Source organism: Pinus tabuliformis, chromosome 8 (genome assembly GCF_031772625.1).
Source record: "Pinus tabuliformis cultivar Carrire ecotype Pingquan chromosome 8, CPIR1, whole genome shotgun sequence".
NCBI lineage: Eukaryota > Viridiplantae > Streptophyta > Pinopsida > Pinales > Pinaceae > Pinus > Pinus tabuliformis.
In genome coordinates this window covers 598,101,609-598,245,787 of record NC_142294.1, presented here as the reverse complement: position 1 = coordinate 598,245,787, position 144,179 = coordinate 598,101,609, and the positions used below count along the sequence as shown (strand labels likewise).

The window sequence follows — 144,179 nt, the reverse complement described above, 5'->3', positions numbered from 1 at the left end:
GTGTTTGTTATCTTAAAGGTCCAGTGCCATTGATTTTAATAAGGATCTTGGGCTAGAATTAATATTTTGTAAGATAGGGTTGTTAGTTCTATAAAAGCACTAGTGCGTTAAGAATTATAATGCACCAAGGTGTTAATTACAAACAATACCAGTGCTTGAAGAAATAAACACATCAATGCTTTCGTTTTCCAAAAAGGCACCGGTCATGCAAAATGATGCTGTCATTGTTATTTTGTATAAAATAACACACCGATGTGTTTTTATGTTATGGACGTACTCGTTGTATGATATTTTATCATTTTGGAAACATCAACCTGTGACAATGCAATTATTGTAGTTTTTTAAATTCATTATTCATTGAAAAATTTACATATATATTATGATAGTATTCATATAAATTAAAATTTGATTAGTACATTTGTATATGATGTTTGGATTAATTTGTTATGTTATCGAATTTCGCATCTCTTCATTATAATATTTAATCGTCCATATATTTAATCAGTGGTGTAACATTTCACAACAATTGGATAACACAATAGAATAAATTAAAATGTATTTTATTATATATCAATAAGAGGCTCTTTGTCATACAAAATGGGATTGTTATTGGTAACCCCTTGTCATTCAATTAGGACATTGTCCATTTCATTAAACAAAATGTTTGATTTTCATAGATAGTTATTTCAAAAAATACAATAGATTGCACTGATATCCCAGTCGATCATGATTCTTCGCTGGAACTGTTGTTAGTGCTCAAACTACATTCATGACATGGGTTATTTGGAAGGGTGTTTTGATGATTGTTTCCGTCTTCTTCATGTTCCATCTACGAATATAAAAATAAAGTGAAATGAGTCTATCTACATTGGTGAGAATAATGACAATTGAAATAAATAATATACATCAATGTAAATTGAATAGAAATGTACGATAGAAAGAAGTGACTCATAAATTGTGCACATGGTTTCAAAACCAAGTCTCAAGCCTTATTGCAACAAGTCTTATGTTGGCATAGTTCCATACATTGTTTCTTGCATGTTTTAAACACCATTATAAATCATAGATTTAATATAAAGTATTTTTTTATTCTATTACTTAAAAACTCATAGAAATAAGACAATGATAGATGCTTACAAATTTTACATTTAATTTTTGATATGCCATCATATGCTCATAATCCTTATTTAAGCCAATGTCAATCAATTGTTCTCATGGCTCTTCTTTGTATGTTAGCACCTATTTGAAGACATTCATGGATGGTTGTTGTAAAAAAACTTAAAATATACAAAAATAAAACCTTGATTTGTTATAAGGAAATATTAAAAAAAACTTACAAACTTTGAAATCAACCCTTTTCGTCCTTGTTGTCATATTTTATGTGTTGAATTAGTTCCACTTTGTTTCTTTTCTGCAAAAAAATACTTGAAAATTAATATTTAATGCTAAATTACTTTTTTGTATGTACAAAATCAATCGTGATTACATACATTTGAGGCACGTTGGTTTGAGATGGCTCCTCCTGTGATGCAATTATATCAATTTCTTTGACCATCTGCTTGTACATTTGTTTGGACATTCCTATTGCCATGTTTCGCATATCATCTCTTTAATCATTTGGGATTTTTATAATATTCCTTAAAAAGGTAATAAAGTATTTTTATATTGATATATGAAAACTAAATATAACACAATTAGCATTAATAAATGAATGTTTTGTAATAATATATCCATATGATTCTAGAAAATCATTTTAATTAGGAATATTAACTTTCGAACGATTTTTTTTTTTGTCTTTGCTATTACAAGTTTGACATGTCTTGTTGACCATTGTTGTGGAAATGCTTCCAGTAGTTTAGATATAATTTGGTTCTTAGAATCATTGGACCTATTTTTGTATTGTAAGTGGACTAGATCCCTCATAGTTTTGTAAAAAAATTCCCCCCTTTCACTAACCTCCAACACCACTCCACATAAGCTAAGGGCCAATTCATCATCATTTACATGTTCTATAATTTTTCTTTTCCTAGAACTAAATTGTTTTGTTCCTTCATTGTTGCTCTTTGTAGAACATTAAACATATATGAATTAATATAATGTTTGAAACATGTTATATAATATTCTTAAGTATATTATTAATGAAAAAAAAATCATATTGAATAGTATTTTTTTATTCACCTGATTCCTCCTCCTAAAATTTTTCTATCAGCCTTTTATGTTCTTCTGCACCTAGATTAGAAATAATATTATCGACCTTCTTCATTTTGTTTCTCTACATAACACACGCCAACCAATACATATTATTTAAACTTACATATAGTTCAAAAATATTAATTTTGAAAAGAAATTAGGAATAACATTCCTTCTCTACTTTTCTTTATGTGGTATCATTGTGTTGACCAATGTTTTTATTACTTGACACCTTATGAGACATTTTCTATCAATATAAAATTTGTACCATTCGAAAAAGAAGCCATTAAATATATTTGACAAATAAATCAAATAATATTCAGCCAAAAAGAGCTACGGTAACTGCAACATTTATTTGAAAATACACACCTGAGTGTATATCCCATTAAATGGATAGGGTGTTTAATTGTTCAGCACCGTAAAGGTTTTCTTTTTTAAATAATTTTAAATTACCACAATGTAATTTGTAAGGCTAAACATACCACAATGACTTAACTGTGTTATTTCGAAGAGGCACATTGGTGCATTATATTAAACCGAGAGAAATAATGAACATACTCGGAATAATTGACAGTGTTATAATATACCAGTGCATTGTATTACACAGGGTGCACCGGTGCAATATATTACAGAGGGAGCATCGGGGAGCATATAACCATTTAAAAGAAAAAAAAAATAGGGTTGACAAGGTTAGGATCCAATTCAATGAGTGATTCCCATTTTTTACATGTCAAACGCCTCATATATAGTAAGTACACAAACCCATTAAATCTAAAATTCATAAAATGAAAAACCCTAATTGTGAAGTGGTAGAGGAATTTAAACCCTAAGGTGAAATTTTGTAGGAAGAAGCAAGAGTTTAAGGTAAGTATTGATTTTTTTATTTTTTTATTTCTATCTATTTATTTATTTTCTAAATTTTAATTAAATTTAGATAGGAACAAAGATCGTAAAAATTTTTACTAGTAAAATCTATAGTAATTTTTTTATTATATAAGGCTATTAAATATATATTTTTTTGAATTGTAAATAAATCTAATAGAAATTGTAAAAATAATTAACAGTAAAATTTAAAATTGTTGCTACCCACAACTTTGAGTGAATCACCATACCTTACAAATTTTGATCTTTCTATGATTCCAAAATGTTTTGTTGTTCCACAGTGCTCCCAATATGTCTCTCTTGTAAATGATCTCTAAATTAATAAAGCCCTAACATACGTTGTAAATTTATTTAATAGTAAAATAAATAATAAAATGTAATTTTTTTTACGATCCAGGGTTTTGAGTGAATCACCATACCTTTTAGCTTTTGATCTTCTGAATAGTTATGTTGCTCCAAAATATTATGCTACTGCCTAATGCTCTTGGTATGTCTCTCTTGCAAATAACTCCCTTGAATTTTTGTGTAAAATAAGGAAATAGTGAATAACTTTTTATTATTTAAAAGACTTTATGAAATTAGATTTCAAAAAATCAATTACGCTCATTTTTTAATTTGAAAAAGGGAAAAAAATAGCCTCTTTTTTTTCTATGCACATATGTGTCTTTGATAGTCAAGCAGACTGGTGAGTTTATAAGAAAAGTGCATCGATATTTCCAGGGTGTTATATTTTTTCAACGCACCAACATGACATTTTTTTTTAGAATCCTAAAACTATTCGATTATTTTTTTTAACGCGGCATTGTGGTTTCTATTTAAAAGTAGCAATGCTCTAATTTTTATAAGAGCCCTGAATTGGTTGAATTCATTTTTATTTTCTAAAATTTGGAAATAGGTGTGTAGTGGTGCTATTTTATTTTTAAATGCATCGGTGTGTTTTTGTACAAAATCATTGATATGATAACATATTTTTTTAGAATGTTAGAAACTAGTGTAGGTATTATTTGAACGCCTTGGTGCTTGTATTTTTTACAAGCATCGGTGCAGTTTGTTCTGACAAGCTCATCGATAGGGTTTAAAAGTTATGAATTACAATAGTTCATCGTATATATTATAGGAGCACTGAGTTGGATGAATTTGTTTTTATTTTTTAAAATCCAGAAACAAGGGCATACCAATGTTGTTTTTTTGTGGAACGCATCGGTGCATTTTTATTCAATACCACCGATATGAGAAAACTTTTTTTTAGAATGTTGGAAACCGGTGAGGGTATTATTTAAATGCCCTAGTGCTAGTAATTTTTAAACATATTGGTGCACTTTGTTCTGATAAGTGCACTAGTCTGGTTTAAAACTATTTGAAATTTTATTTTCACATAATACAACATATTAATCTCAAATTATCCATTTGGATGCATCCACATGAATTATAGTAGTTCACAGTATAGATTGTCCTCTTAAAGTTGCTTTATTCTTGAAAAATGGTTTGCGAACTATATTGAAATTTAAATTATGGCTATATGGTTCTCGAGAGTAATTTTATATATGAACACAATTTTTTTTTTATGATTTTTCTCAAGTGCAAGTACAAAATATCAATAATATCAAATGGCCAATTCTTCAAATTCTAGATCATTCCATATTGCTAATCAAAGTCCTTTATGAAGCTCTCCCTTTCCATCTCGATTAAGTTGAGATTTTATTTATATTACGATTATCTAATGTATCCAAATTTGCAGGATCCTGATTTAGAATTGATTTTAGATAAAAAAAAATATTCCTCCATTTCAAAAATGTTAGAAGCTATTATCAGGAGAAGCATATTGCAAGCATTTGGTGTATGAAAATGGACAGCCTCTTCACCTTGTGAATTGAAACGTAGCATCTTGTAGCTGCAATCCTGGATCATCATGGTAACAATTGTTTAGTATAATGTAATTCCAAGAAACCAATTTCATTGATGTGCTTACTAATATCATTGATATTGTACTAATGATGCTCAATATTTTTTGAAATTAGGATTCTTGTGATGATGAGAAACCGACCTACCATCTTCTGATGCACCGCAATACAACATGAACTCAAGAGAAGGCTTCATTAAGAGAAAGACTCAGAGAGGAAGCATACAAATAATGGTTGATTCTACCACCTATTCAATTCCCACTATTTCTAGACTCAAAAATCATGAATGGATATAGAAATAGTAGTTCATCACAATTTGGAAATAGAGGCAATCATATAGAGGTTGGTATATACGATTACTTACCGGATACTATTTCCATTGAGGAAATGTTGTTATATGCATTATAGAACTATGAGCTAGGGGATGATGCTCATAACAATGATACCTTATTGAAAATCCTGGAATCTACTGCCATCACCCATCTCTTTGGACCTAGCAGCAAGTCAAAGTCCACTTAGTTGTGGACAACGATGTTTTTGTATAACTTGAAAGCAAAGTTTCGCATGTTGAATGCATGTTTCTCAACAACATGGAAAATTTCAGGGGCTAATATTCATAGGTGGGGTCATTTTTCATGATTCTTCCAAAAAGCATATTCACCAATTTCCATTTTTTCTAAAAATGATTTGCCCAAATTTTACAATATAAAATTATTTTACCTTAAAAAATCCCAACATTATGTAGAGAATATATATAAAAACATTATAAATTTGAATAATTTTACAAATATATCAATACATTTTTTTTATAGTTTTCACCTTAGGGTCTAGTGAGGTTCACGAATGTTTTTAAACTTAAGGATAATTTTCCATCCTTAAAATTTTCCCTCCTCGACAATATTGAGGTAATTCACCTGCATTATTGGTCAACTCCCTTATATTTTTAAAATATTGTCACACAATCAATGTCATTAAAAATGGTTTTTTTTACGAACATTAAATATTGACATTATACAATTATATTCCCCACCAATTGTGGGTAATTCGAAGATAAGGTTCTTCTGAGTGATAATGTCTTGTCAGGTCGCTGTAAAGAGGAAAATCAGTTGTTGAAAATGTTGGGTGTTGAGTACATATCATATAATGCATGTCTAAATGATTGTATTCTATATAGAGGAGGATATGTAGACAAATAGATATGTCTTAAATATGGGCATGATAGGTATTGTAATTAAAAAAAAGATGGGTAAATCATGTTTTCCTCCTCATAATATATTGAGGCACATGCCTATAATCCCAATGATTCAAAGGCTCTTTCATTGCAAAGAATTATCTATGTTGCAGGGATGACATGCCTCACACAAAATTGAGTCAAGAGTTATGTGAATTCCAATGGATTGAAAGTCATGAAGCATATAGAGGACACATGGCATACAAAATTCAAGGACGAAGTACAAAGTCTATGTATTAGCATAGCCATGGATGGCATTAACCTATATTCCCTCAAAAACACCAACTATTATATTTGGCCTGTAGTAGTGATCAATAACAATATCCCTCCATGGTTGTCCATGAAGAATGAATATCTTATGTTGGCTCTCATAGTTCCTAGTAGAAGACAAGTGAGGAATATGGATGTATACTTACAACAACTAGTAGATGAATTTAAGGAATTATGGGAAGGGATACAAATGTATGATGTATCATGATCCAACACAAGAGAGAGGAATTTTATGTTATACAGCATCTGTTCTTACATCATACATGATTTTGTAGGCTTAAGAGTTTTCTATGGTAAATTACATTTTTATTGAATTGTTTATATACGTAACGATATTGTTTCACATATATTTAATTTAATTTGTTTCCATTGTTTTGATCTTAATGGTCGCAAATGTGTTGTCTTGTATACAATATTTTTGCAGGTGTTGTAACAAAAGGGTATCATGGATGTAAATTTTGTGGACCTTCTCTGAAGGATAGGTAGTCTGACAACCTATGAAATTCATTATATGACCGCTCTAGGGTATTTCTCCCAGAATAACACCATTATAGAAGAGCAACATCCACATTCAATGGTAAACCATAGAGAACCTAAAGGCTTGAAATAATCACACTAGTTGAATGACTTAGAGCATATGAGAGAGAGAAGAAGAAGGTGTTTAAAAAAATATTTGATTCAAATGGGGGGCCTATGTTCGATGATGTAGATTTATTTGACACTTGTGTTAAGAAATTTCCCATTGGGATGAAAAGGAAATATGTCTTTTATGATTTCCCATATTAGGAGCATCTTAATATTTCCCACTTACTGGATCCATGCATACATTTAAAAAAAAATTATCTTCTTTATGAAGGCACATATCATCGAAATAAAGTGACACATTGGATGTTAGGAGAAATAATATTTCTTCAAAAATTAAAGAGAAACATTGACCAAAGCAAGAAACTAGAGGAGAGGCTATTCCTTCTTGGTATTTTAAATAAGGTGATGTCCCATGAATTTTAAATAAAGATTATATCTCTTTGGAAAATGAAGTTATAATGAGTGTGAGGGCTCCTTCTTTATATTAGTCTTCACTATGAAAGTGCATCACTGTGGAAGATCATTCTTTGGGGTTGAAATCAAATGACCATTTGAACATTATAAGAGTATGTATGTCAAAAACTTGATTTTATTATTATTTTTTATTTTTGTGTAATGGGATATTTTATAACTAGTTTTTGTATAATGTGCTATTCATTATGTAGTGTCATTATCCCCTTCTCATGCATGGGTGTGTGAACCATGACTACCCCAATACCTATGACATTCCATATCTAAATTATCTGCATTTGTACGTTACATCACATCAAAGGATATTCATATGGCTATCATTCCATGATGGCATCAAGAGATAGATGAGAATGTTTATATGTTTGAGAAGGAATGGTCGACAAGTTTTATGGACTTGTAGGTTCATCTTCTAATTCATCTAGTAGATGAGGTTTAATTAGTTAGAGTGGTTTCTTATCATTGGATGTTATTCTTAGAGAGGTACATAAATAAATTGAAAGGTTTTTTTGATAAAGCGAAAATCACGTGGGCTGTATGGCATAGGGGTATATATCGTATCAATCTTTCTATTATGCTAGTGAGTACACAAAGTAGATCGGAAACACACAAGGTGCGATGATTTGGGACGACGAAAGAGATGAAGACAAAAGTTAAGGGGAGCTTCTTCAAATGAATGGAAAGAGGTGCATGATAAATAGTAAGTGCAGGTTTATCATTTTTCAAATTACTATATAGTAACTATTCACACTGAACTTCATATTAATGCATATTTTCATCTCGTACACACTAGATATATATATATATATATATATATATAGAGAGAGAGAGAGAGAGAGAGAGAGAGAGAGAGATGTTTTATTTCATCAGTGATTTCCGAAATTGAAGCCATCAACAAATTCATTCTTATAATATGGAAGTGAAACAAGTGTGGGTCGTATTGTACGAACATGAGAGGAGAAAATGGGACAGTGATAGGAAATAATTCAAATGGTTGAATAGTAGAAGAGTGCTTTATCATGATCATTTAAAAGAAAATATGCTAATGACATTCCCTAATAGATGGGTTGTTGATCAATTTAGAGAGAAATACGATGTGTTTGGTCATTACTTTCATTCTGAAGAGGGTGCGCTAAACATAGGGATTGGGTATAAGAAAATGGTAATTATAATCTCTTTCTGTACAATTTTAACTACATACCACACCTTTGAATTATAACACACACACACACACACACATATATATTTTATTTTTTGTTATGTTCGAGTTATTAGACACATGAAACTATGATTTTTTCGCTCTTTTACAGGTGCATTTGTTCCCATATATGTGGGCATATGGACATCCTTTTCCCATGGAGGATGCGGATGATGGATCCATGACACAAGACTATTGAGTGGAAGTCAATTTCAACCACTCTAGTCATGATAGCCCCCGCAATCAAAATCTAATGCAAGGAATGTTATGTTACATGGGAAGGATACAAAATATCATTCAAGTGGACTTGTCTTCATTCCAATGTGTTAGTTTTAGGTGCAAGTTGTGGGACACCTTTGATCAGAATAATGTGATCAGAATAATGTAAAGGAAGATTGTGATAGTGGGCTGATATCTATCAACTCTAGAAAGATGTGGCATGAAGCTAGGTAGCGTTATGTTCTCCCAAAACACTATAACCAGGTGTTTTTAACCTAGATGTGTTGATAGAGAGTGGTGGTTCATATGAATACATGACCCTCGCTTAAAACATATTTTTTAGAAAAAAAGTATTATCATGCCAAACGAGGAAGATAATTAGGGTGATGACAATGGAGAGTGATATGTATTTGTATTATTTCATCATTTATACTATTGTTGTATGTTTTTGTTTTCTTTATTTCACTAATTATAATGTTTTTTTATTCATCTTCTTGGCATTTTATAATATAATTGGTAGTATTCACAAATGTTTTTACATGCTTTTTTGCAGTCAAAACATTTCTACACTTAAAAATAAGTATTTCCAATCAAATTAAACAAGATTAATTTAAAGAAAACACTAATATTAACTCCATCATATGGAGGCTCATCTGTTGTGAAGAGGATGTTGGGACATTGCCTCCAATAAATTTGGGCATATGGAAACACCAACATGACAAATGTATGCTCATCCTCACTGGCCAGTAGTGTGAGTGCCTCAATGGAAATCTTGCCTAGATACTTTGACATGTCCCTCTTGGGCATCATCTACCCCCACATGCATATCAGGGCCTCAATGATCAACCTAGGAGGGTGACCATCAAATGTAGGCATCTTGTCTAGAAAGCTCTCAAAAAATAAATAAATAAACTTTGAAACGAAAGGGAAGTTCACCCTCCCATGTCTCAATGCACAAAATCTATTTAAATCCATACAAAACTGTCTCAAAAAAATTGTAGACCATATGATACAATGTGGCACCTGAATTAAAGAATCAACGTAATACAAAAGAGGGAAACTAATGCATTTCCCACCACTGCTATAGTGTGAAACGATGGTGACTTATAACGAAAGGCACCTAACCTCCTTTGCAACAAAAGAGGAAATATGTGGTTTTCCACCATGTACCTAAAAATTTGTTGGATGTACCACATGAGGCCCTACATGTCTCAGAGTAGTCAAGATGAGTCTCAGTTGCAACCCCATGGGGGACATCAGGGAACTAGTAAAAATCCTCTCCTCCCTTAGAAATGCTAGTGATAAAGTATATGTCCTCCTTGGAGGGCTTATACCACACCCCATGACCGATGTCGAAAGCCTAATCTTGGGAACTCCATGGGCGGATCAGATGCACTAATAATACAGAGTGCGTCTTCAGGGATGTAGCCACCTCATAGTACTTGAGGAGGCATACATTCCTTAAGAGCACTCGGGTTGCTAGATTAATAGGGCAAGGGTATAAATCCCTTTTCCTCTCTCTAGCCTCTCATGTTCGAACCCTATTATATGGGTCTACCTACTGCACCTGCTACTGTTGTTGTTCCCTCTGTTGATGTCTTTGCTACACGATTGGCATATAAAATACATCAACCTTATATATAAAATACAATTATTTTTTTATATTAAACATGTATTTATAAATATGAAAACATAAATTTCAATTAAAAAGAAATAATTTTTGTGCTCAAAATATAGTCATGCACCATCTATGGTGCATTGTCGAACATAATAGCAATGATCTCAATTCACACATAAGTATGACACACTGTTGTTGGTTCACATATTTAAATTTTCATTGCAATGCATCACACTTATGCACCAGTGCATATGTATAACCCTTTCGCACAGTTACATAATGTTCAGTTAGCAAATGTACCAAGCCATAGCTATATTTTAAAATATTATTTTTGTGATGCATTTCGTAAATATAAATGCATCGAGAGTAATTCATCGTCGTACAATTTATTGATTTCCCGATGCATTTTTATTTAAGAAATGCACTGCAAAATTCATGGTGTGTTATGTTCATTCATCAAAATTTGGTGCACCCTATAAATTTACAGTGTGCACCAATATCGATGCGAGTCAAACACATCGAGTGCACCATGAAGGGAATTGTTTTTTTTTAAATGGAAAATTTAAGCTGATTTGCAATACTAATATTCTAAAAAAACAAATTAGAGAGAAACATAGACACTACCTAGGCATTTGGTCATGAGGGAAGCGTTGTTGACTGTAATGGAGGAAAGCAAAATTTAACACAGTTTGAAAAAATTGGAAAGTGAGGAAGTGAGTATTGTATGGAAGGATCGTGAGCAAGAGAAGCACTGACATCAGGGCACTTGCATGAGGAAATAGTGCAACGGTGCTTCATAGCTCTGCAACACTATAGACGAAAAAAATGAAATTTATAGTTAGGAGGTTTTTTTTTATTTAACCCTTCTCTGGTGCATGTTTCTAACCACACCAATGTGAAATAGATTCAAGAGCACATTATTTTTGTAAATAAAAAATGTATCGTGCTGCTTTTATTAATACGCTCTGGGGCGTTCTAATATAGGTACTACACCGATGCTTTTCTTGACTATAGCATTGCTCTATTTTTAAAAATTAAAAAATTCCTAGAGGTGCTCTTTAGAAGACGCCCCAGAGAATTTTAATACATTTACCACACTGGTGCATTATTGGAAAATAATGATGCATTTTTTTGAAATTTTAAAACTATAGTAGTGCTTCTTCATGGTATGCACTATGGTGTTTTACTACATGAAGGGTGCCATTGATATTGATTATTAAAGCACAAATGTGTTGTGTTATTTAGAGCACCGTGTTTTTTTATTTTATAAAAATGAATTTTCCATGGTTCATAATGTTTTATGTGGCACCGGTTCTTGTACGGATAGTAAAGCACCGGCTCATTTGTAAATTGTAGACACACCATCTGATGTAGGAGCATACAGCTCAACAATTTCATTATGTTCTAGTTAACTTAGGGGTCTTGTGTTTTCAAGGAAGTTGGATTCCTCTGTATGTAACTATTAATGTTTTGAGTGATTAGAATAGGAATTAATTAGATAATGTGAGGATATTTGTAAACTCTCTCAAATGTAGGAGAACATGAGTGATGATGAGTGATTAGTGGAGATTGAGAGAGTTGGAAATCAAATTATAAGTCTTAGACTAGAAAGTGGTGTCATGATTCATGGAACTAGAGAGGATTCTTAGGGATTACTAGAGTTAAAAGTAGAATTAGAGGATATTCAAGATTTATTTTAGTAGATTAAGGATCTGAACCAGAATTGGTTAAATAGAACCTTTTGTATAAATGTAAGCCTAAAAGGCATAGTAGAGAGGTAGAGAGTCATTCAGTCAGTCAGAAGTCAGAGAGTTAGTCATTTAGGCCTACGAGCAGGAAAGGAAAGACCACTGATATTCAAAATCAGGCCTAGGAAGAAAATCTTGTGTAAATGGTTGTTTATTAATACAGACAACTCATTTATGAGTTTGTGTGATGTGTATTTGAATTATAAGTTATGTGTGAACTTGAGTAATTCTACGTAACGTAGGTGGCAGGTGTGTAGAATCAGAGAAGAAGGGCAGAGAGGAGTGTTATAGTTTTACACATAGACAACATTAGAGAAAGCCTTTAATGCTATAGCGAAGGTGAAGGAAGCATAAAGGCATGAGCGAGATCGAGATCACAACAAGTGAAGATCATGAGGCAAAGACAAATACACAGGCAGAAAGCCGAATGGGTGATTTTAGATTAAGAACGTAACAGTGTTTAGGAACCATTGGATCCATCAAATCAACGGATGAGGTTGTGTGCGATAAACAACTAAGATTAAGTCACGCAATAAAGTCAAGAAGATGAACGGTGGAGATTGAGCACTAACGCTTTATTAAGCTGAGTTTATTTAAGTTTCATATTAGGGGTCTTGTGTTTTTAAGGAAGTTGGATTCCTGTGAATGTAATTATTAATGTTTTGAGTGTTTAGAATAGGAATTAATTAGATAATGTGAGGATATTTGTAAATGCTCTCGAATGTAGGAGATCATGAGTGATGATGAGTGATTAGTGGAGATTGAGAGAGTTGGAAATAAATTATAAGTCTTAGACTAGAAATTGGTCTCATGATTCACGGAACTAGAGAGGATTCTTAGGGATTACTATAGTTAAAAGTAGATTGAGAGGATATTCAAGATTTAGTTTAGAAAATTAAGGATCTGAACCAGAATTGGTTAAACAAAACCTTTTGTATAAATGTTAGCCTAAGAGGCATAGTAGAGAGGCAGAGAGTTAGTCAGTCAGTCAAGAGTCAGAGAGTTAGTCATTTAGGCCTACGGGCAGGAAAGGAAAGGCCACTGATATTAAAAATCAAGATGAGGAAGAAATTATTTTGTAAATGGTTGTTTATTGATATAAATAACTCGATTATGAGATTGTGTGATGTGTATTTGAATTATACGTTGTGTGTGAACTTGAGTAATTTTGCGTAACGTAGGTTGTAGGTGTGTAGAATCAGAGAAGATGGGTAGATAGGAGTGTTATGGTTTTACACAGAGACAATATTGGAGAAAGCCTTTAATGTTACAAAGAAGGTGAAGGAAGCATAAACGCAGGAGTGGAGATCGAGATCAGAAAAAGTGAAGATCGTAATGTGAAGACAAATACACAAGAAGAAAGTCGAATGGGCGATTTCACATTAAGAACCAAAAGAATGTAACAGTGTTCAGGAACCGTTGGATCCATCAAATCAACGGACGAGGTTGTGTGCGATAAACAGTTAAGATTAAGTCACGCAAATAAAGTCAAGAAGATGAACATTGGAGACTGAGCACTAATGCTTTATTAAGCCAAGTTTCTTTAAGTTTCATATTAATCACGTGGGCAGTTTCCAAAGACAGGAAGTGGTATCCTGCCCACCATAGAGGTGGTAAGCGATATTTCTAAGTTCTACACAATTACCTTTAGCGATTGACACGTAGAAAATGATGGAGAAAGAAAACCACTTTTCTTTCGTTCTTCCAATCTAATATCGGTTGTGTAAATATTTGTGCAAGATTGCGCGATAACCATTGGATTGAGCAGGATTGATCAATGGTGGAGATTAGCCAAGCTGGTTGGCGATCAAGTGATGCGGAATCCGTTGGATTGGGTGGAGTAGATCAACGGTAGAGATCATCCAGGTTAGTTGATGATCAGGTGACGTGATAACCGTCGGATCGAGGAATGAGATCAACGGCGGAGATTTACCGCACTAATGAAAGCATCGATGTATGTGCAAAGGTTTATGGAATGGTGGAAAGGTAAGGTTTAAGTTTGGTTTATGAGATATTTATATTATACGAGAATTATAATAGAAATAAGCGGGATTAGTGTATTTCGGGTTAATTTAAGAATTAACCAAAGATTATGAAGGGTTGTGTAAGGTTCCGCTTAAAGGTTTATCAAAGGTTTAGACTTTGGATGGATAAGTCTAACGTTTCTGCATAGATTTTATTTAAGAAGCCTTGAACCTTGATTAAGTGAAGATTTTATTAATTATGGAGTTTTGAGAATTCCTCGAACACACATAGTTTGACATGCAATCTTAATTGCATATTGTTGGTATATGCGGCTTAGGTTGCATCATTGGGGTATATGTAGCTTAGGTTGGCATCACCATCCAAAAAACTTCCACTAGAACATCCGCACACCAACCTCCACTACAAACAGATTTTTGGCCTATTTTTATAGGGGATTTCACAAAAACGTCTGCTAGAAGGTCTTCTCCTTGTAGTAAAAACATGGATTTTCGCACCCTCTCTATTATTAAGCACAACATAACACTTTCACCAATCCTTAAGATGCTTAATTCTTCAAGATGAGCGCTCTCAGCTGGCAAAAGCATCGATCTGATGCTAAACAAGCATTGGAACTTGGATTTATGGTGATGTGACCATATAGACACAAGAGATACCACATGGGTGAGTAGGTCTCCAAATCTAGCATTTTGAAAGGAATATCTATGCCTAAGAATGGATCTATCAAAAGTATTACACATTTTGTTAATATTTAATCTTTCAATCTATAAGTCCTACCTGATGTGATGTGAATGGTCAAGATTTCCATAAACTCATCTAAAACCTCCTTCCTACCATCTACATGTAGAATGATCACAGAGCAAGAGAACCAAGCATATCCATTGTGGACACTGTTAGCATTGAGGGTACTCTGGAGCCTTCAACGAAGGCCTAAAGAATGCCACAAAAAACCCTATCCATCTTCGAAATCAGATCTCCTCGAGATGATCCCCTTGATTTTGATTTGATGTAACTTCATGTATTTATGACATTTATTTATATATGTTTTACATTTATATAACCATAAATAAAACACTTGATTTTTCATCCTAAATAAAATGTTCACTTACATAAATATTTTTTGCTTGAAACTATAAACTATTTGTAATTGACTACATTCTTATCATTCCCATTTTCAATCATTCAACATTTTTAGTCACTTTTAATTTGAACGAGGTAATATAAAACAACTACCATCGTAACTTACTTGGGGTTTAAGACTCCATAAATAACAATGATTGACTTTGGAGAAAGCTACTATTACTATTTGAGAAAGGGAGAGATAAGGTATTATGTGTATTACAAGAGCTCGAGTTAAATATTTGAGTAGTATATGATTTCAATGATCTAGAAATGAAAATTCGATCATGCTCTGACACATTGCAAGTTTGAAAAACTTGGGTCTTTAAAAGTAAAATCAGTTTGAAAATTTTTCAAAGATGAGTGGTTAAGTTTTCACATGAACTTAAAAGTGAAACAAGATATTATGCAACTCAATATGATAAACATGCAGAGAAGAAACCAAAAAGTTATAATGAAGTTCACCCCTCTTGGGCTACATCTCTGGCCCCTCTAATGTATAGGTCACTTTATTGATATAAGTAGCCAATGATCACATTACATATTGTTGACTCTGGACTGGCATTGTTTCTCCTACAAAGAAAAATTCTTATAAAAATCATTCTAAATCAAAAAGATGACTCCCTACAATAATTCATGATTATGGCAAAAAAAAAAGGACTCTCTCACAATAGGGCCTTGTACTCCACCTGAAATAAAAAAAAATAAACATACAACTACCTCACAATGAAGTGTTGTAAAGGGATTTTCCCAATAGCACACTGACAAAAGACTGAAAATAGTTTCCCTACTAAAGTAAAAGTTGTTGCATATGTCACTAGAAGGTTGGAAAACCTCTATCTAGGCTTTTTCCATGCTCAAATATGTCTCCATCTGACCTCAAAAATCTCTTTGGCTCTAGCACTAAAGGACTTGCCTTTGCAAAAATTCCATCATACAGTGCTCAAATAAAAAATTTGATGCTCCCATTTAGTTCAGAATAATCTAAAAACCTATCTAGGCTCTTATTGATCTTAAAAAGGTTAAGAAATAAGTAATATATGCTTATTGGAAGTTTTCCCTGCTAACTATCCTACAAAATGGAAAAACATTCTATTAGTTTTACGAATCCATCCTTTCCGCCAACCGTCGAGCGATAATTTCACCCCTAAATGGTGCAATTTGTCGCCTCATTAAATCTACGAATAACCCCTTAAGCATTGATTTTATAGCCCCTAACGATGGTCATGTGGAAACATATGGCTAGCGGCCAGGGCTAACCACTTTCCCCCGTCGACATAGCTCTTGCTCTACTCAGTCATGGTCACATGTCATTTAATATGGTCAGGGACCAAGGCTAAGCTCCTGTCCCCGCCATCTAAGCTCTTGCTCTGGACGACGTGGTCACATGGTTAACGATGGGACCAGGGGTGAGGCCTAGTCCAGCCCTTTCAGTCATGGTGCCTCCATTATCCGTCGTGGGTCTTATGGTATGACACATAACTAGGGACCAGGGGTAACCACTTGGCCCCTTTGCTAGATCTTCCATGTGGTTACATTGACTGCATATGGCTTGGGGCTAGGGCCAAGCACCCCACCCCCTTCTCCCAATGATCAAAACATTACATATCAAATATAAATGGTGACCCATACATATTAAGAACCAAATATGTGGCCTAACAGTTGGACGTTGGACTTGTTCTGATGAGGTTGAGGGGTTGAACGCCACCGGGGCCAGTCAGTTGACCTATAAAATTTTAACAAACTACTGAGGGCCACATGGCACCCTCTCATTGAGCCACGTGGCACCTCACCATTACTCTACTTTGAAACCCTTCGCCAATTAAAATATGGCACCTAGCCTCGTATGACCCTGCCACTTGTCAAGGTCAGGTTGGTTCAACGTGATCTACACACTCAATCAACATGTTGACATCAACATGATGTCATATGTACGGTCTACCTAGTTAGCAACCCAGTCAACCTTGTTGTTTGATTTTTTAGTTATTTGGCCAAAAATTCAAAACATCACAACTTCCTCATGTAACTTTGGATTGAGTTGATTCAAGAGGCATTGGAATCAGGAAGACGAACACTAAAATCTAGTGTTGGTCTTAGGATATTCCAAACACTTTAAATTTTGAGCCTATTTTTGATCTCTGGATCATATTTACCCACTAGGAACTTTTGGACCTTGAAAAATCTGTCTTCACTCAAAAAAATAGTGAGGATACAACTCCTTGATTTTCTCAATCTCAATCCTTCTTGATCTGCTTGGTTTGGTGCCTTCGAGTCCCATTTAAAGGTACTTCACATTACCTCTACATGAAGTCCTTATCCTCCTGTCAAGAATTGTGGCATGCTGCAATTCTTCCAATTATTTAGGAGAAAATTTTTCAACGGATGGAATTTGAATATTCTCTTCATAACCATCTTTCTTTAACATCTCGTATGATCTTCATCTTGATTTTTTTCCTTGTTGATACATAATCAAACTTGATCTTCCACTTGGAAATCATGGTCAAATTGATGGTTGGCATGCCTTACTTTGTACATGGCCTTTCTTTTCGCAAGTTGCACTTGTACTTGTTGGTTAACATCACTATGTCCATCTTCTATAAAATATTTACCAAAGATAAAATCCTAAAATATTTTGGAAAATAACACAAGAAAGGTTCACATAGAAATACTTGTATAAATGAGCGTTTGACACAATTGTAGACATGCCAGATGAAATGCAAATGTTCATCCCAAAAGTCCCATACAAATTGACTCATCATGAAGCCAAAATATCATAACATGCCAGAGCAATACATTTTTGCATATAATTGATTTATACATGACATCACTTTACAAATTATTTAGATGAGAATATACAACAAGTAATTACAATTTTACAAATCATGATAACTATACAAAATAGTCTACCCACTCTTTTCGTAAACAAGATTATCATTTTTCTTTCTACACCCATTCTGCTTCAAAGACTGATTCGAGAACTACATCAATTTACACTTTTCCACCTATTTCTTCCCTTGCAGGGAATCACGTGACCTATTTTTCTTCCCTGGGATGAAGTTCCATATGGAATTTCCAACACTTTTCAATCTGGTACCCATTCATTCTACAATGTGTACAAAAGTGCCCATCGACAAGGAAGTATTCATTCTTGCGAGAGGTTCCTCATATCTTGTCCCAATGATTTGATCAATTTTTTCAACCATTCCCTTATGTTTCTTAAACGCGGCCACACAACAGTCAAATGCATCACAAAATGTACATGGAAACATTTCCCATAAATGATCATAATCACAAACATTTTTGGAATCCCCTTGATTCTTTTACCTGTCTTTTTTGGTTGTGACTTTGACAAGGAGAACTGGACTTGGGATTTCCTTTGGAATTTTCATCTCTCTGCGAATATAATTTGTCACTATTTCTAACATCATGGTGTATTCTACCATCATTTCAAAGGATCCCCTTTGGCATGAACTCCATGCTTGATGATTTCTTTGCCTTAACAATTTTGTGGCATCCTCCAATTTCATCATGGCCATAACCCAATCCCTCGTAATGTGGTCATTCCTTCACTTCAATACAATTAATGATGCCTTGGCCATTGAATTTCAGGCCCCTTCCATCATAATCCATATGAGTTAAAATCTTCATAACAATACCCTTCAGATTCTTTTCAAAATCTGCAAAATATGTGTTATCAACATTAATTGAAGGAGTAGAACTAGAAATACTAATTACCTCATTTAGCCAACAGCCCATCTTTATTGTTTCAGATGTTAATGAAGAAGTGGATGATATCTCTAGCAAACCAGTCTTACCAACTGGCACATAGAGAGAATCTTTTAGATGCTTGAAAAACGCACAAGCACCATTCTCATTATAGGATCCATATCCTATGTACTAACCCTGCCCAGAAATTGGTTTCATCTTTGAGGGGCTCTTTGCCACTTCTGGAATGGAACACTCACCAATTTTTTCCTCCATAATATGTTGCAAGTATAGGTGCATTTTCCTTTTGTCCTCCTGTGCAGCTTCGAGCATTATTCTTAGCTGGATATTGTCCATTCAAAGAGATAAATTAATATCCTCCAAACCTTGGAGTCTTTCACGCTCTATTTTCTTTCCATACTTTCAATCTGGTTAGAACCTTCTCTGATACCGTGTGATCTAGAAATGAAACTTCGATCATCCTCTGAGACTTTTCAAGTCTAAAATACTTGGGTCTCTAAAACTAAAATTATTTTTACAACTTCTTCAAAGATGAGTGATTAAGTTTTCACATGAAATTAAAAGTGAAAATAATTCACATGCAAATCAATATGATAAACATGTAGAGAAGAAACTAGCAAGTGATAATGCATTTCAACCCTCCTGGGCTACGTCTTTGGGCCCTACTCCAAAGGCATGGTTTCTTTATTAGTCCTAGTAGCAAATGAGCACATTACAAATTTTTGACTCTCAAGTGGCATTGTTTCTCCTACAAAGAAACATTATTATTCAAATAATTATCACTAAAAATATGACTCCCTATAGCAAGTCATGATTATGTCAATAGAAAAAGGACTCTCTCACAATAGGTCCTTGTGCTCCACCTAAAATGAAAAATAATAAGCCTACAACTACCTCACAATGAAGTGTTGGGAAGGGTTTTTCCCATAAGAACACTGAGAAAGGACTGAAAATAGAATCTCTATTGAAATAACAGTTACTATAGATGGAACTGGAAGGCTGGAAAATATCTATCTAGGCTTTTTCAATGCTCAAATATGCCTTCATCTTGCCTCAAAAATCTCTCTGTCTCTAGCACTAAAAGACTTGACTTTGCAAAATTTCCATTATAAAATTCTTAAATTAAAAATATGATCCTTCAATTAAGTTCAAAATAGTCAAAAACCCCTATCTAGACTCTTCTTGAGCTCAAAATGGTTAAACATTGAACAATATATGCTTCTTGGAAGTTTTTCCTCCTGAATGTCTTTCAAAATGGAAAAATTGCTATTTGTTTTACGAATCCATCCTTTCCACCAACCACTGAGCAACAATTTCACTCACAAATGGTGTAATTCGGTGCCCCATTAAATTCAATAATAACCCCTTAAGCGTTGATTGTATAAGTCCTAATGATGTTCATGTGGGCACATATGGCTAGGGGTAGGGCTAACCACCTACCCCCATTAGCTAACCCTATCTCCGTCGGTCATTGATCACATGGCACTCACATGTCTTAGGATTGAGGCTAACCACCTACCCCTGCCAGATAAGCTCTCACTTCACTCGATCATGGTCACATGACATTTAATATGGATGGGGGCTGAGGCTAATTGCCTACCCCCACCGGTTAATCTCTCGCTCTGGAGGTTATGGTCAACGATGGGACTGGGACCGAGGTGTAGTACCTATACTCTATACCATATCCCCTCTATTATCTGTCGTGGGTCTTATGGTATGACACATAACCAAGGGTTAGGGATAACCTCCCAGCCCCTCTATTGGCTCCTTCGCATGGTTACAGTGACTGCATATGACTTGGGGCTGGGGTCAAGTGCCCCACCCCCTTCTCCCAACCTCGAAACCATTACATATCAAATATAAATGGTGACCCATACATATTAAGAACATAATTTTTGCCTAACGGTTGGACGTTGGACTTGTTGTGATCAGGTCAACGGGATGAACCCCACTGAGGCCAGATGACTAACCTATAAAATTGTTAGCCAACCACTGAGGGACACATGGCACCACACCATTGGTCCACTGTGAAACCCTTTAGCCAATAAAAAACCACCACCTAGCCTCATACGACCCTACCACTTTTTGAGCCCGAGTTGGTCCGCTATCATCTGTATGTCTAGTTAGCATGTGAACATCAACATGGTGTCATATGTACAGTTTTCCTAGTCAGAAGCCCAATCAACCCTCTTGTTTGACTTTTCAGATATTTGGAAAAAACTTCAGAACATCATAACTTCCTCATACAACATTGGATATAGGTCATTCAAGCAGCATTAGAATCAAGATGAAGAACATTATGATATATTGTTGGTTTTGGGAGATTTCGAGCACTTTTATTTTTGAGCCTACATTTTATCTCCAGATTATTCAACCACCCTTTTCATATGATCAATATGAAAAATGGAAAAAATCACATATGTGACAATAAGAATAGTAGAAGAAAATACCTTGAGATTGATCACAATGAATACTATTTGTATTTGACTACATTGTTATTATTCACATTTTCTATCATTCAACATTTTTACATTATCACTTTGCCTTCAAAATTTTCAGTTGATCACTTTTCATCATTCAAGGTATTAATTGTCTCAATGATTTCAAAACACTTAGATAGTTGAGAAAATTTAAAATTAAAATGACCAAATTAATCTTATACATGTTTAGCATATTTATAACTATCAGAATCATTAGATGTTAAACAAATTTTCTATGGCCACAAATGACTGACACTAGCCTAGATCCATCTTAAACCCAAATCTATTAAGCATCGACATCAACTAAATCTCTCAAGGTGCAAACCTTACATCAAATTTTGCACTAAAAAATGAGGTTTGCACCTCAAGATATTTGATCCCTCTTGGCGGTTAATAGATTCAGGGCTATGTTGGATCTAGGATCATTATCACTTTTTCTATCATTCAACATTGTTACATTGTCACTTTGCATTCAAAATTTGTATTTCATCATTTTCATCATTCAAGGTATTAACTATCTCTATCATTTCAAAAAACTTAGGCAACTACAAAAAAATAAAAAACGTAAAATGATCGAATGAATCTTATACATATTTATCACATTTAAAATTATCAAAATAATTATATGTTCAACAAATTTTCCATGGCCACACATGACTGGAACCAACCTAGATCTATCTTAATCCTAATCTATCAAGCAACAAAAAGAATAAAATATCTCAATCTGCAATCCTTTCCTCTATTTTTACACTCAAAAAAGAGTTTTGCACCACGAGAGATTTGATCCCTCTCGACACTTGATAGCTCCAAGGCTATGGTGGATCTAGGCTAGTTAGTAGATAATATTCTTTTATATCTTATCACATTTGAAATCAAAAATATAATTTTCCCTTGTCTAATCCAACTTAAATCCATATTTGAATTCAAATTTGCTAACTACAACTAGTATGAGACTGAATTTTAATTGAAATACTTGTTTTGATAGAGGATTAAAACACTAAGAATAAGAATTTCACTCACTCACTACAAAGAAAAAGTCATTATATTATTAAAAAAAAAGTGATATATGTGAACGAAATTTAATTTTAAGTAGGACAAGATGTGTCTTGTAAAAACTGATGTTATATACATTAATGAAAATAAGGTAATATAATAATATTACATTTGTATATTATTACCATGGAATATGATATATATTTACAATGTTAATAATTAATATATATGAGATGGTATAAATATATATGATAATTACACATTTATCCTGGTTGTTCAAATATATAAATCTATTTTTTCTTTTAGGTTCAATTTTCCTTTATAAATTTTATGATTAAATAAAGTTCATAATATTTTATTTATCTTGTAATAAAGAATACTTTTTACTTGTGTATATTTAGTTTAATTATTGATTATATATTTTCTAAATTTTCTGCTAAGAATTAAATTAACATATACCACTTCTTATTTTAGTAATTATTAAATAATGACTTAATTTTCAATACAATCGCAATATTTATTATTTTAATAATTAATTTTTCAAAAAAAAATCAGTGATAAAAAAATGATAAAAAGGAATTAAATGTATAGACTTCTACCTACTTGTGAAACAAATCAAACATCTACTTCTTTCAAAGTCATATTGGTGATAGTGTATGTGATGAGTTCAAGAGTCTTTGGCGGATTGTAAGACTGAAGGAAATAAAGGATGCATTGTGAAGGAGAATGATAACAAGTTAGTGCACTCTAAGAATTATTTTTATTAAAATCATTTATTTCTTTATGTAACCTTTCCTGAAAATATTTTTCCCCTCTACAGATGCAAGGAAATGTTTTAATAATAGATACTTTTTCGATACTTTTTCCTCTCCCTTTTGTTATATATGTGGGTGATACAGCCATAAGTGGCAAGCAAGCCACATATTTGCACAAGACACCTATTTGAATCAACCATACACCCTGACATCTCAAATACTCATAACAAGAAAATATCATAGATAAAGAAAAGGAACTCCACGAGAACACCTAAAGTTCCATTTATGATGGAAAGTGTTTTTCTAAAAAAATGTAGTGTAGAAAAAGTGGATTCCATGGCATTCAAGCAAACACTAGCCAAAGTTTCATATATTGCATGCCAAAGTTTCTACATTATATATATATATATATATATATATATATATATATATTATGAAACCAGCTCACAAAAAGATAGAAAAGATAGATGAATGCCTAGAAATAAGCCTCTTCGAGGGGGCAACCTCTTTTACATTACACAAATGAACAATTCTTGGATGATACAAATGACAAGCCCTCATTTCTATATATAGGAGTCTAAGGGGTCATAATATAATCAGAGCCCACATAACAATAATATTGTAAGGGTGCAATAATAACAATAGTGGACTTCTATGGGGACTACATGGGCACAAAAATATAATAAGGGGGTAGTACTAATAACAATAAGGAGTTACACTAGTAGTATAGGGACCTAACATGCCCCTCTCCTTCAAAAAGTGTTGTCCTCAGCGCTTGAGTAGTTCTTGATGCTTCTGTATAAAATTCTTGTCCTCCCATGTGAAATGTTTAGCGGGTAAGTTCTTCCACTTTATGAGATACTCTGAAATTGATTGATTTTGTAGCTATTGGGTTATTATTTCTGTGGCTGCTCCAGGTTCCAATATGATTTTTCCTTCCTCATCAAGTTCTAGAAATATTGTTTGAATTGGTATCTTCTGGAACTTTGGAATGAGTGGCCACACTTCTTCGTCCTTCTTCCATTCATCCCTTGCTTTGTTTATCCAATCTGGTTGGATAATAGAAATAGCACAAAAAAATGTTTCCACATCCTCATCCTTTCTTGAGAGTGCATCTACAACAACATTTTTCTTCCCCTTTTTGTATATGATTTCAAAGTCATAACCATGCAAAATTTTAGGGGGAATTTTCGCCCTTAGGAGAAATTAAGGGGTTTTATATTTTTATTGGGAAAATATATCGTATCACAGTACATTGTCAAAATCACCTCAAATTTATTTTATAAAAGAATTAGGTATGGAGGTTAGCCCACCATATTTTAAGGGAGAGAGTAAAAAAAGTAAATTTATCCCTTGAAATTAGGAGTTACAACCTTCCATTTGCCCTAATTTTCAATAATAGGCATTTATGATAGTTATTTCACCCTCCACATTCGATGTAAAAAAGGTTTTTTTCTTTCATTTTCCCGTATTTCATGGTATTTGCATTAATTTCGAGAAAATGACCTTATTTTTTGGAACAAATGGTCACAAAAGAATAATTCATTTTATTTAAAAATTCAAGTCTCTTATTTTCATGTTTATTTAAACATTGAATAATGTTCTTGCCATATTCCAAGTTTGCATATGTTTACTCATAATCATATAAAGAATAATGGAAAACATTTTTTTATATTTACTCCATAAGTCACATTATATTTATGTGTAAATAAATATAAATAAAAATAAAGTGGAGTATGGTAAATAAATAAAACCTCTTTTTATATTTAGTCCATAACCCTCTTTATATTTAAGAAGGCTCAAAAAAGAGGTTTTATCTAAGTGAATCCTATGGGCCAAATACCATATTTATAAAAGAGGTATGGTAAATTAATAAAAATATAAATAAACGAGAGGTATGGTAAATAAATAAAGCATTTTTTTATATTTACTCCAGAAGTCACATTATATTTAAGAACACTCAAAAAATGTGTTATATTTAGGTGAAGCCTATGGGCCACATACCATGGGCCAAATTGTTATTAATACCATGCAAAAAAATTTATTAACCCATTATTAACCCTAATATTAGTATTAATAAAAAAAAGAATGCACATGGTATTTACCCATGGTATTCACATGGAATGTAGGCTATTTAAAGGGGGGAATTAAACCAACATAGATCCATCTTTACTCTGGATATACTAAGCCCCAGGAGGGATCAAATATCGTGATATGCAAACTAGCATAGAGTGAAAAAATATTTGATCCTCGGGCTTGGTAGATCAACGGTAAAAATGGATATTGTAATTTAATGTCACTTAAAAATTTTAATTTGGTTAAAAAAAAAAAAAAATCAATTATTAATTTTATTAATTTTTATAAATTACTAATAGTAGTTTTTAAGCTCCAGGTTTATGATAACCCATCGTATTGACCCATGGTAATATCATGGTATTCATGTGAGCATAGACTATTTAAAGGGGAAATTCTATCAGCTTAGATCCATCTTAATTCTAGGTCTACCAAGTGCTGAGAGAGATAAATAGATTTCATCCCTCCAAGAGTGGTAGAAGTGGAGTTAAGATGGATATAGGTTGGTTTTTATGATAATGAAGATATTAAATAGACATAGGAAATTATATTATAAAAAACATCTTAAGGTGAATGGTTAAAGCTACATTTACCCACTTCACAAAATTTAGTAAAAAATTCCAATATCTCCATTAATATTGGTTTTTCTAATTTAACAAAAAAAAAAATCAAAATAGTGAAATCTTATCACTCTTTCCGCATCACCCTCGCAGAAGAGAGATAGTCAATGCCTAGATTTCCCACCATTTTTCAAACGTTCTCAATATGATATCTTCATGAAAAAGTTAAGGTACTGATGTTGGATTAGTTGTTTGAAAAATATGCTAGTTTGTGTAACCTTTCATCCTCTCTGTTATTCTTAATTTGTCGTAATGAACTATAGGGGTTTGGCCAGTGCATGAAAAATACATTGGTTTGTACAACCTTTCATCTTCTCTATTTTTCTTAATTTGTCATAATGATCTATAGGGGTTGGTCCAATGCACCATATGGAGTTGGGCCAGTGCACCATATTGTCCTAAAAGGCAGAGATTGTGCACCAAAAAGGAAATTAATCCACATGTTACAACGTTGTTAGAAAATTCAATATGTATGAAGGTAGTGAATTACGCTAATAAGCAATTTAGATTGGGAGAGATGTAATTAAATTTTATTATTTAATTGAATATTTCCAATTAAAATAATAATAAATCTATATGTATATATTAATATATTGATTGTAAGGCTTCTGACAATGGTCACATCTTTCCATTAGATCCCCTTCAGGCCTTTGGGATACCCACTAATTTCTTATATTATATAATTGGGGCTTCCTACTTGTTGGCGTGTTGGGGCACACAAAATGTGTTTTTTTTAATCTCGTAGTTGGAGTCTATGGAATAAGAAAGAAATTGGATAGCTTGACAAAAGTGGTACAATTTTTTATTTTTTATTTTATTTATTTATTTATTTATTTATTTTTATTTTATTTTTATCTCGTAGTTGGACTCTATGGAATAAGAAAGAAATTTGATAGCTTGACAAAAGTGGTAGCTTGACAAAATTGGTAGAGAAAAGATTAATCTCTCCTACCTTGACAGAACTGGTCTTGAAGATCAACACCTACAAGATCTTTGTTTTGGAATATTATCAAAACTAATAGAAGGATATGAAAAAGTGTACAGTGAGAACCTTGACAAACATGGCCACTGAAACTTGCAACATTGTTTGTAGGAAGAGAAAATTATGCTTCTTTTTTCCAAACATGTATTTTACTATATTACAATTTAATGAATATGTTTCCTATTATCATATATGGTTTCATACTTTAACAAAACATTCGCCAAGACTTCACTTTTTATTACTCAGTGAAAGATTTGCCAAGATCTTACAAGATTTTATAATTCAGTGATAGATTCACCATGACTTTACAAGATAATATAATTTGGTGAGAGACTCACCAAAAAAATTAGATATACATATTATATTATTTATAAAATTGCCTCCCATTTTTCCTATGTATCATGGGGATTCGCCCATTTATTATACATATAAATTTAGGGTGGTTCTTAAAATTTTCCCTCGTCATAACCCAACATATTTGTGACCCATTTTTTCTGTTCTTCTAAAGATAGTCTTTGTTCTAAAAAGTATTTCAAGCTATCATGATCCATTTTTACCTTGAATTGTCTTCCCATTAGGTAAGGTCGCCATTTCTTAAGTGCATGTAGTATTTCCAACATTTCCTTCTCATAAATAGCTTGTTTGAGATGTAGCTGTAAAAATATCCAATCACCTACATCAAAACTTCTTTCACTGCGATGTTGATTTGCCTGTTGTTTCATTCGATTCTGCACCAAAGTGGCGTTATCCTTTAACAGTTGGAGAAATTGTTGTTGATGCTCGATGTGATCTTTCACTACTTGAATATTTTTCTTCTTGATATGTCCTTCTATCTTGAGAGTTTGAGGAGTGGTAATTTCTTCCAGTGCTTTACAGGATATGGTTGGATTCATTTCTTGATGCTCGATGTGATCTTTCACTTCCTTAAACATTTTTCTTCTTGATATGTCCTTCTATCTTGATAGTTTGAGGAGTGGTAATTCTGGCCAATGCATTACAAGATATGGTTGGATTCATTTCTTCTTTCTCGACGTGATCTTTCACTTCTTGAACCTTTTTCTTCTTGATATGTCCTTCTATCTTGAGAGTTTGGGGAGTGGTAATTCTTGCAAATGGTTTACAAGATATGGTTAGATTCATTTCTTCTTTCTCTGGGGTTGGTTCCTGGTGTATATCATCTTCTTTTGACATTTCTTGATCCTTTTCTTCCTCCTCTTCATAATCTATGTAAAATAATTTCTTCTCAACACACTTATGACCTTTAGTGCATTTTCTATCACAATTGTAACAAAGCACCTTTTCTCTTTTTTCTTCCAATTGTTGCGGTGTAAACCTTGTAGGTTGTGGAAGGCTAGGAGTAAAAACACTTCCATAATTATAGTCGTGAGTGGTGGGATTCCTAGTTTCCATAATTTCGCTTTCAATTTTTCTTGCCAAATTGAATGCCTTCTCCAATGAATTAGGTTCCCAAATACGAACCACATGTTGAATGTTATCCTTTAAAGTCCCTATGAAGACATCAATCCTTTTCTTCTTCATAATATCATTTACCCTTATTTTAAATTTTTGAAAGTCCTCAATGTGCTATGCCATTGAACCCTTTTGTTCAAGATTTATCAATTGGATAAAGAAGGTGTTACTCTTTATATCCTCATAATGTGTTATTATTTCTTCCGTGAAAATTGACCAAGTGACAAGTGATTTATGAGAACAAAGCCCTTTATACCATAAAAATTGATTCAATTCTAAATAATTAGATGTAATAAACACCGGATCCTTGCCATCAAACTTCCACATATCGCTTTTTCTTGCTTTTAGGAGCTCGATCTTGAAAAAACTGTAACTCTCTAATTTCAGATCTTTAAGTTATGAAATTTCTCCCTATGGTAACCCTCTAAGTAATCCTTCCAACCCCGCAAGTCCGAGCAAGATTGGATTCTCCAATGAAGAGTTATGCCAAATATCCCATGATGACCTGAGTATAGACTGGTTCAGTAGAGTGAAATTGTATGATGTACCGCAGGTCATTGTTTCAACCTTAGGTTCCGAAAATGACACCCAAAAAATTGTAGTCTGTCCTCTTTCTGTAACTTCTTACGAAAATTCAATATGATGCCTAGAACGATTGTTATGATGATTTTCCCATGGTCACCTGTTTGGAATTTAATTTGGGGGTTTTCAAAATCCCTAACTTCCTCATATTATATCTCCAAAAATATAGCGAGACAAGATCCGAAATTTGGAGCCAAGGTTCATACTGATTTCTGCTCAGATGGGTTTGTGTTTTAGCTTCTAAAACTTCGTAGTGAAATATTTATAGCGAAAATTCACGATGACCTATTTTAGATGAAATTCTGGAGCTTGCAAAAACTCCAAATTACTCAGATCATATATCCTAAAATATAGCGAGACAAGATCTGAAATTTGGACCCTAGGTTTAGCGAGATTACTTCTCAAATGGTTTTTTTTTTAGCTTTTGAAATGCTGCAAAAAAATAGTTATAGCTAAAATTCCATGATGACTTGTTTAGAGAAGCAAAACCCTAGAATCCAAAGCTCTGATACCAAATGTTATGAAACCAGATCAAAAAAGGATAGAAATGATAGATGAACACCTTAGAAATAAGCCTCTTTGAGGGGGCAACCTCCTTTACATTACACAAAGTAACAATTCTTGGATGATACAAATAATAAGACCTCCTTTCTATATATAGGAGTCTAAGGGGTCATAATATAATAAGAACCGACATAACAATAATAATGTAAGGGCACAATAATAACAATAGTGGACTTCTATGGGGCATAATAATAACAATATGGGGACTGCATGGGCACAACAACATAATAAGGGGGTTGTACTAATAACAATAAGGGGTTACACTAGTAGTATAGGGACCTAACAATATATATATATATATATATATATATATATATATATATATATATATATATATATATATATATATATATACACACACACCAAGAAATCATTATTATTGAGTGGAATTTCATGAAGCACATATAACATATATTATGTAAATGTAGAGAAATAATATAAAGGAATGACATTTCATGATGTAATGAATGGAATTACAGAATATTTTTTTTACTAAGTTTTATTTTTTATGCATTGCATGAAAAAGACTTCATGTGTGTGTAGAAGAAGTATGTGAAGGCAGGAATGTGTGTGAAGGTACAGGAGTGAGAATCTGTGTGAAAGGGGGAACATGTGGAAGGGGAATTGTTGTGTGGGAATCATATGCCTTCAACTTCTCTAACAACCCTAAATGTTCAACACCTAGTGGATCTCTTAGATCACAACATGTTGAAATTTGTAGTTCTCGATTGTTTATTAGCTACTGCAACCCTTGTATTCTCTTCATAGCATGACGAGGTACCATCAACTTCTCCAATAATCTCAAATTTTTAACACTTGGTAGCACTTGGATGCAGCTTAACTGTCTACTAAACAATGCTACTACTCAAATATTTGTAAGCTTCTCTAACCCTCATATGCTCTCCATATTCAGTCAATCGGTACAAATAACACTTCAAGTTTTAGACGATGACCAACACCACCTTATAAAGACCACAAACATTAATAGAAATATAATTCCAATTCTATGAGTTTATTGGCTATGTTTCAAACTTTCATCGGAGAATTATAATGTTGGACCACGATGTATTCAAGATTGTGACATGCACCTTGGCTTTATGATACATGGGATACTTCCACACTTATAAGTACTATGATTTTGAGCTATGGAAACATCCTATTTTGAATCAAAGTGTAGCTGTGGAATTTAAATAGTAGATCCCTTATTGGACAACCTAATCCTAACTCAATCATATAAGTTAAGATTTTAGTAGATTGTGGAAAACATTTCAATGTAGCTCACCCAAGAAGGATAAATTATTTCAAGTTCCTTAGGTCACCCAGTAAATCAACAATGCTTTCAAAAAAGTGAATCCTAAAGAAAAAACATAGAACTTAGCTAGGTCTCCAATTTTAATTAGCAAATCTTTGAATTTTGCATTACAACAACATAAATTTTCAAGGGGTACATGAAGTGTTATCTGGGGAGGCACGTCATCAATTTTGTTGCAGTATCAAATATTTATGTATTCAATCATTCAAATATTTCCTAGTGTTTCACTTGACATGGTCAATTCAAGCAAGAATACATAGTAAGATATTTATTACTCATTAAATTTGTTAGGTCCCTATAATACTAGTGATTCCCCCATTACTATTTTCATTGTAGCCCTTATTGTTATTATTGTGCCCCTATTGTCCTCATATTATTATTAGTTTTCCCCATAGAAGCCCACTATTGTTATTCTTGTTCCCTTATATTATTATTGTTATGTCGGCTTTGATTATATTGTGATCCCTTAAACTCCTATATATAGAAAGGAGGTTATTCATTTTTATCATCCAATAATTGCTTATTTGTGTAATGTAAATGATGTTTCCCCCCTAGAAGAGGCTGATTTTGAATTTGTTGATCTCTCTTTCCTTCAATTTTGTGAGTTGGTTGCATAACATTTGGTATCAAAGCTTTGTATTCTAGGGTTTCACTACTCCAAATAGGTCTTCATGGAATGTTTGCTATAACTTTGTTTCTGCAACTTTTCAGAAGCTCAAACAAAAACCCATGTGTGTCGAAATATATATTATCCTTGGATATGAATTTTAGAGTTTCTCTCACTATATTTTTGGAGATATGATCTAAGGAAGTTAGGGTTTTTGGAGGATCTCGAATTACATATCAAACATGTGACCTTGGGAAAATCGTCATAACTTTATCTCTGAGTATCAGATTGAAATTTCGTAGGAAGTTACAGAAATAGGACATGACACTTCATACAAGTTACCTCTATTGAAAACGTGCATAATCAGGTCATTGTGGGATATACGGCATAACGTTTTCTTCGAGAATCCAATTTTGATCAGACTGGTGGCATTGGAAAGAGGACTCGGAGGGCTACCATAGTTCATAATTTCAGACCTTGGAGATCCAAAATTTTAGTGATACATTAGATTCAATATAGAGCACCTACAAAGTGAAAAAAGGTGTGGAGTTTTCCTTTTTTAATTTTAGATAAGTTTGGTTTGAAAAATTAGTTTGAGGGAATTCAAAGGGCATAGTGAAGCATAGTTATCATTAATTGATGTCCCGAAGAAAGAAAATGGAAACACCTAATGTCCAACCTGAACTCTCTAGCATGACTCATGAAGAAGAGGAACAAACGCAACATGATTTATCAGAATTATGAGACCAAGTGCATCAAAATTATCTCTCACAAAAAGTAACAAAAATAAGATGGATGGTTTAAATAAAGGCATGGAATATAATATCGACAGAATGGAAGATAAGATGGATGGTTTAAAGAAATGCATGGAATCTAAGATGAATTATGTGCAAGCTAAGATGGATAGCGTGGAAGCTAAGATGAATGTCGTGGAAGGAAAAATGGAAGATTTGAAGACAAATGTGACAAAGTTTCTACAAGAAACGTTTACTAATGGAGAAAGGGTAGTAAAGGAAGCTCATGATGAGAACAAAATAAATTTTAATCATGATTTCATAGACTCTAACGTTGGATTGAAGACCCACCATGTTCCAAAGGTCGACATGAGGAAGTTTGATGGCAAGGATATTGTAACATGGATACTACAGATGGAGCAATATTTCAATCTCCATAATGTGCAAAACATATAAAAGGTATGCATTGCAACTTTATATTTGGAACCAAATCAGTTTGTATGGTATGGATGGCTTTGATCTCATAAACAAATTTTCACTTGGGAAATTTTATGGAAGAAATGATAGCACATTATGAGGATACAAAAATCAACACCTTTTTTAGCCAATTGATAAATCTCAAACAAAATGGTTCAATGATGGAGAACATTGAGGACTTCCGAAAATTGAATATAAGGGTAAAAGATATTTTAGAGGAGCATAAGATTGATATGTTCATAGGGACTTTAAAGGATAACATCCAACATGAGGTTCACCTTTGGCAACCAGATTCATTGGAGAAGGAATTCAGGTTGGCAAGAAAAATGGAAAGAAAAATTATGGCAACAAGGAAGTCTACCACTCACAACTATAAAGATGGAAGTGTTGTTGCTCCTAGCCTTCCACAACCTACAAGGTTAAAACCACAACAATTGGAAGAAAAAGGAGCAAAAGGGCTTTGTTACAATTGTGATAGCAAATACACTAAAGTTCATAAGTGTGCTGAGAAGAAATTATTTTACATAGATTGTGAAGAGGAGGAAGAAAAGGAACAAGAAACATCAAAAGAAGAGGATATAAACCAGGAACAAACCCTAGAGAAAGAAGAAATGAATCCGACCATACCTTGTAATGCATTGGCTAGAATTACCACTCCTCAAACTATCAAGATAGAAGGACATATCAAGAAGAAAAAGGTAATAGTGTTGATTGATTCGGGTAGTACTCATAATTTTATTCATTGTAAGAGAGCCAAGGAATTGAATTTCTTCCTATATCCAGCACCAAAGTGTCAAGTGATGGTTGCTAGTGGAGTAACCATAAATTTCTCCGAAAAGTGCCATAATATCAATCTATCCATGGGACAATATGTATTGAATATCCCAATGAATTCCATTCCAATGGGTGGTGTTGATGTTGTACTAGGAGTCCAATGGATACAATCCTTGGCTACAATAGCTTTTAATTTTCAAGAACTTTTCATGAAATTTTGTTCGGAAGGAAAGGAATTTGAATTAAGGGGTATTGCAGGGAAACCAAGAAAGATAATCATCTTTAACAGAATGAAAAAGCTTCTAAAGAAAGAACAACGAGGCGTAATTGCACAATTATGTTGGCTAGAGGTTCCCACATTGAAATCATATATTTCTCCAGATCTCCAAATAGCCTTGGAAAATCATTCCAAGTTATTTTAGACTCCCAAAAGCCTCCAACCTATTCGTGATCATGATCATGCTATTCATTTGATTCTAGGAAGTGTGCCTCCAAACATCAGGCCTTACAGATATCCCTATGCCCAAAAGATTGAAATTGAATGTATGGTTGCAGAAATGCTAGAGGGTGGTATAATTAAGCCTAGTCAAAGTTCTTTCTTTGCTCGAATAGTATTGGTGCACAAGAAGGATGCATCATGGCGCATGTGTCCAGATTATAGGGAGCTCAACAAGCTCACTATTAAAGATAAATTTCCCATTCTTGACATTGATGAATTATTGGATGAATTGCATGGATCAATTTACTTCACTGAGTTGGATCTTCGTTCAGGATATCATCAAATCATAATGAATACTGAAGACATTTTGAAAACAACATTTATAACTCATCAGGGTCATTATGAATTTTTGGTCATGCTTTTTGGCCTTACCAATGCACCTTCTAGATTTCAAGGTTTGATGAATTCCATTTTCAAACCCTTCCTTAGAAAATTTGTGTTAGTATTTTTTTTGATGATATAATAACCTACATCAAGTCTTGGAAGGATCATGTTCAACATGTTGATAGGGTGCTCAAACTATTGGAGGAGAAATAGTTATATGCAAAACGTTCCAAATGTTTCTTTAGAGTACAAGAGGTCGAATATCTGGGTCATATTGTATCTCATGAAGGTGTTAAGGTGGACCCTAGAAAAATTAAATCCATTAAGGAATGGAAAATACCCACATCCATAAAGAATCTAAATGTATTTCTTAGGTTGATAGGGTATTATCGCAAGTTAAGAATTATGGGTGAATAGCAGCACCTCTAACAACATTATTGAAGAAGGATGCATTTTTATGTACTCCAGAAGCAACAAAGGCCTTTGAACATCTTACAGAGGCAATGTGCCAAGAACTAGTCTTAGCTATGCCCGACTTTGCAAAAAAATTTATTGTGGAATGTGATGCCCCAAGAAATGGAATTGGGGATTTTTTAATGCAAGAAGAAAGACCCATTTCTTTTGAAAGTCATTCAATCAAAGGAAATTATTTACACAAAGCTATTTATGAGAAGGAAATGTTGGTAATACTACATGCACTTAAGAAATGGTGACCCTACCTAATGGGAAGACACTTCAAGGTAAAAATGGATCATGATAGTCTTAGATACATTTTAAAACAAAGATTATCTTGAGAAGAGCATCAAAAATGGGTCGCAAAGATGTCGGGTTATGAATTTGAAATAATCTACAAAAAAGGGAAGAAAAATGTTGTGGTAAACACACTCTCAAGAAAGGATGAAGATGTGGAAGCATTCCTTTGTGCCATTTCTATTATCCAGCCAGATTAGATAAATGAAGCAAGGGATGAATGGAAGAATGATGAAGAAGTGTGGGCACTCATTCAAAAGATACAACAAGATCCCAGTAAATACGATACATTTAGCTGGAAAAATGATTCGTTATGGTACAAATATCTTTTATACCTATGTAAGAATTCCCAACTGAAACAAAACATTCTTATGGAATTGCACACTTCTCCCTTAGGAGGGCACTTAGGATTTTTGAAAACTTACCACATGGTTAAGAAATAATTTTTTTGCGATGGCCTTAAATTGGATATTCAAAAGTATGTGGCAAAATGTTTTGTTCTCCAACAAAATAAATTTGAAGCAATTAAGACCCCAGGTCTATTACAACCTTTATCCATAAGTAGTTGGGAGGAGGTTTCAATGGATTTTATCACAGGTTTACCCATGTCTGAGGGAAAGAGTGTCATCATGGTGGTATTTGACAGACTTACCAAGTAGGCACACTTTTGTGCATTTTCTCATCCATTTAAAGCCATTACAATTTCTACTACATTTATGGAAACAATTCAAAAGCTACATGGAAACCCAAAGATTATTGTAAGCGACAAAGATCCTATTTTCACTAGAAAATTTTGGACAGAATTGATTTGTTGTCTTGGTAATCAGTTAGCTCATAGCTCATCCTATCATCCTCAATCTCATGGGAAAACTGAGATAGTAAACAAATATTTGGAAGTATATCTTCGTTGCTTTGTTTTATATAAGTAGACATAATGGGTCAAATGGTTGCCTCTGGCTGAATGGTGGTATAACACTTCCTTCCATATTGTAGCAAAAATGACCCCATTTATGGCACATTATGGATATCATCCACCATCCATCACATCATATTTAAGAGAAAATTATAAGGTTCAAGCAGTGGAAGATCACATCAAGCATCAACAACAACTTCTCCAACTCTTAAAGGATAACCTCACTTTGGCGCAAAATATAATGAAACAATAGGCAGATCAACATCGCAGCAAAAGAAGTTTTGATGTAGGTGACTGGGTATTCCTACAACTACAACCATACAAAAAAATGTCCCTCAAGCAAGCTAAGAAGGATAATAAATTATCACCAAAGTATTATGGTCCATACAATGTGTTACAAAAGATTGGTACTATGGCATACTAACTGGAGCTTCCTGCAGCTTCCCGAGTGCCCCCAGTTTTCTATCTTTCATGTTTAAAGAAGGTTATAGGTGACAAGCTTCGATTTCAAACAATATCTCTAGAACTTGACGAGGAAGGAAAAATCATATTGGAACATGAAGCAGTCACAGAAACAAGAACTCGACAACCACGAAATCGATCAATTTCGGAGTATCTCATCAAGAGGAAGAACTTACTCGATGAAAATTCCACATGGGAGAATGAGAATTTTATACAGAAGCATCCATAACTACTCAAGTGTTGAGGACAACACTTTTTTTAAGGAGATGGGCATGTTAGGTCCCTATAATACTATTGATTCCCCCATTACTATTGTCATTGTAGCCCTTATTGTTACTATTGTGCCCCTATTGTCCCCATATTGTTATTAGTGTGCCCCATAGAAGCCCACTATTGTTATTGCTGTGCCCTTATATTATTACTTTTATGTCAGCTTTGATTATATTGTGACCCCTTAGACTCCTATATATAGAAATAAGGTTTATTCATTTTTATCATCAAAGAATTGTTCATTTGTGTAATGTAAAGGAGGTTGCCCCCTTGAAGAGGTTGATTTTGAAGGTGTTGATCTCTCTTTCCTTATACTTTATGAGCTAGTTGCATAACAAAATTCCTAAATGAATTTTGAAGCCTGTCCAATTTGGAGTAGTTATTTAAAGCAATATGTCATAGGTTTGTTAAATTTCTAAAGAGCTTGAGCACTAACCTGATTTCAGACTACTTTAGTAGTTTTAAGGAAATGCTTCAAAATTTAATTTTCCTCCTTTTCAAATTGAAATAAATTTATTCCATGTGCTTTAACTTCCCTATGAATTCTGGAAACTTTGAAAGGGGAGCATCTCTAATCTTCAAATATTGCAATTGTAAAGGCACTTACAAAATATTCATTTGTTTCAACAGTAAGAAAGAGAGATGATTTTCATATTTGAAATCCCTTGAAAATAATTGAGACCTTTCGGTAGAACAAAGTAAACTTTGACTTGATAATACTTGCTTTTTTCCTTCCCATAATGTTTCTAATTCATTCCCATTCTAAACCCCTTAAATTATTCATCATAATGTAGCAAGATAGGGAAGAGTAGGGATATTTCTCCCATTTCATTCATAATATATTTGGAGCCTCTACCCTCCTCAAAATTTATTCGAAGAGACCATTTTCAATATCCAGTAGCTACAACTTCCTATTTTTTAGCATAAATTAGATGCATACTAATTACCATTATATTTATATTCACTAGGTAAATTCAGGTCATAATTATATTTATACTCACTCAGATACATCCTAATTCCTTATACTTCAGCCCTTACCTATTCATTATTTTAAAACATAGAATAATTTTAAAACTATAAATAGATGTATATTGAATATTCTATAGAAAGCTAAATGATAAACTACTTACATATGTTCGCTACAATAATTCATCAATGTTGTCTTTGAGATGCTAAATGCAATGATATGATCCTAAATTTTGAGAAATAACTTTTCGTAAATATCTTAATTAATCATATATTTTTATCCTATTTTCATTATCCACCTAGATAGGGAACTTGCTCTGTATATTTCAAGACCTCAAGAATCCATTCCAACCTGAACTGTCCCATTTTCTAATGGCCATATCTCTTTTTTATCCTATGAAAAAAGGGGCTACGTTTAAGAATATATGTCTATCTTCTTTATCGATGGCATCATAACTAATTTCAAGTCTTTATTATATGTTATTGGGAAGAATCTTTCTAATACTATCAAGGTGTGAATCCTAGCAAGTTATGTCATTTTCTCATAGAAAATTCCCCCAACACTTCCAAAGATAAAGGAAATCTACCACAGACTATTAAAAAGCTATCGACTAGATATTTAAAATGTAGGGATGGATAGGGCTCATTGAAGGCATGCAAGTAGAAGATTTCTAGGGAATATTGTGGATTATGTCCATTAAAACCATAAGTTGATGAATTTTCTACTCTAGACATGTTAAGAACATCTATATCTCTACATGTAATTAGTATGAAGATACTAGAGTAAACAACATATTTGAGATTGGGAAAAAGTGCATCCAAATAATTTCTATTATCGACATTATCTAAAACTATTAATTTGGATTTAAAGAATGAGACATTCTTTATCTATTTACCTTCATAAATGTTGTCTATAGGTGGTCCCAATTGAGTGAAGCCCTTTAGAGTTTTCTTTCAAATAAGGTAAATAGATTTTACCTACTTTAACATCATGTAAAATATAGGATTTATCATAATGCAAGCTCTTCCTATTGAATATTTCTACTACCATTGTTGTTTTTCCTTTGTCATCCATACTCATGATCCCCATGAACTGGACTAGTATGCTCTACTAGTTTTCCAATATCTTTTTTTCAAATCTCTCTACCTCTTCATTCAAACCAACGACATATCTATTCAAGTGACTTAGGGAAAGTATTTTTACCTTTTCCAACACACATTGAGAAGTATTTTCCATGAGCTCACCCTCGTCACTATTTATTCACAACAATATAGAGAAACAAAGTTAGAAATATGTAACACACCCCCTCCTAATCCCCACTAAAACACAGGTTGGAAGGATGTGGTCACTATGCTCACCTGAAATCGAACGTAGCATTCTGGAAATGGGGTGTAAAAATTTTGATCTTTTTTAAATTCTTTAAAACTTCCTTAGAATTTTGATCAAAAGCTATGGTGATTTAAAGTTAGTCGTTCAGTTATCACCATGTCATCATCTCGCCATTTGGCACCCATGTTGGGCTCTCAAGGCACCAACATGTTGATCCTAGTCATCCTTCTTACCGTCACTTGGCAGTGATGTGTTAGTTGTCAACCCATTCATGGTCAGGGTCATAAGACATCCCCACCCTTAAGTTGTCAACTCATTCATGGTTAGATGTCCTTGTTATCGCATATGCCAGCCACGTCACCTTAGATAATATGGTCTTAGAAGAAAAATTGATTGCGAGGTACATTTCCCATGAGATACATTTTCACTAAGAATTCCTTCCAGATTCTCACCAAGAACTCCCTGCGTCATCGCACTCATTTCCTCCAAGGGAGTTCCTCCTAGAATGGTTCTCATCAAGAACCTTCTCTGTTGATGTTATAACCACGTCACCTCGAACGTTATTATATTAGGAGAAACCTATGGTAGCACGGATCATTTCCTTTGGGGACCATTTTTGTCAAAAACGTTTTACTATTGACGCCATTTCTCCAAAGAATAATTCAATAGACAACCCTCTCCATGTTCTTTTGGATCTCATTTCGAGGTTCCATGTGTGAAATCCAATGGTTTGTACTAAACGCAACCAATCCATGATAACAAACAATATAGTTGGCCCCATGTAAATATATAACTATAACATTATATATATGGATTTGCAACCCCATCTACTATACAACGATCCAAAAGCACTCGTATGATCCAATAGTGAGAGAGACCATCCACCTTCCTCACAGATGTCATCAAGGGGAGGCACTATTGTAATTTGGATTATTTATCAATCAATAACTATGATATCGGTGGGGGTTACTTCTTCACAAGCCTATGCCACCAAAGGGAATTCCCTCCTACTATAGATATTGTGTCTTAAGCCTCCACCATTTGATTTCTAGATCAGATTACCACCATCCATCACAATTATAGTATGCCATTGGTCATGAAACATGGTCATATGAGTCATTGGTCCTCACCTCTATTGAAGTGTTAAGGTTAAGATAAATGGTCGTATGGTTTACAGATTGGGATTTAAGACCTAAGCCTCCAACTCCACGTAATAGGTGGCAATGTTATATGGTTCTCACTTTTAAAATGTTTGACTCACCTTAGGAATTATTTTCATCAATTTTGAAAAATTGATGGTCCTTACAAGTCTCCTTCAAGTGCATTTTATTACCTTCAGAGTTATGATTGTAAATGATGGAAGGAATAATTTATAATTCTGGATGGAATGTATCATTCCAACTTTCCATTGTAGCTTTTTGTGGGAAGATATTACATAACAATGTTATTTTACATCCAAAAATTCCATGCGACTACACATACATTCAAGCTACAGTTTTCAAAGAGATCCTTCTTACATAGAGGAAATTATTATAATATGGTAGGTCGTTGGGTTATTTATTAAATCAATTTCATTGAGATTTTCCACTAGGACTATAAAGGATAACCAATGCCCTCATTCATAACTCTTCAATATATAGATTTGTTTACTATAAAATGAAGCAATGACAAAAGATTTTGTACGAGCAATGCCACTTAACCTAATACATAGAGTTCCAACCTTACTTTTACGATTGGATTAATATGAATATTGAGTCTCCATTTAGGATGAAACTCATTAGTATGACTATCATATTATAGATTCCATATGTTTTATGTAAGCATAATTAAAGGTTAAACATGCCAGACCAACCTCTCTAAAATATGAAACCCGCTAGGGTAAAAAACCTAGATTGTTCTTTCACCGCAGCACCAGGAAACATGCAGTGAAGTACATAGAAATGAGACAATATTTATCATCAGGTATATAGCATGAATGTATATGTGACAACAAGTCCAGGGTGTTGGAAACGTAGAATCAAGATATCAAGCATATGAGATAGTTTCATCGACATATAGTGAAGAAAAGCTTTATCCTTTCTTGAGAAAGAATAAGAGAGAAGCACAAAACCAAAACCTAGGCATACTTAACTAAAAAATGAGGATGGAAACCATATCAAGTAACCAAGTCAATAAAGCCAGCAACAAGAAAGAAACCTTCACTATACCACTCACAACATAGATAGTGCTAGAAAGAACTTACAGCAATAAAACAAAATCATATCACTACAATATGAGAGGATTTTTATGTTGGTTTCTATAAAATAACCAATGTACACAAGCACTCTATTGGAATAGGCTTTAATATAAGCACCATAACTGTAACCATCTCTTTAATATGAATTTATCACATCATTCCAACACCTTGTAATAGCAATGTCAATCAATCATAATAGTCAGTTGGGTAGACAATAACAATATATATCATGTCTCATACAAAAATAACATCATTTCATATTTGCAATGTAAACATATTTTCATTATGACTAAAGAGAATATGAAACACTTTTCTCAAAACTATTGAGAAACTAATTTTTGGACTCTAACTCTCTACCCAACCATAAGGCTTACTTGTAACTGTCACCCCAAGCAAAATTGCAAGCTTGAGCTGGAGTGCCTTTGAGGGCTTTAAAAAAAAAATACAATTGAAATAGGGTGTCACCAACCACACTTCCTCCTTCCACTAGAGGCAACCAATGCTCTCTTTGTGATGATTATTCCCAATAAACTTTTAAGAGGGTTTCTTATCCAGTTTAACTTTCCAAGGCTTAACAAGAAAAACTACTCTACCATGTTGTTTAATCTATGTTCTCACCTCCAATTTTGGAGGTGTTTCCTTTTCTCATAGCCAAGGTATGCACAAGGGATATTTCCCTTATTTCTGTGTACGCTCAAAGAGCTCCTTCTATATGTATAACCTCTTCCACATCTTTTGTATGCCAAAAATCCCCTCCACTCTGTGTAGGTCTATGTTTGTGTCCTCAAGAGAGAGAATGCATGTATCATCTATTGGCATTATCTGAAGCTGCCCCTTCTTCCAACAAACTAAATGCCTCCTTTCCCATGACTACACAACTGTCAACCTCATGGATAGTGCAACCCATGCTACCTTCAACACTTTGTCTTGTTCTTACTTCTAGTTAGAGTTAAAGGACACTTGCCCTTGTCCTTATTTAAGTTAATTTATGTCATAATCAATCCACTCCACTAACCAGGAATGATATTTAGTAAAATAATTCCCTCAAGCCATCTCCTACCTCAAGTAATGTAATTTGTGTTCCTTTGCCAACAATTAAAATTATTAAAATTATTTACAATAAAGAAATTATTAACCAAGGGATGTCATAGTGCCCTCCCCCTTAAGGGGAAAACCATCCTTGTTAAACATATATGACGAAGCATGATGTTAGACCAAGCCTTATAGCTTATGGAACATTATATACACATCTCATTTCAACTTTTTCAGCACATATTATATGAAAAGTGGCTTGTCAACCACTCAATAATCATTAATTTATAAATTCATCCATCTTCCAATTCTACACCCCCCGTTTTGAAGTTTTTTTATTCTTTAGAGGTGTTCATTACAACCTGGATTGTCCTCTTTCTCTGGAGTGTTACCTACCTCCAATGTGCAGTGATTCTATCTTGCAGTCCTTGTTACCTCAATAAATAGTTCCTGGCTCATTTCTTTCATAGCTCACCCCCAATGTGCTTCTGATTCCAATCAACTATGTTCATGACAAAAAAAAAAAAATATTCCTCAACCTTCCCTTCTCTGGTTCCCAATCCCTTAGGTAATCCATTCAACCCATTTCCATGCATTCACTTGCCTTCCAAGTTCAAGCATCCACTTCTTTACTTTCCAATCCCTTGGGAGATCCATTCCTTGGTAAGGTTTCCTGATATCGAAAGGGTCTCAAAACGAAGGCATACCCTTGCCTCAAATCTATCGTACTGGTACTAGTGTGCTTCATGGTAATCATTGGGCACCAATGAGTCCTAGTGTCCCACAATGACCCTGCTTCTAATGTCTTTGACTTCAACATACTATTGTTATTCCACCTTGTGGCTAAATTCACCCAAAATAGGCAATCCCATATCAATTCCTACATCATAAGCCCACATATTTCATGAGACTCATCATAAGAAAAGGTGTTAGCCACTTGGATGACCAAAAATAAATGCATTATACCAAGATCAATGATGCCAAATCTATATTTTCACTATTTATTTAAATGAAACTACATCAACATTTTTTCTAGTAATGACTATATCATCAATATAAAATATAATAATTAATATTTCACCATATACATATAAAACATATATAATTTGATTAGACTAACAATGTTTGAAACAAATATGGAGGAAAGAACAATTAATCTTCTCATACCATACCCCATGGGCTTGTTTCAACCATACAATGATTTCTTTAATCGATAGCAAGAATTTCATTTTTTCAAAGCCTAGGGTTTGCTATACATAAATATATTCAATGTAATCACCATGTACGAAAACTCCTTTACATCCATTTGTTGTGCCACACATCAAAAACTAGTAAGAAAAAATAATCAGTGAAAGATAATTCATATTTGCAATAAGGACACAAGGTTTTAGTGCAGTCGACACCTTCTCATTAGGAAAAATCCTTGTCTACCAAACTACCCTTACGCCTTTCAATAAAACTTTCGTATGTGAACTTCGTCTTTTAGGAACATGAACATTTCACCACATTGTTTTCCTTCAATAGAGAAAATAAGTCCTATGTTTGAATTTTCATCAAGGAAGGTTACTCATCAACCACATCATTCTCCCATTCAAGGAGATCATGTGCACTTGAATATTTAAGGATCATGTACACCTATAGAACATGTGCCATTAGAGAAACACTAAGACATTGTTTTGCAACTTTATATTTTTCTTGATTCATTTAAATCACTTTCATTACTTCCAATAATCATCTTAGTTGCCCATATTAGTAGAGATATCACTCTTATCAAAGGATTTATTATACCAATTTCTTTGAATAGTTTATTATATAAGAGTAAAACATATTATGGTCACCTTTTCTATGGAAGGGCAATAGAAAGCTAGTTCTAAAAGAAAGGACTAGTTAATGGTGATGTGCAAGTAGTAAATTAATACAAAAATATACACAATTTCCTATTAATCACCATTGTTTTAATCTGTGAGATTACATAATAAAGGTTTTTACTAGTAGTAGTGCAATTAATCAACTATAATATACAATCAATTTCTATACGTACATGCATACATAGAGAAGAGCAATTATGGAACCAAAAAGTAGTTTGTATTGATATAAGTTGAATAATTCAACCTCTAAATGTATTAAATCTATGTCTATTTATACATTAGATCACTAGAGGTAGTGTTAGCTTGATCCAGGTGGACAATGGTGGCCACCCACCTATTCCACTTGGACCCCCACCATTGTTTCTTTCATTTTTTCAGTTTCCTTAAATGTAGCACAATTTACTATTTTTGGTTGTTATTTAGGTCCTGAACTTGCGGAGCTATTTTGAGGCCCTAAGCGACGTTATTTTGGGAAAATGGGAAAATATGAGTCTTTGAATCAATTTTGTAGTTGAAAGCTGTAGTTCTTGGATAGATATTTATAATGAGGTATTTTGCGCATCAAACAGAGATTGTATGCCAAAGTTACGACCCCTAGAATGATGTACCAATTTACCCAAATAGGGCCCATAGTTTTGGTGCTTCATTTCCTAGGTTAGGTTTATGGATGTTTAGGGTTTTTGATTTTTTTCAATAATAAATAGGTCTTCAAGCCTCATTGTAACATAGTTCAAAGGCATGTAGCTGCCACATCTCTTCTCAGAGATAAGCTACCATTGCCCGAGCTCATTTATTTCTATTTATGTATGTAAGCATATTTTAGTTCTTTGCTATTAATGAAATGAAGTTTTATTTCTGCTACATTTCTATGTATATGTGTATTTATTTATTTTGTTGTGTTCCTATATAACTCTAAATTAGTGGTATCATAGTGGTTTTCTCTTCCTCTATTTTTCTTTGCATGTGCCCATCGAGGTTAGGGTATAAGGAGTTAGGATTTGAACTGGTTGAAGCTTTGCAAGACCAACCTAGCAAACCCCAATAGCCTCCCATGGCAGAAGAAAACGAAGATGAGGTTAGGAGATCCTTTCAAAATATTGCTGGAGGTATCCCTCGAGCAACAGAGGAACACAATCATGCATAAATTTTCCCAGATTCTTCGACAGCTAACCTCAAGCGACACATCTTCATCCAGCAGCCACTTTGTAGGTTCCACTCCTTTTAACGTACAATTTAACTTTAATGTTCCCATATTTGAGGGATAGATAGATGAATACACCGTATATAAATGGCTATATCTATTTGAAGGATATTTTTTCAGTTCATGAATTTTCCAATCGGGAAAATATTACTTTTTCACTTCTCAAAGCCACTCCACATGTCAAAGAGTGGTGGGAAATATATTGTGAACAAAAGGACAAGTGGGAATCCTCATTGTTTTCAACTGCACCCACTTGGAATTCTTTCCAAGATGCCTTCAAGGAAGAATATTACCCCGTCAGGAGCTATGAATATAAATAAATAAAGAGGACCATGTTGTGGCAAGGAAGGGACCAAGTCTGCTGGAGTTAAAAAATGTTTTCCATACCCTTCACACGAAGCTGGGTATCAAGGATTATGATTGGCATTTGGTACTCACATATTGTGATTGTCTACACAAGTAAATCTAGGACGAGATGGAATTCCTGGACATCTCCTCTCTTGGCGCCACCTATGAATATGCTATCAAGATTGAGAAGAAATTGAAAGAGAATAAGAAAGACTTTGGATCTTAGAATCTGAAGCAAGCGAAAGTAGCCCCCATTCTATAGAACAAAGGAAGATGCCAAGGTGGGGCGACCTAGGACAACCCACCAAAGATGCAATCAAAGAACAACACCACGAAAACAAAGAAGGACATAGGGAAATGGTGTGAGTTTCATAAGAGCTTCACTCACAACAAAAGTGAGTGTTGAGCCAAGCAGTGACTTGTGGCTGAGCTGAAGGCTTCCAAATCAGATGCATGTTCTAACTTAGAATCATAGACTGATAAGGGGACTAATAAAGGGAAGAAAATTATCGATTCAGACCCTAGTGCCACCATTTCCACCACTCATATCCAAAAGGATGAGCCTGAATATCTGGATGAGGAGGAGATGCTCTTCCACTCATAGATGTGGGTGGAGGGTTCCCCACTATAGTTCATTGTTTACAGTGGGAGCCAAAATAACCTCATTTCAACAGAGGTCATGAAGTAGTTGGGCCTACTGACCACACCACACCCATAACCATACACCATCAGATGGCTTCACCAAGGGTGAGATCTTTGTGCTAGCCAACAGTGCCACCTTACCTATAACATCAAGCCCTTAATAGATGAGGTACTGTGTGATGTTGCTCCTCTTGAAGTTTGTGATGTATTATTAGGCAAATGATACTTGTGGAGGTCATATGCTTTGTATGAGTCTAGGCCTCACATTGTTATTATTACTTTGGTTGATAAGTTGTACAACATATTGGAGGTAGCATTGCCTACCACCATTTCTTTCATCACTGTGAAGCAATGTAGTAAGATCATTTCCCGAACCGAGAAATTTTTTTTGCTTATGATTCTTCCTCGGGACAAGAAGAATATTGTGGCCACGACCTCCAAAGATGGATCCTCCGCACGACAACACTAGATGGACAAGGTTGTGGAGGAGTACAGGGCCATCTTCTCCTCACCCACAAGGGTACCTCTACACTGTTAAGTTAAGCACTCCATCAATGTGACCCCAGGCACACTGCTACCAAATGGACCAATCTATCGCCACTCTATTCTGGAGATCACTGAAATCAAGAGGTAGATTCAAAATTTGTTTCAAAAAGGGCACATCAAGCCACCCTTTGAGAGCCTGATCATGTTGGTAGAGAAGAAGGACGATACCTGGAGACTCTGTATTGACTATCGGGCATTGAACAAGATCATTATCTGGATTGATGACCTTTTGGACCAACTTAAAGGGACCAAATATTTCAACAAGATTGACATGAAGTCCGGTTATCACTAGATACTGATCAAACCCTCCAATGTGTTGAAGACTTCCTTAAAATCCAAGGAGGGCCTTTTCGTATGGCTGGTCATGCCTTTTAGGTTGACGAATGCCTGCAAAATTTTCATGAGGTTGATAGATGACATCTTGAAACCCTTCACCAATTCATTTTTGGTGGTATATTTGGATGACAATCTGATCTTCATCAAAATTTTGGAAGAGCACCTCCACCATATTCGACAGGTCCTCCAAACCCTTTGGTAACATAACTTCTATAAAAATTTCAAGAAAATGAACTTCTGGAATGACCCAGGTTCAATATCTGGGATACATCATTGATGAGAGGGGTGTGCATGTGGACCCAATCAATATACATGTCATTTGGGATTGTCCAGCCCAAACCACTTTAATAGAGCTCCACAACTTTTTGGGACTTTCCAACTTCTACTGCAGGTTCGTGTTAGGGTTCTCTGATATCACTTTTCCCTTGAGTCAAGTCACCAAGGAAGGAGTGAAAGTAAAGTTATTTTGGTTTGAATCCCAACAAAAGGCATTTCCAAGTTGAAGCATTGCCTTTCCTCTACACCAATAATCACATTATCAGACCTGAAAAAACCATTTGTCATCGAGACATATGCCTTCGACTATGATATTGGTGTCATTCTTACTGAGTAGATGCATCCAATGGCATATCATAGTGGGACACTTTCACACAGAGTCTGAAAGTATCCCACCTATGAAAAATATATGTATTCCATTATGCAAGCATGCCGACAATGCAAGAATTATATTATGGGGAAGGAAACGGTCATCCACACAGACCACCAACACCTGAATCTCATACAAACACAAGGGAAGTTGCAAAATGATCTCCATGAGAAAGGGTCCAGACACCTACAATAGCTCCATTGAACATTAAGTACAAGAAGTGCAACACCAACAATGTTGTAAGTTGCCTCAGCCAATTGTCGTTGATGGAATTAATCACTGTGCTTGACTCTTGTGGGAACAAGACTACGGGGTCGTTGGATCATTACAAGAGAGATCCATAATTCAGCAACACATACGAGATGGTCCTGGAAGGCAAGAAAGTTCTAAACTTTCACCTCTAGGATGCATTTTATGCCATCTGGGACACCTCTGTGTTCCTTCAAGCGAGCATCCCAAAATTATTTGGGAAGCGCACTACAGTCAGGTCGGTGGACATTTAGAGGTAGAGAAAATAGTGGTGGTGCTGCAAAATTATTTTTATTGGCTAAATCTTCGATAAGATGTTGGGAAGTAAATTAGATCCTGCACTCCCTATGCCATTGCTAAACTGACCATTAAGAAGCAATGCCTATATGCTCCTCTTCCTACTCCTATTCAACCTTGGGAATCCATCTCCATGGATTACATTCAGGCCTTCCTTCCACTAAGCATGGCAATGATTGCATTTTCGTGTCATCAATAGATTCTCTAAGATGGCCATTCTAGTGGCCTCCAACAAGAGTATCAAAGTAGAAGCCACTACTAATTTATTCTTTGAACAAGTGTGGGTACACTTTGGAATTCCACATTCCATTATCTCAGATTGGGACAATAGGTTCCTAAGTACATTTTGGTCAAGTCTCTTGTCGACACTAGATACCAAGATCACTAAGTCCATGACTTTCCACCCCCAAACTGACGGTCCAATAGAGGTCATCAATATGATGATCATACACATTATGTGCATGTATAACTCAAAGCATCCACGCACATAGGATGAAAACCTCCCCTATATCTAGGACAGCTATAACAGAGCTCTCCATAGCTCAACTGGCCACAACACTTTTCAGACGGGTTTGGGATTCCAACCACTATGTCCCATTAGTGGCGATACCATTTGCAACTACTCGGGAATATTCAGCGCATGTCCAGTTTGACGCTGACAAGGCTAACAACTTCATTGAATTCATTCAACACATCCGTTAGTAGGTCCATGAAATATTGGACAGAGCCAATGTTAAGTACAAGTAGCGTCGTGATCAACATCGAGTGCCACACAGGTTCCACGTGGGCAACAAAGTTTGGTTACATTTGTAAAAGGAGCGCCTCATTGGGACCCATCGCAATCTTTTCCCACTCTAATATGGGCCTTACACCATCACTAAGGCTATATGGGAGAATGATTTCAAGCTTAGCATTCCACCATTCCTTGGCCTACACCCAGTGTTCAGTGTGGATTGTCTTCGACCATACTTTCCACCATTACTGGACACAACAGACATTGTAGAACAACTCACACCAACAGAGTCAAACTGTGACTGCATGGAATAGGCCACAACTGATTGAATCATGGATGCATAGATCAAGAATACTTGGCAATAGAATATCCAACTGTATCGGGTTGTCAATGCTGGCCAACTCTTGCACCAAGCCAAGTGGCTCACTAGGGACTGAGCTCAGCAGAAGTTTCCCCATCTCATGGAGGCACTCAACGTAATGGGCATCATTGCTTCCTAAAGGGGGACAATTGATCCAGGTGGATATTTGCGGCCACCCACCTATTCCACTTGGACTCCCACATCTATTTGTTTTAGTTTCTAGTTTCCTTAATTGTAGCACATTTTACTATTTTTGGCAATTTTTAAGGTCCTAAACTTCCTGAGCTCTTTTGATGCCCTAAACGATGTTTTTTTTTTTTTTTGGGAAAATGGGAAAACATGCGACTTGAACTCATTTTTGCAGTCAACATTTGTATTCCTCATATAGATCTTTCTAACGAGGTATTTTATGCATCAAACGGGGATCATATGCCAAAGTTAAGACCCTGGGAATTTGACATACCAATTTACCCAAACAAGGCCCATAGTTTTAGTGCTTCATCTCCTAGGGTTAAACTTTTTGATGATTAGAGTTTTGATTATTTCTCAATAATAAATAGGCCTTCAAGCCTCATTGTAACACAGTCTAAGGGCATGTAGCCACCACATATCTTATCAGAGATAAGTTACCATCACCCGACCTAGTTTATTTGTATTTATGTATGTAAGCATATTTCAGTTCTTTGTTATTAATGAAATGAAGTTTTATTTCTACTGCATCTCTATGTATATGTGTATTTATGTATCTTTTTTCTTCCCTACATAAGTCTGTATCATAGTTATCCTAACTACTTTGGCTACCAACCCAACCATTGAATACATATTTATTTAACTTGTTCTGTTACATTTGTTAATTGCCTGGACTAATTGACTAGTTAGCTATGCCCCTATGACATCCCCACCACTCAAATTTTTCTTTGTCCTGAAGAAGGGAGTTGATAGGCATACAAAAATTTACCAAAAAATTAGTCTATTTTTTATGGTTCTTCCATATATACATTGTTGTTCACTATTGTAGGTGATGCCTGATTTACTAAAATCCTAACATTAAGAACTATAAAATTTGGTTAAACAAGCCACTAAAGAAACTATATTGGGGCCTATGACTACACTTCCTTTATTACATCTACATATTTTTCACATTCTTAGTGAATGTTAAGAGGAATTTTCTTAAATCATTTTTCAATCTCCCCATTTTTTAATTTGTTGTTCTATTGTGATATTATCTTCAACATTTCTACGAAACAATCCATCTTCTCATGGATTGGTGCACATTGGAATGTAGTGTAATAAAGGTTTTTTTTTAATGATAATTTCGTAATTGTTCATGAATATCCCAAAGACGGTGTTACCTTGTTGGCTCCCATTTGCACTTATTTCCATTTTGAAACCACACATCCTCTTGGAAGTGTAGTTCTTCTTCTACCTTATTATCTTATGTGATTTGAGATTTCCTTGTTAACCCAACTCTTTAAGTCAACTCTCAATTTTTTCTAGCATTTTAAATCTTTGTTATTGTTCTGAGGCTTCTGCGATCAGTATTATGTGTAGTGTTTTCTTCTTCTCTTAATGCTTATGATACCTTCAACTTATTGTAAATATTGGCATACTAATTAGGCCAATTGTAAAGAACAATGTGAATTATTGAAGAAATGACTCTAGTCTCATCTAATTTCTCCTTAAATCTCTCATATTTCTATTGTCTGTTTCCCATTATTTCTCAAGTCTAGTCAACTTATTGTTGGTTCTTAGCACGAAGATACCACTATCTATAGAGCATGTTAATGACAATTTTTTTTAATAATTCATTAGATAACTTGGTGGAACAAACATCATTATCCCTAGTTGTGCTTTAACCCTTACTTTATTGATTTTATAGGCATGTTCTTCCTTTGCTCCTCTCTGTTTAAACTTACTGGCTAAGTTTCTTAAACTCCTATTTATTTTCTTGCTCATTTCTCTATATAGGTTTTTAAATGTTTGAGTTCGATGAAACTTCCAAGTTAATGTTACTACAACCTTTCATTACGACTCACCCTTCAATTTGAAGGTGGCGAAAATCCTTTTCAAATTCTCTTTTTTATTGTTCACATGATATGTTTTCTTAACACTTTTGTGTTTTTATCCAACAGTAGACTAAAATGTTTTAGGCACGTATTGCATAGCATGTTGGGTATACTTTGTTTTCTATATATTAAACCATGCTAGGTTAGTAATGTTTTATGTGATGTTTCTTCATATTTCTCTATAATTATCCATAGAAATTAATATAATCTAATCCAAAGGAGGAAACTTCTTAAACAGCCATTCCAATACAAAAGAAAATATGATATGATTTCTAGAGTATGTCTCCTTGGTATATATAGGAGGAAAATGGTAGAGTATAATGAAAGGGTACAATGAAAGGATCTGGCGTAAAATATAATTTAAAAATAGAAATGTAAAAGCTCAATATATAGGGATTGATAAGGAGAATTTTTTGCTTCCCCTTTAAACAAGTGTGGTCCTCAACACTTGACTAATTGCAAATGATTTTGAATAAATAATCCATCTTCCCATGTTGTCTCTTCTACTCATAGGTTCTTCTATTTAATGAGGCACTCAGTAATTTCTGAATTTCATAGCTATTAAATTTTTTCTTTAAGGATTGTTTATGATTCTAGTATGACATATCCCTTTTTCATTATTCTTTGTAAAATAGTTTCAACTTGTTTATTTTCACTAATTCCTTCTTTCAGCAAGAAACATGGAATAATATATGTACATGTGAAAATGGTGGAAACTCCAATCTATATGCCATACTTCCAATCCCTTGCATCACCTTATAGGCAAAATAATACTCATGTTCTAATTTATTCTCTTTATTTTATTGCTTGATGGATATATGTTTAAATGGTTTAATCCTAAAAAATAGCCAGTCCCCCACTTCAAAATTCCCTTTAGTTTTATGTTTATATGCTTGTTGTTTCATCCTATTTTATGCTATAACCAACTTTCGCTTCAATAGTTTAAGAGAATCTTCTTTGTGCCCTAGGCGTCCTTTCACTACTTGAACCTTTGCAATCCATTTTTATGGTGATGTGATGGAAGGAGGATGATATCGATGAACTGCTATAAATGGAGGCATTTTTTATGAAGTATGGAAGGATGTGTTGTACCACCATTTTACCAATGGAATCTAATTGAACTGTCATGCCTATTAATCAAATGTAAAGAAGAAAATATGTTATTATAAATATTTATTTATAGTCCCATTGTTCCCATCAAATTCAGGATGATAAGATGTTTCTTGAGCTAAATAAGTACCCAAACAAAAAAACAACTTAGTGCAAAAATTTCCAATAAACATTGGATATTTGTCAACAATAATTATCAAGATTCCATGTAGCTTTTACATTATTTGTAGACATTGGTTAAACTAGCGCTCCCATGTGTTTCACAACATCTGCTTAACCATCTCTTGTGGATCCATTAACTCTAGCAATGTGTCCTTTTACTAACAACTGGGGGGTTTTGTGTGATGGAAATCATGATTCCAACACTATATCCATGAACATTGTTTCCATTATGCTTACTTTAAAAGGATGAGAGAGAGAGAAGAAATGGGAATACTTTCTTAGTCAATTTACCACTACCAGAATGACATTCGACTACTTATAATATAATCTATTCAAAATCTCAATGTTGACTTGGTATAGCTAATGGTTCTAGGAGAACCAAGGTCTTGATTATCTCTCCCTTATTATGTTGGAGGACCACATATTCTGCCAAAACATGTTGAACATCATCTTTAAGATGTTCTTAGAAAAAAAAAATGATCCCATGGGAGGTTTTTAATAACCATAAACATCCTCCTACAATATAAGTGTTCAACTCCAAAATTACCTATAGTTTGAGAAAGGAATTCTTACATCAATATAGGTGATATCAATACCATAACATATAATCCTTCCACAAAAAAATAGCTAATGCACTTGGGTCCTCTTGTAGTTATTTAATGATATTTCATACTTTATAATCTTTCTTCCATGATATCCTTGCTTCTTCCACCCAATCAAATTGCAAAATAGAAATACCACATTTTAATTCCTCTATTTCTTCTTCATTAATTGAAAGTGCATTTTCCACCATATTATGTTTTCCATTTTTGTATATAATTTAAAAATCATATATTAAGATCTTTGTAATAGATTTTTGTTTCTTTTCTAAAGATAATCATTTCTCCAAGAAGTTTGAAATTATAATGATTTTTTTCATTGAAATAAATTCTTATTGGGTCAGGGCACCATATTTTAACTGCATGTACTATGGCCAACATTTTCCTCTCATAATTGGGTTTGAAAAAGTTGTTCCATTTAAGTTGATTTCTTTCAAAGGTAAGGAACCTTGTTCCTTGTATTAAAATTACACGAATGTCATGGCTTAAGGCATTTCCCTTCATAACAAAGGTTTCTAAGATGTCATGTGTGGCAAGATAGGAGTTGTACATATAGCATCCTTATGTTTTAAAAGTTGTTTGGTAGCTTGATGAATCCAAGAAAATTCTTCCTTCTTTAATAATGTTATTAGAGTTGTTGTTATTTGACCACAATTCTTAGAAAACATGCATTAATAACCTATGAATCCTAAGAAGTATTTACGATTCCTTAACATTTTTTCAAAATGGTCATTCTATCATAGCTTTAATTTTGTTAAGTTCCACTTTTCCACCTCAATGAGATATAATATTACATAAGTATTCAACTTCTTGAGCCCCCAAAGACACACATGGAAGGCTTTGTATCTAGTTGTTTCTCATCTAATTGATTTAAGTCTCTGTGAACATGTTTTACATGATATTCCCAAGATTTACTATAGATTAATATGTCATCAAAAAATATTATCATAATTTTTCTAAATAAGTGTATGAAATTAGAATTCATAAATCTTTAAAATGTTGAAGGTGCACTAGTAAGTCCTGTTGGAAATAATACTGAGAGGGGGGGTGAATCAGTATTATCAAATTCTTTTCAATATATCTTCCAGATTTATACTTTAATTTATTCTTCAGATATTGATCATTAATTTGTATGTCAGTACCATATAATAATGAGCAAGAACAAGAAAAATAGATAGTCACACCAAAGAACACCAGATATAAGGTGGAAACCTAATGTGGGTGAAAACCACCTGCTGCAATATGTCTCTATCTTCTTTCAATTAGAAACTTCTTTTACAATGATTTTGTACTGGTGCAGTCCTTTACCAGTACGCAGGCTGCAACCTGTTGAGAGCTACAACCCTCTCTCATTTTCCAGTCTCTCCTGGAAGGGAGCTACAACCCCCTTAGCTCTTGTACTAGCTGAACTACTAGTACGTAGGTGCTAACCTACTTCTTTTCTTCCAAGGACCACTTTTCATAAATTTTCAAACTGGATCCATGAACATCAAATAATCATCAAGTACATGTGAATCAACCAATCTCCTTTTACAATCACCCAATGAATCAACCAATAACTTCTCAGAATGCAGTAACCAGAAAATCAATACCAGTAATCTAAACCCAGAACTCTACAGCAATAGATAAAAGGCAGCCAAAAAATATTTTAAGAAAAGTCGCAACTTCACCAATAGAAACCTGCGAATATCTGCAGTTCTTCTGTGTCTGGACTGTAGCTCCGCACCTGCACTGTCTACCCAATAACGTACCTCCGCACCTACGCCTTCTGCTGCTTTGCGTACCTCCACACCTGCGCCTTCTGCTGCGCTACAGACCCCCGCACCTGTGCCTTCTGCTGCGCTACAGATCCCCGCACCTGCGCCTTCTGCTGTGCTGCAGACCCCCGCACCTGCGCCTTCTGCTGCGCTGCGTACCCCCGCACCTGCGCTGTGGATCGCCTGCGGACCTCTGAATAGAGCCAAATTAATAGTTCTCCAATGTGCCACAGACAGTTAGATCCACAGATCTGATCATGTGCCAGAGAGATCACGACCTATCAATAGATTTATAGATTTCACCTTGATTTAGATCTAGCTTTTCAAACCGATCACCCAAAATTTCAAATCTTAAGATATTCAAATTTCACAAGTGTCTAGCCAAAAGATCTCCTTTCCTTTTTATAGGCAAGCCCTTACTCAAACCATGGATCAAAACCATACAAAACCAATACAAGGGACCCAAAACCAAGGTTCAATAATTTAGATGCTATACCACAGACCAAAACCATATGATCATATACGTCGGACTAAATACCATGGACCACCATAGGATTTCCCATGTGTGTGCGCTTTTATCTGCATGAAAGTGCGTGTACTGGGGGTCCGCACCCTCTGTTCGGATAACCTGCGGACATGACCGCACTTTGTGAATGGCATGCCTGCGGGCCTGTATCTTTTGAATGGTGTACCTGCGAACCCCTTATTTTCTTTCAATTTGAGAGCCTGAACAGAGATTTTCCACTTGAGTGAGTTTCCATCAAGTACAACACCTGTGCCATAGCGCCAAACCTGAATCATAATGCAAACAATCTCCCCCTTTGGACTTGATGGAAACCCCAAGATCCTCAAAGTCATTCTCCCCCTTTGTCATCAAGGGCAAAGGGTTATGCTCCCCCTGAGAACATGCTAAAAACTCTACTCTGTGGTGCTGATCATGCTCTCCCTGACTGTAGGCCAGATCTGTAAAAGAAAATTTCTTCAAGAAGAACCATAACCCACCATACACCATAAATGACCTTGACAAAAGAGATATAAGACATAGAGACAAAACATTAGCAGCAATATTCAGATCAGCATCCTTCTGAACTTTCTCCTCCAAGATATTTTATAATAATGCCAACAATGTATTATTAGAATAATAAATGCTGCCCCTGAACCTGTGCCAAATGGTCTTTGACCAATCCATAAACCAGTGAATGTACCCGTATACCCCATATGAAACTCGCGTACAACCGACAATCTCTGAAACAGATAAGATTCAACAACAATATGATGCATCAACTACCCCCAGCTTTTTCCTGAGGTATTCAAAGGTCTCCCTGGGCAGTGGTTTGGTAAGTATATCAGCAACTTGTTCCTTAGAAGGAACATACTCCAACTTGACTTTTTGTTCAAGCACTTGCTCCCGAAGAAAATGATATTTGATAGGTATATGCTTGGTCTTTGAATGCATGATTGGGTTGCTTGAAATGCTAATAGCACTTGTATTATCACATAGGATGGAGATAGGTGGAGTACAAGTGATTTGAAAGTCCTGCAAGGTTTGCATCATCCAAAGAAGTTGTGTGCAACAAGATCCAGCAGCCACATACTCTACTTCAGCTGTAGATAAATCAATTGAACTATGTTTCTTGCTTAACCAAGATACTAATCTGGAACCCATGAAGAATGCACCCCCACTAGTGCTTTTCCTGTCATCCACGCTTCCGGCCCAATCTGCATCTATATAAGCATGAACTGTGAGATCTGTATCTCTAGGATACCATAAGCCATAGTTTTGAGTTCCTTGAAGGTACTTGAAGATTCTCTTAATTGCTTGAAGATGAGTTTCCTTTGGATTTGCCTGAAATCTTCCAACTATTCCCACTGCATGCATGATATCTGGTCAGGGACCTGTCAAATAAAGCAGACTTCCAATCATGGATCTATAGGTTGGTTGATGCACTACTGCAAATTCATCATTTTCACTGAGGCTGCATCCTGTAACCATAGGTGTACATACTGGTTTTGAATCTTCCATGCCATACTTCTTCAAAATCTGCTTGAGGTACTTGGTTTGAGACAAAAAGATACCACTTTCATTTTGTTGGATTTAATAATTAGATTGAATGCCTGCATAGGACAATGTGGGGTGAAGGCAGGACATTGTCCAAGCAAAGACATTTCGAATTCTTTCTACATCACCAAGGCAAAGCTTTGACTCATAGCTTCTTCATTGCTGCCAAAGCTAATATCATCTACATACACAACAAGTATTAGCAATTTTTCATTTTCAATTTTTATATAAAGATTGCTATCTGATGATCCTTTTGAAAAACCTTATTGATGAAGATATTTGTCCAAACGGTAGTACCAAGCCCTTGGAGCCTGTTTAAGACCATAGAGAGCCCTTTTTAGTTTGCATACAAGATTTGGATCATTCCCGAGAATGAAACCATCTGGTTGCTCAATGTACACTTCTTCTTCTAAGTCTCCATTCAGAAAGGCTGATTTCATGTCCATTTGAAATACTTTGAACTTCTGAAAGCTTGAGAGAGCAAGGAACATTCGGATGGCCTCAAGTCTAGCCATGGGAGCAAAAGTTTCTTCAAAGTATATTCCTTCTTGTTGAGCATACCCTTTACAAACAATTCTAGCCTTATTTCTAATCACTTCCCCATTCTCATTCAATTTGTTTCTAAAGATCCATTTTGTCCCTATAACATTCTTATCTTTTGGTCTAGGAACCAACTCCCATGTGTTATTCTTTTCGATCTGCTCAAGTTCTTCATCCATTGCCTTGACCCAGCATTCATCTTTGCATGCCTCTTTTACATTTTGTGGTTTAGTGGAGGAGAGCAATGCCAAATAGCTTAAGGCTTCTGCAATTGTTCTTCTTGTTTGTATACCTGCCTCTTTCTGCCCCAAAATTTGAGATTTTGGATGATTATTCTGAACGTACCTGGATGGAGTCTTATCTTCTATCCTTATCTGTTCCTCTGGTACCTCTTGAGGTTCTTTTTCATCATCAGTCTGATTTGAAGGATGGACTTCATCCTCTTCGATATTTTCTAATTTACTTGCCTAGGAATGTTTCCTTCTTAATCAACCACTACATCAATGTTGTCAACAATTCTTCCAAGTCTTTTATTGTAACACTTGTATGCTTTGCTGTGGGGAGAATAACCAAGGAGAATGCCTTCATCTACTCTAGGTTCAAATTTTCCAAGATGTTCATCATTATTCTTAATATAGCATTTGGTTCCAAAAATTTTGAAATGTTTTACCGAAGGAGTCTCACCATACCAGAGCTCATGAGGAGTTTGAGTGCTATTCACCCGGACATTTGTTTTGTTGAGAATAACAACCGCAGTAAATGCATCTTCACCGCAGAAGGCTGCAGGAGTTCCAGACTCATCAAGCATAGCACGAGCCATTTGTTGAACTGTTCTGTTCATCCTTTCCACTACTCCATTTCGCTGAGGAGTCCTAGCTATAGAGAATTCCCTTCTTATTCCATGTTCTTCACAGAAGTAAAAAAATTCATTCGAGGTAAACTCCCCACCTCTATCAGACCTGAGGCATTTGATTTTGTGATCTGATTCGTTCTCCACCAAGGCTTTGAATGATTTGAGCTTTTCAAAGGCTTCATCTTTGTGCTTCATAAGTCCTATCCAACACATCCTGGAAAAGTCATCAATGAATAATATGAAATATTCTTCTCCTCGAGGTGACCTTTTCCTAGATGGGCCACATACATCAGTATGGACAAGTTCAAGTGGCCTGCTAGCTAATCCTTCCTTCTCAGGGAAGTTAGTTCTGGTTTGCTTACCAAACTACCATGATTTGCATATTGTGTTGTCTGGAATTCTGATGTTTGGAAGACCACGAACTGCCTAGTACTTGCATGCTTTCCTTATCTGTGAAAAGCTTAGATGCCCCAACCTCCATTGTTATAACCAGTGTTCATCATTTTTGCTCAAATAGCATTGTTGTTGTCCTTCTTCAAATATGTATAAATTATTTGGAGTTCTTATGCCTTTGATAATTGTTTTTCCTGTATCAAGATCATGAACACTACATCCATTTGATCGAAATATTACCTCAGTTCCTTGATTTCACATCTGACTGACACTCAGTAGATTATGCTTCAAGCCATCAACATACAAAACATTTCCAGCTTTGACTTTTTCTTTCAACTGAACAGTGCCTTTTCCTTTTATGACTGCAGGGGTATCATTTCCAAAAGAAAATTTCTTTCCCTTTTCTAAAGCACTATATGATTGAAGTTTTTCTTTATCACCTGTCATATGCTTTGAACATCCACTGTCAATGTACCATTGATTTTCCTGTCCTTCTGTATATAAAGCTATCCCACATCTTTCTGGTTGCGGTTCCTTCATTCTCCATGTTCTGGCATTTGAGGTTTGTTCCTTCTGAGTTGTCTTCCGAAACTTGCTCCTGCATTCAGAATATTCATGACCGAAGTTATTACAAATAGAACATTCAATTTCACTTTCAAGGGCGGAAAAGTTGTTATAGGTCCTTTTCGTGATTCCAGTCATACTTCTTTGTTTTTGAGCTTCTCTAGTCATGATTGTCTTATAGGCAACACATTGAGCTCCTTTGTGACCAAAGTTATGGCAAGAGAAACATTGGCCATTGAAGAAACTCCTGCGATTATCAAATCTATCAACCAATCGATTGTAGTTTCTACTGACATCCATTCTTGAGGCAAATTGGGAAGCTTTTACCTGTGGCTGGTTGTGGCTTCTGTTTGTCCTTAAGGTAGATTGCCCCTGATTTTCTTGATAGTCTTTGTTCATTCTTGAGGTAAACTGTCCCTGATGATTTCTATTAGGCCTTTGCTCGCTCCTTCTTGTTGCATCAAGATAGCTTTTGGAGGTGGATGCTTGAGATGCTTCTCCATTATATCCCAGACCTGTCTTGATTAGTGGAGAACGCTGCACATTGATAATCTCATCTAGAGTTTCAGATCCTTTAACAAATTTAAGATTAAGAGCTTTTGTTTTCTCAATCTCTTTTCTAAGACCAACAATTTCACATTCCAATTTTTCATGATGTTTTTCCCTTTCAGCCAGTTGACATTGCAAAGAATCAATAATCACATTTTTCTCTTCTAAACAAATTTTGAGTTTAGAAATCTCTTCATAAAGACCTTCTTCATCTATATCATCCATGTAATCATCATCTTCAAAAGCCATTAAAAGTTTATAATTATTACCTTGTTCATCTTCATCACTATTTGAAAGTCCATCACTATCTTCGTGAGTGTAATAGCTTTTCTTATTTGCATTCTGTTTCTTGTTCCATCTAACAGGTTCCTTCCCCTTGTCAATCTTATCCTTATGAGGACATTTGGCAGCATAGTGACTGACTCTTCCACAAGCAAAGCATTTGAAAGGTAACTTACCTCGGAATCGTCCAACACCCCATTGAAGGTTTTGACAAAATTTGATTCTTCTTCTTCTTCTGACACGTATCCTGACTCATAGTAATCTCCTTTGCCTGAAGCCTTGAAGGCAGCTTCTCTCCTGCCTGATGGTCCTCCTTTCCTCATTTCATAAGCAGTCAGAAATTCCATGCAGTTGTGACATGGTAAGGTTTCGTAGATTCTCTTTCTCTTCTATTGCAGAAACTTTAGATTCAAACCTAGGGGACAAAGATCTTAGAACCTTTTCAACCACAACAGCCTCTTTTATTTCTTCACCCAAATTTTTCATACAATTAACAATCTCATCTACACGAAGGAAATAGTTAGCCACACTTTCATCATTGTGCGTTCTGAGATTTTCATACTAAATTCTGAGGGTTTGAAGTTTTGCTCGTTTTACCTGTTCATCTCCTTCATAGTTCAGAACAATCTTGTCCCATATTTCTTTTGCAGATTTATACTGCATAACCTTCACGAATTTGGATTGAGATAGACATCCTAATAGAGTATTGACAGCCTTTGCATATGTTTCATATTTCTTCTTCTCAGCTGGATCTGTAGGAGTTGTTGAAGGAAAAGTGTACCCTGTATCTATGATGTCCCAGACTTCTGTACCAAGAGATTGAAGATAGGCAGTAACTCTTACCTTCCAATATACGAAGTTTGTCCCGTCAAAAATTGGTTTCCTGATAGATGCTTCTCTCTCATAGTTGCTCATGATGATGGATCTTCCTTCAAGCGATCAAGCTTCTTCAGAAGGACCTGCTCTGATACCAATTGTTGGAAATAATACTGAGAGGGGGGGTGAATCAGTATTATCAAATTCTTTTCAATATATCTTCCAGATTTATACTTTAATTTATTCTTCAAATATTGATCATTAATTTGTATGTCAGTACCATATAATAATGAGCAAGAACAAGAAAAACAGATAGTCACACCAAAGAACACCAGATATAAGGTGGAAACCCAATGTGGGTGAAAACCACCTATTGCAATATGTCTCTATCTTATTTCAATTAGAAACTTCTTTTACAATGATTTTGTACTGGTGTAGTCCTTTACCAGTACGTAGGCTGCAACCTACTGAGAGCTACAACCCTCTCTCATTTTCCAGGATCTCTTGTAAGGGAGCTACAACCCCCTTAGCTCTTGTTCTAGCTGAACTACTAGTATGTAGGTGCTGACCTACTTCTTTTCTTCCAAGGACCACTTTTCATAAATTTTCAAACTAGATCCATGAACATCAAATAATCGTCAAGTACATGTGAATCAACCAATCTCCTTTTACAATCACCCAATGAATCAACCAATAACTTCTCAGAATGCAGTAACCAGAAAAGCAATACCAGTAATCTAAACCCAAAACTCTGCAGCAATAGATAAAAGGTAGCCAACAAATATTTTTAAGAAAAGTCTGCAACTTCACCAACAGAAACCTACGAATATCCACAGTTCTTCTGTGTCTGGACTACGTAGCTCCGCACTTGCACTGTCTACTCGACAACGTACCTCTGCACCTGTGCCTTCTGCTGCTCTGTGTACCTTGGCACCTGTGCCTTCTGTTGCGCTGTGGACCCCCGCACCTGCGCCTTCTACTGCTCTGCATACCTCTGCACCTGTGCCTTCTGCTACGCTGCGGACCCCCGTACCTGCGCCTTCTGCTGCGCTGCGGACCCCCGCACCTGCGCCTTTTGCTGCGTTGCATACCCCCGCACCTGCGCTGTGGATTGCCTGCAGACCTCCGAATAGAGCCAAATTAACAGTCCTCCAATGTGCCATAGACAGTAAGATCCATAGATCTGATCATGCGCTAGAGAGATCATGACCTATCAATAGATTTATAGATTTCACCTTGATTTAGATCTAGCTTTTCAAACCGATCACCCAAAATTTCAGATCTTAAGATATTCAAATTTCACAAGTGTCTAGCCAAAAGATCTCCTTTCCTTTTTATAGGCAAGCCCTTACTCAAACCATGGATCAAAACCATAGAATACCAATACAAGGGACCCAAAAATGGGGTTCAATAATTTAGATGCTATACCACGGACCAAAACCATATGATCATATACGTTGGACTAAATACCATGGACCACCATAGGATTTCCCACGTGCGTGCGCTTTTCTCTGCATGAAAGTGTGTGTACTAGGGGTCTGCACCTTCTGTTCGGATAACTTGCGGACATGACCGCACTTTGTGAAGGGCATGCCGATGGGCCCGCACCTTTTGAATGGTGTACCTGCGAACCCCTTATTTTCTATCATTTTGAGAGCCTGAACAGAGATTTGCCACTTGAGTGAGTTGCCATCAAGTACAACACATGTGCCATAGCGCCAAACCTGAATCATAATGCCAACAAGTCCAAATCGCATAACCAAATGATCATAAAGACCTTCATGTGTTCTAAAGGTTGTTTTTGGAATGTCTTATTGTCTCATTTTGATTTTATGTTATCTTGAATGGAGATCCAAATTATTAAGGAAAATGGTCCATGCAATTCATCAATAATACAAATAGGAAACTTACATTTGATGGTAATTTTGTTTATCTATCTATAGTCGGGACACATATGCCCTGAACCATCCATTTTCGTAACCATCACCACTAGTGAAAAGAAATAATCATAGCTAGGTTGAATGATGTCATCCTCTTAACAATTTTTAAATAATATACTCAATATCACTCTTAGATCATATGGATACCTATGAGGCCTAATTTTCAGTTGTATACATCCATATTACAAATTAATAGCATTGTCATGAGTGGAAGACTTTTAGGAATCTATCCAAATACCTTGCAATGATAGTTGATAACTTTATGGAGAACCACTTAAGTAGAGGATATAAATGTTTGAACATTTAGTGACAACAATTGTACAATTACAGTGGTTTCCTTTTTTGAGTAATTCCATTATATCGTTAGAGCTTATCAATTTACAGGATTTCCCTTGCATCACTTCAAGATCAAATTCCTTGTCTTGTAAGGAAAATGTCATGAAAATATCTTGAAATCTAAGATCCATTTGTCTCAATGATTATAACCATGGACCCCTCATACAACATCAACACCACCCATTTGGTTTGCAAACATGGCATTATCTAACAAATACAACCCTCTATTTAGCATGATACTATAGCACTTCTTTGAATGATTTATGGTAACTCAATCTACAATCATTACTTGAAATTATAGTCTCTATATACAAATAAATTGATATTTTTTTCCTAATTTTCAATTCTTCAAGTCATGGGTGCTACCTAAAGCAAACAACATTGTTACCTCTTTATTTTTTATATGTCCTTATTTATTGAGGGTTTATAGAGTATTTATTTAGGAAATTATGGTAATACATACAAGACAAACACATCTAGTAGTCACTCACACAACTATATCATAGATCATAAAACTAATATTTTTACATGGCTAAAACCTTATAGTAGGGAAACAATCTATCGTCTTAGTTAATGGCCACTTGATGAAATATTGTCAATGCAAAATAAAATTTGTACAAGATAATTTCTTATTATTGATCATAAGAAATGACCCTCCTTGTTCTTTCAATAGATGTCTTGGACCAATTAGGTATTAAGCTACTGATAATAGTCACTAGTATCAAGAAGAATATAAGTCATCAAATCTAATCACTCTTTGTCTAGAACATATCATGATAATTATATTACAATACAACTAAAGGCTATTAGGATATTCTGAAACATAGGAAATAATTAAGTATAACTTGGTCTAGTGTACAGTTAGGTAAAGTGTGTTTCTTTACTATGTACTTTTGTAACTTACAATCTGATGGTCAGGATATGTTCTAGACATGAAGTGATATGAAGGTTCATTCTCTCCTCGGTATTACCGACGCTTGATCCATGGCTTAACACCCGATTGGTCCATGATATCTATTTAAAGATCATGGAGGGTCATTCGTAAGGTGATCGTTCATGAGAGAATCTGATGTAAATTTTCTTTTTTTTATTAATAAATTGCATGAAGAGGCCGCGTTGGCTCATGTCATGGACTATTTCCCTCTATGAGGGTTTTAACCACGTCAAGAATACTGGTGTATTGATATGTGATATGTTTGTGAGCAGTGTCCTTTGGTGTTCCATCTAAGGAACTTACCCTGTAAAATCCTGTATGGTATCAGAGCTATTTGAGGGTTGCATTTGTTGGTGATCCAAATCTGAAGCCGATACAACTACATCTGACTGTTGTTTCCTAGATATATTATTTCTAAATGCTTTTGGGCTGAGAGGACTACTCTATTGTGTTAGGAGCATTTGTTCCAGTGAGGAACCCCTTTTGTTTCATGCGAAAAGGTTTCTGGTAGCCCTAGCTACATAATTTTTAAGCTTTGGAGGTATACAGTCTTTATTTGCAGTTTTAGTTATTCATATCTCTATTTATTTCTGTTCATTTAGCTCTCTATTTTTTATTACTCGATCTATACCTTTCATTTTTTCATATTCCATTTGCCCCATGACTTTATGCAATATGGGAAAATTAGAAACAGAAAGGAAGGATGTTTCTCATGCATATGCTCTTTTCCATCGCGCCTTAGTGTGATCTTGGAAAATCAGCACATTGAGTAAAATATTTATTTTCTGGAAAAAGTTAACTTCAATCCATAAGGTTTTGCTTCTTTTTTTGCATGTCCGTGTTGGGCACAGGGGCTTCAATTAATGAACCTTTGACATATCACGTGCGTTCATGGAATATTAAACAATACCCTTAATTTGACTATATATTGGAAAATACCTCTAAAATTCACATTATTTAACCCACTAACAATATGAACCCAATACACATTCTCAATTTAAAAACCCCTACTTTCACAAATATTGTAGGTATCCATTTTTTCATTATTATTTTTTATACCCCTTTATATTTTTTCGTTAACTTTGGGCTTCATTTTTTATACTCTCCAATTAAAAAACCCTCTACCCCCTATATATCCCCCAATATATTATGTCATTTTTCCTCAATAAATATCCCCCAATATGAACCCATGTGGTATGGTATTGCTCCCCCAGTGAACCCCCCGTGGTGTTGGGTTCTGTTTTTTTTGTTTTATAGAGAAAAATGGCTTTGTCAAGTAAGCACACACTTCAAAGCTTCAGTGACTAAAAAAAAAAACAACAACAACAACAAAAAAAATCTTCCTCTTTTCCAAAAAGTACTAATTGTTTAAACTAGCTAACTTGGTCCAAAGTTACTTTATGAGAATAGAAGTCTTGGGTTCAAGTCTTCCTTTTTGTTGAGTTACTTTTTCAAAAGTCACATGTATCTTATGTTTTAAGGTTACTTTATGTAAAAGTGTTCTCACCCATTACAAAAGGTGAGTCACTTATAATTCTAAAGTCTCTTTATCTTTTGTTTAAGTTACAATTTAGTGGGTAGCTCATAAAGTACCATTGTAAAAGTGACTTTCACTTATTTATAAAAGTGGGTCACATAATTTTTTTTTTTAAGTCAGCTAATTATATTAAGTTTGAAAGAAGGGGATTTTTTTTTTAAATATAACATTATCATTCGCTTTTGCACATTCATGCACTTCATCGGCATCCTCAACAACTTTTCTTCAAAAATCCATAACTTCTTCATCCGGAAACCGTTTTCAGAGCCATTTTTTTTAATCGGCCTAATTTTTCGAGATATTTATATTGGAACACTTAGCTTCAGCATCTATAGGTTCAGTTTCTACTGAAATGGAAAGTCCATGCCAATGTATTCTTGACAATACCAACTACTTTCAATGGGTGTCCTACATGGATGATTTACTTAGAAGTAAAGGTCTTTATAGAATAGCCTCATGCTAAGAGTCTAAACCTACATATGAAGATAAGCAAGCCAAATGGGAAAATAGGCAATATCAAGCACGTGGGTTGATATGGATGTCTATTTCTCTAGACCTTAGATTCCATATCACAGAACTTGATACCGCTGATGAAGCATGAAATAGTGCAATAAAGTTTTTGGAATTAAAAATGAAATTAGAGCCCATCAACTTGAAAACGAGTTTCTTACGTTTAACCCTAATAATTTTCCTTCCATTGAAGATTTTTTGTCCAAGTTCAAGACCCTTAGACTTCTCTTGGAAGGTGTTAAGGTTAAGAAAGAAGATGGTAGCCTTATTTATTCCATTCTTTCAATGTTGCGACTAGCCTACTCTTTGTTTGTTTCCACCTTCCATTCTATTAGAGAAGTCTTTATTTCTCAAGGACAAGACTAGAAGGCCCCCTCTGTTGATGCCTTTTGTGATTATTTTATAAATGAACAAGAAAAACTCTTACATATTGATCTTCTTAATCTTTGAAACTCTTCTAAGAAAGCCTTAGCTCCCCAGAAGCAACCATGTTCAAATAATCCTAAGAAGCAACATCCTAAAAAGAATGATCCTTAACCAACTAAGGTTCCTAAGCACTTTCACTCTCAAAATAAAAAATCAATTCAACAAAATGATAAGACAAATAAAAGCAAATGGAAGAAGACTGATAGACATTGCAACTTTTGTAATCAAGATGACCACTTAGAATCCAAATGCTTTAAGAATATGGAAGCCTTGGAAGCAGCAATGAAGAAGCATAACATCCATTTGGAGCACTCTTCAACTTCAACTTCATCTTCAGAAATAACACTTTTTGCATGTGGTTTTCAAGCATATCAATCTGGTTCTGTACTAAATGTATCTTCTTCTTCTCATTCTCATGAGTGGATCATTGATTCTGGAGCTTCTTATCACATGGCCAAAAACAAAGCCATGTTTTCTTCTTTAAATGATTGTAACACCAAAAATATATATGTTGGTGATGATAGATCTCTTAATGTTGTAGGGACTAGAACTATTCATCTAGACAATGGTCAATTTAAAGATGTATTATGTGTTCCAACCTTATCCTACAACCTTCTTTCTGTATATCAGATAACTCATTCAGGTGAAGGTAAAACCGTTGAATTTTCACCTCACAATGTTGTAATTAAGGACCTAAGAGATCCTAGACAGATTTTAGCTACTAGCATTGCTGATGATTCTACAAGGTTGTATAAGTTTAACAACCCTAGGTCATCAGCTCTTCCCTCAATATTTGTTGCTCATAATGATGAAGTGATCAAACTTTGGCATGAGCGATTTGGTCACTGAAACTATTGCTCCCTTAAAAATCTATGTAAAGAAAATATGGTGATAGGTCTTCCTATGGTATCTTGCAGAGATGGTGTTTGTTCTGAATGTGTACTCGGAAAACATCATCGGGATAGTTTTGAAAAACATGCCTCAACCCCTTTTATAGCTTATGCATAATGATTTATGTGGTCCACTTCCAGTTGTTTCATTCTCTGGCTACAAGTATTTCTTAAGTTTCATTAATTATTTCTCCAGACGCACTTGTGTATACTTCTTAAAACTCAAGAATGAAGTATTTAACATGTTCTTGGCCTTTGTTGAGAAACAAACTGGATATCAAATTCTTAAGCTAAGATCTAATAATGGCAAAGAATATGTTAACAACAAATTTATCAACTTTTGCATTGAGCATGGAATTCAAATGCAACATACTGCTTCATATACTCCACAAGGAAATGGTGTAGCTAAAAGGAAGAATTGCACCTTAAAGGAAACGGCTAATTGTATGCTTCAATCTAAAGGACTTAGTCTTAATTTTTGGGCAGAAGAAATTAACCATGAAAATTACATAATAAATCACACTCCTACTAAGGTTTTAAATAGTATCACTCCAGAAGAAGTATGGAGCTCAATTAAACCAGATGTAAGTCACTTTTGTGCTTTTGGAAGTGAAGCATGGGCCCATATTCCTGATGAGAAACATAAAGCCTTAGAACCTAAGAGTGAAAAATGTTTTTTTGTTGGATATTCTGATGATGTCAAAGGATATAGACCTCTTTCACCTAAACCGAAAAATGTTATTATTAGAAGATATGTAAAGTTTTCTAAAAATATATTGAACTACAAGCCTAGTTCGGTGAATGTGCCACGTCTCTCTATCCCTTCTACTTCTAAAAATATTTCTTCTTCAGATGATGATAGCAAGGATGACAATCCTCCCCCACCTTCTGAGTATCCTCCTTTAGTTCCTCAACTTCCAAAATGGGTTTGTGCTACTCGTGATGCAGCAGGTTCTCTTGCCGGTGATCCTATAGATCAGCGACGTACACGTTCTCAGTTCAATATATCCTCTTCTTTACTGGCTAAAGCTTCAATGAATTATGATCTTGACACATTTGGAGAAGCTTCATGACATCCAGATTGGGACACAACTATGAATGAAGAATATCATTCATTATTGAAAAATGATACATGGGATCTTGTTCCTCTTCCAAATGGAAGAAAACTTGTTAGATGTAAATGGGTTTATAGAACCAAGTTTGGACCAAATGGAAAAGTTGATAAACATAAAGCTTGTCTTGTTTCTAAGGGGTTTTCACAAGTTGAAGGACTTAACTATACTAAAACCTTCTCCCCTGTTGCCAAAATGAACTTTATCCACCTTGTTCTTTCCCTTGCTGCCTTTTTCAAGTGGGAAGTCTATCAGATGGATGTTAAATATGTTTTCTTGCATGGGGACTTTCATGAAGAAATCCATATGGAACAACCTCCTGGCTTTATACAAACAGATACCAGCCTTGTATGTCAGCTTAAGAAATCTATTTATGGTCTCAAGCAAGCCCCTTGAGCTTGGTATGCCAAAATGAATAACTTTCTTTTAGATTCTAGGTTTTCTAGGTGTCATTATGATAATACTGTCTACACCAAGAAAGTGGGTAAATATCTTATCATTCTTGTTCTTTATGTTGATGATATTATCCTTACTAGTAGTGATCCCAACCTTATAAACCATGTGAATTCCGGCCTTAAAAAGCAGTTTGAAATGAAAAAACTAGGACACTTGCATTATTTTCTGGTCTTCAAGTCTTGCAATCCAAGGAACGTATTTCCCTTTCCCATTCCAAGTATGCATGTGATCTTCTACACCACTTTCACATGAAATACTATAAGCTAGCCCCTTCTCCCTTTCATTTTGGAGCCAAACTTTGAATCACTTGAACTTCCCCTAAAGTTCATGCTACCTTATATCGTCATCTTGTAGGAAAACTTTTGTATCTGACCCATATGCGTCCTGACCTTTCCTTTGTTGTTGGCCTTATTTCTTGATTTATGCAAAACCCACATGAAAGTCATTAGAAAGCAACTAAAAGAATACTTCATTATGTTCAAGGTACAGTTAAGTTTGGGATTCATTATAGTGAAAAAATCATCTCCTCTATTTGTTGGTTTCACTCATTCTGATTGGGCTAGTGACCCTGATGATTGGAAGTCAACTGCAGGTTATGTCTTCACTCTTGGTTATGGACCTATTACATGGGATTGCAAGAAACAAAGTGCCATTTCTCTTTCTTTAGTAGAAGAAGAGTATCGTGGCACCATAGAAGCTAGTAAGGAAGCCATGTGGCTTTGTCAGATTTTGTCAAAGTTTGGCTGTCAGCAACAACATCCGACTACACTTTGGTGTGATAATCAAAGTGTCATTCAACTATGCAAAGATCCAGTCCAACATCAATGCAACAAACACATTGAACTACACATGCACTTCATTAGAAAGCTCATTCATAACCATGTTCTTGAGGTGCAATATTGTTCAACCGATGATCAAGTTGCAGACATCTTTACAAAGGATCTCACAGAGGCAAAGTTTACTAAACTTCAAGTTATGGTTGGAGTCTAGGAGGTTGTCACTAATGGGTGATAGGCTCTAATGCCTCCTTCCTTCACTTATTGTGTCATATTTGTACATCCTTCAATCCTATCCCAAGTTGTTCCTAAGGGGGGTTGTTAGGATATTCCGACACATAGGAAATAGTTAAGCACAAGCTGGTCTAGTGTAGAGTTAGGTAAAGTGTGTTTATTTACTATGTACTTTTATAACTTACAATCCACCGGTCATGATATGTTCTAGATATGAAGTGATCCGACGGTTCATTTTCTCCTCGGTGTCACTGACACTTGATCCATGGATTAACACCTGATTGGTCCATGATCTCTATTTAAAGATCATGGAGGATCATTTGTAAGGTGACCATTCATGAGAGAAGCTTATGTAAATTTTCTTTCTTTTATTAATAAATTGCCTGAAGTGGCCGCATTGGCTTAAGCCAATTTTCCTCTCTGAAGGTTTTAACCACGTCAAGAATATTGGTGTATTGAACTGTGATCTATTTGTGAGTGGTGTCCTTTAGTGTTCTATCTGAGGAACTTACCCTGTAAATTCCCACAAAGACACTAAAGAAAAACACTTTTACCTAATAGACATAATATACCACAATTGCTAGCTCAAGACATCGATAAAAATTGTCAATGTGATGGATCTAGAAATACCAGATCAAACTTGAATTTAATGGACTACTAGGTGCCTGAATATCCTTACATTCCCCCTTAAGAAAAATTTGGGATAGAATTGAATAATTTACAAAGCTGAAATAATAGGGCAAGTATGGAGGAATTAGAGCATATTGCGCCTTACTAAAAACTTTCTAAATGTAACATCCTTGGTCAAAATTCCATGTTAACAGAATAATAAAGGAAAAATAATGACCAAGGTCATGGGATATGTATTCCAATATGAATGTTGGGAAAAACATCCTAGTGTGGGTGCTCTTTTGGTTTATTACGACCAAGTAAATTGACAAAGGCAATGGAAAAGTCTTTGGAAAGGAAAAGTGGCATTAATTGGCATTTATTTATGAAAATAATGGAAAATAGGAGAAAAGGAATGTGAAAGGTCATAGATTGCATGTGAGGAGGAAAATGAAGGGAAAATAATGGAAATTAAAGAAAATCGAGGCCTCATTAATAAAAAGGCTTCTGAGGAACTGTTCACAACCTTTTGTATGTTCGGTTTTGGAGCTCTCTCTCTATTCTCTCTCTCACACTCTTTCTTGGACACTGAAGAGTTTTCTTGGAGCAGTTTAGAATTAGATCAAGAAAGAAAAAGAAAGACCAATAAGGAAAAGATCAAGTAAGGAAGCACAGGGTCTAGGAGCTACATCAGGATTATTTGCACGTATCAATTTTCATGTGTGATTTCCTTGCTAGATTTGGCATGCATGGTACATGCATGTGTGTATTTGATTCTCTTGTTGTCAGTGGCATGGGTTTTTCTAGGTGTGAAAATGTTCTTCATCCTTTCCTTTCCATTTATGAATAGACATGGTATAATTGGTTCTCTTGTATTTGGTTGAGTTGGATTGTCAGATGGTTTTGAAACTGAGTGAGGTAGTCTTTCAAAGAAAGAATAGAAGGCCTAGGAATCCATGAACCAAATTGGGATTGTACTAAAGTAAGATTTTGTGTGCCTCGAAGGGCCTACGAATACTTGACCGGTGAATGGTGAGATATATGGTAAATACTAGATTTTTGTGCCCTCGATCACGCCTAAGAATCCTTGATCAATGAATTGCGGGATATACAGTAAACATTGGAGGGTGGAGTCCTGATTAGGCTTAGGAATTCTAGACCATTGTATGGTCGGATACATAGTAAATCCTAGAGATTATGAGACATGAAATTTCCTCATGGTGCAGGTGGAGAAATACGGTGGCATCCATGTTTGTTTAGGGCCTAGTGATTTGATTCAAATTGTGGTAAAGCCTAAGGAAACCTGGCTTGGTTTGGTTTCAAGTCCCACATTCATGATTAGAATATGGAATAGGGGTGATTGGCTTAAAGAAAGATTTGGTTCAGCTAATCTATGGTTGGGTTGTTCGTGGAAGTCCCAAACATGGTTGGATTTTGCATTCATTAATATCCATTTCATCTCCTTGTATTTCATGTGAAAATATAATGACTTATATGTGGATAATATGGTTATTATATCCTTGTTATTTATGTTGGTTATATGCTAGTTATTAGTATGTTTTATGACTGACTTGATGTATGGATCTCATCATGTTTTGATTAGTAATTGAAATTATAGTGAATATATATCACCTAATAGATGATAATTTAGTTATTGTGAAATAAAAACAATGCTTCTTTACGAATCTCAAATAAGTATGAGACCCTTATTCTCAGATATGTTGTTATGACCTATAGAATTCATATTTGTGACATGTTTGACAAAATGTGTATCATGGCTAGTAGGGGTCCAGTCATGTCATTGATCAAGTGTTTGCATTAATACCTTTGTTCCAATGTTATTTATCATTTTTTAAATTTTCATGAACTTCTCAATAGTGGCTTGACTCTTGGCCTTGGAAAAGTGGCACAAAATTTGGGGTCGCTAACTTAGAACTAACTGAAAAATTCCACATTTGCTGGCATGCCCTTGTTGTGGGAGCAACTAGAATGCCTCAGTACATGAAAGGCTTGTCATGGAAGCGGTTGGGGGTCTAGATTAATGAATGTCAATTTGCCTTAGGGGTTATGACTTGGAAGGGTTGATTAGATCCCGAAGGTTTTGTAACATGTGTGGAAGGTCATATTGGATTGGTTTTATCAGTTCCACTTCCTTAACTATACATCGGGAGTTGATTTACATCATAGTAGCCTCTCTTCACATGTTTACCCCAAAGAACTAGTTAACTTGGGTAAATGTGGGAGGAGGGTGTTACAGAGTGGTATCAGAGCATGGTTCACCCCTTGGACTAGATGGACAGTGTGTTGGTCATGCATTCATGTCAGTTTCATATATGTTCTCTCTATGCTTGTGTTCTATGTACTTGATGTGCATGCATGGTGGTGGTCATGGTTGCAGTGGTGTTGCCATGTGAAGGTGGATGGTGTGTTGTTGGATGTGGTCATCATGAGTGTATGTCGGTTATGCATTGGTTATGCATGTCAGTGTTTATATATTGTTATACATACACAGATATGGTTATAGTTGCCATGCACGAGGTCATGTTACATGGTCGGTATGGTCATGCATTGATAACTGGATAGTGGTTAAACTGATGTTATATGTTGATGTGATTATGGTTATACATGTATCGTGCTAATATGGTTGATCTTGAAGATGAGATATACTCCCATGAAATATATTAATGTATGTTGATTATGTTATGTTTTGGATGTAGCTGACATGGTGTACTTGCATGAAAGAGATCGAAGATGAGTAGCAAGATGGTAGACTACAATTCACGAGATTCTCCCTACGGTCAGATGAGCAGTGTGGTGTTGGGAATTCTACTAACTTAGCAGGCACATTGAGAAGCTTGAAGGAAAAAATAAGAAGTTGCAAATGAGATATTGATAGAGTCATTCAGGCATAGGAGAAACAAGTAGAAGTCAATGCAAGAATCATTCACAGTTTTTCAGAATTGCAGAGACAACTACTGCTTTGGATCAGCCATGGTCAGGAGGAAAAATCTAATGGGGCATATGGTAGTAGGTCTCATTATGGGCACAGGTTGGATAGAGATGTCAGACTCTTAGATACTCCAAATAGGAGAGGTCATGAACACATCTTCCATTCTAGTTCTGGTTCTGACGGGCGCTATGATCATCATCATTATCATCCTTACAGGAGGAGTGATAGGGGATATTTTCCAAAAGAGTTCAAGAAAGTGAAGCCACCTACTATTGATGGGGATTTGAAGAAGCTTGAGGATGCAAAAGAATGGCTACTTGGGATGGATAAATTCTTTGAGTTGCATGAATACACAAAGAACATGAAGGCCAGAATAAATATCTTCATCCTGAAAGGGAAAGAAGACATCTGGTGGGAATATGTGAAGTGGGTTAGAGACATCAGAACAAAAGACTTTAGTCAACATGAATTAGAGAGACTTTTCAGCAAGAAATACTTGTCAGAGCAGTACTACAACAACAAAGCCAAGGAGTTTTATGAGCTAAAGATGGCATTGATGATAGATGAGGAGTATACGACCAAGTTTCTGAATTTATTGAGGTATGTACTATACATTAAGGATGAGAAGGCAAAAGTTCATATCTTTGGCAATGGATTTTAATTAGAAATTAGAGATCCGATTGAGTATGATGAGCCTTGGTCGCTTGAGGAATTAATTGGTAATTAAAGAATTGTTATGAGTAGTCAAATCGAAAGACATAATCTTAGCAAGGCTAGAAAGGGAAAGATAAATGGAAGTTGAAAAGAACAAGGCCTCAAAATACATGTGAGAAAGAAAATGTTGCACCTTATAACAAGTTTAATGGGTCACAACATGGAGGGAAATAGAATAAAGATTATGGTACATGATGGTTGCAGTGTTGGACATGTGGTAAGGAGAATCTTAAGAGGGATTGTCCATAGAATCAAGGTGGTAGGCCTCAAATTTATAGTGCACAAGAAATGAAGATAGTTGGGCATGTTGGGTAGAGGATTCCATAGATTTATGCAATGTTGGATAAAAATGAGAAAAATCACTAGGAAACTATTATCAAGATGGATATTAAGCTTTGTGATCAATTTGTTTCCATTTTGATTGAAATGGGATCAAATTATAGTTATGTGAGTCCTGACCTAGTTGATAAGTTGATAAGTGTGGTTTGAATAAAGAAGTGCATGAAAAATTCTGGTTAGTGCAGTTGGCTACATGTACAAGGAAGAGAGTGTATTACAAGGTAGATCTTGCATATTCTAGTTGAATGGCATGCCTACCTCAACACATTTGAATGTATTTTTGTTGGAATTATATAGTATGATTCTGGCTATAGATTGGTTTTATCTTCATAGGAGCAAAGTGGATTTTTATGATAAGGCCATTGAGTGTGTGGATGACAATGGAGAACAAAGGATATTTCTAGGTAAGAAAAAGGCAACATCATTTATAATGGTGATAAATATGCAGGGAAAGCGCAATAGAAAAAAAGTGTGTGTGTTCTTTGCAGTGCATAGTTATAGTGATAAAGGTAAGGATATTAAGATGTAGAGGTATTGAGAAATTACACATATTGCAATAGCTCTAGGATGTGTTTCCAGTAGATATTTCTGAGTTGTTGCCTCACAGGGAAGTGGAATTTTCCATTAAGTTCATACCAGGGGTAGCACCAACATCCAAGGCACTATACAGGATGAGCACACTAGAGTTAGTAGAGCTGAAGTTATAGTTGAAGGAAATTCTTGACAATGGATACATTAGGCCAAGTGTATCACCTTGGGGTGAACCAGTATTGTTTGTTAATAAGAAGGATGGTACTCTTAAGTTATGCATTGATTATAGGTAGTTTAACAAAGTGACCATTAAGAATAGGTATTTGTTGTTGAGGATTGATTACTTGTTCGATCAAGTGAAGGGAGTAGGAGTGTTCTAGAAGATTGATTTGAGATCAAGATATCATCAAGTACACATCATGGAAGAGGACACATACAATATTTCTTTTCAAACCAGGTATGTGCATTATGAGATTGTTGTAGTTCCATTCAGTTTGACTAATTCTCAAAATACTTATATGTCCTTGATGAATAGTGTGCTGCATCCTTATCTGGACAAATTTGTTATTGTATTCATTGATGACATCTTGATATATTCTAAGAATAAGGAAGAGAATGTCGAGCACTTAGAAATAGTGTTGAGATTTCAGAGACAACATCAGTTATATGCCAAGCTTAGAAAACACAGTTTCTTTTAGACAGAGGTACATTACTTGGGACATGTTGTTTCCAAGGAAGGCATAAGTGTAGATCCATAGAAGATAAGAGCTTTCACGGAGTGGGAAGCTCCTAAAAATGTGGATGAGGTAACATTATTTATGGTGCTAGAAGGTTATTATAAGAGGTGCGTCAGGAACTTCTCTCAGATTTTGTATCCTATTATGTCACTATAGAGGAAAGGTAAGAAATTTTAATGGACAAAGTAATGTGCAACAAGTTTTGAGTAGTTGACGCAATTGTTGATGAATGATCCATTGTTAAAGATTGTAGATCCAAAAAAATAATTTGTGGTGTGAACATATGCTTATGATGGAGGACAAGGTAGATTCCTCATGCAAGAAGGACAAGTAGTGTGGTATGAGTCACGAAAACTGAATGATCATGAGAAAAATTATCCAACACATGTCCTTGAGTTGGAAGATATCATCCATGCTTTGAAGATGTCGAGACACTATCTTCTTGGTAGGTGGTTCATCTTGATGAGTCATCATAATGGATTGAGGTATCTATTTAACCAACTGAATCTGAATGCCTGACAAGTTATATGGTTGGACACGATTAGTGAGTTTGACTTTGATATTAGGTACATCAAGTGTAAGGAGAATAGGGCTGCAGACACTCTTAACAAGAAAGTACAAGTGAATCACATAGAAGCTATGAGTTCTTAAGGGATAGACATATAGGATCAGATCTTGTGGGTAGGACAACAAGATGGCAAGTATATGGAGCTTATGCACAAGTTACAATAGGGTACAAGTGGTTAGGATGTGTACTATCATCTTACAACAAATGGTTTGGTTAGATTTAGGGATAGGATATATGTGTTAGATGACAGTGAGCTCAATAATATTATCTTGTCAGAGTTTCATGAAAAACCATATGTAGGTCACCCAAGATACCATAAGACATTGACAACAGTGAAGAATTTTTCTCATTGGCTAAATCTAAAGAAGGATGTAGTAGATTTTTTAGCTATATGTTTGGACTGTCAACACGTGAAAGTGGAATGTAAGCATCTAGGTGGACTACTACATCCGATTCTCATTCCATAGTGGAAGTCGGAGTTAATTTCCATGGATTTCATCATAGGTTTTTGAGGACACCTAGACATCATGATTCCATCATATTTGTAGTGGAACGGTTCATAAAGGTACCACACTTCATTTCATTGAAGTCTACATATTAAGCTAGTGATGTGGGATAGGTATTGATAAGAGAGGCAGTGAATTTGCATGGTGTACCAAATAATATTGTGTCAGACATGGATGTTAAGTTCACTTCCAAGTTTTGGAAGGAGTTGTTTGCAGGTTTGGAGGAAAAGTTGGCCTTGAGCACAACGTATCATCCACAAACAAATTGACAGATGATGCAAGGCCATTCAGCCCAATAATGTCATTGTATTTTAGTAGACATAGGGGTATTGTGTTTTCAAGGGAGTTGGTCTCCTAATTGTGAATTAATGTAATTATTTAGGCTTTTGAGTGATTTTAATGAGAATAGGATTTAATTGAATATAGTGAGGCATATTTGTAAATTTCTCGAATGTAAGAGAACATGAGGGATTTATGATAATTGAGAGATGAGAGGATTTGAGAATTAATTCTAAAACTCAGATTAGGGGTTAGTTCATGATTTTATGGATTAGGGAGGATCCTTAGAGATGAGGAAGAGATTTTAGGATTTGTTGTAGAATTTATGGATCTAAACCTGGAATGGGTTTTAGAGTCCTTTTGTATAAATGTAAGCCTAAAAGGCAAAGACAGAGGTTAGAAACTTAGATGTTTTAGATAGGCTATATAGATAGCTAAAGTGTGGTTGTAAGCCTACGGGAAGAGTGTGAAAAGAGGCCAAAAATCAGAAGAATCAGGCTAGAGAGAGACAAAGAATCTCATTCTGTTATCGTTGTTTATATTTATATAATACAGAGGTTTATTCTAAAACTGTATAATATGTGCATTTTGAGTATTGAATGATGTTTTACGAGTGAATCAGAATTCTGTATAATATATGTGTGCAGGTAGAGTTCTGTAGAATACGCAGAGGTAAAGAACGAGACAGGGGTTTGTAATGGATCTTTGAATCCATTCAAAGGATCAAGTAAAGTCCAAGAGGACAGTGATCAAAGGAGCATGCAGAGTTAAGCTCAGAGAGAGTTAAGCAGCAGAAGAGCGGAAGAATGAAACCATTGAAGAAAACCAAAACCACAAGAAAACATTGAAGAAATAGCGAAGTCAAGAAAAGGGACGAACGAAGAAGTGCAGTGTTAGTGCACAGGATCTGTTGGATCTCATAGATCTACGGTCATCGGGCACTAACATGATCAAGTGATAGTTAATAGAGGAAGGTGGATTTATAAACAAAAGCAGGTTATCGAGCGGGAAAAAGAGGTAAGTGGTATTAGAAGGTAGTCACCTGATACCACTCATTAGTTGACACGTAGCACAAGAGTAGAGAGAGGAAACTGCTTTATCGAGTGGTTATTCTCTGTGCTTGTGCCTCACCCGAAATCATTTTGGATCATCAGATCAAGTGGATCCAAATCAACGGTCACAAAGTGTCATGCAAGTTTGATTGAGCGAGAAAGGACATCAGCTGTTGGATCGGAATAAGATCAACGGTGGAGATTAACTCGCATCGGAATAAGTCAAAGAGTAAGCATCAACCGTGAACCAATGCAATATGTGATTGCGATGATGTCGATGCGATCAGCGAAGTGATTGCATCGCAAACACTTAATAGGGCTTTATCGGCGAAGGAGTAATGCGACAGGCGATAAGAGCGGACCTGATAGTGTTATATGGGCGCATTTGTTATATTTGAAGTCCAGAAGGATAGTTTAATCGCATATTGGAGGAGATGGAAGAACACATGTTAGTGAGACCTGCAGAGACCTGATTAAGATTAGCGATAAAGGGAGCCTCAATAACTGTGCAGAGACGTGTTAAAAGCGAGAAAGGTATGATTATGCATGATTTATGGGTATTTCTATTATGAATGGGTTATAATGAAATAGCACTGATATGAAGGATTGATGTGGTTTAAAGTTTGGTATAACTATAGTTATAAAGAGTGGGGTTTTGGTTATAAATGCGGGCTTAAGGTTATAAACTAAGGTTTATGAGGAGAATGAGTCCCAATAGAATGGACAAATGAAGAGGTAGACTATGTTAATCTATAAACATTCTGCATAGAGATTTATTAATGGGCCTTAAACCTTAGTAAATGAAGATTTAACTCGATACAGAGTTCAAATTCTTAGGACAGACAGGATTATGCATTTTATATGCATACTATGAGTGTAAGTGGGGAAACCCTGCGTCATTTGGTATCAGAGCAGAATTGTAATTGAAACAATTGGTGTTAAACAAAACAAAGAAATTCTATGTAAAAGAATTTAGAATAGAGCTATGTGTAAAGATGTTTATGCAGGTAGAGAGGATTAGATTTTAATCTGACACACAGTAAGCATATAGAGGTAAGGTATAGCAAAATATTGGAACTTGCAGATGCAAGGAATAGAGGACAACCCTTTTAAAGGGCAAGAAATGGTGGAACAAGAGATTACAGAAATCTTGAAGGTGAGATGACATGTTTTGTTTAATTTGATTTAAATATTGGAGAATATGTGGCTTTTATATTGATACACAGGTGACAGCATAAGGAGGTGAGAAGATTGCAGCAACCTAGAGCAAGGAGTACTCGATTGGTTCCAAAGGAAAGAACCAGAGAGATGTTAAAAGACTGAGCTCAGAGGAGAGAAGCTTAGTGAGGCATATGTAGCAAGAAGGAGACTTGTTACTGCAAAGGTATTGTTGCAGATCACAAAGGCAATTCCACAAAAGGATGTGGGTAGAATTGCTAAGTAATGAAGGAAGCTAGTAAGAATTTCTAATTGAAAGAAGAGGTGATCAGAACCAAGTATTTCATGGTAATTGAAATACAAGAGGACAGTTGTGTTCTTGAGGGATGTAGATGAGTTGAAGCCTAGAAGGAGCAGAGAAGAGTGCTTAAAGGAGGTTCCAGAGATAGAGAACCAAGTGTTTGCCAAAACACCAAGTACAGAGGAAAGCCTGGTGAGGTAAGTGGCAACGAGGAGGACTTGTTGTTGCATAGGCTTTACTGCAACTCATAGTGAATGAGTGAGGAACTCATAGAAAGAGGAGAAGAAGATGGCTACTAATAGTCATAGTAGAGGTTTTGAGGAAGACCACAACAGAAGAAAGATGAAGAAAGAAAATTCCAAGACAAATGGCAAGAGGATGAGTCAAGAGGAAATTGACAAAGAGATTGCAAAGTTGAAAGAACAACTCGATGTATTGATGAGGATACTAGAGGAAAGTCACAGACAAGGTTGGGTATTAAAGCAGAAGCCAGTGGAGTGGCATAAGTTGTAGAGAAGGCTACAGCAAAGGAAAGTAAGGTGGCTAATGGAAAAACTCAGAGAAGCTGAGTTGGAAATGGAAGTGTCCATTTGTGAACCAGAGCAGGGTGAAGTTTTGGGTGAAGATGAAGACTTGAAGACTGAAACTTCAAGTGAGGGAAAAAGGTCTGATGATTTTAAATATGATAATTTGTGTATGTTTGTAGGTGAAACATGTAAAGAAGGAAAGTTTTCTGATATTGACATAAAAAGGGAAGAAAACAGGCAGAATCTAAATTTTGTTTTAAATGAGGAAGTAGGAAGGATATTAAGCAACCAAGTAAAGGACTTGATGAGATTGAGGAGAAGACCATTGAAATATTTCTAAGTCATGTAAAGAACTTGGAACAGTTGGAGGAATCGGTGATTGAATCATCAAATGAGATCATGAGGTCTTGTGGTTTTGCAACTGACAGGTTGCGTATGAATGCAGGTATTTCAGAAGACAAACCATTTTGTGGAAATGTCTTGAATAAAGCTAAAAATTGCCAAGTAAAGTATGATGACGATTGCCTTTCAAAGGAAGATCAAGTTTATTTATTAGAGCAAAAGGAGTTCATAAATTCCATGCTTAATGGAGGAAATATCTTCAGTAGAGATGAGACAGTTATGTCCTATGATAAGAAATTTGTTGTTGAAGAGGATAATGAGGAATTGATTTTCTTAAATGATCAAAGGGAGAGTGATGGAAAAGCATCTAAAACTATCAAAGGGATAGAGGATCAGAGTTTTATTCTAATCAATAATGAAGAAATAGTGTCAATAAATTATGCTTGTGATAAAGAAGAAGATAGTGAGGATTGTACAAAACTTTTGGGAGAAATTCCAAGCGAGATGGAAAATTTGTGGCATGAGCTAAGTCTTTTGGAAAAAAAGCTAGAAGACCAAAAAGTAAGTTTTCAGGTTGTAAAATCAGAATTGAACGAGAATTAAGAACTTCACTACAGCGAACAGGGACAGGAATACATCATTAGAACTAATGATGTGGAGGAAGGACTAGCTGATAGTCTCATGAATTCTTTTGAGAATTCAAATCAGCATAGTGATGTGCTGATAGAGGAGGAGAAAATAGAGCAGCAAACTGAATTATTACCAAAGTATAAAAAGGCACAGAAGCCCTATGTTTTTTATTTTAAAAATTATTTTGTGAGTGCAAGTTTAGTTGCACATGCTAGAGGAATTTTGGCACATATGAGCAACCAAATAAAAATGAAAGAAGAAGATTTGTGGAAAAATTTAATCCATGGAAAAGAGATGTTCAATTGCTGGAAAGAATGCTGGAAAGTCACGATTTAGTGCAAATAGAAATAATCATAAAAGAGGGTAAGGATGAAAGGGAGGTAACAAAAGTTGGAGCAAGAGCAAGAGCAATGTCTACAATGGTAGCAAGAGCAAAAGTATAAGAGAAAGTAAACCAGAAGCTACAAAGTGAAAGTAACCAACATTAGTTTGAAGAGTTAGTGGACAACAACAACAACCTAAAGCAAAGAGAAAGAGGAAGAAGTAAGAGGTAGAATATGGACCAATCCAAGGATGAACTGGAGACAGAGATTGAAGAATTATGGCAGTTGATGATGAAACAGCCCATACGGAGGAGAATGATAATATCGGGAAGCATTATCAATCAGAGTATGAACCTGATTGACAAGGAGAGGAAGATGAAATAGAAGATAGCAGAAGTACAAAAACAGTAATGGTGTAAGGCATTTGGGAGGCTACAAACTAAAGTTTGGGACCTGGAGGTTTTTTATCAACTTATGAAGACACATAATCAGGAGATCATGAAAATTTTCTACTTTGGGAGTCTGATGCAGGAGCATTCAACCAAATAATGTTATTGTATTTTAGTAGACATAGGGGTATTTTGTTCTCAAGGGAGTTGGTCTCCTAAGTGTGAATTAATGTAATTATTTAGGCTTTTGAGTGATTTTAATGAGAAGAGGATTTAATTGGATATAGTGAGGCATACTTGTAAATGTTCTTGAATGTAGGAGAACATGAGGGATTTAGAATAATTGAGAGATGAGAGGATTTGAGAATTAATTGTAAAACTCACATTAGGAGTTAGTTCATGATTTTATGGATTAGAGAGGATCCTTAGGGACGAGGAAGAGATTTTAGGATTTTGTTGAAGAATTTATGGATCTAAACTAGGAATTGGTTTTAGAGTCCTTTTATATAAATGTAAGCTTAAAAGGCAAAGACAGAGGTTAGAAAGTTAGATGTTTTAGATAGGCTAGATAGATAGCTAAAGTGTAGTTGTAAGCCTACGGGCAGATTGTGAAAAGAGGCCACAAATCAGAAGTATCAGGCTAGAGAGAGACAAAGAATCTCATTCTGCGATCTTTGTTTATATTTATATAATACAGGGGTTTGTTTTGAAACTATATAATGTGTGTGTTTCAAGTATTAAATGATGTTTTATGAGTGAAGCGGAATTCTGTATAATATAAGTGTGCAAGCAGAGTTCTATAGAATACGCAAAGTTAAAGAACGAGACAAAGGTTTGTATTGGATCTTGAATCCATTTGAAGGATCAGGTAAATTCCAAGAGGATAGTGATCAAAGGAGCATGCATAGTTAAGCTCAGAGAGAGTTGAGCAATGGAAGAGTGGAAGAATGAAACCATTGAAGAAAACCAAAACCATAGGAAAACATTAAAGAAATAGCGAAGTCAAGAAAAGGGACGAACGAAGAAGTACGGTGTCAGTGCACAGGATCCATTAGATCTCATAGATCTACGGTCATCGGGCACTAACATGATCAGGCGTTAGTTAATAAAGGAAGGTGGATTTATAAACAAAAGAGGGTTATTGAGCGGAAAACAGTGGTAAGTGGTATTAGAGGGTAGTCACCTGATTCCACTCATTGGTTGAAACGTAGCACAAGAGTAGAGAGAGGAAACCACTTTATCGGGTGGTTATTCTCTATGCTTGTGCCTAACCCGAAATCATTTTGGATCATCAGATCAAGTGGATCCATATCAACGGTCACAAAGTGTCATGCAAGTTTGATTGAGCGGGAAAGGACATTGGTCGTTGGATCAAGAATAGGATCAACAGTGGAGATTAACTCGCACTAGAATAAGTCAAAGAGTAAGCATCAACTGTGAACCAATGCGATATGGGATTGCAATGATGTCGATGGGATCAGCAAAGTGATTGCATCGCAAACACTCAATAGAGCTTTATCAGCGGAGGAGTAATGCGACAGGCGATAAGAGCAGACCCGATAGGGTTATATGGGCGTGTTTGTTATATTTGAAGTCTGGAAGGATAGTTTAATCGCATATCAGAGGAGATGGAGGAACGCATGTTAATGAGACCCGCGGAGACCCAATTGCGATTAGTGATAAAGGGAGCCTCGATAACTATGCAGAGATGTGTTAAAAGTAGGAAAGGTATGATTATGCATGCTTTATGGGTATTTCTATTATGAATGGGTTATAATGAAATAGTGCTGATATGAAGGATTGATGTGGTTTAAAGTCTGGTATAACTATAGTTATAAATAGTGGGGTTTTGGTTATATATGTGGGCTTAAGGTTATAAACTAAGGTTTATGAGGAGAATGAGTCCCAATAGAATGGAAAAATGAAGAGGTAGACTATGTTATTCTATAAACATTTCGCATATAGATTTATTAATGGTCCTTAAACCTTAGTAAATGAAGATTTACCTCAATACAAAGTTCAAATTTCTGGTACAGACAGGGTTATGCATTTTATATGCATATTGTGGGTGTAAGCAGGGGTAACCTTGCATCAATAGACAAAGAGGGTTAATAGGATATTGCAGGACATGTTGAGGATGTATGTGATACATAAGCAAAGGAGATGGGAGGAGTACCTTCCATTGGTTGATTTTTCTTATAAAAATGCGTATTTGGAGTCACTGAGGATGAGTCTGTTTAAATCATTGTATGGGCGGATTTGTAATACTCCCATTAGTTAGAGTGATCTAGTGAACAAGGTGTTGATGGTACCATATATGTTGGTAGAGAAAGAACAAGAAATGTACTTAATCAAGGAGAATTTGAAAGCGGCACATGACAGGAAAAAACTTATGCAAATCAGAATAGGTTGTTTAAGGAGTTTCAAGTTGGGGAACAGGTGTATTTATGCATCAAGCCCAAGAAGAGCTCCTTGAGGATCATATCATGTGCCAAGTTGGGACCTTAGTTTTGTGGACCTTTCAAGATTGTTGAAAGGATTGGACCAGTCACTTGTGAATTTGCACTGTGTCCAACAGTAAAAGTCTATGATGTTTTCCATGTGTCATTTCTTAAGAAGTATGTTAAAGATGTCGATCAAGTGATTGATTGGTAAGTATTGTAGGTGGAGCCAAATGGAGAATTCTAGTTCGAACCTTATTGTATATTGCAAAAAAAATGCTCATGCTTTAGAACTGAGCAATCAAGCAAGTTAAAGTGCAGTGGAAGCACTTTGGGCCCAGTGAAGCTACATTGTAGATGGAATATTAGATGCAGGCTATGTATCCTTCTCTTTTCATTGGTTCAACAAATGTTTTGGGTATATATTTTGGTGTGATTTTTTTGGTATATTGACATATGTATATGGATGTAAATATTGCCATGACCTATGTTAGAAGGATCCTATAAGTGATATGGGTGTCATGTCATTATGGCTAGCATGTTGTTATTATATCATTTTAGTTTTATTCTCAGTGGGTTGATCATTGTAAATACCACATCGAGCTAAGTTATAAAGCTCCATGGGAAGTATGTTTTTCTTCTCAATGGTCTTGCTGGTTTTGGGTGTCATTGAACACCAAGGATGGTGTTCCCCCAAGGGGGAGGATTCTGTAACAACGTTGGTCAAAATTCCATTTCAATAAAGTTAATAAAGGAAAAATAATGACCAAGGCAATGGGACATGTATTCAAAGTTGAATGTTGTGCAAAACATCCTAGTGTGGGCATTCATTTGGTTTATTATAGCTAAGGAAATTAGAAAATTCAATGGAAAAGGATTTGGAAAGGAAAAGTGGAATTAATTGGCATTTATTTATGAAAATAAGGGAAAATAGGAGAAAATGAAGGTGAAAGGTCACAGGTTGCATGTGAGAAGGAAAATGAAGGAAAAATAATGGAAATTGAAGAAAACTGAGGCCTCATTAATAGAAAGGCTTTTGAGGTTCTGTTCACAACCTTCTTTTAGTTTAGTTTTGGAGATCTCTCTCTATTCTCTCTCTCACACACTCTTGGACACTCAGATATTCCTTGAAGGACTCTAGCATTGGATCGAGAAAGCAAAGGAAGGACCAAGAAGGCAAATATCATATAAGGAAGAGCAACATCTAGTAGCTACAATGGGATTATTTGTAGGTATCGATTTTCATGTGTGGTTTCCTTGCTATATTTGGCATGCATGGTACATGCATGTGTGTATTCGGTTCTCTTGCTATTAGAGGCATAGGTTTTTCCACGTGTGACAGTGTTCTTTAGCCTTGCCTTACCATTTATGGATAGTAATGGTGTGATGGGTTCTCTTTTATTTGGTTGAGCTAGATTACTGGATGGTTTTGAAACTGAGTGAGGTGGTCTCTAAAAGAAAGAAAAAAAGGACTAGCAATTCCTGAAACAAAGTAGGATTGGGTAATGTCAGAATTTATGTACCTCGGTGGGCCTAGGAAACCTCAAATGGTGAATGGAGGGATATACAGTAAATCCTAGAGGTGTGTACCCTTGATCAGACCTAGGAATCCTTGATCGATGAATGTCGGAATATAAAATAAAGCCTCTGGGGTGGAGTCTTGATTAGCCCTAGGAATCCCCATTGTAAGGCAGGATATACAGTAAAGCCTAGAGGGTAGGCGACAGGAAAATTAGTCATGGTGTAGGTGGATAAATCGGGTGGCATCCATGCTTGTTTTGGGCTTAATGATCTAGTGGGGATTGTGGTAAAAACTTAGGAAACCTATTTTGGTTTGGTTTTGAGTCCCACATTCATGCTTGGAATATGGCAAAGGGTAATTAGCTGAAAAAAATATTTGTTTGAACCAATATATGGTCGGGTGGTTTATGGAAGTCCAAACATGGTTTTCTTTTGCATTCATTAATAATATTTTCATATCCTTGGTAATTCATGTGTAAATGTATTGTCTTATATGTGGATTATATTACTATTATATCATTGTTATTTATGTGGGTTATATGTTGGTTATGAGTATTTTTTATGGTAGCCTTGATGTATGGATCTCACCATGTTTTGATTAGAAATTGAAAGTACAATTAACATATATGAACAAATAGATGATAATCCAACTATTGTGATTTGGCAACAACGATTCTTTACAAATCTCAGATAGGTATCAGACCCCTATGCTCAGATTTGTTGTTATGACCTGTAGAATGTATATTTGTGACATGTTTGATGAAATGATTGTCATGGCTAGTAGGGTTGTATTTAATTCATGCATAAAGTGTTTGCATTAGTACATTTTCCCTAATCTCATTGACCATTTTTTAAAGTTTCTTGAAGTTTTGGGGAGTGACGTTAGTCCTCGCCCCAGAAAAGTGCCAGAGAATCTGGGCTTGCTGGCTCGAAAAAGTCCATAGTCATTCGCATGCCATTATTGTGGGAGTGACTGGAAGGCCTTAGTCGCATGCATATCTTGTGATGGGAGCACTTAGAGGTCCATATCAATGAAATTTCAAGTTGCCTCAAGGGTTGAACACCTACAAGGGTTGGTTGGCTCCTAAAGGTTTTGTATCATGTGTGGAAGTTCAGATTAGGTTGTTATTTTCAATTCCACTTCCTTAACTATACATGGTGACTTTAATCACATCATAGTAGCCTCTCGTCACATGTTTACCCCGGTGGACCGGTTAACTCGGGTAAATTTGGGACGAGGGTGTTAAACTAAACTTCTAATATAAATCAAGTTTTTGAAAATTTTGCTTCTGTAAGATATTTTGTGAAAATGTTTACAACTTGATTATAGGAAAGGACATCTTCAATAACTCAATTATGAATGATATTTCTGATGAAGTACATTTGTATCTCAATGTATTTGTTTTGTTAATGTTGAACTAGATATTTGGTGAGTTTAACGACATTCTCATTGTTACACTAGAGGGTCATTGGATGTTGTTGCTAGAATCCAAACTATGAGAGGATCTATTGAATCCATAGTACTTCTTGACTTGCATCAACCACTACTATATACATTTCTTCTACTCAAAAAAGATAAATAGCATACTCTTCTTACAAGTCCAAGTGACAGGGATATAAATAAGAATAAAAACATAATCTATATTAAACTTTTAATGATTAGGGTTTCTTCCCAATTTCATTAGTGAACCAAAAAACCATAGGATTTCCCCCCTAAACTATAGTGTATCCCAATCTGAGCTATACCTATAATACACTAAAGTAACTATTTATCTAGTTTTCAATGACTTTCACAGGGTGTTTTCATATACAAGGAAACAAGATCGATAGCAGAGGAAATATCATGAAAAGTGTAAGTCAAGTATAAGAGGCTACCAATTAATTGATGGTGTAAAGATTTATAAACTTTGAGTTTAGTGTAGGTGGGATCAAGTTTGAATCTAAACTAAAGGCTATAAGGGGCTAGTTTACAATCTTCTATGTGAAAGTAATGAGGAAAGGCACATGCATATTTAAAATGTAAAAAATGTATCCTTCCTTGGTGTACAATACTTAGAGACTATCCCAAGGCGGGTAGCTCAATTGGTGATTTCCTTGATAATGAAGTGTTATTTTTGTTGAGATTCTAGGTTCATACCTCCCTGTGGGTCAACCAACAAGAAAATGAAATACTTGGAGACCAAGGAAAAAATGAAAATAGCCTAAGTATGTCATTTAAGTCATAATACTAGAGATTTATTTCATCTAGGTTAACATGTTAACATCAATATTAGTGAGGGTAATGTCATAAACATATTGAATAAGGATTATGAAATGGATTCCTACATTCTTAGTGTAGACATTAGGCTAAAAATGAGATCTATAAAATTTAGTATTAAGAAGAAAGTTATTCATTTTAGCCTACCAAGTTTGTTTAACTCCATATAAATATTTGTTAAGGTGATAAACAAGGCTGGGGTCACTTTGAACATATCCAAGATATTTCTCCATGTAGATTAATTCATTTATATCCCCATGCAAGAAGATAAATTTCACATCCATCTGATGGACCTTCAATCCATGTGAGGTAGAAAGGGTTAAAACAAGGCAAATAGAATTCATTTGGGTAATACAAACGCAAGTTTTATCGTATTCAATTCCTTCAACTTGAGAGAATACTTTAGCAACTAACTAAGCCTTATGTTCTTCAACCCTTATATCTAATGCATACTTAGTTATATACACGCATTTACATCTAACGAGTTTTCTTCTTTTCAAAAGATGTAATACATCTCTATTCCTATGTAAATATTCTTTGTTTGGATTGAACTATTTTTAGTTGTGATGGCTAGAGAGCCATAGTGAACTCAATTTGAAATCAAGTATGATGATGTAATAAATAAATTTTAATTAAAAAAAAAGTAGGAGATTTTATTAGGAAAGAATACTTGAGTTGAAGAGATCATTACATAGATACAAAAACTAATGTGGATGGATCAGACTAAGACAAAAATCCCTCAAGTTATTCCTAAGAATCCATAGGGTTTGCTTGATGAGATTTAATATGCTTGGAGAAAAAAATCTATTAAATCACTTAGTATAGAGAGGACACTAAGTAAGGGTGAATAAAGCACTGTGGGAAAAAAATGTGGGCTTTAACGGAAAACAGGAAGATATTGTTTTTGAAATTAAGGAAAAAATCCTAGGCTATTAGGTTGGCAGACCCTAGAAAGAGGGACACCGCTAAGGAAAAATCTTCTATGGAAGCAAGGAATAAAAATACCTTGCCTATAATAACATGAGGTTGTTTGTTCATGGGTAATGATATCTGAGATCAGGGGGAACCAGTGGCGAAGGTTCAAGGTTGGGTGGTAATTTATTCATCCCAAGCAGATCCAGTTGTTCATGGTTATATTTTTTGTTTGTTTTTTTTTTATAGTATTGATTTTATCTTACTCATTATCTGGTACGAAAGCCATTATGTTTGTCTATAACTAAAAATTATGTTGTGTGTTATTTTCTTCTTCATAACTGAAAATTCTATTGTGTACTGAATTATGGAAATAGCTACATCTTTTAGTAGTAGTTTTATTCATATGTAGATGGGCTATGCATGAGGATCATATGCATAGGTTTTGCTATCTTGTTGAAGGAATCATGAGAATTAGAATTGTTTCCATATTACTGTCTTTTCTTGAATTTATTATTGTTGTTATGCTAAATTTATTGTTGGTGTTGTATACATACAAATTTAATACGTATGCGGAGGTTGATAAACTGGTGACTCTCTCTCTCTCTCTCTCTCTCTCTCTCTCTCTCTCTCTCTCTCTCTCTCTCTCTATATATATATATATATATATATATATATATATATATATATATATATCCCGCAAGTGTAGGCGACTGCTAAAATACTTTTAGTTCTACCTGAGAGTAAATAATATAACCAAATTTAGCAAGTGAGGGAAAGAAGTTTATCCTAATGAGTTTTTAAATTCAAAGTTTAACCTAGTCTGGAAGTTGGGTGCCTAAAAGAAAATTGAATGACTAGATAACCATGACAGAAATCTACTATGATTTTCCTTAACCCAGACAGAAGAAAACTATTTTGACCTCGGTATTAAGAGGCTGATTAACCCATGAAAATTTCCCCAATGATAGTTAACCTCAGTATATAAGTAGAGGAAAACTCATAATTGAGTTGTTTCCTTTCCTTAGAAAGTAAAAATAACCAATCCTGAATATATATATATATGGTGAAGGTAGGATATCACTGGTATTGAAACCATAAAATGAAAAATACGCAGACTAGAAGACATGATGTGTATTAATTCGCTATAATCCAAACATAAAGAATGAGAGAGGAGTTAAGTAGCAATATCTGAAATCAAGTCACCATTATGTGAAAACTCGACCCCAAATAGAGAATTAGATCTAAAAACTTTTAATTAATTTAATACTTAATGCCATCTCTATATTATGGTAACTAATATATATAGATAGACACCTTTGTCAAGTGTATGATTAGAAAAGAGATAGAACTGTAGAATTTGTTTCTATGTTATTACATGAAAATGTCAAATTCTGGTTATAAAGTAAGATAAACTGAATGGTGCATGCCAGTTAGACACAAATAAAGACTGTGCTACTCAATAAAATTCTTAATACCAAATTCCTTAAACATACAGATAAATAAACATTCAACTATTATATTCTTAAGAATATCTATGAGTATTTCTCAACCTGAATAAAGGATGCATGTTAACATTTAAATTGATTAATATGCTTAACATTAGGTAATGCATGGATTAAATAAACTCTGTAAATGGAAAAAGATGCAAAACAATTGTTGGAAATCAATACATATTAAATCATAAGGTAATCGATTTTTAATAACTTAACTATGTTTACTAGCTTGACGCGAGATTAATACCTTATTTCTTAGCCCTACTACATATTTCGAGAAAGAAAACTAAAATAACCAATGCCAGAATAACAACTAAAGGATGAGAAATAAAATAAAATAGTGTATGTCAAATAGAGGGATTCATGGTCAAATAACTTATATGAAAACATTTTGAAATCCATCAAGGATATAAATTCTGAGTAGAAATTTATATAGTTCTCAGTTCACTAGGAAGCATTTTAGTAAATGGAAAGTGGCATGACTTAAAGCCATGCAACATCATGTATAAACCAGAGAAAAACTCCATCTAAAAGGTCTCATATAACCCATCACGGAAGTAGATGAGAGGAACCGACTTGTAGCAGTGCGAGCATCGTTAGTCGATGACCCTTCATCTAAGGCGGAATGAGAAATATAAGCTAGACATGAATATAGTATCCATACATATGAAATACATAACGAATAGGAAATAAATCTAAAATGCATAAATGACACAGGTTACCTGAAACACAAAAGGTGGAAACTTCAATCACAAGCCCAAATTAAGAGAATATAAATGCGTACATGTTACATGAGCTGTCGTCAAGGTATTTTCCTCTCCCATCTAAGAAGGGGTCAACAGAAGTACCGAAATCAAGCATGTTATAATTGAATATAACCCTGAAAATAATTCCTACTTTACAGGGGGGAGGAGAAGAAATGTTTATCATGGGCATAAGCTATTAATACCTGATATAGGAATTTGAGCGATTGGGCACCAAAATAACCCATAAATTCTCTTGGCCTTATGCGAAACAGAAAACCTAGAATAAGAGGAAAATCTCAGTACTGATGCATTCTTCCCCATATAAAAGAAAAACTAGAGTCTCAGTTGCAAGACAATATTATTAACGGGAGAAAGAATTATGTAAACTAGAGCAAAGAGAAACAAAATATAGATTAAAAAATCCTACCTCTAAAGTGTGAGTAGTCCTTCTCCAGGAGAGCCATTGGTTGAGCATTCGGGCGGTTATGGTCGAAATGGAAACTTAATAATGGTAAGCTATGATTTTTATTGCAAACCACACGACCATATTTTATGGCATAACAACCATAAAGTGGCATACAAAGGGAAACTTGTGAGAGATATAAACAAAAACCTCAATTAACCAGTTAGGCACCTATAATAGCAAGGAAGGTGACACGAATACATGGTAATTCTAGAGTTTTTGTTCGGATTAGTGGGTGTTCACTTAGCATCACTCAAATAATGGGGAACATAGAAAATGAAAAAGGATAAGTTGGATTACAGGGATTAGGGTTTGAATGAGACGCAACAAACCATTGGATTGCCGAGAAGCATCCTATCTGTCCACGAAAAACTAGGATTGTACCACATGTGATGTGCATATTGTGTTGGGTCTATTGGCTAAACAAGATTGGTCACAAGACTCCCCAAACATACTACTTTTCATACCATATGGTTTCCACGCATGACGGTTTTTAATTTATGTTGAGTGATGATAAACAAACTATTAGAAATGAGGTTTATGCATTATATATATACAATTGTCAATTTACCAAACTTACATTAGGTAGATATATAACAATCCATGATAATAATTTTGTTTGACCACACACTCAACATATGTCATGGTTCAAGAACGAGGGAAAATTTAGGGGCTAATATTCGCTAGTGGGCTAATTTTCCATGTTTTTTCCAAAAATAAAATTTGCCCATTTCCATTTTTTCTAAAAATTATTCAACCAAATTTTATAGTACAGAATTTTTTTACCTTAAAACATGCCAATATTTTATATAGACTAATATACAATCATTATAAATATAAATATTTCTACAAAAATATCGTCAAACATTTTACAATTTTCATATTAGGGACTAGTAAGATTCGCTAAGGTTTCTAAGCTTTATGATAAACTTCCTTCCTTAAAATTTTCCATGTCAAGAACTATATACCAAGTGACATGCTAAATTAATAAAATGTCACAATGTTTCTATTTAACCCTAATTTTATTGAATAGGATAGGGTTATACCATAAATAAAAGCAAATTTACATAGCAAGCCTCCTTGAAGTCGTATTGGAGATTTATACTAGGGTAAGGCATGAAGTTTATGTATAGTCCTGAATAAGGTAGGTAGGAAATGTAAGTAAATCATAAATAAGTTCATGTTTTCTAGGTGATAAAGAATATGATGCTTTTGTACAACCTTTCATAAAAAAAAAATCAAGTATGGAATGGCGAATAGAACAACAAGTAACTAGTAAAAGGCAGTGTGACTTATTGTTAATACAAATGGATAAAATAAAATAAAATAAAAATTTGTTTTCTTGCTAATGGTGAAGAGGTACATTTAAGAAGAGGTATGTGACTGGTGGTAATAGAGCACCTAGTTTTAGTACTGGGCCTGTAATGGACCATCACAGTCAAGAAAATTATGTATAGAGATATTACTACAAAAATATTGATAGTAGGTTGTACTATCTTATAAGGTACATAAGTGAAGCAGACCATTACAGGATGCAAAGAAATCTCCTCCAACCATAATAGGGGGTGAAGAGTTAAATGATTAATTGGAAGGAGGCACCACTCCACAAAAATCCCAATTTATGGAGGTTATAAAAATATTGCAACAAGAACTGGTTGATCTCATAAACAACAATGAACATATGTTGAGGGTTAGTGAGGAGAAGGAACGAATGATAAGGAAGTTTACTCAGAAGTCTAGCCATAGAATCATAGAACCAAAACGGTTGAAAAGGTAAGAGGTGGAAACAAAGTCATATAACTCAAAAATTGTAGGAGAGTTAGATAAGATGTATCTAAAATCACAGAAGAAAAAGAAAAAAATGTAGTTATAGGGAGAGTTTAGAAAAATCAAACCTCCTACTTTTGATGGGGAAAAAGAGGAAGATGCATAAGCCTCACTTCTTAACATGATTAAATAATTTCAGGTATATGAATATGAGAGGAATTTGAAGCCCATACTGGCTATTCACTAGCAGCAAGGCAAATCTATTCTCTAGTGGGAAGAGGCTAAAAGTGTACATTTGTTGGAAGAGAAGACAGTTTCTTAGGAAGAACTTCAGAATGGTTTAATTCTCAGTACTTGAGTGAATGATATTATGATAAATGTTCTAAGGAATTCCATGAGATAAGGTTGGGGCACCTAATTATGGATGAGTTTGTAGAAAAATTTAAAAACTTATTATGGTCTATTCCGTATATTAATGAAGAGAGAGAAAAAGTACAGAGATTTTTGAACTATTTACCAGCACATTACAAAGAAAGGATTGGGGTTAAAAATCCTAAGTCCATGGATAAAGCAACAAGAAAAGCTAGATTGTGTTACCAATAGTTCAAAAATAGAAGTGAAGGTTCAAAACCATGGAAAAGTAAGGATAAAACTAAATATGCCATGAATATAAAAAGACATAAATATCCTTATCTTAAAATTTTTGGAAAGAATAATCAGAGGAAGAAATTCAGCAAGGGAAGTGTAAATCAGCCTGCTCAGTCTCACACGACGTGAAAACCCATGGAACTGAATAGAAAAAGGAGCATAATGGGCAAGGAAATAGAACCGCTGAAGTGTTGGGGCTATGGTGAACCACATATGTTAAGGTATTGTTCACATAATCTGCGATCGATTAAAAATATTCAAGCAGTCCATGAAGCGACAATTGTAAATTATGTTGCCAGGAATATTCCCAGAATCAGTGTAGCATTAGAAGATAAATGAGTTGAACATCAATCCACAATAATTGAGATTGACAGTACTATTCGAAACCAATATGTTTCTATTTTAATTGATTTTGGGGCTAGTTTGAGTTACATTAGTCCCAAAATCGTGGGAAAATGTAAATTGAAATATGACAAGTTCTCGAATGTATGGTTGGTATAGTTAGCGACCAATACAAAACAAATGTAACCCATCAAATAAGATAGTGTCACGTGGAATTAAATGGTTACCCCACATATGTGGATTTAAACATTCTTCCCTTAGGATCGTATGATATATTAATTGCCATGAATTGGTTAGAGAAACATGGAGCAGTCAGAAATTGTTTCGAGAAAATAGTGAGCTGTGTATATCAAAATGGATAACTCATATTAATTAGAGGAAAAACAAAACCAATATTAGCTTTAGAAAATCTCATCCTTACAGTTAAAAACGAATGCAAGAAAAGGATGTCAATTATATCTAGTGCATGTGGAAGTAAATGAACAACTAATAGAAAATGGAAATTTAGGGATCGTACATGTTATAAGACAGTTTCAAGATGTTTTTCCAGAGGGAATCCCCAAGTTACCTCCTCATTGAGATATAGATTTCTCTATTGACTTAGTACTAGGTGTCACCCCTATGTCAAGATCCCTTTTTTGAATGAGCATGTCGGAGTTCTTAGAGCTTAAAATGCGACTACAGGAACTACTAAACAAGGGTTACATCGGACCTAGTGTCTCACCATGGGGGGGACTTGTACTATCTGTCAAAAAAAGGATGACACATTTAGAATGTGCGTTGATTATTGGGAATTGAATAAGTTAACTATCAAGAATAAATATCCGTTGCCCCAAATTGATGACCTATTTGATCAAGTAAGGGGAGCAACTATATCTTCAAAAAATGATTTAAGTATTGGTTAACATCAACTACAAATAAAAGAAGAAGATATTCAAAAGGTAACTTTTAGAACCTCATATTGTCATTATGAGTTCATAGAGTTACCCTTTGGTCTCACTAACACACCAACAACCTTCATGTGTCTAATGAATATCATACTTCACAAATATCTTGACAGGTTTGTGTTAGTATTTATAGATGAAACCCTAGTGGACTGTAAAGATGAAGAAGAGCACAAAGAACATCTCAGATTGGTGTTACAGACTTTAAGAGAATGTCAGCTTTATGAAAAACGCGGAAAATGTGAGTTTTACAATAACATAATATAGTCTTTATGGCACATGATTTCCAAGGAAGGACTATCCGTGGACCATGAAAAGGTTGGGGAGACTATGAATTGGCTCACACCTAAGGATGTGTCAGTTGTTCTCTCATTTATGGGGATTTCAGGATACTATCGAGGATTTGTAGAAGGTTTTTCAAAATATCTTACCCCATTACCTCTTGCAAAAAAGGGGAAAAAGTTTGAATGGACATCGAATGTCAAGAAAGCTTTGACAATTTTAAGAAGAGTTTCAGCGTAAATCACATGCAGAAAACCTTTGTCCAAAGTTTTGAATTGACAAAGGTTTTTTGCATGTGATTTATGCTGAAACTCTTCTTAAAATGTTATGGATCACAGAAGCCTCAATTCAATAAGTTTTGACAAGTTAATTAAACTATTAAAAAAACCCTATATTAAAAATTGTAGACCAAAATAAGGAATTTACCGTCTGTACTGATGTCTATTTGGAAGGACTTGGGGGTGTGTTGATGCATGAAAATGTAGTAATAGCCTATGATTCAAGGAAGATGAAAAAACATGAAAAGAATTATGTTATATATGATCTAGAATTGGCAGTGGTGATACACGCTCTAAAAATGTGGAGACACTATCTATTAGGAAAGAAGTTCATTTTGGTGACAAATCACATTAGTTTGAAATAAATATTTAACCAACCTAATTTGAATGTTATACAAGCAAGGTGGTTAACTTTACTTCGTGAGTTTGAATTTGATATAAAAAACATAAAAGGAAAAGAGAACAAGATCGCAGATGCTCTAAGTAGACATGCCCATGCTCTGATAGATAGCTCTGTGAGAAGCACTAGTACAAATTTTGGGGAATAGATTAAAAATGCACTGCGACAAGATCCTTAATATCAAGAAATTCAGTAGAAATTACAGCAAAAAGAAATTATGGGATATGCTGAAAATTCTAAAAAATTATTAACCTACCAAAACAGATTGTACATTCCCAATGTGATCATGCTAAAACAAATGATACTAGGTGAATACCACAAGAAACCCTATGTCGGTTTTTTGGGATACCAAAATATGATATCAAAAATAAGAAAAAACTTATTTTGGCTAGGTATGAAGAGTGATGTGGTAGAATATTTAGAAAAATGCATAGAATGTCAACAAGTAAAGGTGGAACACCAACATCCTGCTAGATTGCTAAATCCATTGCCCATTCCTGAATGGAAGTGGGAGGTAATTTCAATGGATTTTATTACAGGATTACCAAGAACAAAGTACCAACATGATTCCATCATGGTGGTGGTAGACACCTTGACTAAAGAAACACATTTTATACCAGTGTAGTCTACTTTTGGAACCGCTTAGATTGCCAACATTTTCATGAAGGAAATATTTCAACTGCATGGTGTACCAAAAATGATAGTGTCAAACAGAGATGCTAAATTTACCTCCAAGTTTTGGAAATCTTTGTTTGGGGGCATGGGGACTCAATTAAAATTCAGTACTACATATGATCCTCAAACGGATGGACAAACAGAAAGGACAAATCAGATCCTAGAGGATATGCTACGAATGTATGTTATGGATAGGCCTACTAAGTGGGAGGATTTCTACATTTAGAATAATTTTCCTATAACAATAACTACCAAGATTCCATTAAAATGAGTCCTTTTGAAGCTTTGTATGGCAGGAAATGTCATACGCCACTCAGTTGGGGTCAACCGGAAGATATATTAATATTGGGACCAGATGCTTTGCAAGAAATGGAATAGGTAGTGCAAAATATTAGACAAAATATCAAAATAGCACAAGACAGGTGAAATGGTTACGCAGAAACAAAGAGAATTCATAAGGAATTTAGCATTGGAGACCTTGTGTACTTACGAGTAAAACCCAGGAAAAGTACTCTCAAAACTGGGACTTGTGCAAAGTTGGAAACACGGTTTTGTAGGCCTTTTGAAATCTTAGAAAATGTTGCTCCAGTAGCATATCAGCTGGCTCTACCCAATCATATCAAATTTCATGATTATTTTCACGTGCCCTTATTAAAACAGTATATCCATGATTACTCTCATGTAATTGATTGGAACTTGATACAGGTGGAGCTTGAAGGAGACTTTCTACAAGAGCCACTTCATATCCTGAATCAAAAAGAGACTGTGCTCCTAAATCGAGTTGTCGCTCGGGTTAAACTGCAGTAGAGCTACTTTACACTTGAGGAGGCTACTTGGGAACAAGAGGATACTACGAAAGAAGCATACCCAACATTGTTGAAGAATGATGCAGATGAGTAATAAACGTCAAGGATGGTGTTATTTTCAAGAGGGGGAAGATGTAATACCCCTTTGTTCCTATGTAAATATTCTTTATTTAGATTGAACTATTTTTAGTTGTGATGGCTAGAAAGCCATAGTGAACTCAATTTGAAATAAAGTAATGATGTAATAAATTAATTTTAATAAAAAAAATTAGAGATTTACTTGGGAAAGAACACTTGAGTTAAAGATATCATTACCTAGATCCGGAAACTAATGTGGAAGGATAATATGAAGACAAACTTCCCTCAATTTATTCCTAAAAATCCCTAGGGGTTGCTTGATGAGATTTAATATGATTGGAGAAAAAAATATATTAAACCACTCAATATAGAAAGGGCATTGAGTAAGGACGAATAAAGAGTCATGGGATAGAAACATGAGCCTTAATGAAAAATGGGAAGATACTTTTTTCAAAATTTAGGAAAAAATCCTAGGTTATTGGGTTGGTAGACCCTAGAGAGTGGGACACCTCTAAGGGAAAATATGCTAGGGAAGAAAGGCATAAAAATACCTTGCCTAGAATCACAAGAGGTTTTTGATTCATGGGTAATGAGATCTCAGCTCGGGGGGAAACAATGGTGAAGGTTTAAGGTTTGGTGGAAAGTTGTTCATCCCAAGCAGATCCAGTTGGTCAGGGTTAGAGTTTTTGGTTGTTGTTTCTTTACAGAATTTATTTTATCTTACTCATTATTTGGTACGAAAGCCATTTTGTTTGTATATAACTGAAAAATTTGTTGTGTGTTATTTTCTTGTTCATAACTGAAAATTTTGTTGTGTACTGAATTATGGAAATAGCTACATTTTTTAGTAGTAGTTTAATTGAGATGTAGATGGGCTATGCATGAGGATCCTATGCATAGGTTTTGGTATCATGTTGAACGGATCACGAGAATTAGAATTATTTCCAATGTAACGTCTTTTGTTAAGTTTATTATTGGTGTTATGTTAAATTTATTGCTGGTGTTGTATACATACAAATATAATACCTACGTAGAGGTTGAATAAAGTAGTGACTCTCTCTCTCTCTCTCTCTAGACATATATATATATGTATGTATGTATGTATGTGTAGGAAGTGTAGGTAAATGGCAAAATACCTTTACTTCTTCTTGATAGTAAATTCTATAACCATATTTATCAAGTGACGGAAATATTTTTATTCCTATGAGTTTTTAAATTTGAAGTTTAACCTCGTCTAGAAGTTGGGTGCCTAGAAGAAACTTGGATAACTAGATAATCGTGGCAAAAAAATGTTATGGTTTTCCATAATCACCCAAACAGAGGAAAAATATTTTGACCTTATCAATCGCCCCGGTGAAGGTTAATCTCAGTATAAAAGTAGCGGAAAACTCATAATCGAGCTATTTTATTTCGTTAGAATGTGAAAATAACCAGTCCTTATATATATATATGGTGATGGTAGGATATCAATGGTATTGAAACCATAAAAGAAAAAATACATAGACCAGAAGACATGATTGGTAGTAATTCTCTCTAATCCAAATATAAAGAACAAAGGATGACTAACAAACTCTAAATCAGGAGTTCAGTAGTAGTATATGAAATCAAGGCAGCATTAAGTGAAAATCTGATCTGAAATAGAGAACTAGATCTGAAAACTATCAATTAATTCAATAACTTAACACCATTTGTATATTATCGTAACTAAGATATATTGAGAGACGTCTTTGTCAAATGTATGTTTAGTAAAGAGATAGAAATGAATAATTCGTTTATGTGTTATTACATAAAAAAGTCAAGTTATAGTAAGGAAATAAGATAAATTGAATGGTGTGCACTAGCTAGACACAGATAAATACTTTGTTTCTCAACGACGTTTTTAATACAAAATGAATTAAACACATACATAATTAAGTGTTCAACTGATATATTCTTAAGAATGTCGGTGAGTATTTCTCAACCTCAACAAAGGATGAAAATTAACATGTAAATTGATTAATATGCTTAACATTTGGTAATGCATGAATTAAATAAAGTTTGTAAATGGAAAAAGATGTAAAACAATTATTGGAATTGTATAATATTAAATCATAAGGTAATCAATTTGTAATAACTTTACGATGTTTACAAGCTTCACGCTAGATTAATACCTTGTTTCTGAGTCCTACTACATTTTTCAAGAAAGAAAATTGAAATAACCAGCACCAGAATAATAACTATAGGAGGATAAATAAAATAAAACAATGTATGTTGAATATAGGTATTCATGATCAAATAACTTATACGAAAGAAAAAATAATTCCCTCAAGGGAATAAATTCTGAGTATAAAGTTATACAATTGTTAATTCACTAGGAAGCATTTTAGTAAATGGATAATAGGCATGACTTAAATCCATGCAACAACAGGTATAAACCAAAGAAACCCCCCATCTAAAAAGACTCGTATAACCCATCATGGAAGTATATGTGACTAACCGACATGTATAAGTGTGAGTGTCGTTAGTTGATGACCCTTCATCTTACGCAGAATGAGATATACAAGCCAGATGTGAATACGGTCTCCATACCTGTGAAGGGGACAACAAATAGGAAATAAATCTAATAAGGATAAATGAGACAGGTTTCCTAAAATACAAAAGGTCGAAACTTCAATTCCAAGCCCAAATTAAGCGAATATAATGGCTTACCTGTTACATAAGTTGTCGCCGAGGTATTTTCCTCTTCCATTTGAGAAGGGGTCAACATAAGTACCCAAATAAAGCATGCTATAACTGAATATAACCCAGAAAATAAATTCCTCCATCAAAGCAGGAAGGAGAACAAATATTTAAGATGGGAATAAGTTATTAATAGCTGATATATGAATTTGAGAGACGCGTCGAAAAAACCAATAAACTCTTTTTGCCTTATGCAAAAGAGAAAACCTAGAATAAGAGGCAACTTCCAGTACTGATGCATTACTCCCCTCTATATAAAATGAAAACCAACCTCTTAGTTGCAAGACAATAGTATTAACGAGAGAACTAAATTGTGTAAACTAGAGGAAAGAGAAACAAAATATAGATTAAACAAACCCTACCTCCGAAGTGTGAGTATACCTGCTCTAGGAGAGCTAGTGGCTAAGCATTCAGGTGGTTATGGTTGAAATCGAAACTTAAAATGGGTAAGTTGCAAGTTTTATTGCAAACCGCATAGCCATCTTTTGTGGTATAACAACTATAAAGTGGCATACATAGGCAAACTTGCGAACCATATAAAAAAACCTAAATTAACCAGTTAGGCACCTGCAATAGCAAGGAAGGTGACACGAAATCATGGTAATGCCAAAGCAGTTGTTTGGATTAGTGGGTGTTCACTTGGCATCGCTCAAAGAATGGGGTATTCAACAAATAACAAAGGACAACGTGGATTAGGGGGTTACGGTTTGATGAGGCACGATAAATCGTTGGATTGCCTCGAAGCATCCTATCCATCCACGAAAAACTAGGACTGCATCCCATGTGATGTGCATATGGTGTTGGGTGTGTTGGCTCAACATGATTGGTCACATGAATCCCCAAACATACTACTTGATTTACCATATGGTTTCCAAAAATGAACATTTTTAATTTATTCTCAATGGTGATAAACAAACCATAGGAAATGAGGTTTACACAATAAATATATATATGTACAATTGTCGATTTCCCAAACTTACATTACGGAGATATATAATAATTCATTAGAACTCTTTTTGACCATGCACTCAACAAAAGTCATGGTTCAAGAACTATATACCAAGTGTCATGCTAAATTAATAAAAAGTAATCATGCTTGCATTTAACCCTACGTTTATTGCATAGGACAAGGATATACCATAAATAAAAATAAATTTACATAGAAATCCTCCTTGAAGTCGTATTGGAGATTTATACTAGGGTAAGGCATGAAGTTTATGTAAAGTCTCAAACAAAGTAGGTAGGAAAGGTAAGTACATCATAAATAAGTTCATGTTTTCTAGGTGGTAAAGGTTATGATTATTTTGTAAGTCCTTTCCTGAAAAAAAATTCAACTATCTAATGGCAAATAGAATGGCAAATAGAATAACAAGTAACTAATAAAAGGCAATATTCCTTCTTGTTAATACAGATGGATAAAATTAAAAAAAAAAAAAAAAAAGATTGCTTAATAATGGTGAAGAGCTATGTTCAAGAAGAGGTATGTCACAAAAGAGGGAGAAGTTCCCAAGTATCAGTCACCATCAAGGAATGATATTCTTCATCCATCATTTTTTCTTATTGTATATTACTATAATATTATACAAATGTTCCAATAATAAGTCTTTGTTAAACTTGAGAAAAAACATATGGTGCTCTCTATAAATATGAATGAGTACAACATTGAGCTATAGGATCATCAAAAAAATTATTTAACAACTTCTTGTGTTGAATGAGCATATCTAGGAAGTTGTGGTGTTGCTGCAAGTTCACGTTCAATGGACTCATATAGAGGATGGTGAGCAAGAATAGATAGATTACATCCTCACTATCAACATCTGCAGAAGAAACTAGATAGGAAAATAAGATGGAAAAATGCCAACATTTTTCATAGGCTATGGCACAAGCAATGAATTAGCTTTTCAACCTAAAATTTTTCATCATATATAACATCTACTCTAATGCTTATATTGGAATGAGGCCGAATAATTTTATAATCCTTTACATCTTCAAAGTATCCAACAAAGATACACTTCTCACTTTTATGTTGTAATACTTTATTTCTCTTATTAGGAATTTGAGTCCATGCTACACTACTAAATGCATGGAAGTGTCTTATATTTAACTTTAATTTAGTCCATGATTCTTCCAATGTTATATTTTTTAAAGCCTTTTTGGGAGTGTGATCTACTCTATAATTTACACAATTGATGTCTTCCACCCATTAATGAACACTTGATCCCTTAAAATTTAATCATATAGTTATCCCTAACATGTAATGTACAATTCATTCTTTTAGGAACATGATTTCACTGTGGTGTATATAAAATAATATGTTGCATTTTAATGCCCTATGTAGTGTAGTAATTTCTAAGTTCGTTTTTGACATATTCACCTCCATTATCTATTTTTAAGATTTACAATTGATGTGCATACTTATTTTCAACAAGGGCCTTGTAAGGTAAGAGCAAGTCAAAAACTTCATTTTTATTTTTTAAGAAGTAAACCCAAGTGCATATGGAAAATTCATCAATGAAATTTAAGAACTAATTGTGCTCAGAGAAAGGAGAATAATTTGGACCAACAAATAACTATGACCAAGCTACAAAGTGGCTAAGGCATGAGAAGATTCACATTTGTCAAAATTTTCCAAATTATGTTCGCGACACACACAATAGAAACAAAAACCATTTGTATAAGCAATGAGAGGAATACCATTGACCATATTTTGATCACATAGTTTCTACAATGGGTGATTGTTTAGATGAACAAATTTTTCATGCCAAACTTTTCTCATGTAATCACTAAGATAAATAAAAATGGAGGGAAAATAAGATGACCCTGAGCTATAAAAATTGTACGAAATGGTAATATCATCAACAACTCTGGTACCAAGGACATGATTAGGATATTTTAAATATTTGATTACAAAATGGTGAGGTGAAAACTTTATTTTTACCTTCACTTAAATGGGTGATTCGATATACTGACAAGAGGTTTTAGGAAATATTTGTAACACAAAATGCATCATTAAAATCGAACTTATCTACTTAAATTGTTTGAAAACCTATAACACTAAGATATTTACCATCACCAACAAGTAAATTTTTGGTGTTAAGATCATTAAGAGTAAAATAAATGGATATATCCTTAGCTATATGAGAAGATACTCCAAAATCAATAAGCCACTCATCATATGAAGAAGTAGAGATTGCATTGAAAGAGAAATCTAAAGAAAAATGTGCACATCTATGATATGAAGTGTTAGAAGAAGAAGAATCAAGATATACGTTGTGCTTCTTCATTGTTGCTTCTATCGTATCCACACTTTAAAACATTTAGACTCTAGATGACATATTTTCGACGATAATTACAAAGTATCAGTCTTTTTACTTTTTCAATTTGGTCCTTTTTCACCACTGGGAGTAGAAGCTAGCTAAGATGGTTTCTCACCGTTGTTTTTTTTATTGTTTCAAGGATGTTTCTTCTTTGGATGCTTGTTTTTATATTTCTATTGAGGCACTAAATCCTTGTTAGATGTAATTGTAGTGTTGATGACTCCAATATGAAATATCATCTCTTGCTCTATATTTAGAGAGCCACCAAAAGATTCAAGAGTAGGATCTTGAAATATAACAGATATAGGTTCTGTAGAGGAATAAAATGTCGATACAAAAATAGAATATGTAGAACGAAGCTTAGAAATAATGATATTGCATCAATCATCCTTTATATCGATTGTATAATAGTTAAATAAATGTATTATTGTTTTGAACTTAGATAAATAATATTCAACCAAAAAGGAATCATTAGGGCTTAATGTGCTAATATGTTTTTCAAGTTGGTTTTCAAACTTTTCATAGCCTGCATCCAATTCATCAATCCTTTGAATTTGAAGTCATAAATAGGGAGGAATGTACATTCCATCTATTCCACATGCTTTTTCATTCTTATTATCACATTTGGCTTTCTTATTACAAACACTGACATTTTTTTGTTTTCCCATGGTAATCCATTGCAATACTTTACTTCTTAATACATCTGCCACATGCGTTATCGTGACAAATAGTTGACCCAGGTAAGAAAATGTTCACTTGGAGTGGTGATATTAAAATATGAAAATAAAGGATTTGAAAGTAAAAAATGACTATCTATGTGGAAATGTATTAAAGGAATTTCGAGGGAAAATAATAGGCCTAAAAAAATGTACTAACAAATTAACTTTAAAAGTGATGAATAATACATAACAAACAAATATAACCTCTGAAATTTTACAATTGTTTAACAAATCTTACCTTTTATGGGTTGCTAATAATAGATTTCCCCTAATTTAGGTTTATTAATAATCATAAATATTATTTTCTTTAAATAGGTTTTGTATTTAAAAGCTATTATAAAAATTTGAATTTTTCAATATCACATATGAGGAAAAGGTTATATCTGTATCTATATCTATATCTATCTATCTATATATATATATATATATATATATATATATGAGAGACTTGTTTCAAAATAAGCTTTTCACACGACTATTTAGTTTTATAGGTTTCTTAGCATCCATTACTTAAAAGTCTTTTTATTTATATTTTCTCTTTTATTTAAAACAGTAAATATATAATAAATTTAAATTATTGTATTAGTATAATATTTCTCTAAAAAATAATTATATTTTATATATATTAAAAAATTATATTTATTATGGTAATAAAGATATAGCTTTATGTTTTTGAAATGTGATTTTTAAATATTATAATTATATATTTTATAATATATATTAAAAAAATTGAATAATTTTAATCTTGATTAACAAAATTGTATGAGAATGATACTACAAAGGGTATTTCTATTATTTTTCTTGGATCAAAAATTAAAGAAACTAAAAAATTTATAAATCCAACTATATTTGTGTTTTTTGGGGGATTTAAATATTACTATTTAGACAACCAAAATCTAGATAATATCGGCATCATTATTCAAGAAAACAAAAAACTTTGTAAATCAATATTTTCTTTTTAACACATTCCATAAATTCATAAGGTATCACCATAAAGGAGTTTTCAAAATTATTCTTAGACATATTCCTAAAACTAAGATTCATGAAAATAAGAAGAAATTTGTCCCCTTTGGGACTATGTGATCTCTCAAGTGCCTTTTTTGTAACAACCCTAATGAAAATTCCATGTCATAAAAGTAAATAAAGAAAAAATAATCACCATGGTTTATGGAGCACGTATTCCAAGCTAAATGTTGAGAAAAAGCATAGGATGGGGATCACTAATGATTGGTTAATGGCTAAGGAAATTGGCAAAGGAAATGACAAAGTCTTTGGAAAGGAAAAATTGCATTTTTGGCACATTTATTTATGAAAATAAACGAAATTAGGAGAAAAGGGAGGTGAAAGGTCACATGTTGCATGTGAGGAGGAAAATAATGGAAAATGAAGAAAATAGAGACTTCATTAATAAAAAGGACTCTGAGGATGAATTCATAGACTTTTGTCAGTTCAATTTTGGATCTTTCTCTCTATTTTGCCTCTCTCATACTCTTAGACACTTAGATTTTTCTTGGAGCACACTAGGAGAGTGTGGCATAGTTGGAGTTTTGGAGCAAGAAATTGCAAGAGGACGTCGGGATCAACAACTACAACGGGTTTTTCTTGCAGGTACCAAGCTGCATATATGTTTTCCTTAGTAGTTTTGGAATGAATGGCATATGCATGTAGTTTACTGGTTAGGATTTCTCATTGTCATGGAGGATTTCCTGGATTGACAATGCATTTTCCTAGCCTTGCCATTTCCTAGATAGTCATGGTGTTGTGGGCTCATTTATTTGTTTTTTTATTGGTTCTCATGTTTCTTTTAGCTTGGGTTGAGTTACTAGTTCCTGGAAGCCTTGGTTGGAAAAATGCTATGAGAGCCCTATATTAGCTTGGGTTGTTACGAGTCCTAGAAGCCTTGGTTGGACAAATGCTCTGGAAGGCCTTGCTAGGTTGAGTTACTAGTCTTCGAACCTTGGTTGGAACAAATGCTCTGGAGCCCTCGAAGACTTAGGTAGAGACCAATTTGGTGATTATTTGTGGTGTTCAACCGTGAGGTGGAATCACTCTTTGATGGTTTGAGGTGGGTTGGCCTCTGGAAGCCCTGGATGTTTTTTATTGATGTGTTTTATGAGATCCTACATTCATGCTTGGAATATGGCACCAGAGTGGCTAGTTGAAGAGAGATTTGACTAAATCATGTGTATGGTTGGGTGGTTCGTGGACGTCCCGAACCCGGTTGGCCTTTACATCTTTAATATGATGTTATTTCATGAGTATTATACTAGTTTATATGTGGATTATATGGCTATTGTTTCCCTGGTAATTATGTTGTTATTATGCTAGGTATGCACATGTATTATGACAGTGGCTATGTATGGCTCTCATCATGTTTTTACTTGTAAATGAATGAACAATTTATATGTGGCCTAATAGATGATAAATAAAGCTAATGTGATAAGGAAACAATGCCTCATAGTGAATCTAAAATAAGTATGAGACCCCTATGCTCATCTATGCTATTAAGACATGTAGCTTTTATGTGTGTGACATGTTTGATAAAATACATGTCATGGCTAGTAGGGGTCCAGTCTAGCCCTTGTCAATGTTTTTGCAAATGTATCATTTCTCTGTTGCGTAAATTCATTTCTAAATCTGTCATTAAGTTTTGGGCAGTGACCTGGGCTATGGGGCTCAAAACGTGGCACAAATCTCGTAGTCCCAAGCACAGTCTAAGGAGAAAAGTCCACAAATGCATACATACCCATGTTGTGGGACTATTTGGAATCTCTTATACGCATGGTTGTCCATATCAAGGGAGCGTCGAGGGATTTAATGGTCTAAAAACTCAGTGGGACCTAGGGGCTAGTTACCTGAGTGGTTGGGATGGCTCATGGGATTTTTGTTATTGATGTGGAAGGTATTCACACTATGTTTCCATCTATTCCACTTCATGAAGTGACAAATAAGGAGTTGAATCATATCATAGTAACTTCTCGTCACATGTTTAACCTGGTTGGTCAGTTACCTGGGTAGATGTGGGAGAAGAGTACTACATAGTGGTAACAGTGCATGGTTCATCCCTCAGAATGGATGGGTTGTGTATTGGTCATGCGTTCATTTCGGTTGCATATGTGTTTCTTGTGTTGTAAGACTATGTGCTTGTTGCATTTACATGGAATGAGTTATGGTTGCAGTGAGGTCGCCATGGGAAGTTCATGGTGTTGTTGTGGAGTGTGCCTTCATGAGTGTATGGTTGATTATGCATTGCTTATGCATTTTAGTATTCACATGTGGTCAAGTGTACAGTGATGTGGTGGTTGTTGTGATGCATGAGGTCATGGTATGTGTAGTTGATATGGTCATTCATTGATGACTAGATTCTCGCTAGAATTATGGTTATATGATATATGATTATGCATTATATTTATATACGTTGTCATGATTATGTCATACATGTATTACGTTGATTTTTTAATCCTACAAATGAGGTATCCTCCCTGAATTATGCTAAGGTGCATTGGTTTATTGTGATTTGGTTTAGGTGAGATGATATACCTTGTAGGAAGAATATCAAAGATGACTAGCAAGATTGTAGACTGCAGTTCCCAAGAATCTCCCCGTGGATTGAGTGATTATCATAATGTTAGGAATTCTTCTGACTTAGTAGACACACTAATAAGCTTAAAGGTAGAAATAAGTAGTTTTAAGGTAGACAATGACATAATCATATAGGCATAGGAGAAACAAGCAGAGGTAAATGCAGTGATACTTCAGAGTTTGTCAGAGGTAAATTGTACCAATAATGACCCCTTCGAATCAGCCATGAGCAGGAGGATGGAACTCATGGGGCATATGGCAGTAGGTATCATGGTGAGCATAGGTCAAATAAGGATTACATGATCATATATGGCAGGTATTTGGTTATTTCGGATAGGAGAGGTGACGAACACAGGTATTATTCTAGTTCTAGTTCTGACATGCATTATTATATGCATCATTATCATCCTTACAAGAGGAGTGATAGGGGATATTTGTCAAACGATTTTAAGAAATAAAATCCTACTACATTTGATGGAGAGATGAAGAAGTCATAGGATGCAGAAGCATGGTTGCTTGGAATGAAGAAGTTCTTCATATTGCGTGATTACTCAGAGAACACTAAATCTAGAATAGCTACATTCATTCACAAAGGTAAAGAAGATATTTGGTAGGAAGATGTGAAGAATGTCATACGTATTCATGACGCGTACTTGACTTGGAATGAGTTCGAGAGATTATTCAAGAAGAAGTACCTATCAAAGATATAATTTAATGACAGGGAAAAATAATTCTATGAGCTAAACATGGGATCAATGAAAAATGATGACTACCCTAGTAAGTTCTTGTAGCTACTTAGGTATGTGCCTTACGTCAAGGAGGAGAAGGCCAAGATTCAAAGATTCACTAGTGGGTTACTAATTGCAGTCAAAGACCTAATTTAGTTTGATGAGCCTAGCTCATTAGAGGAGGCCATCTGAAAGCTAAAGAATTGTTATGAAAAATTGAAGCACATATCTGAGACTAAGCTAGATTGGAAAGATAATGTAAAGAACAAAGGAAAAGAAGAAAAGAATTGAGCAAGACCTCAGGGTACAGGTAATAAATAGAATGCACTGCCATCTAAGAAATTCAATGCATCTGACATAGGACAAGGATTTCGATCTGAGCATAAGAATAAGGATGAAGGTTGGAAGCCTTTGCAATGTTCATCTTTTGGAGGATAGCATCGTAGGAGAGATTGTCCACAGGATCAGGGTGGTAGACTACAGATCGACAATGCTCAGGAGGCACATAGAGTGGGACAATTTGGGTAGAGTATTCCTAGGATCTATGCAATTATGGATAACAAACAGGGAGACCACCAGGTGTCGATTATCAAGATGGACGCTAAGCTTTGTGATCAAGTTGTTTCTATTTTGACTGAATTTGGATCTAGTTATAGCTATTTTAATCTTGACCTGGTGGATAAGTGTGGTTTGAATAAAGAAGTGCATGTGTAGTATTGGTTAGTGCAGTTGGCTATAGGTACAAACAAGTGGGTTCATCATTGGGTAAGAGCTTGTACATTTGATTTGAATAGTATGTCTACCTCAACACATTTGAATGTATTACCATTGGGATCATACAATATGTTGTTGGGCATGGATTGGTTGTAACTTCATAGAACCAAGGTGGATTGTTATGACAAGGACATTGATTTCTTGGATGACAATGTGGAACAAAGAGTTTTTTGGGGTAAGAAGAAACCAACATCAGCTAGAATCGTGACATCTATGTAGGTCAAGTGTAGTCACAAGAAAGGGTGTATATTATTTGCGGTGCACGTTTCTAGTGAAAAAGGTAAGGAAGTTGAGGATGCAGATGTTTTGAGCAGGTACCAAATTCTATAGCAGGTTTAGGATGTATTTCCTATAGGTATTTCATAGTTTCCAGCCTCACAGGGAAGTAGAATTTTCTATTGAGTTGGTTTCAGGGGCAGCTCTGGCATCAAATGCACCTTATGTAGGTTTTAACCCCGTACAGTAATTACCTGCATATGAATTCTAAAACACAGAAAATAAATAATGTGATAGCAGAACACATAAAACACAAAGAGATTTTCTCCTAGATCCCAAAACGGAGACTACCAGCGTGATTTCTCGTTATGTTCCTTTCAATGTTATAATACATATTTATACATGTCGAATCATCCAATACCATGGACCGAAAACCATCACGTCCAATACCATGGACCAAAAACCATCGCATCCAAAAAACAGGTGCGAAAATCATGCACGAAACCATAGGTGGGTTCGCCCAACCTAACATAGGGTCCAAAACCAAAATTTTCTAGGGCGCTACCCCGGACCCCATAAAGTGGGGTTACGGGTGCTCCTCAAACCCCTTGTTAACTACGTGGAAAGAATATAACACAACCCAACATTCTCCCACTTGTTGTTTTCTTTGCACAAGGGGCCACAAGAGAGCTTAATCATTTTTCCAGCCCTAAAATGCCCATTGTCTCTCTACACCAAGAGAACTTCTCAGAGCTCACAGATTTTGTCAATGCATCTGCAGTATTCTTCAAAGTTTCCACCTTTACTAGCAACACCCTTTTGTCTTCTATCATATCCCTCACAAAATGATACTGAACATCAATGTGCTTTGTCTTTGAATGATACGTAGGGTTCTTTGCCAAGAAAATTGCACTTTGGCTGTCACAGTCTCTCCTTATAGCTTCCTGTACTAACCCCATACTTGAACACAATCTCTACAACCAAACTGCTTCCTTGCTTGCATGAGTGGCTGCCATGTATTCTGCCTTTATAGTTGATAGTGCCACTGCACATTGTTTCTTACTCATCCAACTAACTACACCTCCAAATAGGTTAAACACATACCCACTTGTAGATCTTCTCCTTGTTCTTCCTTGGTAGCACAAACCATAATTACTAGTGCCATGCAAATACCTGACAACCCACTTCACTGCTGTCCAATGCTCCATTCCGGGTTTTGACATAAACCTACTCAATATTCCCACTGCATGTGCAATGTTTGGTCTAGTACAGACCATCGCATACATCAGGCTACTGACTACACTTGCATATGGAACACGAGACATGTCCTCTTCCTCTTCTTGTGTCTTGGGACACTATTTAGCAGATAACCTCACATCTATAGGAATAGGAACCTTCACCGGTTTACTATCCTGCATATTAAACCTCTGTAGTATTGTCTCAGCATACCTCCTCTGGTTTAACCAGAGCTTCCTCTTTGCCCAATCTCTTTTAATTTCCATGCCCAAAATATAGTTTGCAACACCAAGATCTTTCATCTCAAATTTGGAGGACAATTGGGTCTTCAAATCGTGGATAACTTCTTTGTCATTTCCAACCAGCAACATATCATCCACATACAAGACCATATAAATAACACGGTCACCAATTAATTTGAAATATACACAGTGATCTGCTTTGCTTCTGGTGAAGCCAATTCCCCGTATAAATGTATCAAATTTCTAATACCACATCCTTAGTGACTGTTTTAACCCATACAGAGACTTCTTTAACTTGCATACCAGTTCTTTCTTACCCTTCACTGCAAAGTCTTTTGGTTGCTTCATGTAGATTTCCTCTTCTAGATCCCCGTGAAGAAATGTTGTCTTCACATCCATTTGTTCTACCTCAAAATCAAAAGCAGCGGCAACAGATAAAAGTAATCTAATAGAAGTTGCCTTGGAAACAGGAGAAAAAATATCACCAAAATCAATTCCCAGCACCTGGGAATAACCTTTTGCTACCAACCGAGCTTTATATATTTCCACCTTTCCTTCTGCATTTGTCTTCTTTTTGAACACCCATTTACTTCCAATGGGATTCCTTCCAACCAGCAACTCCACCAAATCCCAAGCGTCATTTTTGTGCAAAGATGCCATTTCATCAACCATGGTCTCTTTCCAGAGTTTTCCATCCTCTGAATCTACTGCTTCCTTCACAGTTCTGGGATCATCATCAGTAACAAACAAAGAAAAATTTGAACAGAAAGCAGATGGACTATACCTTTCTAGCTGCCTTCTTTCTTGAACTAATCTTCTCACAGCCAGAGTTTGTGGCTCTTCATCTTCTGATTCCTCCTCTGCTGTAGAGTCTCGTTCTTCCTCCGTTAGCTCAAACTCTATCTTCTCAGGTTCCTTTGGTTGGACTTCATGTTTAATAACATCTTTCACCTCTCTGAACACCACATCTCGGTTGTACACAACCTTCCTTGTTGATGGGTTCCAAAGCTTATAACCCTTTAAACCATCCTTATACCCAATAAAGATGCACTTTTCATATTTACTATCCAATTTGGTTCTATTCGCCTTTGGAACATGTACATATGCATCACATCCAAATACCCTTAGATGTGAAAGAGAGGATTTCTTACCAGTCCATACCTCTTGTGGAGTCTTATCCTCCAACACTGATGAAGGTGACCTATTGACCAGGTAACATGTAGTATCCACCGCCTCTGCCCAGAATTCTTGTCCTAACCTGGCACCACTGAGCATGCTTCTTGCCCTTTCCATCAATGTCTTATTCATTCTTTCTACAACTCCGTTTTGCTGAGGTGTATATGGAGTAGTCTTCTATTGTGCTATACCACACTTCTTATAGAATTCTTCAAATTCCTTACTTCAAAACTCTCCACCATTATCTCTCCTCAGCACCTTTATCTTCTTCTCTGTCTGGTTTTCCACCAGAGCCTTGAATTCTTTAAACCTATCAAAGACTTCAGATTTCTTCTTAAGGAAATATATCCATGTATTCCTTGAGAAGTCGTCTATAAATGATACATAGTACACAGACTTACCTAGTGATGGAACCTTCACAGGTCCAAACACATCACTGTGCACAAGTTCTAATATATGTTTCGCCCTCTTACTACCAGAGGAGAAACTCACCTAATTTTTCTTCCCATATACACAATTTTCACAGAAATCAAAATCTAGAGAGTTATTACTCATACCTTCTACCATACCTTTACCATGAAGTATTCGAAGGCCTTTCTCTCCAATATGTCCAAGCCTTTGACGCCATAACATGGTCTTCTCTCTAGAGACCACTAGATTTTCTGCGCCACTTTCAGGAACCACGGAACTGTTGCACCCATCAATAACAGTGCTACCTTGTAGCTTGTACAGAGTTCCAATCCAAACTCCCGCATCAATACTAGGGCTCCCTAAACCATCTTGTAGGTATCCTTCTCGAACACTATTTTTACACCTGCATCATCCAACTTGCTTACAGAAATTAGATTTTTGGCTAATGCAGGAATATGCAAAACACCTGGAAGTGTTCTAACCCTTCCACCTTACAGCTTCAACTTTACTTTTCCATCACCAATGATTCTAGCCTTCCTGTCATCCCCCAAGAAGACATCACCACCATCATATTTCTCATACTCACAGACCACTCTCTTGGGGAGTGAAGCGAAAGGATGCACCTGAGTCAATCAACCATGCCTCATGATCTACATGTGTACTTGAAGAAGCCAAGTACACATCCCCACCTTCATCTGAGGTGGTTTTCGCCTCTGCAGAAAGAGCCTCATCAGATCCCTTTCCTTTGTTAGGAGCTTTAGATTTATAGTCCCTTTTGAAGTGGCCTTCCTTTCTGCATTTCCAGCACACCACCTTTACAGGTTTCCCTAGAGAATTAGATCTCCCTCTACATTTAGATCTCCCACTCCATGACTTATTTTTGTTTCTGTTCTGGGACCGTCCTCGTACAGACAAGGCATCACCATTTTGGCTCTCCATATTTATTTGTCTCATCTCCTCCGTTAGCAACGCTAAGACTATTTCATCAAACTGCAAGGCAGTTGCATTGCTACCTATTGCAATAACCAGACTATCCCACGAATCTGGTAGGGAACACAACAAACTGATGCACTTATATTCATATGAAATTTTAATATTAATAGATGCTAACTGACTTACCATAGTATTAAATGCGTTCAGATGCTCTGTCACCAAGTCTCCATGTTTCATCCTCAGGTTATACAACTTTTTCCGCAGGAACGAACAGTTTATTCACGAAAGACTTAGATTGGTACAAAGTCCCTAACTTGTCCCACAAAGCCTTTGCTATAGCTTCCCCTGATACATTCAGCAATACTAAATCAGAGACACATAATCGTATTGTGCTCTTTGCCTTCCGATCCAACTTCTTCCATTCTTCATCAAACACTCCCATTGGTTTAGTACCTGGATCTACCATGATCCAGTGATCTTTATCCACCAATAGATCCTCCATATTGAGTTTCCACAACTTAAAACTCTGACCATTAAATTTCTCGATCTCTATCTCTCCACTGCTCGCCATCTTATTTCACCACTAGAATCGATCTTGTAGATCTCCCACTGAACAGGGTCTACCACAGGCCCGAGCGAATCCCCTCAGCAACAAAGGCGTCCCCTTGAAGCCAAATATGCTCTGATACCAAATGTAGGTTTCAACCCCATACAGAAATTACCTGCATATGAATTCTAAAACACAAAAATTAAATAATGTGAGAGAAGAACACATAAAACACACAGAGATTTTCCCCTGGATCCCAAAACCGGGACTACTAGCTTGATTTTTCATTATGTTCCTTTCAATGTTATAATACATATTTATACATGCCGAAGCATCCAATACCATGGACCGAAAACCATCGCGTCCAATACCATGGACCGAAAACCCTCGCATCCAAAAAACATCTGTGAAAATCATGCACAAAACCATAGGTGGGTCCGCCCAACCTAACATAGGGTCCAAAACCAAAACTTTCTGGGGCGCTGCCTCGGATCCCATAAAGTGGGGTTACGGGTGCCCCTCAAACCCCTTGTTAACTATGTGGAAAGAATATAACACAACCCAACACCTTACAGGATGAGTACACCTAAGTTGGTAAATTTGAAGCTACAGTTGAAGGAAATGTTGGACAATGGATACATTAGGCCAAGTCTATCACTATGGTGCGCATCGGTATTTTTTGTGAACAAGAAGTATGGTACTCTTAGGCTATGCATTGACTACAGGTAGTCGAAAAAAGTGACATCAAGAACATGTATCTATTACTGAGGATTAATGAATTGTTCAATCAATTGAAGGGAGAAGACGAGTTCTTGAAGATTGATCTCAGAGCTGGATATCATTATGTAGGCATTAAAGAAGAGGACATCTACAAGAAATCTTTCCAGACCACGTATGCAAATTATGAGTTTGTTTTAATTCCATCTGGTTTAACTAATTCTCTAGCTATCTTTATGTTCTTGATGAATAGTGTGTTGCATTTGTATTTGAACAAGTGTATTATTGTGTTCATTGATGATATATTGGTATATTCAAAAAATGAAGAAGGGCATGTCGAGTGTTTAGCAGCAACGTTGAGATTCTTGAGAGATCATCAATTGTATGATAAGCTCAACAAGTGTAGTTTCTTTCAAATATAGGTACACTACTTGGGACATGTGGTTTCCAAGGACAATATTGAAATGGACCCAGAAAAGGTAAGATCTATCATGGAGTGGGAAGCTCCCAAGAATGTGGATTAGGTGAGATATTTCATGGGGTTAGAAAGTTATTATAGGAGGTTCATTAGGAACCTCTCGCAGATTTCTTATCGTATCACATCATTGCAGAGGAGAGGTAAGAGGTTTGAATTGACAGAGGAGTGTGTGGCCATTTTTGAGAAGCTTAAGAAGTTGTTGACACATGCTCTAGTGCCAAAGATTGCAGATCTGGAAAATTAGTTTGTAGTATGTATAGATGTTTGCAAGACAAGACTTGGTGGAGTCCTTATGTAGGATGGACAAGTGGTATGCTATGAGTAAAGGAAATTGAATGAGCACGAGTTGAACTATCCAACACATGATCTTGAGTTGGTAGTGGTCATACATGCATTGAAGATGTGGAGGCACTATCTTCTTGGTAGGAGGTTTGTATTTATAAGTGATCACAATGGTTTATATTATTTATTTGATCAACTGAATCTGAATGGTCGGCAGGCTTAGTGGTTAGCCACGATCAGTGAGTTCAACATTAAGATCAGGTATATCAAAGTTCAAGAGAACAGGGTGGCAGCAAGTGGATTTAGGTAAATCACATAGCAGCTATGAGCTCCTGTGGGACAAATTTATAGGATAGGATCTTGCAGGCAGGTTAGTAGGATGTCAAGTATATGGAGATTGTGCACAAGTTGCAGCAGAGTACTGGTATAGGTACTGGTAGTGGTACACGTACACGTACATGGTAGTGGTATAGGTATAGGTATAGGTAGTAGTATAGGTACAAATAGAGGTGCATAGGATGTTGACTATTGTCTCACTATATATGGATTGGTTATATTTAGGGACATGATATTTGTGCCAGACAGCAGTGAGTAAAAGAAGTTGATATTGAGGGACTTTTATGTGAAACCATATTCAAGTCACCCAGGTTATCATAAGACACTCACAGTAGTGAAGAATTTCTGTTATTCACTAAATTTAAGAGAAATGTAGCAGAGTTTGTGGATAGGTGCTTGGATTTTCAATAGGTGAAGGAAAAGTGTAAGCATCCAGGTCGAATTCTACATCCGATTTCGATTCCATAGCGGAAATGGGAGGTCATTTCCATGGACTTTATCATAGTTTTCTAAGGACACTAAGACAACATGATTCCATGATGGTAGTGGTGGACAAGTTGACAAAGGTAGCACACTTCATTCCAGTGAAGTCTACATTCTCAGCGAGTGATGTAGCGCAGGTATTCATCAGGGACGTGGTAACATTGCATTGAGTTTAGAGAATATTGTGTCAAACAAGGGTGCGAATTTCACTTCCAAGTTTTGGAAGGAGTTATTTGTAGGATTGGGCACAGAGTTGGCCTTCAGTACAACTTATCATCTGCAGAAAGGTGGACAGACAGGGAGGATCGACAGGATATTGGAGGATGTGTTTAGGATGTATGTGATGCATCAGTGGTGGAATTGGGTAGAGTTCGCCTATAAAAATTGGTATCTTGAATCCTTGAGGATGAGTCCATTTAAGGCATTGTATGGGCAGAGTTGCAATACTCCTATCAGTTGGAGTGATCCAGTTAATAGGGTGTTGATTAGACCAGAAATGTTAGCAGACATGGAATGGGAAGTGCATTTAATCAAGAATAATTTGAAAGCAACATGGGATAGGAAGAAGATCTATGCAAATCAGAATAGGTTGTTCAAGGAGTTCTAGGTTGCAGAATAGTTCTACTTGCACATCAAACCGAAGAATATCTCTTTGCAGATTGGATCATGTGCCAAGATCGCACCCTGATTTTGTGGACCTTTTAGGATTATTGAGAGGATTAGGCCAATAGGCTATTGACTTGCATTGCCTATGAAAATTAAATTTTAGGTTTTTTTCCATGTGTCATTTCTTAAGAAGTATGTTAAAGATGTTGATCATGTGATTGACTTGTCTGTATTGTAGGTGAAGCCAAAAGGAGAATTCCAGCCATAACCATATTGTATTTTGCAGAGAAAGATGCTTATGCTTTGGAAATAAGAAATCGAGCAGGTTAAAGTGCAATGGAAGCACTTTGGGCCCGATGAAGCTACATGGGAGATGGTAGATCATATGCAGTCTATGTATCCTTCCTTATTCATTAGTTGAGCAGATGTTTTGGTATATGTTTTTGGTATATGTTTTGGTGGCGTTTTGTATATGTACATATGTATATGGATGTAAATACATCCATGAGCTATGTTATAAAGCTCCAATAAGTGGTATGGGTTTCATGTCATTATGATGTTATACTTCTTATGTTGTCATGCTAGTTTTCTTCTTAGCGGGATGATCATTGTAAATACTAAAACAAGCTAAGTTGTAAAGCTCCATGGGCAATATGTTTTGCTTAAAACAACCTTGTTGGTTGTAGGTGTTGTTGAACACCGAGGACAGTGCTCCCCCAATGGGGAGGGTTCCGTAACATCCCTGGTGAAAATTCCATGTAATAAATGTTAATAAAGGAAAAATAATAACCACGATTGATGGGACACATATTACAAGCTGAATGTTGGGCAAAAGCATAGTGATGGGTATCACTAGTGATTGATTAATGGCTAAGGAAATTGGAAAAGAAATGGAAAAGGCTTTGGAATGGAAAAATGGCATTTTTGGCACAATGAAAATAATGGAATATAGGAGAAAAGGGAGTTGAAAGGTCACAAGTTTCATGTGAGGACGAAAATGAAGGAAAATAATGGAAAATGAGGAAAATAGAGGCTTCATTAATAAAAAGACTTCTGAGGATCAGTTCAAATACTTTTGTCAGTTTAGTTCAGTGTGCCATACTTGGACTTTTGGAGCCAGAAGGCAAAGTAAGAGTAGGAAAGTGTAAGAGGACATGAAAATTAGAAGCTACGACGGGTTTTTCTTGCAGGCACCGAGTTGCATGAATGTTTTCCTCACTAGTTTTGGAATGCATGGCATATGCATTTAGTTTATTGGATAGGATCTATCATTGGCATGGAGGATTTCCTAGATTAATAGTGGATTTTCCTAGCCTTTCCATTTCCTAGATATCCATGGTGTTATGTGTTCATTTATTTGTTTTTCTAGTTGGTTCTCATATTTCCTTTAGCTTGGGTTACTAGTTCTTTGAAGCCCTGGTTGGACAAACACTCTCAAAGCCCTGTAATAGCTTGGATTTAGTGACTAGTCCTAGAAACCTCGTTTGGACAAACACTCTAGAAGCCCTTTCTTGGTTGAGTTACTAGTCCTTGAAGCCCTGGTTGGACTAACGCTCTGGAATCCAAAAGAAAGTTGGGGGTTGAGTTACTAGTCCTGGAGCCTTTGTTGGAACAAACAATCTAGATCACTGGAAGGCTTGCGTAAAGACCAATCTAGTGATGGTTTTTAATGTTCGACCGTGAGGTGGAACCAATGTTTGAGGGGTTGCGGTGGTTTTTCCTTTGAAAGCCCTAGATGTTTTTGATTGATGTGTTTTATGAGATCCCACATTAATGCTTGGAATATGGCACGAGGGTTACTAGTTGAAGAGAGATTTGGCTCAGCCATGTCTATGGTTGAGTTGATTGTGGATGTCCCAAACCTAGTTTTCCTTTACATCATTAATATGAGGTTAATTGTCCTTTTTATTTCATGAGTATTAAATAGGTTTATATGTGGATTACATGGTTGTTTTTTCCTTTGCATTTTTGTTGTTATTATGCTAGTTATACACATGTATTATGATAGTGGCTATGTATGCCTCTCATCATGTTTTTACTTGTAAATGAATGAACAATATATCTATGGCCTAATAGATGATAAATGCAGCTAATGTGATAAGGAAAACATACCCCATAGTGAATCTCAGATAAGTATTAGACCTATATTCTCAGCTCTGCTATTAAGACCTATAGCTTTTATGTTTGTGACATGTTTCACAAAATGCTTGTCATGGATAGTAGGTGTCTAGTCTAGTCCTCATCAATATTTTTGAAAATGTATCATTGTTTTGTTGTGTAGATTTATTTATGAGTCCGTCATTGAGTTCTGGGCAGTGACCTAGGATCTAGGCCTGAAAACGTAGCACAAATCCCATAGTCGTAGGCACAGGTGTGAGGATAAAAGTCCCCAGATGCATGCATACCCATGTTGTGGGAGCGTCTGGAGCCTCTAAGACACATGCTTGTTCATATAAATGGAGTTTTTGGGGTTTTAATGGTATAAAAGCTTAGTGGAACCCATGGGCTAGTTACCTAAGTGGTTTGGATGGATCTTCGGAGTTATGTTCTTGATGTGGAAGGTCTTCATGGAGTGTTTCCATCGGTTCCCCTTCCTTAATTCACACATAGGTAGTCGAATCATATCATAGTAACTTCTCGTGAAATGGTTACCCCAGTTGGTCGGTTACTTGGGTAGATGTGGGAGGAGGGTACTACAAAGTGGTATCAGATCATGGTTCACCACACAAAATGGATGGGTTGTGTGTTGGTCATGCATTCATGTGGGTTGCATATGTCTTTCTTATGTTGTAAGACCATGTGCTTATTTCATTTGTATGGTATGGGTTATGGTTGTAGTGAGGTCGCCATGTGAATTTGATGGTGTTATTGTGGAGTGTGTCATAATGAATGTATGGTTAATTATGCATTACTTATGCAAAATAGTATTCACATCTGGTCAAGTGTGCAGTGATGTGGTGGTTGTTCTCATGCAGGAGGTCATGGTATGTCTAGTTGATATGGTCATGCATTGAATATTTGACACTAGCTAGAATGATGGTTATATGCTTATATTCTTATGTGTTATATTTATATATATTGTCATGATTATGTTATACATGTATTATGCTAATTTTTTGATCCTGAAGATGAGGTATCCTTCCCTAATTATGCTAAGGTACATTGGTGTGTTGTGATTTGGTTTAGCTAACATGATATACCTTGCAAGAAGAATATCAAATATTACTAGCAAGATGGTCGAATACAGTTCCCTAGACTCTCCCTATTGATCATATGAGAAATGTGGTGTTGGGAATTCTTCTGACTTAGCAGACACACTATGAAGCTTAAAGGAAGAAATAAGGAGTTTTAAGGTAGAAAATTACAAAATCATATAGGCACACGAGAAACAAGCAGAGGTAAATGTAGTGATACTTCAGAGTTTGTCAGAATTGCAGTGATAGGGACCCCTTTGGATCATCCATGACGAGGAACAAAACTAGTGGGGCATATGGAAGTAGGTTTCATGGTGAGCACAGGTCGAATAGAGACTACACAATCAGAGATGGAAAGTCTTTGGATACTCTAGATAGGAGAGGCGATGGATGTAGGTACTATGTTAGTTCTTGTTATGACAAGAATTATGATCAGCATCATTATCATTCTTATGGGAGGAGTGACAAGGGATATTTTTTGGGCAAGTTTAAGAAAGAAAAGCCACCTATATTTGATGGAGAGATGAAGAAGTACCAAGATGCAGAGGCATGGTTTCTTGGAATGAATACGTTCTTCAAATTGCGTGATTACTCGGAGAACATGAAATCCAGAATAGCTGCATTTAGTCTCAAAGGTAAAGCAGATATTTGGTGGGAATATGTGAAGAATGTGAGAGGTATTCATGAGGATTACTTGATTTGAAATGCATTCGAGAGACTATTCAAGAAGTACCTGACAGAGAGATACTTTGTTGATAGGGCAAAATAATTCTATGAGCTAAAGATGGGATTGATGGCAGATAAAGAGTACACTAGAAGGTTCTTGGAATAGGTGAGGTGTGTGCCCTACCTCAAGGAGGAGAAGGAAAATATTCATAGATTCACTAGTGGGTTATTAATTGCAGTCAAACACTGGATTGAGTTTAATGAGCCTAGATCATTGGAGGGGGCCATCCAAAAGCTAAAACATTGCTATGAGCAATCAAAGAACATATCTGATACTAATCCAGACTAGAAAGGTAATGTTAAGAACAAAGGAAAATGGGACAAGAAGCAAGCATGACCTAAGGGTACAAGTAATAAATAGAATGCAACGCCATCTAAGAAGTTCAATGCATCTGACAGAGGACATGGACTTCGATCTGAGGAGAAGAATAACAATGAAGGTTAGAAGCCTTTGCAGTTTTGGACTTATGGAGGAGAGCATCGTAGGAGAGATTATCCACAGCATCAAGGTGGTAGACCACAGATCTACAATGCTCAGGAGGCAGAGATAGTGGGATATGTTGGGAAAATCATTCCTAGGATCTATGCAGTGCTAGATAATAGACATGCAGATCACTCGGTGGTTATTATAGAGATAGACAGTAAGCTTTGTAATCAATTTGTTTCTATTTTGATTGACCCTAGATCTAATTATAGTTATGTTAATCCTGACTTGGTGTATAGTGTGGTTTAAATAAAGAAGTGCATGCAGAGTCTTGGTTAGTGCAGTTGGTTATAGGTAAAAAGAAGCAGGTTCATAATTGGGTAAGAGTTTGTACATTTGATTTGAATGGTTTTCCTACCTCAGCGCATTTGAATGTATTACCATTGGAATCATAAAACATGTTGTTGGGAATGGAATGGTTGTATCTTCCTAGAACCAAGGTGGTTTTTTATGACAAAGACATTGAGTGCTTGGATGACAATGGGGAACAAAGAGTTTTGTGGTGTAAGAATAAATCAACATCAGTTAGAATGTTGAAAGCTATGTAGGCTAAGCGTAGTTGTAGGAAAGTGTGTGCATCATTTGCAGTGCACATTTCTAGTGACAAAGGTAAGGAAGTTAAGTATATAGATGTTTTGAAATGGTACCCAGTTATACAGCAGTTTCAGGATGTATTTCTTGGAGATATTCCAGAGTTGCCACCTCACAAGGAAGTAGACATTTCTATTGAGTTGGTTCCAGGGGAAACTCTAACATCAAAGGAACCTTATAGGATGAGTACAATTGAGTTGCTAGAGTTGAAGCTAGAGTTGAAGGAAGTGTTGGACAAGGGATAAATTAAGCCAACTTTATCACCGGGGGGCACACTACTATTGTTTGTGAAGAAGAAGGATGGTACTCTCAGGCATTGCACTGACTACAGGAAGTTGAACAAAGTAACCATCAAGAATAGGTATCTGTTACCGAGGATTGATGAATTGTTCGATTAGTCGAAGAGAGGAGAAGTGTTCTCGAAGACTGATATCAGATATGGGTATCATCAAGTATGGATTAAAGAACAGGAAATCTAAAAGAGAATTTTCCTTACTAGGTATGTGTATTATGAGTTTGTTGTAGTCTCATTTGGTTTAAATAATGCCCCATCTACCTTTAGAGTTGGCCTTTAGTACAACTTATCATCCACAAACAAATGGATAGATAGAGAGGGTCAATAGGATATTGGAGGATATCTTCAAGATGTATGTTATGCATCAAAAACGGAAGTGGCAAGAGTTCCTTCCACTAGTAGAGTTCACTTATAACAATGGGTATTAGGAATGCTTGAGGATGAATCCATTTGAGGCATTGTATGGAAAAAGTTACAATACTTCCATCAGTTGGAGTGATCTAATTAACAAGGTGTTGATTGGACTCGACATGTTGGTAGACATGGAGTGGGAAATGTAGGTAATCAGGGAGAATTTGAAGGTAGCAGAGGATAGGAAGAACCTATATGCATATCGAAATAGGTTGTTTAAGGAGTTCCAGGTTGGGGAACAAGTGTAATTTGGCATCAAACCAAAGAACAACTCTTTGCAGATTGGATCATTTGCCACGCTGGCACCCCGGTTTTGTGGACCTTTCAATATTATATAGAGGATTTTGCTAGTAGCCTATTGACTTACACTGCTTTTGATAGTGAATGTCCATGATGTTTTCCATGTGTCATTTCTTAAGAATTATGTTAAATATTTTGATCATGTGATTGACTGGTCCATATTGCAGGTCGAGCTAGAAGGAGAATTCTAGCCAGAATCGCAGTGTATTTTGCAGAGAAAGATGCTCATGCTCCATAACCAAGTAATCGAGAAGGTTAAAGTGAAATGGAAGCACTTTGGGCCTAATGAAGCTACATGGGAGATGGCAGATTGGATGTGGGCTATGTATCCTTCCTTATTTGTTGATTGAGAAAATGTTTTGGTATATGTATTTGGTATATGTTTTGGAACATATGTATATGGATGTAAATACAACCATGAGGTATGTTATAAAGATCCAATAAGCAGTATGAGTGTCATGTCATTATGATGTTATACATTTTATGTTGTCATGTTGGTTTCCTTCTGAGTAGGATGATCATTGTAAATATTGCAATGAGCTATGTTATAAAGCTCCATGGGAAGTATGTTTTTCTTACAGTAGCGTTGTTGGTTGTAGGTTTTGTTGAACACCTAGGATGGTGTTCCCCCAAGGGGGAGGGCTCCATAACAACCCTGGTGAAAATTACATGTAATAAAAGTTAATAAAGGAAAAATAATAAAAACGGTTGATGGGAAACATATTCCAATCTAAATGTTGGGCAAAAGCATAGTGATGGGGATCACTAGTGATTGATTAAGGGCTACAGAAATTGGCAAAGGAAATGGCAAGGATTTGGAAATGCAAAAAGGAATTGTTGGCACATTTATATATGAAAAGAATGAAAATTAGGAGAAAAGGGAGCTGAAACATCACATGTTAAATGTGAAGAGGAAAATGGAGGTAAATAATGGAAAATGAAGAAAATAGAGGCCCAATTAATAAAAACGCTTATGAGGATTAGGTGACAAACTTTTTTTCAGTTCATTTTTGGATCTCTCTCTCTATTTTCTCTCTCTCATACTCTCATAAAATTAGAGTGTTCTTGAAGCACTCTTGGAGAGTGTGGCATACTTGGAGTTTTGGAGCAAGAAGGAAAAGGAAGAGCATGAGAGCGCAAGAGGGCATCAAGATCAACAACTACAATGCGTTTTTCTTGTAGGTACCTAGTTACATGTATATTTTCCTCACTATTTTTGACATGCATGGCATATACATGTCATTTATTGGTTAGGATCTATTGTTGGCATAAAGGATTGTTTGGATTGAAAATGGATTTTCCTAGCCTTGCCATTACCTGGATAGCCATGGTGCTATGGGTTCATTTCTTTGTTTTTCTAGTTGTTTCTCATGTTTCCTTTAGCTTGGGTTGAATTACTATTTCCTGGAAACCCTGGTTGGAAAAACACTCTCGAAGCCCTGTAACATCCTGGGTTGAGTTACTAGTCCTAGAAGCCTTGGTTGGAAAAACACTCTGGAAGCCCCTGGTGGGTTTAGTTACTAGTGCTAGAAGCCCTGGTTGGACAAACGCTCTGGAAGCCCTGAGAAATTTGTGGGTTGAGTTACTAGTGCTGGAGACTTTGTTGGAACAAATGCTTTGGAGCCTTGGAAGGGTTGGGTTTAGACCAATCTAGTGATGGTTTGTGATGTTCGATCATGAGGTGGAATCACTGTTTGATGGGTCGAGGTGGTTTGGCCTCTAGAAACCCTGGATGGTTTTGATTCATGTGTTTTATGAGATCCCACATTCATGCTTGGAATATGGCACAGGGTTGACTGGATGAGGAGATATTTGAATCAGTTGTGTCTATGGTCAGGTGGTTGGTGGAAGTCCCAAACCTGGTTAGCCTTTCATCATTAATATGAGGGTATTTCTCCTTGTTATTTCATGATTATTATATTGGTTTATATGTGGATTATATCGATGTTTTTTCCATGGTATTTCTATTGTTATTATGCTAGTTATGCACATGTATTATGATAGCAGTTATGTACGGCTCTCATCATGTTTTTACTTCTAAATTAATGAAAAATGTATCTATGGCCTAATAGATGATAATGGAACTAATGCGATAAGGAAAAAATGCCTCATAGTGAATCTCAAATAAGTATGAGACCCCTATGCTCAGCTCTACTATTAAGACGTGTAGCTTTTATATTTGTGACATGTTTGACGAAATTTCTGTCATGGCTAGTAGGGGTCCAGTCTAGTCCTCGTCAATTTTTTTACAAATGTATCATTGTTTTGTTGTGTAAATTCATTTATGAGCCTGTTGTTGAGTTCTGGGCAATGACCTGGGATCTGGGCCTGAAAGAGTGGCACAAATCCTAGAGTCCCAGGGGTATGTCTAAGGAGGAAAGTCCCTAGATGCATGCATACCCATGTTGTGGGAGAGTCTGGATCCTCCTGGACACATGCTTGTCCATATCAATGGAGCATCCAGGGGTTTAATGATCAAAAAACTTAGTGGGACCCAGGGACTGATTAGCTGAGTGGTTGGGATGGTTCTTGGGAGTATTTTTGCTGACATGGAAGGTCTATAATCTTTGTTTCCATCGATTCCACTTCCTTAAATGACACTTACAGAGTCAAATCATATCACAGTAACTTCTTGTCACATGTTTACCTCAGTTGGTTGGTTACTTGGGTAGATGTGGGAGGAGGTTATTGCATTCTTCTAGTTCAATGTTATCCTTGGGTACCATATCAACTTCTTATAGGATCAGCACAAGCGATGTGATTATCTAATCTACCAAATGCCTTCTTCCATTTCAATGTTATCCTTGGGTAGCATATCAACTTCTTATAAAATGAGCACAAGCGACGTAAGTAAATGAAGATTTCATTATTTGATTTCTTAATAGAAGGGTTGTAATGAGAAATTTGTTTGTTTGAGATCTCCATTCAACCATCAAATTGCAAGGAGGAAATTTCTCAAGACTTGAAGATCAATGATTCATCTTTCAATAGAAAGTAGTACTATTCATGGCTATATGGCCACTTCAATTATTTGACAATTAACCAATGCCAGCTTTGAATCTAAAAATATGATTCTGAGAAAGGAAAATTACTCACCTTACTCCTCATATTGGTAAAGCTCCCTAAAATGCTCCATCAATAAGGGCCTAAGGGATTTGTGTATAGATGAGATGTTTTTTCAGATACATCCATGGGATATGTATCAATCAATATTTTGGACCAACCTAATGATGGACAAGATTTGCTGCTTTAAATCATTGATTCATAAATATCTCATGTGATGTATCCTAAAGAAACATCTCAGAATAATTGTTACACGTAATTTTGTCATATTATGCAAATGACCATCAGTTTCGATGTTTCATTATACATAAATGTGTCCGAAAGAATTCCCCTACAAAGTTAGAATCTAAATCATCCCAAAGAAATTAGAATTCCTAGATCCCATGGTACAAAACCCTGATTTTGGCTTTCTGCGCAGTTCCCTAGCCAATATTTATGCATATGCAGAGAAGTGCATTAGAAACTACGGATAAATATGCATTGTCTTACACTGTGACCTACGAACATGACTTAACGAATGTAAAAATAAAAAGTAAAGTCTAGAAGCATTTTTGGTAGCCTCTATCCCAACCAACAAGCTTAGAATCATTGCCTATTCATCCTTGATCCCTCCCATCATGGAAAAACTCCCTTCCTTTATGGAATCCCTATCCCACTATTAGTGGACCTCATCCCTTGAAGAATGGATCCAAAAGTTCCCATTCTTCGCCTATAAATCTAGTATAGGTCTGAGGATTGGGAGAGGATTATTGGAAGCAGGCTTATGTCAATGGAATAATGATGAAAGGCTATTCATTTAAGGAGAGGGTTAGAGATTGTGGGAAGGGGCTTGCAACATCAAGGATACATGGTTATAAGGAATTTCTCCATTTTATTAGCATAAAGGAAATTGTTCTTTCTCAATTACATATTTGTTGATATAATTTGTAGGATTCCTAGATTACCTACATAGATTGTGATTGCATATTGATCATTTTATGATACATGATTGGTTAATTAGTCCATTTATATCTTATGTTATATACTGCATTCTTTGATCCCGTGTTTGTTTCTCTCTATGTAGATCTCCGTCAGGATATTATGAAGGAGTTGTGGGGAGTGACAAGAAGATCTCTAAAGCATCAAGGAGTGAGTGGTTGGAATCTATGAATGAGACTTCATCAATCATTTCATTTAAACGGTAAGTGACCTCTATCATAGTATTTGTTTCAGTCAATCAATAGTCTAGAGAAAGGTAGTAGTTATTGGTTGTTTGTTACTAGGTTTGTTTGAAGTCTAGGGAGAGTGCTCTTGCCCATAAGAGGGATAAGTCAACATAACAATAACCCTAATTGCAAAAGTCTTAAAATTGGGCTTGAGTATTAAAAATCATGTTTGAATTCTAACCACATGGAGGGATCAGCGAGAATTCAGGGAATGCTCTTATTATATTCAAACTTTGTGATAAACATTTAATGGGTAGAGTATCCCTACACTTAGATATTTTTATGCTTCTTGCAATCTAGACTACCTGTTATTTTCTAAGGGGAAAGGTTTTGAAAGATTTTGTTTCATTGTCCTTATGACAATTACTTAAGGTTGTTTGTATTGAGTCTCCTTGCCATTTTGATTTCAACCTTGTAAGTCCTTTGATTTCATTGACTTGGTTTGTGAAGGGACAATAAAGGCTAAGATGTATGTTTGATTTGAAATCTGTTTTACATAAATTTCATCTTACATGTCCTCATAGTTTCTCTTTTGAAGTAAATCCTATATTAGGGTTCTATTATTAAAAAAAGGTCACATAAATATTTTAGCTTTGGTAGGGCATTCATATTTCCAAAGTGCTTTCCACCTCTAACATGAGGACCTGTTAAAGCCTTCAATGGCCAAAGAATTCTAACAGAGTTCAGGTTGATAGCCACTCGAGGATTTGCGATGTAAAGGAGTTCATCTTCTTCTTTATTGATGAAAATGCTACATTTTTAAAGACATTTTGTAAGACGTCTACGTTGTTGCATATTCCACATTAAGGTCAAGCTTCTCCAAATAAAAACATCATTGGTGTCTACCGTTCAATGCTTTCCCTATTACAATTTGACAAAAGGTATAAAATCCTTTAATATTTATCAAGAATAAGAGGAATCGGTACTCTATTGATATTTGCTTCTAACTCAAAAGTAAAAACCAAGGGAAACATTCTCTTTTTCCAATCTTTCTGTAAAAAAAATTATTACTATTATAGATTTATAAACATTGTCATAAATTAACTTTTATAATTCCCTCGATAAATTATATAAGGTTTTAATATAATCTCTTAAAAAATTAAATTAATTTTATTAAAATGACAATTTAATTTCAAAATTTAAAGTAAAATGAAATATACATCTAAAAAGTAAAAAATTTAAATGCAATCAAATATTTTAATTATTATATTAAAGCATCAATTGATGTGCTTTATTTCAATTTGTATATTTTTAATTGATGTGTTTTACTTCAATTTGTATATTTTGAAATTCATAAAATTTATTTTGTTTTATATTTATATATTAAAATTGGGATCATGAAAACCATACATTTACTTGTTTGTATATTAAAATCAACATTATACAGCTATAAATATAGGATGCTGTACGATTATGTCTTGCCACGGAAGACTGCACGAATAATCACACGAGTTCCAGTCATGCCTGTATCTGTTCCTCCCTAGCAAACAGTAACCGAACAAGCATAAAACCAAGCTGATCCCATTAGATGATCTGACGACGAAATCTCTGACGAAGCAATTTCCCTGATAATTGGTTTCAGGACATTTTCCCTGCGAAATAGAATATCCATGGTACCATAACATGTCAAATTAATAATCCATGTATGCCTATGAGCACAAATCGATTTTGAACCTTATTTATTTAGAAGTATTGAGAACTAATTAGGAAAGAAGCTGGCCTATACTACCAGATGAGGTCACATCTCCGTCTTGTTGACAGGAGTTACAGCTCAGGCCCTTTTACGAGACATAAAGAACTTTATAAACTAAATCAATAGAGCTAAGCTCTTAGATAATAATGGCGTTGTTTATGAAGAACTTTATATTAGCATTATAAACTAAACCAATAGAGCTAAGCTCTTAGATAATAATGGCGTTGTTTATGGATGCCATTAATGGATTTAAGGGATGTTTTTTTAGGAATTTGGTTAAAAAATAAATAAAAATTAAAATGTTGGAGTGTTTGAATTGTTTTTTAAAATGTTTAAATTGTTTTTTAACAATGAAAATAAATTAAATAATTTTTAATAATTAGACCACTATAACCAAAACATTTAATAAAACATCCAAAATCCTATAATTTACCAACTATAACTAAGACATTTAAAAAATTCTGCCAAATTTTTTTACAATCTTACTAAAATATCAATAATGATAATAATAATAAATATCCATAGAATATTGTATTTACTGTTCCCACTGCGACTTCTTTATGTATCAGATTCATTGTACGAATTCAAACATCAATGAGAGTGTACCATTAGACAAAATAACGATGTCAACATATCACTGCTTGAATATTTGATAATTGACTGTTAAATAATAAACCAAATGTACCAAACATATCTGTGATTGAGTATTTCATGATCGGCTGTTGAATGATAAACCAAATGTACCAAACATATCTCTGATTGAATATTTCATGATCGGCTGTCTTTAACAGGCACCAACTAAAAAATATATAGAAAAGGCCAAACATTTTATTTTTCTTTCATATTCCCGACGAACATATTCCTATTCCTGAACTGTTAATGACCCGTTACAAAAACCCTAGGAAGATCAAATTGAGTAAAATGAATCTCAAAACACGAGACAATCATAAATCAACATAAAAGGCTCTGAATAAATTAATACCATCTACTTAGTAATGAACAGTCGGCCACTGGAGTTCCGGTATCCAAGAAACCAAAATAAAAAAACGTAGAGTAATTCATATTTCTATTCATTTTCATGGAAGATGCAGGTATATACGATACCCCACATGAAATGATACTAAACAGAAACCAAATTCTGGCAAATGGGGAATGGAAGGTCATGATTTATGTTTAGTTAAGCAAATATGTGGAACTAGTCTTTTAGGTCGTGAGGGCGAGCTCTTGTGGACGTCATTAAAAATTATATGATTTCATTTCATAGGCAATCATATTCATACATTCATATACATATTTCAGCACTGTAATAGCTGGTCCAACCAATGAGTAGTTTCAATCAAGATACCCAGTTTCTCCAGAAAAATAAAGATTGACAATACAGAACACAGAAATGGAGAATTGAGGCCGGCTTTCTGTTCGATGAAGACGCTATAGCTGGGTAGGAAACATGGATCCCGAATTGATAAATCCTCCCACATCTAGCCCTTGAGGATATTTGGGGCCACTGTTGTTTATGTTATCATGGAGAGGCTGGAAAGGAATAAATGTACTACTATTATATAGTTGAGGACAATAACTGTCAGGGGCAGAATGGAGGTGGGGGACACAGTTCATATTAACGCCAAGTACTGCCTTATAAGGTAAGGGCTTGCCCAATAGCTGCCAACCCTGCTGCGTTACATGTGCAGATAAAGTAGGATTCAGGGATGAATACCCAAAGGGGGTTTCAGGAATACCCGTGAAACGCTGCACCATGGCCCTGAAATTTGAAGTATCGGTGTTCAGCAGCGTCGTCGGCGTTCTCCTGGGGGTCCTGGATCGTTTCTTGCCCACCTTGGCAGCTCCTCCGGGATTCACAGACAGACTGGCCGAGTTACTTAGACCTCCGGATTGAGGACGCCGTGGCTCCGTGGTTGTCACCGGCGTTGCCTCTGCAAGCTTGGAATTGGTCGACATGGTTGCGGAGACGTGTCCACGTCGAAAATCCTGCGCACCGTTGCTTGATATCATGAAGCTCTGTGTTTCTCCGTGGCTAGTGTCGTTTCTTGCCGGCTTCTGGTGAAATCGCTCAGAGGTGTCAAGCAACTTAGAACTGGCCGCGCTCTGAATTCCAAAGGGCTGTCCTGAGGGATCTGGAGGCCCCAAGCTCTTGTTCAACAAGAGGGCATTATAAATGTAATCTTCCCCGGAATTTAGCATAAACTCCATTGTTCCGGAAAATTCCTCTTCACGACAAAATAATGTAATGTAATGAAAAACTTAGTGCTCTCAAGTCGGATATATAATGTAACTCTGGTTTGTGTGAGTCATACTTCATACCCATATGCCTTGTCAACGGACACTAGGTCACCGCGGAGTACGGAGCGTTCACATGGCCAAGGAAGCTAAATGTTGGTCATAATAAAGGTTCCGCAGACAGCAGTGATAATTAGTGTCCGCCGTAGTCAGATCAGGTTCTATACTTGTCCAAATTCAGATTCAACCTACTCTTTCCCAAAGAAAGTTAAACCTTACCGTTGTCGGCAATGGCGGAGTGTTGAAATTGGAGCCGCAATATAATATAAACAATGCTCCACAAAACATGCCGTAATCGAACACTATATGATGTTTAACAACCGACAGGAACTTGTCATGAACCATTATTTTTATCACACAGAATATATTAGCAATAATATCAATTTTTTAGGTTTATTATTTTTTTTTATAATATCAATCGTAGTCAATTATAGTTGAATGTCGCATTGTGCTAAATATTGTCTCAATTTAAAAATCAATCATAGTCAACCATGTCCAACATTGCATTGTGAGAAATATTGTCTTGATATCAAAACCAATCATGGTCAAGCATGGTCACCCATGGTCCAACTTCATATTGTGACAATGATTTTGTTAATATGGAAATCAACCATCGTCAACCATGTTTATTTTAGGGCTTATAATATTTATGTTAGGGTTTATATACCTTGGGTTTATAATATTACTCCCATGGGTTTAATATTATTTAACCATGGCCAACCATGTTTTATAAAATCAATCATGGTCAACCATGACCCAACGTCACATTGTGACAATAATTGTCTCAATATGAAAATCAACCATGGTCAACCATGTTTATTTTAATGTTTATAATATGTATCTTAACATTTATATACCTTGGGTTTATAATATCAATCATGGTGAAGCATGCTCAACCATGGTCCAATGTCAGATTGTAACAAAGATTCTCTCTATTTGAAAATCAATAATGGTTAACCATAAGTAACCATGGTCCAATGTCACATTGTGACAAGGATTGTCTCAATATGAAAATCAACCATGTTTATTTTAGTGTTTATATTATTTATCTTAGGGTTTATGTACCTTGGGTTTAAAATATTAGTCCCATGGGTTTAATGTTAGTCTCATGGGTTTAATCTACCATGGTTTAACGTTGCATTGTGACAAATATTGTATTGATATGAAAATCAATCATGGTCAAACATGGTTGACCATGGTCCAACGTCGTATTGTGATAAGGGTTGTCTCAATATGAAAATCAATAACGGTTAGTCATGGTCAATCATGTTAATTTTAGGGTTTATAATATTTATCTTTGGGTTTATATAAGTAATCTCTTGGGCTTAATATTACTCCATTGGGTTTATAATCCCTTGGGGTTTTAATATTAATCCCTTGGGTTTATAATATCAATCCCTTAGATTTATTAATCTAAGGGTTCATATTCATAGGGTTTAATATTATTCCCTTGGGTGTTTTTATCAATAATATCAATAATCCCTTAATTTCATAATATTAATCCAAAGGGCCTATAATAATTATTCCTTGGGTTTATTATTATTCCCTTGGATTTATAATATTACTCCCCAAAATTTATAGTATAAATCCCTTGGGTTTAATATTAATTAATATATATTAATATATTAATATTTTCTTTATGTATAATTAATATATTAATATTTAATATAGGGGTTTATAATATAGGTTTTATAATTAAGACTTATAATATTGGATTTGATATTATTTTTTATAATATTAAGTTTAAAATATAGCATATATTAACTTGATGCCTACTGTGCATATCAACAACATTTATTAATGTGGTTGTGCTAGTTGTATATTATATCAATACTTTTATCCATGAGATATGAGACATTTGTTGGTATTTATTGGTTTCAGGTCATATTAATCTTAAGTTTAAATCTCAGGGGAGTTACTGAAAGTGGAAGTGGCTTCAGGTCATATTAATCTTAATTTTAAATCTCAGAGGAGTTACCAAAAGTGGGAGTGGTTTCAGGTCATATTAATTTTAATTTTAAATCTTAGGGGGAGTTACTAAAAGTGGGAATTACTTGTGGGGTTATATTTTCTTAATAGGTATTTATATTTTATCTAGTCTCACAAAATTTTACTATTAGGAGAGATTGTTCTTAAAGTCTCACGTAATTTTAACAATATTATTTTACTATTAGGAGAGATTTTTTAACATTAAGATTGATTCCAAATTATAGTGTCGAATAATTATAGTGACAATACCTTATTATTAAGACATATTGTACTAGGTCAACCAAAATTATTAATGTGATTGATATATGCCAATTGTACTAGTCTATGGATAATCTAAAAAAAAAAAAACAACAACAACAACAACATATTTCCTTTAAAATAAAATTTTATTTTTTTTTATCTTAAACACTAAAAAAATATATTTAATTTAACACAAAATATAATTTTTATCTTTATTTTAATATATCAGCATAAATCATTCTTAACCCTGGATCAAAATGGATCAATCTATGGAGACAACAAGGTGCGAACCTTTTTTTATGAAAAACATGAGGAAAGGTTTATACTTTAAGAGAATTGAACCTATGAAAGATTTGATCCCTCTCAATACTTATAGATTTAAATTAAGATGATTAATAATTATAGAGTTAAGATTGTTTTACAATTTTTTATTTATTTTTCAAGGGAAATTATTCTCTCTTTCATCTCTCATTAGAGTGAGTATCAATACAACAATATTAGGTACTTAGCCATTACAACAATAATTCTCATCATCATGTCGCTAATAAGAAACTAAATATGGATGAAGAAAATAACAACCATTCTACCCAACAACCTAATATAAACTCAATTAACAAAATCAATTTACAATAAAATTGTTATATTTATCTATTCATTAATAATTTAAATAATTATTATTTTTATTATTTTAACATTTCATTAATTATTAAAACAATAAAATATATTTATCATAAAATTATATCGAAACAGCAAGAGAAATTAACAATATGGCTACTATTTCCCATGCGTAATCTCCTTCTTTCAGAAAAAGTTGGAACAACATTGTGGTAGCCCTTCCTCCCATTAAATACAATAGAATGTAAATTTAACATATGCTTGGAACTCATTTAAACAATCGTGTGTTATTTTTTTTCGAAATTAAGAATTGTAATACCTCCCGTTCAAGCAATGATTCTGAGTGGTTGTATATCTTTAACATTTGCATTTTTATAATAAAAATTGGGTGTAATTTTAGGAATATTCGATCCCCGCTTTTACCCATAACACATAGAGAAAATACATGCTTAGGCTTTTCAAATTTTTGAACTTATAGATTTAGGGATGGCATAGGGTTAATTTCGATATCGGGTAGAAAATAAATAGTTTTGTCCAAAGTGAAGGCGCAGGGAATAAAAATGTAAAAAAAAAATGGGAGAAAATAAAGAAAGATTTAATGGCACCAAATGACCATAAATTTTATATCACTTTGGCTAATACCTTATAGTATCATTTGATGCAAATATTTATTTATATTTATTTTTTGCAAAATAAAACAATAGAAGGATGGCTAGTCATTTCAACAATAAATCAATGTTGCAAACTCTAAGAATGGAAACTCGCATAAGCCTAGGAATGGTGGTTGGGACCTGAGTATCCTAGATGTTGACCCTATTAGCTAGCCCATCTCGAGAAATAATATTACATGTTTACAATTCGGAAATTTCTACATTTCATGCTGAAAATATACTTGAGCTTATAGCTTGTTAGAAATCCTATCATTAGTAACGAAACAAAAAGTTTCCAATTTCAACATTCAATGTTAAAAAGCCACTTAGACATAAAAATCATGGGCATAATCAAATCATAGATGTTGAGCTTGTTAGGAATCAATGTGAGCAATATAATGACATGTTTCCAACTCTACTACTTCAACTTTTCAGGCTCAAAATCCATTGCAATCTCACAATGATGTTTATGATCAAAAGATTACAAACATTAAACTTGTTAGCCACCCTTGTGTGAGTAGTGAGAAGATAGTTTCCATTCTTTTTCTAATGAAAATTGCAGTCCAAGCATCACAAATGTTGAGCCTATTAAACATCCCATCTCGAGCATTGAAAATATAATCTTCCAATTTTCGCATCTACAAGTTCTAATTTTAAAAATCCATTAGTGAGAAGATAGTTTCCATTCTTTTTCTAATGAAAATTGCAGTCCAAGCATCACAAATGTTGAGCCTATTAAACATCCCATCTCGAGCATTGAAAATATAATCTTCCAATTTTCGCATCTACAAGTTCTAATTTTAAAAATCCATTTGTGCCTTGTAACCATCATAATTGTTGATCCTACTAGCCACCCCAACTGGAGTAATGAAATGACAAGATTCTAACTTGTATGCTTGTGACTTGTGAGGATAGAATGTCATTTGAGCTAGGGATATGATGGCTTGGGTTTTGTCATAATAAAGGTTGAGCTTGCTAGATGTATGAGAAATGAATGGCAAGTTTCCAACTTTGATACTTGTGACTTCTGAAGTTGAAATTCTACTTCAATCCCATTCATCTAATTGTCACATGGTCGATCTTTCTAGTTGTGACCCTAGCTTGAGAAATGGAATAATAAGTTCCCCTTCAAGGCCGAAAATCATGGTTGACTCTAAAAATGATGATTGCTTAAAGTCAGTCATCATAAATGGTGAACAGATTGGAGAGCCCAAATAACATGACTTGTTACCTAATTGTAAAATTCTTTCCTATTGCCATTAATTTTTGTTTGACCCCAAAATGTTGTAATTGCATCTACTCTATATTGGACTCCTTCCTAGAATGGCATATTGACCTTCTCTCTTTACTTAAGCTTCAAACAATGACCTAGAGTTACTTTATTTTTTTACTTATGCATAATACAAGGGCCCATATTGATGTTTCATTGTATTTAGTTTTGTTTTTCTCTTGTGCTTCTTGATAAGATTTATGATATATTTTATAATTAAGAGATGTGACTTTTAGAAGTTTTAAATTTGGGAAATTTTTATTTTTGATAGTGTTTATCATGCCTAATTTTATGGATTGTTTACACCCAATTAACATTATTAGTTTTTAACTAACTCTATACCTTAGGCCTATGGTCATTGATTGGGGTTTTATCCCAAAAAAATACAACGACACTTTTCCTATATTAGACATTTGCTTAGGGCAAGGACTCATGGTGAATTTGTCTTTTTACTTTAGCTTGAGATGAGGCCATGATGACCTTATCTCTTTACTTATGCTTACTTTGTGTCTTTACTTATCCTTAAAACAAGGGTCCATGTTGATGCTTCATTGGATTTATTTAATTTAGTTATTTTTTATGATTTTTTTAAATCTTGGCACTGTGAGATGTATTATGAAGTAAGTGTTTTTATGTGTATCTCCTTTTACTAGTCATTTAAAGGCTATGTTATTTATATTATAGTCATAAATGAAATATGTTTTCCTTGTCTCATTTACATCAGTGAATAGAATTTCAAATATTAATTACCTTTCATCACTAAATCCATGTTATCTTGTCACATTTACTTAATACAATTATGAAATTAGCATGCAAATTATCAAATAACAAAGGAAAACATGGTAAATAACAAAAGGAAAATGAAAAATGGCAAATGACATTTTAAAAGGGATAAAATGACACCGAGCACCTTATATCAACCATATTTACCAATTTGGTTGTGCTAGTTATGTGTTTCTTTATTGTATTGTTTCACCTCTACATTATTATAAACTTTGATTCCACTTATTTGATGTATATATTGTTTTATTTGGTGTCCCTAAGCTTGCTGATGAAACTTTGGTTTTCATTTTGGTAAATGCAAATGTATTTTTTTATTATTGAGATATTTCATAGTGTAATATATTAGATATCATTTCTAGGATTAAATTCACAGAGTAATCTACGAATGTATGACCAGATTCATAAGAATTAATCTCAATCTACAAAATTTCTCATGATTTTGAATAATCCACATAGCATTGTTTGCATCTGATATCTAATATTCAACTCTCAAATTTTGTAAGATAGAATTTGAATAATTCTTATGCATGGAATATTGTATTTCATGTAGCCACTACTCATCCTAATATCTAAGACAACAACCTATTTATGTTTGAGACATCAACCTATTTATGTTTCAATTACATTGTCCAAATTCAAATATCAATGATAGTAGACAGTTATTTTAATCATCCAAGAAAGAAATTGTATGAACGTATCAAACTCAATATTTGATGTTCATTATCCTTTAATGACCATTAAATAAAACCCACAATTCTCTTACTATATTCCCTATGATCATAATATTATTTTAAGCAATAAGTTACTATTAGGTTTCACTTACACGCTACTTAAAACCTGTGAAAGATCACAACTAAGACAAGTGAATCTCAAAACAGGAGCATTGACAGTGTTGGAAATTTTTCAACCAAGGGAGTATCCCCGATGTGAAGTCTTAATCAGACCATACACTCACCAGAGTAAACGCCCCATCCAGAGTGTCAACCCAGCTACCATAACTCTACAGTTTGTCTTGGATGCAATAAATAACATAAGAGAGTATGCACAATACCTTTGAAATCAATAATAAATTTGACACTATGAAACACCAATTGCAATTTGTAAAAGGAGACTTTCACGAGAGGGAGGTAAGAGTGAGTCTTTACAAGGAAAGTAATAGTACTATCCTAAGATAGGCACACAAGAGAAAGGAAAGATTCATTAATTATCTAGTGAAATAGTTCACATAGGCATAATGATCATTAAAGAACATCTAATACACATTCAACAATATATGTACCAAATCCAATGAAACAATTTAGTTTCTCGAGTATAAATGAAAATAACATATACCACAAGCATCCAAAGAATAGTCTTATAATATTCACGCTACATGAAAGAAAATGTGTTGCCTCAACGAGCTTCAGATTATTCGGTGAAAGATCTAAGTACATGGTTACAATGGTGAGACACTAACTCCAATAGTGTAACATTAAGTAACTCATTGCTTCTCCAATTGTTGATCTCTTCTCCTATGCCAAGCTAGAGAAGTCAAGGCTAGCTCTCCAAAGTCTATGCCTCCAAAAGCACTTTTCTTGAGTTATGAGGGTGTATTTATAACAAGAGGAATGCACTCTCATATCCCCATGATTGTTGAGATTCTCTCATGAATATTGGATTTCCAAGTGACTCTTGAACTTCTAAAAGACTCTTGGACTTTTCCTAGTGACTATTTACTTTACATCTGACTTTTCGTATTCCACATGTGACTCTTGGACTTCCATATATTTACATTTTGTCATTTTTGGAAATGCATAATTAAAACCTACATCATGTGGCAAGACTCATTAACACATATGACACTATGATGACACTTGTATAAGGCATGACTTGGCAATTATGGCATGGAACTTCATGATGATGTAGCATTTCCAAGTTGCTCTTCTTGTTGATTTCTTTGTATCTTCATGATAGATGTTTCATGTTCTTCCTCTTTCTCCTCCAAAAGGCTTGAAGATCTGTTGTCTTTTATGTGATCGGGATCTTATAACTTTTGTTGTGATTTAGTGTCCCTTCATCTTCCTGTTAAGTTACCATCTTGTCTTCACAGATTCCTAAATTTCTTCTAGCATAGTCTCCTTCTCCTCCTCTATTAGCAATCATCTTGTCATGTCAAGATATAGTATCTACAAGTGAAATCCACTCATGACAAGATGAGATCAGTCTAGAAATATCCTAGTCACACTCTATTCATGAAATCCATCAATTGACCTAGAACTGGGTACTGGATAGGTAGGAAGGCTCAAGGATTGTGTAGTGCGTAGTTCCAGAGGACAAGGATGAGGGATTTATGACTGCAAATACACAATGAGTAGTAACTGAAGGCCTGAGAAGCAAGACTATGTAGTTGAGGGTCAGAGTGAAGCAAGCTTTCCCACTGTAAATACAAAATGCACAATTTAGGGGAGAGAGAGAGTTAGTGGATTATGCAGTTGCATAGTTCATGGAGATAAGGAAACAGACTGCTACTTGCAACTGCGCAGTGCACAAAAAGAGGCTAACTGGGAGGCAAGATTATGCAGTTTTGGGGAGAAATAGGTAACCCTTGAGCACTGTGACTATGAAATGCATAGTCCTTGGAGGCATTGACTATGCATTGTTCAATTCGTGAGGATAGAACAAGCTTCTTATGGCCTAAACTACACAATGGATAGTTGAGGGAGAAAATTTGGGAGGAGGCTGACTGGAGAAGGATCATTGTAGAAGATGACTAAGTGTGGGATTGAAGAGGTGAGAGATGGAACTAGTACATGTCTTGAGCATGATCACACACTTATAGATGATAAACCACTCAACATGGAAGCATTTAACACCCACAATTAGCATGTTCCTTTTGAAATGATAACAATAAAATACTTTCCTCCAAGTGCGACACTTAAGATACACTTTGTAACACAAGTGATGACACTAGTGAACCATTGTTCAAGACATGGAGAATATGTATAATTCATGTTTGTATGGTGGTTAGAAAATATTAGTTTCGTAGAATGCATCAAAACTGCCCTTCAAGAATGTATAAATAACTCCCTTTGACTATATGTAACACTTTCTTAACCATAAGACGACACTTTGCGAAAGTGAGAGAAAAGTGCAAATGACACTTACAAAGGCTTAAAAAAAGTGAAAGTGACACATATCAGAGCAAACATAACATGAAAATGACACCTATTAAAGTGAATGAAAGCAAAAAATATATGTGTGAAAGTGAAAGAAACACTTCTAAAAACAATGGTGCGCCAGAGCGATGGTTGAGAAAACTCACAGAAATAGAAGTACAATTGCAATCGAAGTGAGCAAGATTGTCAATGGAGATTGCACACTGGTTGTTGGCATGTGTTGTGTAGTACATTGTGCGAATGGATTGGGTAGTTACTATCACTAGTGATTGTTCAAGCCTCACCTTCAAGAGTTGCGCAATGCCTACCTAATCTTGCATAGAAAGATGTGAGTTTGTGAATTCATTAAAGACAAAGAATGTGTGATAAAGTGAAATTGACACTTAGAAGAAGATGTAACACTTTGCAAAACATCAGATGACCACGAAGTGACCATGGCATAGAAGATTGCAAGATCCTCAGTAGGCTCCAAAATTTAGGTGTAAGAAAAATTTTGGAGGGTGTTTGTCACAACGACAACACTTGGTGACATACTAGTAGAACTCCAACTTCTTTCTTTAGGTTTCAAATTTAAGTGAAAGGTATCATTCTTTTAGGAAGTATTTATTCACCATGTATATTACCCCAGCTTTTCCATTTATCCCGATTAAATATGTAGTGTCTTCCTTTCCTCCTGAACTGCATACACAAAGATACAGGCGATTAAAACCGATATAGAACATCATGCAAAGGAAAAGATAAGAACTTGAATGGCTAGCATAAAAAATATAAGGTATTTCCTAAATGTAGAAATATATGTTAAAACCATCAAACTTAACTGACCTGCCACCTTACCTTTGCCATGAGAAGAGTAATAAAACAAACCTCAAAAGCTTCTTGTGAATGCATCTACACTTGTACTGTCTTCCTTAGAAAACATTAGAAAAAACCAGAGTTTGTTTTTAGCCAAAGGGCTTGTTGAGTGCGAAGCTTCCAAATAATCATAAATTCGATCATAAAATTCAAAATCATCCTCTTAAAAACCCCGAAATCCTTGTTAAAATAAATTTTCAATTAACGACATAGAATCAAGATGAGAACCTTGTAAGGGAAATTGAATCAGACCATATCCAAAAGTCTTGTCAAGATAGTGAGGACCTAACATAACCATCAACAAAGGCTGAAGTGACTGATTTGGTAGAAAAGTCGCTGAATAGTAATATGATTAACCAAAAACATCGATTGATGCAAAATCACTGTCATTGGATACATTAGTGGGAAATTATTAATCAAATGACAATTGTTGGGACCAAAATTATGATCAAATAAACTAATTAAAGCATAAGATTTTTGTCTAGCAGACAATAAAGATAAATATATTTGAACAAATTTAGAAATGATTTCAACAATAGAATTACCTTCCTCTCGTGTTGAATGTGACAAATCATTTCCTTATGACTGATTATAATCATCAAAAGAATTGAAAATGAATTCTAATATAGTGAATACATGAAACCGATGAGGATGAAATGGATGAAAAAGAGGAACTTTATTCGCCAAATAACTCAAGAACTCACTAACACTCAAGAGGGCATTCAGTGCCAAGCATGAATATCATTTATAGATAATTATTATGTCTTTGTGATTTTATTAATAATCAATTTACTTTATAGTATTTTTTTTTAAGTTTGGAAGGACTACATCTTCACCATGTCAAATATATCACCCCAATCGGACTAGGAATTGAAACCGTGACTTCACATCAAGAAGTTCCTTAATAGAGTACCCCATCAATGTCTATCGAATGTAACAACCCTAGTTAAAAATCCTTGTAAAAATATATAAGACCACGGTCATGGGACACATATTCCAAGCTAAATGGTGGGAAAAACATTCTAGTGTGTGTTCATTTTGGTTTATTATGGCTAAGGAAATTGGCAAAGGCAATGGAAACAGCTTTAGAAGGCAAGAGGCAATTATTTGAGATTTATTTATGAAAAAAGGAAATTAGGAGAAAAGGAAGGTGAAAGGTCACAGGTTGCATGTTGAGGAGGAAAATGAAGGAAAATAATGGAAAATGAAGAAAATAGAGGCCTTGTTGATAAAATGGCTTTTGAGAATCAGTTAGCAAGCTTTTGACAAGTTTTCGTGGAGCTCTCTTCTATTCTTTATCTCTCTCTCATACTCTTCAACACTTAGAGTTTTCTTGGAGCACTCTTAGAGGAGTGTGGGATACTTGGAGTTTTGGAGCAAGAAGGCAAAGAAAAAGCAGGAAAGCGCAAGACGACATTGGGTTCAGCAGCTACAATGGTTTTTCTTGTAGGTACCAAGCTACATGTATGTTTTCCTCACTAGTTTTGGCATGCATGGCATATGCATATGGTTTATTGGTCATGATCTGTCATTGGTATGGAGGATTGCCTAGATTGATAGTGGATTTTCCTAGCCTTGCCATTTGCTGGATAGCCATGGCGTTGCAAGTTCATTTCTTTGTTTTTTTGTTGGTTCTCATGTTTCCTTCGCTGGGGTTGAGTTACTAGTTCCTGCAACCTTGGTTGGAAAAATGCTCTGGAGCCCTATAATAGCTTCAGTTGAGTTACTAATCCTTGAGCCTTGGTTGGAAAAATGCTCTGGAGCCCTGTAATAGCTTCAGTTGAGTTACTAATCCTCGAGCCTTGGTTGGACAAATGGAGGCTTGAGTTACTAGTCCTGGACCCTTAGTTGGACAAACGCTCTGCAGCTTGGTAGCAATTGTGGGTTGAGTTACCAGTCTTGGAGCCTTGGTTGGAACAAACGCTCTAGATCCCTAAATGGATTAGGTAAAGACCAATCTGATGATGGTTTTGTGATGCCCAATCGTGAGGTGGAATCACTATTTGATGTGTTGAGGTGGTTTTGCCTCTTGAAGCTCTTAATGGTTTTTTATTGATGTGTTTTATGGGATCCCACATTCATGCTTTGAATATGGCATGGGGGTGACTATCCAAAGAGAGTTTTCGCTTAGCCATGTCTATGGTCAGGTGGTTCATGGAAGTCCCACAACTGGTTGGCCTTTGCATCATTAACATGAGGTTATTTGTCGTTGTTATTTCATTAGTATTATACTGGTTATATGTGGATTATACAGTTGTTGTTTCCTTGGTATTTCTATTGTTATTATGTTGGTTATGAACATGTATTATGATAGTAGCTTCGTATGGATCTCATCATGATTTTTCTTGTAAAAAAATAAACAATGTATCTATGGCCTAATGGATG

General features: G+C 35.1%; 1 protein-coding gene across 1 annotated transcript; it reads right to left on the bottom strand.

Annotated features, from left to right (window-relative positions):
- Positions 1-131,142: 131,142 nt before the first annotated feature.
- LOC149236896 (uncharacterized) lies at positions 131,143-132,196 on the bottom strand. Its single transcript, XM_089461658.1, has one exon. The coding sequence runs from the start codon at positions 132,151-132,153 to the stop codon at positions 131,374-131,376; it is 780 nt and encodes a 259-aa protein (XP_089317784.1). The 5' UTR covers positions 132,154-132,196; the 3' UTR covers positions 131,143-131,373.
- Positions 132,197-144,179: the final 11,983 nt, after the last annotated feature.

Bases quoted from the DNA above. Each gene is read 5' to 3' on its own strand.
- LOC149236896 (XM_089461658.1), bottom strand. From the start codon at position 132,153: ATGGAGTTTATGCTAAATTCCGGGGAAGATTACATTTATAATGCCCTC.